The sequence below is a fragment of the Salvelinus alpinus genome, chromosome 21, assembly GCF_045679555.1.
Source record: "Salvelinus alpinus chromosome 21, SLU_Salpinus.1, whole genome shotgun sequence".
In the NCBI taxonomy this organism is placed as follows: domain Eukaryota; kingdom Metazoa; phylum Chordata; class Actinopteri; order Salmoniformes; family Salmonidae; genus Salvelinus; species Salvelinus alpinus.
In genome coordinates this window covers 24,071,740-24,195,178 of record NC_092106.1, presented here as the reverse complement: position 1 = coordinate 24,195,178, position 123,439 = coordinate 24,071,740, and the positions used below count along the sequence as shown (strand labels likewise).

At 42.8% G+C, this 123,439-nt stretch overlaps 3 protein-coding genes across 4 annotated transcripts; 2 read left to right on the top strand and 1 right to left on the bottom strand.

Moving 5' to 3' along the window:
• Positions 1–1,778: 1,778 nt before the first annotated feature.
• On the bottom strand, positions 1,779–93,262 carry LOC139548589 (roundabout homolog 2-like). Of its 2 annotated transcripts, none has more exons than XM_071358371.1 (26): positions 92,697–93,262; positions 63,954–64,280; positions 28,719–28,876; positions 28,256–28,376; positions 28,048–28,186; positions 24,324–24,451; positions 20,901–21,025; positions 19,030–19,201; positions 18,607–18,812; positions 17,160–17,241; positions 16,730–16,904; positions 15,492–15,658; positions 15,219–15,340; positions 14,870–15,086; positions 14,478–14,593; positions 13,688–13,871; positions 13,215–13,433; positions 12,793–12,835; positions 12,566–12,672; positions 11,909–12,340; positions 8,219–8,357; positions 6,937–7,307; positions 6,381–6,497; positions 3,429–3,608; positions 2,994–3,133; positions 1,779–2,393 (listed from the first exon to the last, which is right to left on the bottom strand). In XM_071358371.1, the coding sequence occupies exons 1-26, from the start codon at positions 92,773–92,775 to the stop codon at positions 2,307–2,309; spliced, it is 4,353 nt and encodes a 1,450-aa protein (XP_071214472.1). In that variant the 5' UTR covers positions 92,776–93,262; the 3' UTR covers positions 1,779–2,306. The 2 variants fall into 2 exon arrangements, with proteins under 2 accessions (XP_071214472.1, XP_071214473.1); XM_071358372.1 differs by having other exon boundaries at positions 1,779–2,457; positions 92,697–93,261.
• LOC139547475 (uncharacterized) lies at positions 40,070–46,911 on the top strand. The gene is made up of 3 exons (XM_071356359.1): positions 40,070–40,243; positions 40,336–41,774; positions 45,497–46,911. Exons 1-2 carry the CDS (start codon positions 40,070–40,072, stop codon positions 41,143–41,145), a joined length of 984 nt encoding a protein of 327 aa, XP_071212460.1. The 3' UTR covers positions 41,146–41,774; positions 45,497–46,911.
• Positions 50,388–58,495, top strand: LOC139547474 (uncharacterized). Its single transcript, XM_071356358.1, has 3 exons — positions 50,388–50,561; positions 50,654–52,092; positions 55,815–58,495. The coding sequence occupies exons 1-2, from the start codon at positions 50,388–50,390 to the stop codon at positions 51,461–51,463; spliced, it is 984 nt and encodes a 327-aa protein (XP_071212459.1). The 3' UTR covers positions 51,464–52,092; positions 55,815–58,495.
• Positions 93,263–123,439: the final 30,177 nt, after the last annotated feature.

The window sequence follows — 123,439 nt, the reverse complement described above, 5'->3', positions numbered from 1 at the left end:
TTCCATTTGTTATTTTATAGTTTTGATGTCTTCACTATTATTCTACAATGGAATGAGTAGGTGTGTCCAAACTTTTGACTGGTACTGTATATCAGATCACATTAAATTCATAATCCCATCATCTGCCATTGATAAACATTGTGTTATTTTATATTCTTACTGTGTGTATGATGCTGAAGTGGATTCATGGTTGACCTTTTTTATATTAAATCTTTACTTAGCAGATCAGTTCTCATATCTCTAACCCCATCATATACAACTGATCAGGGTTGGGGCCAATTCAATTTCAATTCCAGTCAATAAAAAAAATTATTTAAAATGATTCCTCATTGAAAAGCATAAAATTAGAATTTTTGTCTACCTTCTGAATTGACTAATTGAAGTGAAATTGACCCAGTGGATGTTTGTCTATTTCTGTTCCTATACTAATGGGAAAAAAACTATAGATTGAAAAACATTCTATACAGAGACATACTGTATGTGAAATGGCCTTTCAGTAGTCTGAGCCTTGCTGGGAGAGGAGCACTGAGGGATTGTGATTCATAAAAATACCCTAATCCACAAAACAAACATGCAAAAAATATTTTTTTAAACAATGCCCCCACTGCTTAACCGCTTTGCTCTAAATTCTGATGGATTATCCCCAATCTTTGTGGGTCCCTGTGGACATTTGGGAGAGAGATGAGTATTTTGGGCTCCTGAGTGGTGCAGTGGTCTAAGGCACTGCATCTCAATGCACGAGGTGTCACTACAGTCCCTGGTTCAAATCCAGGCTGTATCACATCTGGCTGTGATTGGGAGTCCCATAGAGAGGTGCACAATTGGCCCAGCATCATCAGGGGTAGGCTGTCATTGTAAATAAGAATTTGTTCTTAACTGACTTGCCTAGTTAAGTAAAAAAAAATTGCTCATCATACACTGTCTTGCCCACTCCCTAATTTCAAACAGTCACAGAACCCATCATCCACACTAAGTAACTGTGTCCAGAAAGAATGTCCCTTTGAAGTCCAGTGACATTCTACTGACTTTAAGGCATGGTTCTTCTTGTGCTATTTTTACCCAATATAAAATAATATTCATATATTTCTGCTCCCTGGCACCTGTGTTCTCAAAAACCCTAAATGTTCTTACATAACAGTATCTCAAGCAGAGGTTTTCAGAATGACTTGGAACATTGGGCAGTATATATACAGCCCAATATTGAAAGATAACAATAATATTATTGATACCAGTGTACCAGTCACTAGAGAGCACAGAACAAAGGAGGTTAATATTGTACAGAAAGGAGGTTAATATTGTACAGAGAGGAGCTTTTAGAAACCTGGGAAGAGTATCTCACAGGTGGAACAGCTCACATGCTCCTCTCTCTCCCAACCTCATCCACAACACTCCCAGCCAGCCAGTTGATTTAACACACCTCACATATACTGCCCAATGTTCCACACCAAATAAAAACCTCTCCCTCCTCTGGCTACCTTTTAACTGTAGCATATCCCTGCCTGTCACAGTTCTCGCTACTGTAGTTTTGTGGTGGGTTGTCCTCCTCACCACCTTACTATTAACTACTTTCTACTGTCTGGTAGAAAACACAATCTGAAATCTGTCTGGGTTTAGCAGTTAACTATTATATCAAAGTCAGTGCACAGCTGCACAATACAAAGAACCCAGGAAAAAGGGCACATTTTTCTCATAAACGTGAATCAATACAGCAGGCATGTACAATAGGATTGATTACCTACACTTGATCGATTCCAGGAAACAGTCTAGCGAAACATGTCTTTAGAGTAACAAATGTTTTATTGGTATTTTTTTAACAAATCATTCAACTGATGACAGAACATAACAATTGGTGTTCAACAAGGGTATAGGTTCACACATTTTCAGCATCACAAACTGAAAGGACAAGGCTATTTCATCTGGTGTTGATAAGATCGATATGTCTGTTTAGAAGAAGCAGGAGGTTTACGCCACAATGACAGCGAGAGAGAAAAACTGTAAACACACACTCTCAGATGGTCTTGTTAACAGAGTTTCTGCCTCATATCCTTTCATCACACAAACATCACCAGGGTTTCAGGGTAAACAACAAAGTACATTCAAACATATGTTGTATAATATCTACAGTAATTTTAAGACTTTTTCTTTCTTTTTTTTCAAAATACAATATATTATCTTTATCCAAGATCCTGTTTAAAAAAGTTGCTAAGATGTCTATATACACCGAGGCAGGACATAAAATCACATACAAATTATCAAACGATAAAAAACACAAATATGAACCAATATCGAAAAGGCAGGTGGCAAGCCTACATGCTTTCACTTTTGTCTTCAGCTCCTCTTTGATACCATGGCAACAGGCTGGAGTTCAGCAAAGATGGAAGCAGCAAAACAAGCTTTAAAAAAAAAACATGGCGGAGAACTTCACATCACATAATCTGCTTCCAGCTATATGAGGTTCTGAAAGTAAACAAACATTAAACTCAAATCAGCAATGTGGCTGGTGCCAAAAACTAATCCTGACACTAATTTAGCCAAGGTTTAGCCACACAAATGTGAGTATTCCATTTATGGTTGAGCTCTTATAAATCTACTGACCTCCCATATTTGCTTACATCTATGCCATTGTCAAAACATTAATTTGACATGTCCATAATCTATCCTATGCAACATACTATAGATGAAAACACTAGTCTTGATTTGGCATTAATATTACCAATATGTTGGATAAACTGGACCAGATTAGTATAGAGATTAAAGCAGCAAAGAGCCAGGTGGGTCTTGGGCCAGTGGGTCTCTTGGCTCTCTGTGCCACACCAATCAACACTGATTAAGATCCAAAATTGTCTTGGATTATCACCAAATCCTTGCCTTACATTTGCCCACTATAGTAATAGACTAGGAGGACAACAACCAACACTGATAACAACTATAGGACTAACATGTCTCTACTGAACCAGACCAGGTAGTACTGCTGTCCTTCACACTAGACTCACCTCGTCCCTCCTCTGGGCAACTCCAGGCCCTCTCTGTCCAGTTGAAGCCCGCGAGGAGGCCCCTCCACCAAGGGAACCGTAGCAGGACATCTGACCCCGGGGCAGAAAGCTGGACGGGCAGTACGGGATTACCCCCTCATCTGCAGATGACAATATGCAATACCGCAATCACTCAAAAGTACAGCTGGAATTATATGGGTCAGATTCTAAGTGCTGGACCAGACTAGACCCCCCACCATCTCTGGCCACCTGGGTAGAGGGGATTGTTGCTCGATGTGTGCTTAAACCGATGCACTATTCTAAGTCTACTGAGGATTTGTATGCATATTAATGTAGACGGAGCATTACTAGACCTCAATCACAATATGAGTCTGTGCTTGCCGCTTTTATATTACTGTACGTGTATTTGCATTAATTAGATGGTTTGATGCATACCTTGTGAGCCCCTCATGGCAGGCCCTCTCTTCTGGGGTGAGGAGTAGTCTCCTCTCCTCTGTAGGGCCGGCGAGTTCTCCGCCGACGGCGTCCGGCTACAACCCAGCACATCAACCAGGAGCTGCATGGGGTCATCTGCTGCGGGGGGTGGGGCCGGCGGAGGGGGCAGGCCTGCACAGACTGATTGACAGCTCATGAAAAAAAACACTGCTTTCACTCGACCACAGGTTACCTCTTTAAAGCACTGCTGTCTAAATGTACAGTACAGGACTTAAGTGGAACTGACAGCATTTTAGCAACATTAAATATTATTAAAATCTATGACATTTTTTTATTTTTTCTGACAAGTGAACACTTAGATATGGTAATTTACATGTTTTCATAAATTCTTAGAATGTTTGGGAATTACAAATACTAAGGTATTTGTCAAAATTCTATAGCAATATAGAGTGGGAAAGCGGCCGTGCGTTTGGACAATTAATAGACACTGCAGTAAATAAATAAATCTGTCTCGTCCAGGACCAGAGTCTACTTAGACTGGTACACCATAGCCAATCAGAGCTACAGTATAGGCCTGTGCCATCATTCACTTTGAACTGGACTGTGTGTTAACAGGCAGTTGCAACTGCGCGACTTTAGATCATTAGAACGCATTCGCTAAAAGCCACAAAATACCCCTGAATGGATTTCTGCAAATATGTCAATACCACTTGGGAGTCCTCTTACATTTGGGAACTTTACAGTCCTATTGATTAAACCACCATGAAAAGGTAGGCTCTCTCTCCTTCAGTTATGCACATCAACAACAAAAAGATCAACAACTAATGCTAGCCAGAGAAAGATGAGCTAACATCTAACGAAGGAACATTAGATAAACACCAACTTTTTCAAATAGCTAGTCGTCAAAATTGCACTGATAAACGATGGGGAATTGTAGCCTACTATTCCTTTGCAGCTTGCATGCCTACAATGCATGCTTGTCCCAACCATGAACCAAAGCTAACTGGTTAAAGTTAGCTAGCTTGCTACTTCCTGACACAAATGAGAGAACACCTTACTCTGACCATTTTACTCGCCCTAGCAGAGCTGGTTAGGCTGTTTACATGTTGTTATCTAAAGTGTTCGTGACTAACTATTACTTTCTTTGCCTACATTTACTAACAAGTCATATTCAGCGGATGTTGCGCGTTCAAAAATTCATCAGTTATTCTGTGCTCTGGTACATTCAGAAGAGAGTGCTCTGAAATTGGAGTAGATAGCTAGAGTGAATTTGCAAATTACACCTGCATCTCTAACGTAAACTCACCCCATTCCGTACAAATGTGCGCAACCGCAACATTCATACGAGGCTACAAAGAAAACTAAATGGGACTGTAGCGACTGTGTTGACTTCAAAATCAGGGGTGTGAACTACGTTTCTATTCAAGTGTTGATTGACATGGTAATGGTTCTATAGGATTGGAGAAAAGTTGAAAAAACGGACCTTCCGTTACATCGTGACGTGTCATGTCGTAACGTACAGCCTGCATAAAGCAACTATTTCTGTCTTACAATCTCTCTCCACCAGGTGTAGCACTTCTCTCATCGTTTAAAAACAAGAAATGGACAGTAACGGGGTAAGGGGGATACCTAGTCATTTTTTGCGTCATCATTGCATGTGATCATGATTCTCAAAGCCGCTGTTTACTTCTAAGATCATTTTTGCACCGCCCTAAAAACCCGATTCAAATTCGACACAAACCTTCAAATAGGTATGTAATGACACATTATATAAACTCTTTATAGTGTTTTATTTACATTTCAGAGGCGATAAGGTGATAAGTTGGACAGATCGAGTGAAAAAAAGCAATTTTCCCACACAACATCTCTCCTTCTCACTATCACGCATTAGTTTTGCTTCCCCACCCGCCATTTTTTTAAAGACCAGACGGAGCTCATTGCATTGTTGAATTATGCAGAAACGGGCAGCGTGGGGGTCATGTAATTGATTCTGTTGGAAAGGGGAGAAATTGTGCTTTACAATGGTATTGACATTACAGTTGATCTGGAAGTATTACGTTTTTGGGGCGCTAAAATAAGGTCAATTGTACGGACCAAGGCGATGTACAAAAGTGAGTGAGTTTACGTTAGCTGTGTATAGCCACCAAAAAACAATATGAGGAGAAAAAGTCAGTCACTCCTCCAATGACATGACATCCTCCTAGCAGCTAGCTAGCGATTTAACTAACATTAGGATCCGAGTTTTTACCTTGCTACATAAATAGATACACTAGCCTATTAGCCACGTTATGACTGACTAGTGATCATTGCCCTTGCTAGTTTGATTGTATTGTCATATCCAGCCTTAGTTACATTAAACCATTTTTGTCCAAAATATTGAGCCAATGGAAACTGAAACAGTGCATCTCAAATGGAGGCAGCAAACAATGTACCAGGCCAACTGTGATTTACAACCGGATAGCAATATTTTTTTGACTACCAAGAAACGTATTGGTGAATTATATTAATAATGCATTGAACGGCATCAATCTATTCTGCCAACAATGCCTTAGTGTACGTCATGGAATGTTGAGGCAAATATAACTTATTTTTAAAACATCTTATTAAGTTGTCTTGTAGCATAAACTGGGAATTAGATATTTAATACTGATATTAAGATTGTTTGTTTGTTTGTTTGTTTGTTATCTGGAAAGTAGTTAAAACGCTGTCAGTTCCACTTTGATGTGTGACCAAAATGTAAATGTGCTGTAAGGATGTGGCTTGAATACCAAAGCAGGCGTGTTACTTATGTGCATGTGCTAGCAACACACCACGAAGTTAGAGCCAGTGAGAGCCATTTCTAAGTTCTTGGAAATAATAAGATGGTGTAACTTGTTATTACAAAAGCTATGTGTGGTGCCTTGTATAAAAGCTTCTACAAAGATAACAAATGTAGCTGCCAATATGTCTTACCTGCTTGGTCATGCAGCTCTCGTTGGTGCTGGCCCTCCCTGAGGGCTTTCTTCTTGCTTCTGGTTCTGTGTCCCTGCGTAGCGTATGAGGAGTCAGCCGGGAAAGGAGGAGATTGTCCTGACAGAACATAACAGTGATGTCATCATCAAGAAGACATTCAGAGGGAATAAAAGATACAGAGCCATCTCATAATAGATCTGATTTGATTTTCATGTACAAATACTTTGTGTTAAGTAACATAATAACATCGAAAAATTCAGGATAATTATGCAGTTATGGATTAGCCTGGTAGCAGATCTGTCTGTGCTTTAGCCAACTCCTCTTGTCCTTTCGTTGTCATGCAAAACACGGACTGTATGTATGGCATGGCAACAAATGACAAAGAACGTGGCTAAAGCACATACAGTTCTGTGACCAGGCTGGTCATTATCAAGAGGCTAGCTACACATATAAATTATTATCCTATATAACAGATGATCCTATATTAATAATTATCCTAGAACTATAACAGAGGAAAAGGTGTGTAAAGACAGGGGGACATGTGTGTACAACTAACCTCCTCTGCCACTCCTCTCTGAAGTAAAGCTCTCCCCTGTGAAGGGGTCTCCCCATTGGCTGGTGTGGTATGGCCCGCTGACGTCTATATTGGCAAACAGGTTGGGGTTGGAATGGGAGACCTGGGAACTGGGCTCGTAGTGGCCCCGCAGGTCAAAGTGCTGCAGCCGGGGGCTGTCGTTGGGGTTCGGGGGGGGTGTCTCCTCTTGGGGGGAGGGGGGAAGCGTGGCTGTGGACTGTAGGCTGGAGGTGGTGTCCTGGGCCAGCTTCTCTCTTCTGAAGGAGGGCAGGCTGGGTAAAACCTGCCTGAAGCCATCCATCAGGTGAGTCCTTGCTGGCAGCGGGGGACACCTGTCCTCCTCATCAGAGTTACTGGGAGCGGGAGGAAGAGGAAACATGATTAGTACATGGGGGAAAGCGAGAAAAGACCCCTGGTTTAACAACTAAGAGGACCTGACACATTGAGTGAAAAACACTGTCAGTAAGACCCCAGTATAAATCTAAGGGGTCTATCTTACACAATACTTGTACATCATCAAGAAAACTCTTCGAGGCACATTAACAGCCATATCCAGAGACTGTAACAGTAGTTGACAGTGTTACATTTGAAAAGAGGAACCAGCAGCAATGGGTTACAAAACAGAAGACTTCAAATTATTTATGTTGCCGTGACAACGTCAGCGGACATCAGAGCAGATTTAACAGAGAACATGTTATTGAAAAAGGAAAGGGCTAATCAACACTGTCAGATGATGGCTAATGTCATTACAAAAAAAGACAACACAGTCAGAACAGCTAGGTCCCCCCAGTTATGGCCACAATCTCATCTGTCACAATCAGTTAGAGGAAACTGTACACTCCCCCTGATGCAGCCACACTAAGAGTCTCTCCTGAGCCTCCAGACAAGAATGTTTTTAACTCCAACTTTAACCGTAGTAAACTTCACTAGAGTTTATAATCTGGATTGAACTGGAGGTCAGGTTCTGGCCCTAACGTCATGAACTCTTGCTATGTAGTTCAGGTACACTATCAGGTCAAATAGAGTGCAAGACATACATTCAATATAAACACAGCCCTCATATGAGGGTGTCAGAGAATAGATAAAAAGGACACATCAGGAAAAATCACAATGAGTTATGGAGAAAGGGTGCAATATGTAGCAACTTCAGCACTACTAGTTCTCTTTCCCTGTACTGTCATTTCCCTCCTGAACACCGGGAGGGAAATGCTAATAAGCTATCCCATGGGAGGGTGTCTACAGGGGACGTAGCGCTGGGTGTTACCTGTTCCTCCCATCATCCTGATCTCTCTTGGTGTAACCACATCCTTTATTAGCAGGCAGTGGTAGAGACAGAACGTCCTCCCAGTTGAGTGGTGTAGGCTTAAATGGAGGACACACTGACCTCTGCTTCACCAGCTTGGCTACAGTACAGAGAAAGCAGACAACCCACACACTTAGTTAAATCAAGCTGAAGAGAACATTGGTCAATTTATTTATATACAGTGGGGAGAACAAGTATTTGATACACTGCCGATTTTGCAGGTTTTCCTACTTACAAAGCATGTAGAGGTCTGTAATTTTTATCATAGGTACACTTCAACTGTGAGAGACGAAATCTAAAACAAAAATCCAGAAAATCACATTGTATGATTTTTAAGTAATTAATTTGCATTTTATTGCATAACATAAGTATTTGATACATCAGAAAAGCAGAACTTAATATTTGGTACAGAAACCTTTGTTTGCAATTACAGAGATCATACGTTTCCTGTAGTTCTTGACCAGGTTTGCACACACTGCAGCAGGGATTTTGGCCCACTCCTCCATACAGACCTTCTCCAGATCCTTCAGGTTTCGGGGCTGTCGCTGGGCAATACGGACTTTCAGCTCCCTCCAAAGATTTTCTATTGGGTTCAGGTCTGGAGACTGGCTAGGCCACTCCAGGACCTTGAGATGCTTCTTACGGAGCCACTCCTTAGTTGCCCTGGCTGTGTGTTTCGGGTCGTTGTCATGCTGGAAGACCCAGCCACGACCCATCTTCAATGCTCTTACTGAGGGAAGGAGTTTGTTGCCCAAGATCTCGCGATACATGGCCCCATCCATCCTCCCCTTAATACGGTGCAGTCGTCCTGTCCCCTTTGCAGAAAAGCATCCCCAAAGAATGATGTTTCCACCTCCATGCTTTACGGTTGGGATGGTGTTCTTGGGGTTGTACTCATCCTTCTTCTTCCTCCAAACACGGCGAGTGGAGTTTAGACCAAAAAGCTCTATTTTTGTCTCACCAGACCACATGACCTATTCCCATTCCTCATCTGGATCATCCAGATGGTCATTGGCAAACTTCAGACGGGCCTGGACATGCGCTGGCTTGAGCAGGGGGACCTTGTGTGCGCTGCAGGATTTTAATCCATGACAGCGTAGTGTGTTACTAATGGTTTTCTTTGAGACTGTGGTGCCAGCTCTCTTCAGGTCATTGACCAGGTCCTGCCGTGTAGTTCTGGGCTGATCCCTCACCTTCCTCATGATCATTGATGCCCCACGAGGTGAGATCTTGCATGGAGCCCCAGACCGAGGGTGATTGACCGTCATCTTGAACTTCTTCCATTTTCTAATAATTGCGCCAACAGTTGTTGCCTTCTCACCAAGCTGCTTGCCTATTGTCCTGTAGCCCATCCCAGCCTTGTGCAGGTCAACAATTTTATCCCTGATGTCCTTACACAGCTCTCTGGTCTTGGCCATTGTGGAGAGGTTGGAGTCTGTTTGATTGAGTGTGTGGACAGGTGTCTTTTATACAGGTAACGAGTTCAAACAGGTGCAGTTAATACAGGTAATGAGTGGAGAACAGGAGGGCTTCTTAAAGAAAAACTAGGTCTGTGAGAGACGGAATTCTTACTGGTTGGTAGGTGATCAAATACTTATGTCATGCAATAAAATGCAAATTAATTACTTAAAAATCATACAATGTGATTTTCTGGATTTTTGTTTTAGATTCCGTCTCTCACAGTTGAAGTGTACCTATGATAAAAATTACAGACCTCTACATGCTTTGTAAGTAGGAAAACCTGCAAAATCGGCAGTGTATCAAATACTTGTTCTCCCCACTGTATATATATATATGTTGAAGTCGGAAGTTTGCATACACTTATGTTGGAGTCATTAACTCATTTTTCAACCACTCCACAAATTTCTTGGGGGCGCTATTTTCACGTCCGGATGAAAAGTGTGCCCAAAGTAAACTGCCTGCTACTCAGGCCCAGAAGCTAGGATATGCATATAATTGGTAGATTTGGATAGAAAACACTAAAGTTTATAAAACTGTTTGAATAAAGTCTTTGAGTATAACAGAACTGATTTGGCAGGCGAATAAATTACAATAGTAATTTACAACATTAACAATGTCTACACTGTATTTCTGATCAATTTGATGTTATTTTAAATGGACAACAAAAAAAGAGCTTTTCTCTCAAAACCAAGAACATTTCTAAGTGACCCCAAACTTTTGAACGGTAGTGTACATACACACACTACTTTTTTGTTACTACATGATTCCATGTGTTATTTCATAGTTTTGATGTCTACACACACACACACCCTCATCAACTATGTAACAAAGTTAGCTACAGTACCAATCAAAAGTTTAGACACACCCACTTAAGTTTTTTTTCTTATTTTTACTATTTTCTACAATGTAGAATAATAGTGAAGACATCAAAACTATGAAATAACACATATGGAATCATGTAGTAACAAAAAAGTGTTAGACAAATCAAAATACATTTAAGAGTCTTCATAGTAGCCACCAATTGAAGAGAAACGACAGTACGCAAATATGCAAAGAGAAACGACAGTCCATCATTATTTTCAGGTCAGTCAATTGGGAAAACTTCCAGTCGCCAAAACCATCAAGAGCTATGATGAAACTGGCTCTCATGAGGACCGCCACAGGAATGGAAAACCCAAAGTTCATTAGAGTTACCAGCCTCAGAAATTGCAGCCCAAATAAATGCTTCAAAGTTCAAGTAACAGACACACCTCAACATCAACTGTTCAGAGGAGACGCAGAGTAGGTGAACGGATGATCCGCATGTGTGGTTCCCACCGTGAAGCATGGAGGAGGTGTGATGGTGTGGGGGTGCTTTGCTGGTGACACTGTCAGTGATTTATTTAGAATTCAAGGCACACTTAACCAGCATGGCTGCCACAGCATTCTGCAGCGATACGCCATCCTATCTGGTTTGCGCTTAGTGGGACTATCATATGTTTTTCAACAGGACAATGACCTAGAAGGAGAGTGATGGAGTGCTGCATCAGATGACCTGGCCTCAACAATCACCCGACCACAACCCAATTTTTTATTGAACCTTTAACTAGGCAAGTCTGTTAAGAACAAATTCTTATTTACATTGACGGCCTACACCGGTCAAACCCGGACGACATTGGGCCAATTGTGCACTGCCCTATGGGACTCCAATCACGGCCGGTTGTGATAAAGCCTGGAATCGAACCAGGGTGTCTGCAGTGACACCTCTAGCACTGAGATGCAGTGCCTTAGACCGCTGTGCCACTCGGGAGCCCAGTACAATTGAGATGGTTTGGGATGTGTTGGGGCCACAGAGTGAAGAAAAAGAAGCCAACAAGTGCTCAGTATATGTGGGAACTCCTTCAAGACTATTGTAAAATTATTCCAGGTGATGCTGGTTGAGAGAATGCCAAGAGTGTGCAAAGCTGTCATCAAGGCAAAGGGTGGCTACTTTGAAGACTCAAATATTTGGATTTGTTTAACACTTGTTTGGTTACTACATCATTCCATATGTATTACTCTATTACTCTACAATGTAGAAACAGTAAAAATAAAGAAAGACCCTGGAATGAGTAGGTGTCCAAACTTTTGACTGGTACTGTATATCCTCACCACTTAACATTCCATGAGCCCTTAACTACAGTACATGAGAAGTGTAATAGATGCCTGTACCATTGCTTGTCCTGGCGTACTGCATCTTGGCGTACTCTACAGACTGTCCAGACTGGATGGTCCACTGGTCCAGGTCTTGCACCAGACCGAAGAGGCCCGAGTTGGAGAGGACGGGGGTACTGGCATAGGAGTCAGGGCCCCGGGTGCAGGGGGTGTTGGAGCCCCGGGTGCAGGGGGTGTTGGAGCCCCGGGTGCAGGGGGTGTTGGAGCCCCGGGTGCAGGGGGTGTTGGAGCCCCGGGTGCAGGGGGTGTTGGAGCCCCGGGTGCAGGGGGTGTTGGAGCCCCGGGTGCAGGGGGTGTTGGAGTATGTGTTGTAGTAGGCTAAACCCTGCAAGTCCTCAGCAGCAGCTGTATTGATGGTGCTGTAGATGGGACTGTCAGTGGACACTGAGCTGTATTTCTCAGACTGGTTCAGGTAATTGGAGATGGCAACTGCAGAGAGAAATAGAAAGTCATTAAAACATTTAAAAAGTCAAACGCATTTCCTTGAATGAACCACTTGATCTTCCCTCTGCAATTTCCTGGTCAATCACAAAAGCTCAAATAGGTTCCATCATTTGAGCAGTAAAGGCAGCGTATTACTATTCATTTTGCTTCAATTCAAACTACTGCATTTTATCCCATCCCAAGTTGCAAGACGTGACTGCCGGCTCTCACCATTGTAGTATCTGTCTGTAGAGTCCAGTTTGCCAGAGCAACAGTTGACTGAGTCTTTTCCATTCTGGGCAACGTTCCCCATGTTGGAGCCCAGCATCCTTGGTCTACTGTAGACAGATGGAGAAAACTAAAGGTCAGATATTACTGTAAGTCTGTGCTGTTTGTAATTTAAAAAATGAGTCCACTCATGTTTACATTGATTCTCTGAGTTAAACCAAGATCTCTACCTTCCATTGCTGAGACCAGATCCTTCACTGTGAGCGAATCCAACTGCAGGAAAAAACAACAAAAGCAATGGCTGCAATTAAAATCTCTTTATTATGCAGTGGCTTTCATCTAGGGCTGTTTGCCAAACAAATTCACATAATATGCCGTATACTCTAGGGCACAAAGCAGTGTGTCCCACTTGTGATTCAGGCATGCCGTTTTTTTGTTGTCATTTCATTAAGGCCTGCCCTAGATATGCCTTTTAGTGTATCACAGCAACACTAGGATTCAGAATCCACAGATTACAACAAGTCACATTTAAGACACTCAGACTTGGCAAATGTGATGGTGACAGGATTGGAACAAATGAGTATTGTAATGCTAATGGTATTGTTTGTATGCTATGTGAATACAGTGTCGGGTTGAGGATGTTACAGTATACCTGCAGGTGTGTAGGCGAATGAGGTGGTGTAGTGTCCCAGCTCCTTCCTCCTGCGGTGGCGACAGTACAGCCAACCACTGAAGCCCATGAGCGCCAGCCACGGAGCCACACCCAACCCAGCGATGAACGCTGGTTGGCTGACCACTCCCGTGATCTGCTCTGATAGACTGAGGCTGCTGTCTTTCTGCAGACGGTCTGAAGGCATGTCCAGTGATAGGGCTGAATGATAGAGAGTCCAGGTTATCGGTCTGGCAAATTAATTTCCAATATGGCTTCCTGTATAAACAGACAACTAACTAACCCCATTGTTTTTTTTAGCAAGAAGTGTTGAAATACAGTATACCAGTAACAAACAATTCAGAAACCTCAAGCCTCGTCTTTAGTCATCTCCCATTACTGACTGAGGACCAAGTTGACAGGCTATTAATGTTGCATCTAAGGAAGGGTCTATTCTAGTGGTAAAGCTGACTCACTGAGGACCAGGTCTATTGGTGGGCTGTGTTCACCAACTCCCAAGATGGTGACTGCAGCCACCATCACATTGTACTGGAGGTCTGGTAGCAGCCCAGTCAGTAGGATGGACAATACTGCTCCATCCACTGTCCTGTTGATATGGCTCTCTGTCTTCATCTCAGAGTCACTTCCCAGGCACCAGACCTGACAGACAGAGAAACAAGCGTGATACTAAGTGGTGGAGGGACAGAAATGACCAACAACATTTAAAAACACTAGAAGCATCAAGTCGATCATGTTGCCAAGAGGACAACTGAACCATAAGCGGAGATATTTTGTTGTTGTAAGCCAGCTCAACATGCGGATACGATAGGCTTTAAAAGCCTTTCCAGAAAAGTCTGAGAGCATTTTTTTTGGGACTGCAAATCAAAACTTAGAGGCGATCCAATCGACAAGATGAGGACAAGTGATTTAAATCTGAGGACAAAATTTGTTCAATTGTGTTTTTGTATTCTACAGAAGTGTTGCTGTTAACAGATACTAATCAGGGAGCAATTTGCAACGTTTAATTAAAACCACTAGCACAGCATTTCTGTTCTGCACAGCATGTTTTGGCAACAAGGATAAAACCGACTGCTTAAAATCAGCACATGCTGATTCAAACAAATATTTAATTTTTCTTTCCCACGAACAGCTGTAGTGACTAATTAACTGCCCACTTTTCACTATATTAACATCAGACAGTAGTCTAGAGTAGCACTTTCCTCCAACCAGGCACAGCTTCAACAGTCTCCATGCTGTAAATCTCACCTTGTACTCCAGGACTGTACCACTCTGAACGTCAGAGGGAGGCTCCCAGGAGACACGGATGCTGGAGCTGTTGCTGAGCTGGACCACTGACACAGCCTGCGGGGGAGCACTCAACACTGGAAGGATGTGAATATGGAAAACTGTTAGTTAACAAGACCCAGAGGATCAAAAAGAGTCTTTGGTCAATAAAATTGATTTTCCTATACGCATGTGCTGTACTAGAGAAGCATATAACAGCATTGATTAGAGTCATTTTAGAAGCAAAAAAAAAAACGTTACTAAATTCTAAGGAAAATGGATTCTTACTGCCCTTGCAGCGACAATAAAGAAGTCTGTAGGCATTGTACACTGCTTCAGAGAGGGACGCTCCTGCATCCCGCTGCGTGTCTTACCCTCCTCAGGGGTGCGTAGCAGCACCAGGGGGCTGTCCAGTCCCTGCAGCTCGTTGAAGTAGGGAAGGACCTTCACCTCATACTCTGTGTCCGTGCGCAGGTCTGATAGGACAGTGCTAAGCTCAGGCCCCGCCTTCACATCCTGGACCAACCAGACGCTGCCAGTGGAGCGGTACAGCAGCCTGTAGCCTTGCACATACTGAGACTGACGCGCCACCTGGCCAATGACAAAACACAGGAGGAGGGATATAGAGGTGGGTATTGATCTACTCCGAGATATTGTAAAGTATGTAGCACAGTATAAAGTAGCATATTGTTTCTCCAGATTAGAATAATCAGTTTTACTCACAGTCCAGGAGACCTGGGCACTGGTGGGTGATAGGACCACAGGCTTCTGTAGGTAGACAGACACCTCCCCTAGTTCTCTCTGCACCCGTCTGTGGTCCACCCCCTGCTCTGTAGGACTCCCATCTACAACAACAAAGAGAGAACTGCACTCAGAAGAGCCTGACATACCACACTGCACTCAAAACAGCCGAACATCACATAACACTTTACTACGAAACAGTTCAAGTGATTGAGTGATTATGCACATTATATGCTGTTCTGTGCCCATACTGACCCTGTGTCCTGATGGGTTCAGAGATGGGGCTGGGGTCACTCAGACCGTAGGAGTTGACCGCTCGGACGATGAACAGGTAGACAGTGTTTGGGTACAGGCCAATGACCGTGTGCTTCTCCTTTTTCACGCGGTCAGCTACCGTCTGCCACACACTGCCAACAGATTGGCTGGAAAATAACATTTATCAATTACAGGTTGAATTCTGGTAGGATTGTCTGGCCTTGTCCTTATCCTGATATGAGGACTCGGCTAGCCGAACGAATGGGCTAACATACTCCCTTAAAAGAACTTGAAAAACAACAAAAAAGTGACAAGTACTGTTTGACAATTTTGAGACGCCGTAGCCAGTATGCACTTCCTCAAAATAGTCCGAATTAATCTACGATAACGCAAGAAATCTGTCATTAATTTTAGTTTGTGTTCAAACAGACGAAAAAACCCTTACCGAAGTCCAAAACGAACAAACTCTTCCGAACTCTGACCTGCTCCTTAACTAGGTGTCATAGAAGATCTGCATGGCAATCTGCCCTCTACTGTACTCCAACCCCCTTCAAGCATCCCCCCCCCCTCCACTCTTCTTCCATTAAGCCCTGTTCGCCAGTCCTAGGAGGGTTAGCGGAGGAATAATAGGATGTTTCCATCCAGCAGCTAGCTCTATTTAAAGACTGTGCTCTGTTAGATGAAGTTTTAGGAAAGCAGCTAACAGCTACCCATGGGAATGTCTCCTCTCAAACTGTGCTGTCAGTCTCAGTGCCAATCAACAGGCAGCCTGTTGGCCTGTCTGTGTCTGGCTCTGCCTGTCCTGAGCCTCTGACCTCTCTGCCTGTGATGAGAGCTCTCTGGCTGGTCTGCCCTTCCATAGCCCCAGGTCAGTGCCGTCCAGGACCATGGGGAAAATGCTGCTTTTTTCCCCTTTATGCAACTGATTCTATGATTCTCTGCTCCAGAACGCTTTATGCTTTTATTAAATCTGCCACGGCTCGGTTTCCCTTCATGTCGTTATTTCCTGTCCCTGTAGCACATGTATGAATGGCTTAGTTAAACCAAATGGACATTCTCTGTATGTGAATACAATACACATCAAGAACACAACTGATATAGCAACAGACTTAGAAAGCATTGAAATTGAAATCCTCTATTTATATGGTGCCCTGCAGAGCCATGTATTAAGAGAGGTTGGGCAATGCAGTTTGCAAATATATGGCTCTGGTACCCAGTCCTTGCATGTCATACAGTACCTAAAGGCCTCGATGATGTAGGAGGTCACAGCGGCCCCACCCTCGTGGGGGTTGGACTGCCAGGTGAGGGTGACTGTGCCCCTGGTCACCTCCGTCACCACAGGCTTCTGGGGCGGCCCTGGCAGCTGGATGGACTCTGACACCCGGGGAACTGATGACCCAGGGGCTCCATCCTCTGGGACACGAACAGGGATCCGGCATGAGATAACATGAGACACAGTGGTGGGGTGTGATAATGGTACCGGGATATAGTGGTGTGTGGTCGTGTACCGGGATATAGTATGAGTCTGTTGATATTCACACACAGTAGTGGTGAATACTCTAGCTAAAGCAGAAAAGTAGGTTTCCGTATAATGTAATGTATAATTTGAAACCAGTGGTTTTTGGTTTTGTGAGGCGCTGAGAGAATTGTGTGTGTGTGTGTGTTTACCTCTCATGGTGAGTGTCCCACTCCAGCTTGACTCGCCCGTGGCGCTGGACACCACACACGTGTACATTCCCGAATCCGTATCCTAGCAACAGATGTGCATTTTAGCTCCCTTACACGAGGAGAGGGGACCCAAAACATTGGAACCATGGTGCTTTAGATACTGTGTTTGCTAATCCAAGTGGAGCCAATCCCAGTGGATCTCCTCTTTTAACTATTTAATAGCTTTTTTGTTCACTGCTTTGCTGCCTGAGACTCACTTTTAGAAGTTTAAAAGGTAAAAGCTTTTATGATATGCCACTTTGCCACAAAGCAGACATCACTCAGCCACAGCAGCACTAGGAGTCCTGAGTGAACAGTAGTCTACATGGTCTAGCTCACAGGTGTCAAACTCATTCCACAGAGGTCTGAGTGACTGCGGGTTGTCGCTCCTTCCTTGTACTTGATTCATGAATTAAGCCATTAGTAAGGAACTCCCCACACCTTGTTGTCTAGAGCTTAATTGAAAGGAAAAAAATAAAACCAGCAGACACTAGGTCCTCCATGGAATGAGTTTGACACCCCTGGTCTACCTGCTCTCCTTTTCCACAGTACTGTATACATGCTTCACTGGCCCAATGGTGCTACCAACACTGGGCTGGCGGAGTGCCAGTCTACTGTAACCAACATAAATTCATGTTAGATTTGACCTCTGGTCAAATGAACTGGTAGCATGTGGACAGATGAACTCTGTGTGAGTTTAACCACTGCTGAAATATTGAAGACTAGGAGGGGCATCGCTAGGCTAAATATTTTTAGTCTCTCTTTCTCCCTCTAGAACTGGTCCTCTCCCTCCCTCGTGATGCCAAGCTAATGCATCTCTTCTGTTCCATTGAGCGCAGTGGCATGGCATATTTCCCCCGCCTCATTGATGCATTGGACTTTGTGTTAATTCTCCAAGTTTGCTGAGCACAAATGCTGAGCATGACACAGTGATGACACAGTGATGACACAGAGAGAGAGAGAGAGAGTTGTGCCAGAGATGTAATTAAAGGCTTTGAGATCGTTAATCATGCGTGGCCACAGTCAATTATAACAAACGATGCTGCACTCCCCGCTCCGCACGCCCACCTCCAGTGAGGCCACAGCACAAAAGGGCCACTGACTGGTCTTTCATCAAAGCAGAACACATTTACAAACAAGTCCCTTCATTAACATTACACACTGCATAGGCACGTAATCACACCGGAGAGGTCTGTTTGAAATTCAGTTTCACCTGAAATGCAGAGAGGTATTTGTAATGGAGGAGTACATAAAAACGTTGGTTGGTTGCCCTCTGGCATTGGGGAAAGTAAAAATGTATAGATGATGGATGGCATCTGTCCAGCCGCGCAATACTCATTTATTCATGAGGATCAAAAGACAAATCGGATCCCAGACATATTTTTATTCCATGACATCATACAAGTACCTCAACATTAGTGATCTGCAGTGTCCCGTTCTCCATCAGGTTCATGCGGGGGTCGTCCTCCACAATCTTCTTCCCGTCCTTTTCCCACCCGATCCTTAGTGAGGGTCCACCAATCGCATGACAGTGAAACTGGGCAACGGACCCCAGAGCCAACGTCTGATTGGCTGGGCCTTGGCGGATTATTGGTGGAACACGGTGTGAAGGACCTATGGGGGAGAGGGAATAACCGACAGGACATTAATGTCAGTGTGTCCTGTCACACACGCTGTAATGTCCACTCTATTTGACAGTGGTTATGTAGAGCTGTCAGAGCCTATCTGCCAATCCATACATGCATGTTATAATATCAATGTATTTGTACTGGGCTCCCCCCTCCCAGTACCATATTCCTTCCTCGTCCCAAAGTAACCCCCTCAAACTCACCCCCTTCCACCTCCAGCAGGGCTTTGGTCAGGACACTTCCTGCTACACTGATGGCCTGGCAGATATAATACCCAGAATCCTCTGGGTGCACGTCGGTGATGGACAGCTCTCCACTCATGGACACAGAGTAGCGGCCGGACTGGGAGAAGTGCTGGCCAGGAAACAGCAGCATCTACACACACACACACCACACACACACACACACACACACACACACACACACACACACACACACACACACACACACACACACACACACACACACACACACACACACACACACACACACACACACACACACACACACACACACAGAGAGAGCGAGAAAGAAACACTTGCATCTTAGCTAGTGATGAATCAGAGATGTACTTTATGCATGCATTATACAGAATAGCAGGAGTGGACTTGGGACTTTTGTTTTGGTCTGTTGGCTTGATGTGAGGTGACAGACGCTTTACACACAGCCAGAGTGATGAGAGGGAGATGGGCATGAATAGGGGGAAGGGACATCCTTCCATCCATCTAATTCCTGTAAGAGGCATAGACTCTTATAGACTCTCATAGAGTGGACCAGGGTTATAAACTCACAAGATAACCCAAAAAGTACAGCAAACCGCTTCACAAGCAGGGGACCGACCAGGCACCACAACTATCACAGACTGGAACACAATGAAACTTATTCAGAGCCTCAGGCCAACTTCCCCTGCATGGACCTGAGGGTTAACTCCTCTACCACAACCATCTAGTCAAATAAAATCTAATTGCATTTGTCACATGCGCTGAATACAATAGGTGTAGACCTTACCGTGAAACACTTACTTACATCTTTATTGTTCTCCCGCTGTTATCAGAATGTATTTCTATTAAGTTATAATGACAGAAGGCGTTAAACGTAGTGTTTCTGTGCCTGTTTCTGTGCCTATTTTCCTTCTCCCACCTGATGTAGCTCATCCGAGTCACCCCTCTACCCTTCCTCCTTCATCGGTCTGCAGGCTACAGCGACTTCCTCGCCAAAGCATTCCCCGTCACTCTTTCCAACACGTATCAGTATTTGCATTTCACAGCCAAATGCAAATGAGCTCCCTCCCTCATTTCACCTCGGCCAACGTCTCTTCAAGAGCCCGGGCAATCATGAAAATAAGTGAGAAAGCGCTGTTAAATCTAACGATTCCCGGGTTTGTTTTCAAGCTGAGAGAAATCAAATGAGTCACCACCTAACAAACATGGTGAGAAAACTATTTATCTGCTGCTGATCAAAATAACGGACTGTTGAGCACAAATAAGGCTAAAACACCACAAAATCCTACTGGTCCCGTGTGGCTCAGTTGGTAGAGCATGGCGCTTGCAATGCCAAGGTTGAGGCTTCGTTTCCCACGGGGGAACAGTACAGGAAAAAGGTTTTAAAAAATGTATCCACTTAAAAACAAAGTAAATTTGTGAAAAGTGAAAAAGGCAAAGATCATTCTGGAAAAAGGTACTGACTGCAATATAAATAGCTCACTCCATATTGATTCAGTGACATAGGAAGTTGAATATCTACTTGGCGTACTGAGGAGAGGGAAAGTTGGCGGTAGATGTTTCTAGTATACAGCTGATTGGGTGGCCTGTGATGAGCGGACTAGTTTGCCAAGTCGCTCTGGATAAGAGTGTCTGCTAAATGACTAAAATGTACATGTACTTCAAATGTGACATAAAACATCACTACTTTGTTGATCAGTTTAAAAGTGCCATTTATCTACAACTACACATGTTGTAGTGTGTACAGTTGGAATTTTCTTTAATTCTTTTAACCTCTTTACAAGGTATTAGTCTTTCATTTTTTAGGGGGTAGTCTTTATTGGTCTCTCTCTGTCAGGAAGTGACACTGTTACCTGGCTTCCTTCTTTCTTCCAGAAGATGGCAGGTGAGGGGTTTCCTCTGGTGCCACAGCGGAAGGTGACACTGCGCCCCTGAGCCGAGATCTGGTCCCGGGGGTTAATGTCGATCTGTGGGGGCACTGGAGAGGAGAAACACTCGTTTAGGAGATTCAGGTTTTAGGCTTTAGCATTGAAATTCCCCATTTCATTCCGCCTCCCCTGCATAATCAATACCTACTCAGGAATGCCAGAACAGTATTGATTAAACATTTAGCACTACCCTTTTACTCCATGATTTGACTGCTGTCACATTTAACCCTCATGGTTTCCCTTTCTGATTAATCTGCCCTCTCATTTTCACATTATCCAGTGATAACTTTGATGCTTATCTTGTATACTGAGATGAGCCATCATCTAATTCCAATCAAACTATTGTGATGGTATTTGTGGGTTTACTTTGGAGTGATATCAGTGAAAATGAACTGGCGGTCAAGTTGTGTGTTATGGCCACAGCTTGCTTCTGATCCCATCACATCGTCTTCCTATAGACATTGACTGAACAACGACAGCACTGACTTCCCTTCCATAGACTCTGAGCTCTCCTGCTGTTAATCTTCTCAGCAAGCTTTTTCCCTGTCTTCTCTCTCACACACACACACACACAAGATCAGGCTAAATCCTTAAGGGAACAGAGTCATCTGTGTCGTGTCTTGATTTTCTCACTGAGGGAGAACACAGCAGATCTTCCCACGTCAGAGATGGAGCACACACACACACACAGCCAGAGAGCGACTGACTTCACTACACTAACACCAGCCAGCAGGGGGATGTAACAGGGAACCGTGCAGAGAAACTATGTTACTAAACAGTCATGTGGTTTATGTTCACTTCAAATAGTCATCAGAGTGGACATGTAACAGAACTGCCTCTACCTTTTGATATTTAGATTTGTTTTTTACAATGTAAAAAAAAAAAAACATCAAATGAATAGTGGTATTTTCATTGGAATAATTACCCATTTAGAAATCATGGGTTTCTATGGTAACAAACATAACAGTATGTCAATGAATGTGTGAACTTTATGTCCTCATACAGTATATCAACACACTTCTTTAATAAGAGTAAAAACAGCAGATGTGTGTGTTTGATAGCATTCCTTAATCTGGTACACATTAAGTCACTGTGTCAGAGCGCAGGCTTACTTACTGCACTGCCTGAGTGCTGCAACGGGCCAGTAGTAAGTCATGTTACAGGCTCTTTTATACCATTAGGTGCTGATGATACTGCATGCATTAAATATCACAACCCCGCCACCCTAGCTTTAAAAATACATTTGAAAAACAATCTACAAAGTCAGAATGGTGAATTACAGAATGGGCCGACATGGATGGAGGTACAGTGAGAAACATCATGTGGGGGGGGGGGTAAAATGAAACTGGATAAGATTTCATCAGGACTGACAAAAGCAAATGGAGGATGAAGTCAACCCCGCTGCCCACTCAGCCAACACACACACACACACACACACACCAAACACTGCACGTCTTATTAATAGTGGTCCTGCTCTCTGGCACACCATCTCCCAAACAGCTGTCAGAGGGAGTAATCCATACGGTTTAGCATAAGCTTCTTTCAGTGGAGTTGAAGAGAAGAGAGCACAGCACAGATACATTGATATTCCAACACATCCAGATGGATGGGAAGAGTTCTGACAACTCCGCATGACCACTGTCAAATGAAGTGGACATACAGTGCCTTGCAAAGGTATTCACCCCCCTTGGCATTTTTCCTATTTTGTTGCATTACAACCTGTAATTTAAATAGATTTTTATTTGGATTTAATGTAATGGACATACACAAAATAGTCAAAATTGGTGAAGTGAAAAAAATTACTTGTTTCAAAAAAATCTACATTTAAAAAATTAAAAAACGGAAAAGTGGTGCGTGCATATGTATTCACCCTCTTTGCTATGAAGCCCCTAAATAAGATCTGGTGCAACCAATTACCTTAGTCACATAATTAGTTAAATAAAGTTCACCTGTGTGCAATCTAAGTGTCACATGATCTCAGTATATATATATATATATATATATATATATATATATATATATATATATATATATATATATATACACATATATATATATATACATACATATACATATACATATACACACACACACACACACCTGTTCTGAAAGGCCCCAGAGTCTGAAACACCATTAAGCAAGGGGCACCACCAAGCGGCACCATGAAGACCAAGGAGCTCTCCAAACAGATCAGGGACAAAGTTGTGGAGAAGTACAGATCAGGGTTGGGTTATAAAAAAAATATCCGAAACTTTGAACATCCCACGGAGCACCATTAACTCCATTATTAAAAAATAGAAAGAATATGGCACCACAAAAAACCTCCCAAGAGAGGGCCGCCCACCAAAACTCACAGACCAGGCAAGGAGGGCATTGATCAGAGAGGCAACAAAGAGACCAAAGATAACCCTGAAGGAGCTGCAAAGCTCCACAGAGGAGATTGGAGTATCTATCCATAGGACCACTTTAAGCCGTACACTCCACAGAGCTGGGCTTTACGAAAGAGTGGCCAGAAAAAAACATTACTTAAAGAAAAAAAATAAGCAAACACGTTTGGTGTTCGCCAAAAGGCATGTGGGAGACTCCCCAAATGTATGGAAGAAGGTACTCTGGTCAGATGAGACTAAAATTTAGCTTTTTGGCCATCACAGGAAAATGCTATGTCTGGTGCAAACCCAACACCTCATCACCCCGAGAACACCATTCCCATCGGCAGGGACTGGGAAACTGGTCAGAATTGAAGGAATGATGGGTGGCGCTAAATACAGGGAAATTCTTGAGGGAAACCCGTTTCAGTCTTCCAGAGATTTGAGAGTGGGATGGAGGTTCACCTTTCAGCAGGACAATGACCCTAAGCATACTGCTAAAGCAACACTCAAGTGGTTTAAGGGGAAACATTTACATGTTTTGGAATGACCTAGTCAAAGCCCAGATCTCAATCCAATTGAGAATCTGTGGTATGACTTAAAGATTGCTGCACACCAGCGGAACCTATCCAACTTGAAGGAGCTGGAGCAGTTTTGCATTGAAGAATGGGAAAAAATCCCAGTGGCTAGAGCGTGCAATAGTTATGCACGCTCAAGTTTTTTTGTTGTTGTCGTATTTCACAATAAAAATATTTCGCATCTTCAAAGTGGTAGACATCTTGTGTAAATCAAATGATACACACCCCCCCAAAATCCATTTTAATTCCAGGTTGTAAGGCAACAAAATAGGAAAAATGCCAAGGGGGTGAATACTTTCGCAAGCCACTGTAAGTGTGTGACTACTGTACTGCATGCATGAGTGTGCCTTCGAGAACGTATATCAGTGTGTGTGTGAGTGAGTGAGTGAATATTTGTTTCTTACCATGGACCTGTAGCATGGCTGATGCCTCCGTCTTGCCCACGCTGTTCTCAGACATACAGGTATAAGTTCCCTCGTCCTCCTCTCTCACCCCGGTCAGACGCAGGCTGTTGTCACTGAGGATCTCAAACCTGGGACAGAGAGTCAAAAGTATTTGCATCAAGTAAACCATTGAGAGAAGGAAAGTCAGACAGAGTTCTGAAATATTTTCATTAACTAAACCTGGGAGAGATTGAAACAGAGTCAAAGTCTTTTCCTAAAGTAAACCAGACAGAAAGACCAGGGCTGTGTCAAAATACCCATACTTGCATTCTAAATAGTAGGCATTTTAGGTATGCGAAAATAGAAAGTTTGATTGTATTTGAAATTTCGAGAATTCGAGTAAGCTTTAAATGCCAGGATGTTCTACCAATTTTGAGTTTTCATCTAGTAGAATTCACTGCACACTTTTGAAGAAGAGAATCGTCATTCCAGACTCATGTGTGTTTGACAACAGCTGATAATGAGATAATGGGACGCGCTGTACCCCAAATGAACAAATGGCGGGAATCAACGCAATTGTGCATTAGATGAGGCATTTTTAGGATAGGTGAGCCCAGTATGTTGATAATAATAATTGCTTACCGCATTTGTCTTTACTAAACAGTACGTTCTAAATAGTATGTACTATGATTAGTTCACAGTATGTAGTTTTAGTAGTAGTAGGCAAGACAGATTTTGGACATGACCCAGGTGTGACAACCACTGCCTTTGAACTATGTAAACGTGATCTTGAATGTACCGGACCCTCTGATCCATCAAAATGTAACTGTATGAAGTAATCTGAAACTGTCAATCAAAAAAAAGAAAAAAGATGAAAACCCTATAAATCTGCAGAGAAATATGCACAAGTCAACCGTGTTCGAGTCAAACAGCCAATCAGAATGGGCAGAGTGAGTCACCTCCTCACTCCCCGTAGTTACAGTATAATCATGATAATATATTTAAATGTTTTGCACCCGGATGATCTTCCAACTGTCAAGTTGCAGAGTCACAGGAAGAACATTACCAGTCAAGAGTTTGGACACACCTACTCATTCAAGGGTTTTTCTTTATTTTTACTATTTTCTACATTGTAGAATAATAGTGAAGACATCAAAACTATGAAATAACACATGAAATCATGTAGTAACCAAAAAAAGTGTTAAACATATAAAAATATATTTGAGATTTGAGATTCTTCAAAGCTGCAACCCTTTGCATACTCTTGGCATTCTCTCAACCAGCTTTAGTAGTCACCTGGAATGCATTTCAGTTAACAGGTGTGCCTTGTTAAACGTTTATTTGAGAAATGTCTTTCCTTCTTAATGCGTTTGAGCCAATCAGTTGTGTTGTGACAAAGTAGGGGTGGTATTTGGTAAAAGACCAAGTCCATAATATGGCAAGAGAATGGAAAGTCGATCATTACTTTAAGAAATGAAGGTCAGTCAATGTGGAAAATTAAGAAATTTGAAAGTTTATTTAAGTGCAGTCGCAAAAACCATCAAGCGCAATGATGAAACTGGCTCTCATGAGGACCACCACAGGAAAGGAAGACCCAGAGGTACCTCTGCTGCAGAGGATAAGTTCATTAGAGTTACCAGCCTCAGAAATAGCAGCCCAAATAAATGCTTCAGAGTTCAAGTAACAGACATCTCAACATCAACTGTTCAGAGGAGACTACATGAACCAGGCCTTCATGGTGGAATTGCTGCAAATAAACCACTACTAAAGGACACCAACAAGAAGAGACTTGCTTGGGCCAAGAAACACGAGCAAATGGACATTAGACCAGTGGAAATCTGTCCTTTGGTCTGACGAGTAGAAATGTGAGATTTTTGGTTCCAACCGCCGTGGCTTTGTGAGATGCAGAGTAGGTGAATGGATGATCTCCGCATGTGTGGTTCTCACTGTGAAGCATGGAGGAGGAGGTGTTTTGTTGGTGACACTGTTGGTGAATTATTTAGAATTCAAGGCACACTTAACCAGCATGGCTACCACAACATTCTGCAGCGATACGCCATCCCATCTGGTTTGCGCTTAGTGGTACTATCATTTCTATTTCAAAAGGACAATGACCCATCACACCTCCAGGCTGTGTAAAGGCTATTTGACCAAGAAGGAGAGTGATGGAGTGCTGCATCAGATGACCTGGCCTTCACAAATCACCCGATCACAACCCAAATGAGATGGTTTGGGATGAGTTGGACCGCAGAGTGAAGGAAAAGCATCCAACAAGTGCCCAGCATATGTGGGAACTCCTTCAAGACTGTTGGAAAATTATTCCAGGTGAAGCTGGTTGAGAGAATGCAAAGAGTGTGCAGAGCTGTCCTCAAGGCAAATGGTGGCTACTTTTAAGAATCTAAAATATATTTTTGGGTTACTACATGATTCCATATGTGTTATTTCATAGTTTTGATGTCTTCATGATTATTCTACAATGTAGAAAATAGTAAAAATAAAGAAAAACCCTTGAATGAGTAGGCGTGTCCAAACTTTTGACTGGTACTGTACATGTTAACTAATGAATCCTCACTGGCCTCCCATTCATGAATTTGTATTGGCTGAGGGAAGTGAAGGCATGAATTAATGAGTAATTACTGTAGCTGTGCTTTCTAGGTCACATACTTTAATCGCATATGCATCCCTGGTGAATGGGCTTCCCTAATTCCGTCAGTCTGTCTGTACTTCCAGCACTCCATCAATCAATGTATCACACACACATAAAAAAAGCATCCCCCTATTTATTTCTGCAACACATTCACTCATCACAAATTGTAAGCAAGCTAGCTAAAGTGCCTCCTAAACACATGACTGACATCAAAAAAGAGGGTGGGCTATCAACTGATCATTCAAATTGATGATTGATGTACATCTGCTAGTTAGCTAGTGAGATTTATTTGACTGATTACGATTTATTTTCAATGCTTGTATGAAATAATAACTACATAATATAATATTAATAATCTTCTAACTCATGATATATGGCTGGCTGACTAGTGGCTTGTGTGGATATTTTAGTATATGGTGGTTAGCTTGCCTGTATTGCTGCTGCCCTGACACGTGCAACTCTGACTGAAAAAACGGGTGAGTTTGGGTTGGAGGGTCGTTGATGCAGCGTCTCCTCTCTATGTCTTTCTGCCTCTCTCTGCTGTGTGTATCAGCCAACCAGAGTGAATATTATTGATGATGTAGGCTAAAGCGGGTGTTAAATGAAATGTTATGCTACTCTGACAGTACTGTTGATATTTAAACTAGTTAGCTAGCTACACACACTCTAGTAGTGACCGCATCTCTCAAGCCATGCATGTTTGGATACTGGGCACGCGTGAGCTCCGTACAGGGCAGATCAACAGGCGCTACCAACAGATGGAGTGGGTTATGGGATTAGCGAACTTGATGACATCACAACTACTTGCAGGCAGTGGGTACAGAACAACAATATTAAACAACAAATTAATTTTGAGGGAAATTAAATCACCACCCAAAAGGGCACTTTGGAGACTGGAAGGGCAAAGGGACATGAGCTCTACACAGGTAGAACCGTATCTGTGCACCCCTGGTGAATGGACTTCCCTCATTCTGTACCTACAGGACTCCATAAATCAATGTATCGCTGAGTGTTTTGTTTCTCTTTAGATGCAATTCAATCAGTTTATTTTTCTATTAGTGAGTAGACCTGTCTGTCAATGTGTAAATGTGTCCTCACCTCCCGCGGGGGAGATCTGCCTGCTCTCGGCGCCAGCGTACCGTGGGAGCGGGGTCTCCATGTACCTCACACAGGAAGTCAATGGTCTCTTCCTCCATCACCACCTGGTTCACCGGCCTCCGCATCAGCACAGGACGCTCTGCAAAGAGAGACCCAGAGTTACACACGAAGACACGTGCACACACACACACACACACACGAGACTCACCATACACCACCAACTCAGCAGGGTCACTGTCCCTCTCTCCCACCATGTTGGTGCCCACACACACATACATGCCAGCATCACTCTTCCTGGTGTGGGAGATCATCAGCTTGCCCCCAAGCATCTGAAAAACAAGACAGTGATGACAGGTCATCATATCACGTCATGTATTAGCCTAGCTTTTCAGCGGAGAGCCAGTACTTCCATCATCTGACATCAGCACTACAAATGCATAGACAGTATCATTAATGATTCCACCTTCATCAACATGTATCATTAATGATTCCACCATCATCAGCATGCATCATTCATTATATTAATGGCCTTTGAAACAGTTTGGGTTGACTTGGGATTGAACTGCACTGACTCAATGAGCTTTGGGTTGGAACTTGTGTATGTAAACTCTAATGAGCTTGATGCCGTAACGAAGGGGTTCTAGTTCAGGGGTCATATAGGCGAGACTCACAGAGATGCGGTCATCCTTGTTGCTGACGCGGGCGTTGTTCCTCTTCCAGGAGACGGTGGGCTCAGGGTGACCGCGGGGGGGAACACACTCCAGGACCGCTGGCTCACCGGCTGCCACCACCACATCACTGGGGGCCTGGCGGAAGTCATCCCTCAGGACTTGGGAGAGGAGAGCATTGGCATGGTTTAGTCTATCTATTCATATTACCATTATTTTACCAGGTAGGTAAAACAGAAAAAAATAGACACTCAAACTACAGAATATAGCTGATCATTATTATCTATTAATTGATTACATGCATGTTATTAAGAATGTTGTCTTTCAAATGCAAACTACTGTATATGAGATATATACATCAGAATTGGAGTACACATCCGTCTCCAATGCGGTATTCTGTCAATGTCATCACAAGTGCAATGTCAAATATTGTCCTTGAAATCAATTCGAGCATATTTTATATGTAGAGTTTCTGTTTGAAAGTTAGACGAGAGGAAAACGAGCTGATTGGGTGAGAGCAGTACATTGTGTTTTGTGCTTGTACATGACAGTTCAAATCCCTGGCAACTTCCTTGCTGTGCAGTGTTTTGATGTTTCCTGTGCCGCATTCTATTCTGCAGTCTCTACTACCAAAGTGGATGAATAATTCATATCTTAGTCCAACACAGAGTAAACAAATACATGAAAAATGTAACGTGTCAGAGGGAAAAATGGCATCACACATTAATGCAATGCTTCTGTCTCATACGGGAAACTATGCTAATACACATCTCCGCACTAGCTAATTTTCCCCCAACATCGGACACCCCCGAACTTCGGACACTCTAACGTTTGAATGATTAAATCATGTCAAACTCAACATTTAAATGGCCTGGAAAATAACGGTACGTTTTGCGACTAAAGACACCCTTCTAGCTAGCTGACCACCGATTTTCATTGCAGTATATATACACATATACATACATACATACATTTTGTGGGACACACTGTATATTGTAAAATTCGACTGCACAACAGACATTTAATATCCAACTTTTTACCAAAAGTATTCATACTCATATGTTAGAATTAAACTGTTATCTACTTTCTCAAAACATAACATTAAACTGTAAAACAAATAATGAGACATTATTTGGTTACAACACTGAAGAAGATGTTGAAGAACCATTTTTAAGAGTCTACAGGCGCACCGGGCTACGCAATTTAAAGTTTACCGGCAAGTCACTTTTTTTTACTGGAAGGCGAGCCAACTATCTAGTAAACACTTCAGATACGAGGTTGGGGGTCTCTTTTTTGAATAAAATTTAAAACAGATACAATTTTGTTCAATTACAAGATATAAGGTGGCCAATATACTTGGAGACCGTATGCCGATAATACAGGCAATCTTTTTTTGCTAAACCGCTTATCAAAAAGCTAATAGTAGTAGCATTTCCACTGAAATGTCAAACATGCTAATTGCTAACCCGTTAGCTAACATTTTTACGACACCAAATCACAAAACATTGATGGCTTCATCACAAGATAACACGGTTGAAGGTAATATATTTCTTAAACGCTGTTGAATATGCCGATAATATGGGGTGCTACGCTACAAATATGACAGTTTGACATAACGAACGACAAAACTAAAAAAGGGACGTGATCTTTGTCACTGCCACACAGTGAGGTTAGCAGCCTTTTCTCTGCAAATGAAGACAGGATGAGATGCTTGACTTGGCAGCCTCAGGTAACCTGTGCAGCACTACTACTCCAGCCTTGAAAATTCTCGCTCTCACACATACTACTTCAGAATAATCAATATCTCTTCTTATACCTTTATAAATATTTCAGGTTGGCATTTTACAAAGTAAAGAATCAGACTATCTGCCTGCCTAACTATCCATCTGTTAACACAGTAATGCATCAACACCCAATCAAATGAATTAGCACTGCAAATATGCTGTGAATTAGTCCAATCTCAAACATCAGTTAATCTAAACACATTAGTGAACTCGTCACCTGTCTGTCAACTGTGCATCTCTCCAGCCACACTACCCCCTCACTTATCCCCTGACATGTGTTTGACAGATCCCTCAGCACAGCAGCTATTTGTGTCTTTTAACATGGCATTTATATTTCACAACCACAGTGACTGACTGACTACCATCTCATTTAGTTTATCACAGCCATCTAGAGCATATAGAGTGTCTCCCTTCTGTCTTAAGTTGTAAGGGCTGCAATTATCTTGGGAAACGTGTTGCTATGAATATTCCAATCTCTGAGAAGCTGACAAATGGTGGCTGAGCCGTCGCTGAGCCGGCTGCGTTTCAGATCCGCTGTCAGGATTGAAGTGGTCATCTGTCGATCTCCCCCCTCCCTCTCGCCAGCCCACCAATATGAGACAATCTGTCACACACTCTCTGCCTGCCTGAAGTCGCTGCCTGTTCAAATGCAGCAGTAGCTCTACTTTGATAATTTGGAGGCATTTCATCTGTATTATAATGAAGCACATTTAATTCCCCAACTGAAACTAGGCTTTTGTCATTGACGTGACATTTAAACTTTTAGAAAAGTCGACTTCTGTTACCCATTTGTTTCAAAAGTAAAGGCTTGTACAGAACATTAAAAAGCTTGTCAGAATTCTTCATCATACCCAATTGGAGTTTTTTCTGTCTCAGATTGTAATACACCCACCACATCTGAATCTAAGATACATAAGGCCTATCAGCTCATCCAACTAGTAGGAGTTGCTCACCTACAGTCTGGGGTGAGTTAAGTACATAGGCAGGGGGGCAGTTTAATCCCTTAAATCACACACACACACGGAAGTCCCAGAATCTGGGCCATTTGAGTGCCTTGAAACACGATTCAGAGATTGGAAAGTAGCCTCCAATAATTACCCCTAAACACTGTGCAGTGCGAGCAGCCAAGAGCAAGTCTTTGAAACTATTGAAGTTAATACGATCCCTCCTTCACCCAGGCTGTAAAGGCTACCATACTAAAAGTCATTTCACAGAATTCACACACTATTATAGTTTTATGAAATAATGATGGCACCACAGGAATCTCCTGATATTCTCAGACAGACAGATGGCCAGGGAACTTCCTGAGGTAAAGTCCAAAACAGAGTATTTCTACCAGACCTGATTCACACTGATGGTGAGTAAGTACTAGGACTTCCTGAATCTGAACTATCCCAACCTTACCTTACGGTGACAAGAGTGGAGAACAGGGCACCTAATGTCCTGGGCTGGCCTGAGGATAAATAAAGCCCATATTCACCTCCTGCTATTCTTTTAGCTCAGTTTAAACAGTGTGGTTAAATGACTAACCATTATGCTATATGGTTACTACTATAATAACTGTTACATTTACATTTTAGTCATTTAGCAGACGCTCTTATCCAGAGCGACTTACAGTAGTGAGTGCATACATTTTTCATACTTTACTGTTACTGCTACATTCCTATTCTAGGACAGTGCCATTTATTTTCATAACTTTCATGTTTCAGGGATATACAGATTAAGAGATTAAGAATATCCCCAGGATATTCACCACTGTATCTTTAAGTGACATTAATCTCAATATTTAGCGTTTAGCAAGAGTGCAGCTTCAGTGCAGTCGAAGTGGCCATCTGTTAATGCTTTGAAGGGGGGAGATGGGAGAGTAGTCATGGCAATAATGGGCTTCATAAAAATAAAGTAATGGTCTGAATTGCCGTGTGGCCCTTGTCAGTCAGTTCACTATGAACACCACTAGACCAGCAGACTAAACATCAGTCCAGTGATCAGATTCACTGAACAGTCTAAAGGCAGGATGGGAGGAGTAGGGTGATTGGGGAAGAGTGTAGTGAGAAGGTGAGGTTGGAAGGGGCACTCGAAAGGTGGCGTAGGGGACAGGGTTGAGAGTTGGGCAGAGTTTGGGGGATTTGTCAAACTGGATGTTGGAGGGACAGAGTGCAGGTTGACTTTAATTGGGATGAGTCTTGTCCTTGAGGCAGAACTGAGATATCCGCTAGTTGCAAAGTCAGAATTGTCTATATTGTAAAAAAAATCATGAAAAACTCAAATGTGATTTTTGGTATTAATTTAAGGTTACTTAGGCATTAGGGTTAGAAGTGTGGTTAAGGTTACATTTAAAATATTATTTTATGACTTTGTGGCTATGCCAGCTAGTGACCACTCTGCAGAGCTTCCTCCAGAACAAGATTCATGATGAAAAAACGCTAACCAGCGGACAGAGTGGGGAGCTGTGTACAGCAGCACAAGGCAGCTCCCGCTCAGCCCAGTCCGAGCTCTTCTCTGTCCTGGCACCCTCCCCCCTTTCCTAATAGCATTGACTTTGCTGATAACATCTTTATTGAGGGAATATATACTTGCTACGATTGTGATATGTAGTTGTCTCAGCTAGTTATCTTAAGATAAACACACTAATTGTAAGTCGCTTTTTGCCCACGCTGCAGACGGATATATCAGTCAGCTAATACAGGACTATTATAGGCCCAGTGCACTACAGGACTATTATAGGCCCAGTGCACTACAGGACTATTATAGGCCCAGTGCACTACAGGACTATTATAGGCCCAGTGCACTACAGGACTATTATAGGCCCAGTGCACTACAGGACTATTATAGGCCCAGTGCACTACAGGACTATTATAGGCCCAGTGCACTACAGGACTATTATAGGCCCAGTGCACTACAGGACTATTATAGGCCCAGTGCACTACTTTTGTGAAAAAAATATTTCTTTAGTTTTTATATTAAAAAAAAGCAATTGTATTCTGATTTTTCAGGGCACCCTCAGTAGCCCTACTTCCCAAGGCAGGTCCTAGAATAAAGTGACCTGATGGTCAGCCAGCCATTGTTCTTTTGTCTCAGTACAGTAGGAGTAAACCGATTAGAGGTGGTCTAATGCCATCTCTCTGTCATGGCTAATAGAGCCAGTGGGATTGATTTAATCCAGCCATTGTCTGTGTCTACTGAGGTTAAAGAGGAACTCAGGCAGTTCTAGGTCTCTTGAGCCCGTTGTGTTTGAATGCTTGGACGAGCGGTAAACTCATGCCTACAAATTCATCCTTAGGCACTTGTTAAAGCCAACTCAATTATTCAAAATCTTGAATCCTTTATGTAAATAATTATGACAAGAAAAAGAGTAATGTAATGTAAAGTAGTATCCATGAGATCTGTCCATACAGAAAGCATCTCGTCTGCATTTCTTCTTCAGGGTTTAAAGAAGAGACCGGTGGCAGAGTCGTAGTGTAGAAGAGGCCAAGAAACAAGCTGCAGCCAAAAATGTCATTCCTTCATAAAAAAAAACATCAGGAGAAGAGGGACATCGCCGTAAAGCAAGTAAACATTTTTAAAATAATGTTAAACTTTATTTTTAATCCAGCTCAGATTTTGCTACAATGGAAAGGCAAATACCTGTGGAAATTTGTGATTTAAAAAAAAAAAAAAAATCACCCGATTAACTCTTTAGTCATATCCCAGTTTATCTATTTGCTTATGGCCTTGCCTACATCTAGCGACTTGTTTTTTAAAATATGAGCAAAAAAATATTACATTTTATTTGGAACGGCAAACCAGACAAAATTAAAACGGGTCTATTTATATTAAGAATATAAATTTGGAGGGCAGAAATAATTTAATATTAAAGCATTAGACCTCTCACTAAAGGCTTCAGTCATACAAAATATATATTTACATCTGAACTGGTTCTCTAGCAGATTAGTAAGAATGTCTCACCCCATGTTCAAGAAGGGCATTTTACCCTTTGTTCAGATTACAACATTTCCCTTTTGGTTATTTGAAAATGAAATACTCTCAAATGTCACTATTTTTAAAACAAGCCATAGAAAGTTGGTTGCAATTTCAGATTAATCCACCAGAAAAGACAGAACAAATATTACAACAAATATTATGGTTAAACTCAAATATACTAACTGATTTAAAAAAAAATATACGGTATAATCTTTGTAAATTATATCATAAATAGGATTGGTGGAATTGTCACACATGCAGCTAACAAAAATATGGACATGTCTGATCTACCCAAAATTAAAACCAACTAATTGCAGCATTACTGCACAAATGGAAGAGGCAAGTGGAAGGGGGAGAAAGTAAGAAACTTGTCTGTTGGCCCTGCATTAAAGACCATAATTGGTTTAAAAAAATTCTGATAAACAGTGCCATAATGATTGCAAAATAGTTGGGGAGAGATTTTCGATTTGTACCGATTCCATGGCACATGGTTTATGAACTGATACACAAAACGACGCAAATGAGCGATAGAAAACCGATCGCGCAAATGTCACCATTCTGAATTGCAACGTTTACCTGGAGCTAACTCCACAAATTGCACTGCTGAGTGATTTGAAAAGTCATAGTCAATCGATCAATAATATAATATTACCCGTAGCAAAAATGTTTACAATCAGTAGTTTTGTAAAAAAAAAATGGATGGTCTTCAGGGTTCGATGGGAGGGGTTGATGGTAGCTGAAGGATGGACAAAAAACAAGCAAAAGATAACTTCATGTGTACAGACTAAGGTTTATTTCAAATCTAGCATAGTTTGTTTAACTTCAAGAGAAGTGAATATTACATTTTATGAAATATATTAAATGAAATAAACCAAAAATTCAGTGTGTGTAATACCACCACACCAGAAAGCCTGGATATACAGTGCATTCGGAAAGTATTCAGACCCCTTGACTTTTTCCACATAGGTATGTTACAGCCTTATTCTACACATAAGGAATCATGTAGTAACCAAAAAAGTGTGATCAAATCAAAATATATTTGAGATTCTTCAAAGTAGACACTCTTTGCCTTGATGACAGCTTTGCACACTCTTGGCATTCTCTCAACCAGCTTCATGAGGTAGTCAACTGGAATGCATTTCAATTAACAGGTGTGCCTTGTTAAAAGTTGATTTGTGGAATTTATTTTATGTTTTGACAAGGTAGGGGTGGTACAGTATACAGATGATAGCACTATTTGGTAAAAGACCAAGTCCATATGACAAGAACAGCTCAAATAAACAAAGAGAAATTACAGTCCATCATTACTTTAAGACATGAAGGTCAGTCAATCTGAAAATTAAGAGTTAAAGTTTCTTCAAGTGCAGTCGCAAAAAACATCAAGCGCTATGATGAAACCGGCTCTCATGAGGACCACCACAGGAAAGGAGACCCACAGTTACCTCTGCTGCAGAAGATAAGTTCATTAGAGTAACCAGCCTCAGAAATTGCAGCCCAAATAAATGCGTTAGAGTTCAAGTAACAGACAACATCAACTGTTCATAGAAGACTGCGTGAATCAGGCATACATGGCCGAATTGCTGCAAAGAAATCACTTGCTTGGGCCAAGAAAAACGAGCAATGGACATTAGACCGGTGGAAATCTGTCCTTTGTTCTGAGGAGTCCAGATTTAAGATTTGGTTCCAACCGCCGTGTCTTTTTCAACAAGACAATGACCCAAAACACACCTCCAGGCTGTGTAAGGGCTATTTGACCAAGAAGGAGAGTGATGGAGTGCTGCATCAGATGACCTGGCCTTCACAAATCACCCGACCTCAACCCAATTGAGATGGTTTGGGATGAGTTGGACTGCAGAGTGAAGGAAAAGCAGCCAACAAGTGCTCAGCATATGTGGGAACTCCTTCAAGACTGTTGGAAAAGCACTGCAGGTTAAGCTGGTTGAGAGAACCAAGAGTATGCAAAGCTGTCAAGGCAAAGGTTGGCTACTTTGAAGAATCTAAAATATGAAATATTTTGTGATATGTCTAACACTCTCTTGGTTACTAAAGAATCAATATTTGTTATTTCATAGTTTTGATGTCGTCACTATTATTCTACAAAGAAAATAGTAAAAATAAAGAAAAACCCTTGAATGAGTAGGTGTGTCCAAACTAATGACTGGTACTTTATGTAAGGTACCGTAATTTTTTACGGTACCGCTACTTTTTTCCCACGCTATGAACCTCGCGGTTTATACAATGACGCGGCTAATTTATGTTTTTTTCTTCTTTTTCACAAGATTCATGCCGGCAAAAAACTGAGCACCGTCACATAATGTGACGTAAATCGAGCGCGCTCAAACTTCCCATCATTCTGATTACGGTAGTCATTTTGTCACCCTCATCATGGCAAAGACACGGAGAAATGCATATGATGCAGCTTTCAAGTTGAAGGCGATCGATCTGGCTGTTGGAAATGGAAATAGAGCTGCTGCACGGGAGCTTGGCCTTAATGAGTCGATGATAAGACGTTGGAAACAGCAGCGTGAGGAACTGACTCAGTGCAAAAAGACAACAAAAGCTTTCAGAGAAGAAAAGCAGATGGCCCGAACTAGAAAATGAGCTTGAAGCCTGGGTCAACACACAGAGAGCAGACGGCCGAGGTGTTTCAACTGTGCAGATCCGACTGAAAGCCAAAACAATCGCCACCGCAATGAAGTTTGACTTTCTTGGTAGGCTACTGTTTACTGCTATTTTTTTTTTGTTTGTTACAAGCCGTGTTTCGTTAAAGCCTATTTATTTTTGTTACAAGCCGTGTTTCGTTTAAAGGCGGTGTAAAGTTCATTTGTTTCAATGTACCGGTAGGCACTTGCGGCTTATAGACATGTGCGGTTTATTTATGTACAAAATACATATTTTTTAAAAATTCAGTGGGTACGGCTTATATTCAGGTGCGCTTAATAGTCCAGCAATTACGGTATCTGTTTTTTGACTTTTAATACATTTGCAAAAAAAAATCTAAAAACGTGTTTTCACTTTGATATTATGGTGTATTGTGTGTAGATTGAGGGAAAAAAATTTTTTAATCAATTTTAGAATAAGGCTGTAACCTAACTAATTGTGGAAAAAGTCAAGGGGTCTGAATACTTTCCGAATGCACTGTATCAACAGGACAAACAGACAGACTCCTGTAAATTCTATGACAGTATGATAGGTATAGTCTTTTAAGCAGGCGTGTTGACTAATTAGTCTGGCTGGTGGTATTCATGAGATTTGGGTGGACAACAACAGCCTTTAAAAACCCTGAAAGCCAGCCATCCTATTAGCTCCTCAGTGATTTAAGCCACAGTCTAACAGCTGCAGCAGTACTAATTACTGCTCATAAAGGGGGGGGCTCTTCTAAAGCTCTTCCTCCCTCCACCTGTTGTTCCTAGTATCCACACTTCTAACACTATCCTCAACCCACCACAACCTGGGGGGGAGGGTTAAAGTTAAGAACACCACCACCCTACTGTCTAAACATATGCCCCAGCTACCCAGAGGCAGCATACCTAGGACAATACAGTCATTGCTGTGGTTAGTTTGTGGCGGATGAATCAGAATTAGTTGGGTAACATAGATAAGATGTTTTATTTGCATAATATGCTTATGTGAGATACTTGTCATTCGAATGTATTCCTTTGGACTATAGGGTGGGCAGTTGTACTTTTCCCTTCTCAGCTAGGGCTCAGTCACTTGGGGCCCAGAGAGGGGAGAGGTCAGGCTTGTCTTCATATGTGAATTTATCTGTTAAACCATCTGGTGCTATGCAGAATATCAGAAAGGGAAGAGGATAGAATGGAACATTGTCTTCTTATGTGAATGTGTCTTTACCTATTCTTAAACCATGTGAAGGGATGGCGTGATTAATGGGGAACCAATTAATTGTCTCCACAATGTCTGTACACCAGTCACTCCCTCCTTTTCCCATTGGAGGGAGGAGTATGGCAGTGTCTGGAACCAGTGTATGTCCCCTCTGATGTTGCACTTATCTTGAGATAGTATATGACCTAGAGGCTCACTCCCCTCAGTGAGCTTGTCCAGGAGTGGGGTGTACTTGAGATGGGCATATCTAAAGTTGACAATTGATATATGCCATTGGATGAGTTGGTGTTTTTGTACTATGAAGTACCAGGAACGAGATTAGAACCTCGTCTTAGAGACCAAACTGAACACCTTGGAGGCATAAGCAGGGCCGAGTCAGAGGAGAGTAATCTGAGAGTTTGCAGACTCAAAGATACTCTGCCACTGGTCGGTTGCAGGCGACCTAGAGCCGTCCTGACACTGAATTGATCACAGTGGGGATTGGTGCGGTCTGTGGGGGTGAGGGGCCAGGGTGACTGTGTGTTCTGTGTGAAACACGGTACTTGGTGAAGCCCTATTGGAAGAAGGACCTCATTCTGAAAGTGTCTGTGTGACTGTCTAAGTGACCCTCAGAGGTGGTGAATTCCAATTATTTTAAATGTGCTAGCCAGGTATGCCCTGGGTTACTCTGTGTGAGTGTTTTGTTTTGTAGGAGCGTTCTGTGTGGGCGCGGTAGGTTGACTCTGTGTGGGTAACCTTTCAATTATGTTCTGATGTTCTGTGTGGACATCTGACCAGTTCTGTGTGAGCATCTGGCCAATCCTGTGTGGGTGATCATTAAAGTTATATGTGTGAGTACTTAAGGAATTTCTGTTATAACTGTTTTCTCGGGCCTCCCGGGTGGCGCAGTGGTCTAGAGCACTGCATCGCAGTGCTATGCTGCGCCACCAGAGTCTGGGTTCGTGCCCAGGCTCTGTCGCAGCCGGCCGCGACCGGGAGGTCCGTGGGGCGACGCACAATTGGCTTAGCGTCGTCCGGGTTAGGGAGGGTTTGGCCGGTAGGGATATCCTTGTCTCATCGCGCTCCAGCGACTCCTGTGGCGGGCCGGGCGCAGTGCGCGCTAACCGAGGGGGCGGGTGCACGGTGTTTCCTCCGACACATTGGTGCGGCTGGCTTCCGGGTTGGAGGCGCGCTGTGTTAAGAAGCAGTGCGGCTAGGTTGGGTTGTGCTTCGGAGGACGCATGACTTTCGACCTTCGTCTCTCCCGAGCCCGTACGGGAGTTGTAGCGATGAGACAAGATAGTAATTACTAGCGATTGGATACCACGAAAAATTGGGGAGAAAAGGGGATAAAATTTATATAAAAAAATAAATAAAATAAAAATAACTGTTTTCTCTCCGTGTGTGTGTGTGTGTGTGTGTGTGTGTGTGTGAGATTTTGTGTTTGTGTGTGTGTGTGTGACTAAGAAGCCATGGGTGCACGCGGGTGCAAAGAACCAGGCATTCCGGACCCTCCTTCCGGACCCTGGAGCCTTGAAGGTTATGGTAGATAAATGGGGTAGGGATATTCTGAAACAGCTACTTCTATGGCATAGAGAGGGTGGTTTTCCTTTGACAGGGACACTAAGTGTGACGCTGTTAGATGAGATAAGACAGAGATTGGTAGAGAAGGAAGGTAAACTAGGGAAAAAGGATCAAATTGACTGGGTGAAATTCAGGAAATGGGAAAGAGAAGCTGACAAACGAAAGAAGAGACTGGACCCATTTCGGGGGAAACCCTGTCAGAATATGGTAGTTCAGACTGAGGAAGGAGAAAAGAAGGGGAAAGATGAAACAGTGAGAAGGAATAGGAAGGATGATGATGACAGAGACTGTCCCCCTCCCTACTGTACTCCTCAAACTCTCTACCCAGTGTTGCCGGACATCCCTCCTCCTCAGCTGCCTCCTGCTGATCCGCTGGATGCAAGACCACTACAACCTGCAGCCCCACCCCGTCTCTCCCAACACCACGGTGATTGATCGTTTGGCACGGAGCCTGGCTGAAGTCCTGAAAGGGTCTGGCCAGTCCCACTGGAGGCGCAGTGGGGGGAGCACGCCAGAAGGGTAAAAAGATCAACAATCCTTTTCTCAAGGCTCCTCCACTCAGCTCCAGTGAGGAAAGTGAGGACGGAGGGGCACCCCAGCTGACTCCCCCGTTGAAGGACCGTCTACGGGCCAGGACGGAGAGGCGTGTCTCTACCTCCTCTCCATACGACCCAGCATCAGACATGTATCGACAATACCCTCTGATGGCCTGTCCCAACCCTCAGCCTCGACCTGATGATGCTAATGCTGCTGCCGCCGCAGCATGGAACCCCATTGTGTATGTCCAGAGGACGTGGAGACATGATGAAATCAAAGACATTGTAGAAGACCTACCAGACCCAAGTGAGGACGCTGTGAAATATTCAGCAGAAATGAGGGTATTGGTGGGTCAGTATAAACCATCTGCTGCTGAGATAGCCCATATCTGTAAAAAGAAACTGGGACTCAGGTGGGCGGATGTACAGGGACAGTTTGATTGCAACTACCTATGGGCTGTGAATGGCGCATATCAGGACCAGATAACGGTGCTGCTGGCCAGGATTGTGGAGATGTATCCAACTAAGATCGACTGGACTGCCATCAGAGAATGCACTATGAAGAAAGTTGAGGGCCTGGAGGCTTTCAGAAAGAGACTTGAGACCTGTTTCAGGATACACAGTGGTATCAGACCAAACGAACATGCATATGGGGATCTGCTGAAAGATGCCCTGGTGAGGGGTCTGACACCGGGCCTGGAGAAAGCTGTGAGGACTACCTGCATTGTGAGACTGAGCCATTAGCAACGGTGGTACAGCACTGCAAGCATGCTGAGAGACAACAAAGTACTCAGAAGGAAGAAAAAATAAAGGAAGAAAAAGTGAAGACACAGAAACTACAGGCTGCCCAGATGACGTTTTACCAGGGAGCAGCCCCAGCAGGGACAGGACAAGGGGGTGGAGTGCGCAAGTGTTACAACTGTGGGAAGCCGGGTAATTTTGCTGCTGACTGCTCCGAGCCAACGAATCCACAGAGGAACAAAGGCAGGGGCGGACCGAGAAGAGGGGCCCAAAGGGAGTGGGCAAGAAGAGGAGGAAAATGAGCATATGCATGGACAGCCCCATTCCAACAACAGCCGTGGCAGCCACCTCCCAGCCAATGGCAGGTCGGGCCACCTCACGGGGTCCAGTAACAGCAACAGTGGGGCCCACAAGGAGTCCCTCCAGGCAGAGGACAACCTGGAGCCTGGCAGACGGGGCAGCCGGCACAGACGACCCTGTACAATCCAGGACAGGGACAGGAGGAGGTGTATTGACATGATGAGGAGACAGGAACAGTTGTGCTAAAATCCTCAGAGCAACAAGAGCATTTGTTTTTAAAAAGTGTCACACCGTTCCGAGAGTAGAGCCAACCGTGGAGGCTTGCGTCAATGGTGAGTCACTAATATTTCTTGTTGATACTGGGGCTGCTATGTCTGTGATTAACTGCAAGGCTATGACAACACCTCCCATGTCTAATGAAATAGTTAAAACTGTAGTGGCTTCAGGCCTCCCACTCAGAGCAGGTAACTATGCCTCTGCCTGCTCCTTTTGTGAGGAGAAGTGTCAACATCAATTTCTCTACTCTGACCACTGTTCTGTCAATCTGATGGGCAGGGACCTCCTGTGTAAACTGGGCATCAACATAACATGTGGCCGAACCGGTTTAACTGTTATTCATGAGGAAGAGGAGGAAGGGGGGGAGCAATTGATGTTAATGTCTGAGTTTTGTGACTGGTATTATGCATGGGACGTTGATGAGGAGGTGCCCAATATTGCTCTTGTTTTCTCAATAGCCAAAACCCATTGGGGCCACGAGGGCAGTTTCATGTCTGAAGCAGGCTTACATTGCACCTCCCATTTTTCACCATTGACAAGAGATCTCCATTATGAGAAACAATGGCTGTGTGATACATTACAGAATGAGCCAGTACAGTGTGAGGGTTTATACTGTAGCAGTGATTTGTGCTTTAGGGGTTAATCTAACCCCTGCACAGAAAGAGCTCTACCTGTTTGACGATAGCGCACCACATGTGTCCCTGGTAAATCAGACAGAGTAGAATAGGTGGATACTGGAATTTGGATGAAATGCTTGGTTTATGCTACAGACTGGGAGATGCGCCATGATGGGTCAACTTATTCACCCAGCACAATGACAAGTTGTTACCCACTGAGTTGGGAAACTCCAACTGAGAGGGGTGTGCATGGTGTTGATCAGGTTTATTTTTCTACCAATATCATGTTGTTGAGTGAAGACTCACCCCTCCTGAGAGGGGTCCCTGAACGCCTATGGGCAAGGGACAAGTATGATTTTGGGAGAATAAAGGGTGCTGAGCCAATGGTGGTCACTCCTAAAGATACCAGGCGCCCATCTAAAGCACAGTATCCACTCAGTAGGGAGGCAATAGCAGTTATTACTCCTGTTCATGCATCCCTGTTAGCTAATGGTGCTTTAATTCCCTGTCCAGAATCACCCTGTAACACCCCTATCTTGCCTGTTAGAAAACCTTCAGGTGATTGGAGATTGGTCCAGGACTTAAGGCCTGTGAACGATGCAGTTTGTGCCCGTGCCCCGGTGGTTCCTAATGTTACTACACTGTTGGGGGCGGTACCACCCACAGCAGAGTGGTTCTCTGTGATTGATTTGACGAATGCATTTTTCAGTATTCCAGTGGCACCAGAATCTCAGTTCTGGTTTGCCTTCACGTTTCTAGGTAAGAGATTTACGTGGACTGTGGCTCCAATGGGTTACATGGAATCCCCCGCTATTTTTTTAGCGGCTTTAGCACAAAATCTGGAGGGTTTTATACCCCCTGAGGGCAGCACTCTGATTCAGTATGTGGATGATTTGTTGTTGTGCTCCAGCTCAATGGAAACTTGTGAAACTGATACTCGGGCTCTGTTGATATTTCTCGCTAAGAATGGCCACAAAGTTTCAAAGAAGAAGTTACAGTTGATTTCACAGACAGTGAGGTATTTGGGTCATGACATCTCTCCCAATGGTAGGCAGCTGGGTAAAGAGAGGATACAGGCTATTCTCTCCGTCCCACAGCCGGTTACTAAACGACACATGATGTCATTGACTGGTATGGCAGGGTATTGTAGGGCGTGGTTACCTGACTATGCTGAGGTGGTGCAGCCGCTTGCTGACCTTATTTATGGCCACAAAATGGCTATGATTGACAAAATTAAGTGGACACCAGGGGGACTGACTGCTCTGACCAGACAAACAACTCATGACTACTTCTCCCTGTTTGGGACTCCCTGACCATTCTAAACCTTTTAACCTCTTTGTTTGTGAGAAAAAATGGTTTTATGTCATCTGTTTTAACACAGGAACATGGAGGAAAGCAGTGCCCGGTTGGGTATTATTCCAAACAGCTGGACAGTGTGGCCAGAGGTCTGGATTTTTGTTTGAGAGCTGTGGCTGCTGCTACTGGAGCTGTGTTGGCTTGTGCAGACATTGTTGCCATGTGTGAACTCACTGTACACGTTCCTCATGCTGTACATGCTCTTATTTCACAGGCAAAGACGGCCCATCTAACACCAGCTCGACTGCTCCATTATCAGAATGTTCTTCTGACAAAGTGTCATGTGACCCTGAAGAGGTGCACTGTGTTAAATCCTGCTACTTTGTTGCCCACCGAGGACGATGGAGAGCCGCACGACTGTGCTGCCCTGGTGGAGCTTGTCTCTAAACCAAGGTCGGATTTAACTGATGTCCCTTTGCAAAATGCACATTTGGAACTGTTTGTAGATGGCTCTGCTCAGCGTTCTGAGAAAGGAGAACCATTGGTTGCGTATGTGGTTACTACTGCCTCAACCACACTGGAAAGTGCTAAATTACCCTCCCACCTTTCTGCTCAAGCAGCAGAACTCTGCACTCACTAGAGCATATTAGCTAAAGGCCAGTCTGCTACTATCTATACAGATAGCAGATATGCCTTTGGTGTGGTACATGATTTTGGTACTCTGTGGAAACAGCGCGGCTTCCTGACCTCCTCTGGTAAGACAATCTCTCATTCAAAACTTGTTGATAACTTGCTAAAAGCTATTTTGCTCCCTGAAATTGCTGTTTGTAAGTGCCTTGCTCATGCTAACTCTTCCGACCCTGTCTCCAAAAGTAATGCTATGGCTGACTTGGCAGCTAAGGCAGCAGCTGTCTCCTTGGAGGCCCCTGTGTTACAGATGGTTTAACTTCCTGATCATAACCTCTTCTCTCCCACTGATATCTTTGACTTGCAATCCTCTGTAGGTTCTGTTGAGTTGAGGAAGTGGAAACGACTATGTACATACTCTGGCTGGGCCCAGCTGGGCTACCAGTCTTACCACGTTCATGTTTCCCCTACGTAACTAAGTTGTCACATGGTAGGGATCATGTGTCAAAGGGGGGAGTTGTTGATTTTGTAAATACATTTTGGTTTGCACCTAGGTTTTCTGTGTTTGCTGAACAATTTTGTGCAAAATGTGTGATTTGTATGACTAACATGGGAAGAGGGATTCCCATGCCACTGTCGGCTCATCCAACCCCTGAAGGACCATTTGAACACATAATGATGGATTTGATTGAACTCTCTCCTTGTCAAGGTTACACATATTGTCTGGTGATAGTGGATGCCTTCTCCAAGTGGGTAGAGGCATTCCCATGTCGACATTCCACTGCTATGGCAGTAGCCAAGAAACTCCTTAGGGAGATCATCCCAAGGTGGGGGTTACCATCTAAATTAACCAGCGACAATGGCTCTCACTTTGTAAACCTGGTGATACAGAACTTGTCTGAGAGTCTGCAGATAGACCTCAGGATCCATTGTAGCTATAGGCCGCAAGCAGGCGGTTTAGTTGAGCGCGCTAATCAAACCCTAAAATCTAAGATGATGAAGCCTATGGCAGAGACAGGGCTTTCCTGAGTCACTGTGATGCCCCTGGCTCTGATGTACATGCGAGGGCGGCCCCACAGAACCACTGGATTGGCTCCTCATGAGGTTCTGACAGGTAGACCAATGAGGATGATTAATTCTCCCTTCCCACAGAACAAGCTGACACTGATTGGCTGTAACGATGACATGGTAAGTTATTGTACTGCTCTAAACAATGTTCTGAAGGCTATTTTCCTCAGGGTGAAAGCGGCTCTACCCCAGCCTCTGGTGGGGATCCTGTACAAACTGCAACCAGGTGACTGGGTGGTGGTGAAAGACCTGAGACGAAACCATTGGAACTAGCAGAGGTGGACTGGACCATACCAGGTGATGCTGATTACCCCCACTGCTGTTCACGTAGCTGAGAGGTCTACTTGGATCCACGCCAGCCACTGCAGGAAGGTGCCATACTGCCCACCAGACCCTGAGGATGGAGGACCAGAGACTCCGGAAGTCACCGACTAGATGGCCATGGGAGGATCAGGCCCAGACTCTACGCATAATGTTTCTTGCTCTTGTCTTGAGCCTTCTCGTTACAGTTGCCATATGTACAGTGACTCAAGGACAACCGGTCCTGGAAAGACAGCATGGTACGGACTCGACTGATGACCGTTCAGTTCCATGGCGGGACTTAAATAACAGCCACTCCAGCTCGAGCCAACGGCAGGCTCAGGACAGGAGTCCAGCAAACAATAGCCGCTCCCATATTGAAAGAAGAAGGTCGATGCATCCACTGGATGAGCATCACAGTAGGAATCACGAGGGAAACACTTGGTGGTCACTGCTTAACTATACAGTAAAGACTGAACTGATGTTAGGAAATACCTCTTGTTATGTATGTAGCTTGTTTCCACATTCTTACAGTATTCAGTAGAGGTCAACATTAATGACACTATGTGCACTAGAAGAGCTCTTGTCCAATGAGAACACAGGGGTCAACCCTCACTAGGTAGAACACTGAGGGATAAATGCATTAATGGTAATTTTTCATCAACAAAAGATTTACGAGGGGGATTTAATTGTTCACATTGGTGCAATAGAATCATCTTAGAACCTAGATCCCGTGTACCAGAACCTATTCAAGTCCAACCCCGGCGAACCCCATTTAGGACCTGTCATTGTCACAACCCAAGCAATATTTCCATACCACAATTTAATGAATCCTATCTGGGAATGTCAACATGTGTCAATTATAGTGTTTTCCCAATAGGATGTAGCTGGAAGAAGGGAACATGCAGCTCTGGAAACCCCATTAGACTGAGGGTGGGGCACACCATTATTGATGCGGAAACTGACGATCGTTCTCCTCATCAATTTGGCTCGGCAACATTTACTGATCATTATTGGATCTGTGGTGATAAAGCCTATCTCTACCTACCCACAAATTTGACAGGGTGCTGTATTTTTGGTAAACTAAACATATCCCTTGTGGTAATGCATAAAACTAATTCCTCCATTCCAAGCAGGTTAAGACTAATTAAGAGGGACATCTCGCAATCCAATTATGTCCCCAGTGATTCGCGACGATACTCGAAATTGGAAAAGTTCTGGCGCGGTTTAATCCCCTGGTATGGGGCATTGAAGAATGCACATGAGTTGGATAGGCTAGGATATAATTTGGAATCCCTGGTAAACTAATGACTGGTACTTTATGTAAGGTACCGTAATTTTTTACGGTACCGCTACTTTTTTCCCACGCTATGAACCTCGCGGTTTATACAATGACGCGGCTAATTTATGTTTTTTTCTTCTTTTTCACAAGATTCATGCCGGCAAAAAACTGAGCACCGTCACATAATGTGACGTAAATCGAGCGCGCTCAAACTTCCCATCATTCTGATTACGGTAGTCATTTTGTCACCCTCATCATGGCAAAGACACGGAGAAATGCATATGATGCAGCTTTCAAGTTGAAGGCGATCGATCTGGCTGTTGGAAATGGAAATAGAGCTGCTGCACGGGAGCTTGGCCTTAATGAGTCGATGATAAGACGTTGGAAACAGCAGCGTGAGGAACTGACTCAGTGCAAAAAGACAACAAAAGCTTTCAGAGAAGAAAAGCAGATGGCCCGAACTAGAAAATGAGCTTGAAGCCTGGGTCAACACACAGAGAGCAGACGGCCGAGGTGTTTCAACTGTGCAGATCCGACTGAAAGCCAAAACAATCGCCACCGCAATGAAGTTTGACTTTCTTGGTAGGCTACTGTTTACTGCTATTTTTTTTTTGTTTGTTACAAGCCGTGTTTCGTTAAAGCCTATTTATTTTTGTTACAAGCCGTGTTTCGTTTAAAGGCGGTGTAAAGTTCATTTGTTTCAATGTACCGGTAGGCACTTGCGGCTTATAGACATGTGCGGTTTATTTATGTACAAAATACATATTTTTTAAAAATTCAGTGGGTACGGCTTATATTCAGGTGCGCTTAATAGTCCAGCAATTACGGTATCTGTTTTTTGACTTTTAATACATTTGCAAAAAAAAATCTAAAAACGTGTTTTCACTTTGATATTATGGTGTATTGTGTGTAGATTGAGGGAAAAAAATTTTTTAATCAATTTTAGAATAAGGCTGTAACCTAACTAATTGTGGAAAAAGTCAAGGGGTCTGAATACTTTCCGAATGCACTGTATCAACAGGACAAACAGACAGACTCCTGTAAATTCTATGACAGTATGATAGGTATAGTCTTTTAAGCAGGCGTGTTGACTAATTAGTCTGGCTGGTGGTATTCATGAGATTTGGGTGGACAACAACAGCCTTTAAAAACCCTGAAAGCCAGCCATCCTATTAGCTCCTCAGTGATTTAAGCCACAGTCTAACAGCTGCAGCAGTACTAATTACTGCTCATAAAGGGGGGGGCTCTTCTAAAGCTCTTCCTCCCTCCACCTGTTGTTCCTAGTATCCACACTTCTAACACTATCCTCAACCCACCACAACCTGGGGGGGAGGGTTAAAGTTAAGAACACCACCACCCTACTGTCTAAACATATGCCCCAGCTACCCAGAGGCAGCATACCTAGGACAATACAGTCATTGCTGTGGTTAGTTTGTGGCGGATGAATCAGAATTAGTTGGGTAACATAGATAAGATGTTTTATTTGCATAATATGCTTATGTGAGATACTTGTCATTCGAATGTATTCCTTTGGACTATAGGGTGGGCAGTTGTACTTTTCCCTTCTCAGCTAGGGCTCAGTCACTTGGGGCCCAGAGAGGGGAGAGGTCAGGCTTGTCTTCATATGTGAATTTATCTGTTAAACCATCTGGTGCTATGCAGAATATCAGAAAGGGAAGAGGATAGAATGGAACATTGTCTTCTTATGTGAATGTGTCTTTACCTATTCTTAAACCATGTGAAGGGATGGCGTGATTAATGGGGAACCAATTAATTGTCTCCACAATGTCTGTACACCAGTCACTCCCTCCTTTTCCCATTGGAGGGAGGAGTATGGCAGTGTCTGGAACCAGTGTATGTCCCCTCTGATGTTGCACTTATCTTGAGATAGTATATGACCTAGAGGCTCACTCCCCTCAGTGAGCTTGTCCAGGAGTGGGGTGTACTTGAGATGGGCATATCTAAAGTTGACAATTGATATATGCCATTGGATGAGTTGGTGTTTTTGTACTATGAAGTACCAGGAACGAGATTAGAACCTCGTCTTAGAGACCAAACTGAACACCTTGGAGGCATAAGCAGGGCCGAGTCAGAGGAGAGTAATCTGAGAGTTTGCAGACTCAAAGATACTCTGCCACTGGTCGGTTGCAGGCGACCTAGAGCCGTCCTGACACTGAATTGATCACAGTGGGGATTGGTGCGGTCTGTGGGGGTGAGGGGCCAGGGTGACTGTGTGTTCTGTGTGAAACACGGTACTTGGTGAAGCCCTATTGGAAGAAGGACCTCATTCTGAAAGTGTCTGTGTGACTGTCTAAGTGACCCTCAGAGGTGGTGAATTCCAATTATTTTAAATGTGCTAGCCAGGTATGCCCTGGGTTACTCTGTGTGAGTGTTTTGTTTTGTAGGAGCGTTCTGTGTGGGCGCGGTAGGTTGACTCTGTGTGGGTAACCTTTCAATTATGTTCTGATGTTCTGTGTGGACATCTGACCAGTTCTGTGTGAGCATCTGGCCAATCCTGTGTGGGTGATCATTAAAGTTATATGTGTGAGTACTTAAGGAATTTCTGTTATAACTGTTTTCTCGGGCCTCCCGGGTGGCGCAGTGGTCTAGAGCACTGCATCGCAGTGCTATGCTGCGCCACCAGAGTCTGGGTTCGTGCCCAGGCTCTGTCGCAGCCGGCCGCGACCGGGAGGTCCGTGGGGCGACGCACAATTGGCTTAGCGTCGTCCGGGTTAGGGAGGGTTTGGCCGGTAGGGATATCCTTGTCTCATCGCGCTCCAGCGACTCCTGTGGCGGGCCGGGCGCAGTGCGCGCTAACCGAGGGGGCGGGTGCACGGTGTTTCCTCCGACACATTGGTGCGGCTGGCTTCCGGGTTGGAGGCGCGCTGTGTTAAGAAGCAGTGCGGCTAGGTTGGGTTGTGCTTCGGAGGACGCATGACTTTCGACCTTCGTCTCTCCCGAGCCCGTACGGGAGTTGTAGCGATGAGACAAGATAGTAATTACTAGCGATTGGATACCACGAAAAATTGGGGAGAAAAGGGGATAAAATTTATATAAAAAAATAAATAAAATAAAAATAACTGTTTTCTCTCCGTGTGTGTGTGTGTGTGTGTGTGTGTGTGTGAGATTTTGTGTTTGTGTGTGTGTGTGTGACTAAGAAGCCATGGGTGCACGCGGGTGCAAAGAACCAGGCATTCCGGACCCTCCTTCCGGACCCTGGAGCCTTGAAGGTTATGGTAGATAAATGGGGTAGGGATATTCTGAAACAGCTACTTCTATGGCATAGAGAGGGTGGTTTTCCTTTGACAGGGACACTAAGTGTGACGCTGTTAGATGAGATAAGACAGAGATTGGTAGAGAAGGAAGGTAAACTAGGGAAAAAGGATCAAATTGACTGGGTGAAATTCAGGAAATGGGAAAGAGAAGCTGACAAACGAAAGAAGAGACTGGACCCATTTCGGGGGAAACCCTGTCAGAATATGGTAGTTCAGACTGAGGAAGGAGAAAAGAAGGGGAAAGATGAAACAGTGAGAAGGAATAGGAAGGATGATGATGACAGAGACTGTCCCCCTCCCTACTGTACTCCTCAAACTCTCTACCCAGTGTTGCCGGACATCCCTCCTCCTCAGCTGCCTCCTGCTGATCCGCTGGATGCAAGACCACTACAACCTGCAGCCCCACCCCGTCTCTCCCAACACCACGGTGATTGATCGTTTGGCACGGAGCCTGGCTGAAGTCCTGAAAGGGTCTGGCCAGTCCCACTGGAGGCGCAGTGGGGGGAGCACGCCAGAAGGGTAAAAAGATCAACAATCCTTTTCTCAAGGCTCCTCCACTCAGCTCCAGTGAGGAAAGTGAGGACGGAGGGGCACCCCAGCTGACTCCCCCGTTGAAGGACCGTCTACGGGCCAGGACGGAGAGGCGTGTCTCTACCTCCTCTCCATACGACCCAGCATCAGACATGTATCGACAATACCCTCTGATGGCCTGTCCCAACCCTCAGCCTCGACCTGATGATGCTAATGCTGCTGCCGCCGCAGCATGGAACCCCATTGTGTATGTCCAGAGGACGTGGAGACATGATGAAATCAAAGACATTGTAGAAGACCTACCAGACCCAAGTGAGGACGCTGTGAAATATTCAGCAGAAATGAGGGTATTGGTGGGTCAGTATAAACCATCTGCTGCTGAGATAGCCCATATCTGTAAAAAGAAACTGGGACTCAGGTGGGCGGATGTACAGGGACAGTTTGATTGCAACTACCTATGGGCTGTGAATGGCGCATATCAGGACCAGATAACGGTGCTGCTGGCCAGGATTGTGGAGATGTATCCAACTAAGATCGACTGGACTGCCATCAGAGAATGCACTATGAAGAAAGTTGAGGGCCTGGAGGCTTTCAGAAAGAGACTTGAGACCTGTTTCAGGATACACAGTGGTATCAGACCAAACGAACATGCATATGGGGATCTGCTGAAAGATGCCCTGGTGAGGGGTCTGACACCGGGCCTGGAGAAAGCTGTGAGGACTACCTGCATTGTGAGACTGAGCCATTAGCAACGGTGGTACAGCACTGCAAGCATGCTGAGAGACAACAAAGTACTCAGAAGGAAGAAAAAATAAAGGAAGAAAAAGTGAAGACACAGAAACTACAGGCTGCCCAGATGACGTTTTACCAGGGAGCAGCCCCAGCAGGGACAGGACAAGGGGGTGGAGTGCGCAAGTGTTACAACTGTGGGAAGCCGGGTAATTTTGCTGCTGACTGCTCCGAGCCAACGAATCCACAGAGGAACAAAGGCAGGGGCGGACCGAGAAGAGGGGCCCAAAGGGAGTGGGCAAGAAGAGGAGGAAAATGAGCATATGCATGGACAGCCCCATTCCAACAACAGCCGTGGCAGCCACCTCCCAGCCAATGGCAGGTCGGGCCACCTCACGGGGTCCAGTAACAGCAACAGTGGGGCCCACAAGGAGTCCCTCCAGGCAGAGGACAACCTGGAGCCTGGCAGACGGGGCAGCCGGCACAGACGACCCTGTACAATCCAGGACAGGGACAGGAGGAGGTGTATTGACATGATGAGGAGACAGGAACAGTTGTGCTAAAATCCTCAGAGCAACAAGAGCATTTGTTTTTAAAAAGTGTCACACCGTTCCGAGAGTAGAGCCAACCGTGGAGGCTTGCGTCAATGGTGAGTCACTAATATTTCTTGTTGATACTGGGGCTGCTATGTCTGTGATTAACTGCAAGGCTATGACAACACCTCCCATGTCTAATGAAATAGTTAAAACTGTAGTGGCTTCAGGCCTCCCACTCAGAGCAGGTAACTATGCCTCTGCCTGCTCCTTTTGTGAGGAGAAGTGTCAACATCAATTTCTCTACTCTGACCACTGTTCTGTCAATCTGATGGGCAGGGACCTCCTGTGTAAACTGGGCATCAACATAACATGTGGCCGAACCGGTTTAACTGTTATTCATGAGGAAGAGGAGGAAGGGGGGGAGCAATTGATGTTAATGTCTGAGTTTTGTGACTGGTATTATGCATGGGACGTTGATGAGGAGGTGCCCAATATTGCTCTTGTTTTCTCAATAGCCAAAACCCATTGGGGCCACGAGGGCAGTTTCATGTCTGAAGCAGGCTTACATTGCACCTCCCATTTTTCACCATTGACAAGAGATCTCCATTATGAGAAACAATGGCTGTGTGATACATTACAGAATGAGCCAGTACAGTGTGAGGGTTTATACTGTAGCAGTGATTTGTGCTTTAGGGGTTAATCTAACCCCTGCACAGAAAGAGCTCTACCTGTTTGACGATAGCGCACCACATGTGTCCCTGGTAAATCAGACAGAGTAGAATAGGTGGATACTGGAATTTGGATGAAATGCTTGGTTTATGCTACAGACTGGGAGATGCGCCATGATGGGTCAACTTATTCACCCAGCACAATGACAAGTTGTTACCCACTGAGTTGGGAAACTCCAACTGAGAGGGGTGTGCATGGTGTTGATCAGGTTTATTTTTCTACCAATATCATGTTGTTGAGTGAAGACTCACCCCTCCTGAGAGGGGTCCCTGAACGCCTATGGGCAAGGGACAAGTATGATTTTGGGAGAATAAAGGGTGCTGAGCCAATGGTGGTCACTCCTAAAGATACCAGGCGCCCATCTAAAGCACAGTATCCACTCAGTAGGGAGGCAATAGCAGTTATTACTCCTGTTCATGCATCCCTGTTAGCTAATGGTGCTTTAATTCCCTGTCCAGAATCACCCTGTAACACCCCTATCTTGCCTGTTAGAAAACCTTCAGGTGATTGGAGATTGGTCCAGGACTTAAGGCCTGTGAACGATGCAGTTTGTGCCCGTGCCCCGGTGGTTCCTAATGTTACTACACTGTTGGGGGCGGTACCACCCACAGCAGAGTGGTTCTCTGTGATTGATTTGACGAATGCATTTTTCAGTATTCCAGTGGCACCAGAATCTCAGTTCTGGTTTGCCTTCACGTTTCTAGGTAAGAGATTTACGTGGACTGTGGCTCCAATGGGTTACATGGAATCCCCCGCTATTTTTTTAGCGGCTTTAGCACAAAATCTGGAGGGTTTTATACCCCCTGAGGGCAGCACTCTGATTCAGTATGTGGATGATTTGTTGTTGTGCTCCAGCTCAATGGAAACTTGTGAAACTGATACTCGGGCTCTGTTGATATTTCTCGCTAAGAATGGCCACAAAGTTTCAAAGAAGAAGTTACAGTTGATTTCACAGACAGTGAGGTATTTGGGTCATGACATCTCTCCCAATGGTAGGCAGCTGGGTAAAGAGAGGATACAGGCTATTCTCTCCGTCCCACAGCCGGTTACTAAACGACACATGATGTCATTGACTGGTATGGCAGGGTATTGTAGGGCGTGGTTACCTGACTATGCTGAGGTGGTGCAGCCGCTTGCTGACCTTATTTATGGCCACAAAATGGCTATGATTGACAAAATTAAGTGGACACCAGGGGGACTGACTGCTCTGACCAGACAAACAACTCATGACTACTTCTCCCTGTTTGGGACTCCCTGACCATTCTAAACCTTTTAACCTCTTTGTTTGTGAGAAAAAATGGTTTTATGTCATCTGTTTTAACACAGGAACATGGAGGAAAGCAGTGCCCGGTTGGGTATTATTCCAAACAGCTGGACAGTGTGGCCAGAGGTCTGGATTTTTGTTTGAGAGCTGTGGCTGCTGCTACTGGAGCTGTGTTGGCTTGTGCAGACATTGTTGCCATGTGTGAACTCACTGTACACGTTCCTCATGCTGTACATGCTCTTATTTCACAGGCAAAGACGGCCCATCTAACACCAGCTCGACTGCTCCATTATCAGAATGTTCTTCTGACAAAGTGTCATGTGACCCTGAAGAGGTGCACTGTGTTAAATCCTGCTACTTTGTTGCCCACCGAGGACGATGGAGAGCCGCACGACTGTGCTGCCCTGGTGGAGCTTGTCTCTAAACCAAGGTCGGATTTAACTGATGTCCCTTTGCAAAATGCACATTTGGAACTGTTTGTAGATGGCTCTGCTCAGCGTTCTGAGAAAGGAGAACCATTGGTTGCGTATGTGGTTACTACTGCCTCAACCACACTGGAAAGTGCTAAATTACCCTCCCACCTTTCTGCTCAAGCAGCAGAACTCTGCACTCACTAGAGCATATTAGCTAAAGGCCAGTCTGCTACTATCTATACAGATAGCAGATATGCCTTTGGTGTGGTACATGATTTTGGTACTCTGTGGAAACAGCGCGGCTTCCTGACCTCCTCTGGTAAGACAATCTCTCATTCAAAACTTGTTGATAACTTGCTAAAAGCTATTTTGCTCCCTGAAATTGCTGTTTGTAAGTGCCTTGCTCATGCTAACTCTTCCGACCCTGTCTCCAAAAGTAATGCTATGGCTGACTTGGCAGCTAAGGCAGCAGCTGTCTCCTTGGAGGCCCCTGTGTTACAGATGGTTTAACTTCCTGATCATAACCTCTTCTCTCCCACTGATATCTTTGACTTGCAATCCTCTGTAGGTTCTGTTGAGTTGAGGAAGTGGAAACGACTATGTACATACTCTGGCTGGGCCCAGCTGGGCTACCAGTCTTACCACGTTCATGTTTCCCCTACGTAACTAAGTTGTCACATGGTAGGGATCATGTGTCAAAGGGGGGAGTTGTTGATTTTGTAAATACATTTTGGTTTGCACCTAGGTTTTCTGTGTTTGCTGAACAATTTTGTGCAAAATGTGTGATTTGTATGACTAACATGGGAAGAGGGATTCCCATGCCACTGTCGGCTCATCCAACCCCTGAAGGACCATTTGAACACATAATGATGGATTTGATTGAACTCTCTCCTTGTCAAGGTTACACATATTGTCTGGTGATAGTGGATGCCTTCTCCAAGTGGGTAGAGGCATTCCCATGTCGACATTCCACTGCTATGGCAGTAGCCAAGAAACTCCTTAGGGAGATCATCCCAAGGTGGGGGTTACCATCTAAATTAACCAGCGACAATGGCTCTCACTTTGTAAACCTGGTGATACAGAACTTGTCTGAGAGTCTGCAGATAGACCTCAGGATCCATTGTAGCTATAGGCCGCAAGCAGGCGGTTTAGTTGAGCGCGCTAATCAAACCCTAAAATCTAAGATGATGAAGCCTATGGCAGAGACAGGGCTTTCCTGAGTCACTGTGATGCCCCTGGCTCTGATGTACATGCGAGGGCGGCCCCACAGAACCACTGGATTGGCTCCTCATGAGGTTCTGACAGGTAGACCAATGAGGATGATTAATTCTCCCTTCCCACAGAACAAGCTGACACTGATTGGCTGTAACGATGACATGGTAAGTTATTGTACTGCTCTAAACAATGTTCTGAAGGCTATTTTCCTCAGGGTGAAAGCGGCTCTACCCCAGCCTCTGGTGGGGATCCTGTACAAACTGCAACCAGGTGACTGGGTGGTGGTGAAAGACCTGAGACGAAACCATTGGAACTAGCAGAGGTGGACTGGACCATACCAGGTGATGCTGATTACCCCCACTGCTGTTCACGTAGCTGAGAGGTCTACTTGGATCCACGCCAGCCACTGCAGGAAGGTGCCATACTGCCCACCAGACCCTGAGGATGGAGGACCAGAGACTCCGGAAGTCACCGACTAGATGGCCATGGGAGGATCAGGCCCAGACTCTACGCATAATGTTTCTTGCTCTTGTCTTGAGCCTTCTCGTTACAGTTGCCATATGTACAGTGACTCAAGGACAACCGGTCCTGGAAAGACAGCATGGTACGGACTCGACTGATGACCGTTCAGTTCCATGGCGGGACTTAAATAACAGCCACTCCAGCTCGAGCCAACGGCAGGCTCAGGACAGGAGTCCAGCAAACAATAGCCGCTCCCATATTGAAAGAAGAAGGTCGATGCATCCACTGGATGAGCATCACAGTAGGAATCACGAGGGAAACACTTGGTGGTCACTGCTTAACTATACAGTAAAGACTGAACTGATGTTAGGAAATACCTCTTGTTATGTATGTAGCTTGTTTCCACATTCTTACAGTATTCAGTAGAGGTCAACATTAATGACACTATGTGCACTAGAAGAGCTCTTGTCCAATGAGAACACAGGGGTCAACCCTCACTAGGTAGAACACTGAGGGATAAATGCATTAATGGTAATTTTTCATCAACAAAAGATTTACGAGGGGGATTTAATTGTTCACATTGGTGCAATAGAATCATCTTAGAACCTAGATCCCGTGTACCAGAACCTATTCAAGTCCAACCCCGGCGAACCCCATTTAGGACCTGTCATTGTCACAACCCAAGCAATATTTCCATACCACAATTTAATGAATCCTATCTGGGAATGTCAACATGTGTCAATTATAGTGTTTTCCCAATAGGATGTAGCTGGAAGAAGGGAACATGCAGCTCTGGAAACCCCATTAGACTGAGGGTGGGGCACACCATTATTGATGCGGAAACTGACGATCGTTCTCCTCATCAATTTGGCTCGGCAACATTTACTGATCATTATTGGATCTGTGGTGATAAAGCCTATCTCTACCTACCCACAAATTTGACAGGGTGCTGTATTTTTGGTAAACTAAACATATCCCTTGTGGTAATGCATAAAACTAATTCCTCCATTCCAAGCAGGTTAAGACTAATTAAGAGGGACATCTCGCAATCCAATTATGTCCCCAGTGATTCGCGACGATACTCGAAATTGGAAAAGTTCTGGCGCGGTTTAATCCCCTGGTATGGGGCATTGAAGAATGCACATGAGTTGGATAGGCTAGGATATAATTTGGAATCCCTGGTAAATTTGACCACTGCAGGGTTTTCTATGATAAGACAAGAGTTGCAAGCCACTCGACTCATGGCAACACAAAATAGGGTGGCACTTTACATGTTGCTAGCACGTGAATGAGGGGTGTGTCAAATTCTAGGAGATCACTGTTGTACATTCATAACCCAGGGAGATGAAAATTTGACTATTGTAGTGGAACATTTGAAAGAGCTTAGTGGTGTTCTCGAAAGGGAACACGAGCCTGACATCGACTGGAATCCGTTAGGGTGGGTTCAGTCAGTGTTTGGTGATTGGGGAGCGACTATTTTCCACTGGTTCATCTATGGTCTAAAATTACTGATTGCTCTATTGTTTAATAAAGTGGTTGATGTTGTTCTTATGCCCTTGCTTGCAAATGAAGTAGGTGTAAATGAAGAATCTGAGATTGATGGATGACAATCAGGTGAACACAGTGAAATATTCTCACTGGACAGTGTAGATAGAGAGGGTTCATAGTATATGAATGATTTCCCTGACCTATTCCCTATTCCTGACTATATATCTGATAGTGGGGAACCCAATTCTGAGCATGAGGACTCAGAAGGATGACTGTCCTATATGTTGTGATGAGGCCTGTGTTTAGACACTGGTTCTCCTGTAATTTAGGGAGCATTTATATGTTCTGTTATTTTTTATTTTATTCAACAATGTATTATTCTGTGTGATTAAACATGTGCAAGTCTGACTTGTGGTATAAAGGTTGTAAACTCAGTTTCTGAAGGGAGAAAGCTTACATGGAAATAAGGTACTCGACATTGAAGGGATTTGATTCCCTATTATCTTTAAATTTTGATAATGTATATATTTTTTTCATATACTCTGCAACTACTTGGTAGTAAGGTACCATGTTACTGTTCTGATTCTTCAGAAGGGACAGAGTCCCTTGAGGGGGGAATGTGGCGGATGAATCAGAATTAGTTGGGTAACATAGATAAGATGTTTTATTTGCATAATATGCTTATGTGAGATACTTGTCATTATAATGTATCCCTTTGGACTATAGGGTGGGCAGTTGCACTTTTCCCTTCTCAGCTAGGGCTCAGTCACTTGGGGCCCAGAGAGGGGAGAGGTCAGGCTTGTCTTCATATGTGAATGTATCTGTTAAACCATCTGGTGCTATGCAGAATATCAGAAAGGGAAGAGGACAGAATGGAACATTGTCTTCTTATGTGAATGTGTCTTTACCTATTCTTAAACCATGTGAAGGGATTAACTTCTTGACGCTAGGGGTCAGATTTTTTTATATATATATATATTATATATATATATATATATATATATATATATATATATATATATATATATATATATATATATATATATATATATATATATATATATATATATATATATATTTTTTTTTTTTTAAATAACGTTCCCAAAGTAAACAGACTATTTCTCAGGCCCAGATCGTAGAATATGCATATAATTTACAGATTAGGATAGAAAACACTCCAAACTTTCCAAAACTGTCTGTGAGTATAACAAAACAGATTTTGCAGGCGAAAACCTGAGGAAATCTAACCCGGAAGTGATTAAATTTTTTAAATAAAAACTGTGTTTCATTGCCCGTCCCTCCTCCATTTAAAGGGGTATCAACCAGATTCCTTTTCCAATTGCTTCCTCAGGCTGTGAACAGGCTTTAGACATAGTTTTAGGCTTTTATTTTGAAAAATTAGTGAGATTTTTCAAAACTAGTCAGGTGTCCTTTGATTAGTTCCTGCGCGCGAGAGGGGTAGCTCAACATTTTCTGTCTCTCTTTTATTGAATAGGTTACGGTCGAAATATTATCGATTATGTATGTTAAAAACAACCTGAGGATTGATTATAAAAAACATGACATGTTTCTACGAACATTACGGATACTTTTTGGAATTTTCGTCGAACGGAACAAGGCTGTGTTTTTCTGAACCTAACGCGCAACCCAAATGGCGTTTTTTTTATAATAAAAAGTAATATTTATCAAACAAAAAGAACATTTATTGTGTAACTGGGAGTCTCGTGAGTGCAAATATCCGAAGATTATCAAAGGTAAGCGATTCATTTTATTGCTTTTCTGACTTTCGTGACCATGCTAATTTGGGGCTAGCTGTTCTAGCATTGATTGATACACTCACAAAAGCTTGGATTGCTTTCGCTGTAAAGCATATTTTCAAAATCTGACACGATAGATGGATTAACAACAAGCTAAGCTGTGTTTTGGTATATTTCACTTGTGATTGCATAATTATAAATATTTTTAGTAATATTTTTGAATTTGGCGCCCTGCAATTCAGCGGTTGTTTAGGAAAATTATCCCGCTAAAGGGATCTGTGCGCAGAGAGGTTAAAGGGGAACCAATTAATTGTCTCCACAATGTCTGTACGCCAGTCACTCCCTCCTTTTCCCACTGGGGGGAGGAGTATGGCAGTGTCTGGAACCAGTGTATGTCCCCTCTGATGTTGCACTTATCTTGAGATAGTATATGACCTAGAGGCTCACTCCCCTCAGTGAGCTTGTCCAGGAGTGGGGTGTACTTGAGATGGGAGTATCTAGAGTTGACAATTGATATATGCCATTGCATGAGTTGGTGTTTTTGTACTATGAAGTACCAGGAACGAGATTAGAACCTCGTCTTAGAGACCAAACGGAACGATAATTTATAGCGAATGCTATCTGGCTATGGGATACTCCTCTCTCAAGTAAAAGTCTTTCTTTGTGAACAGTTCCTATTATCTGTGGTTTGTCATGTCGACTAGGGGGGTGGATCTTTGCTATAAAAGATCTCTGTTGCCATTATGTTGACACTCAACTATTTATTAGAGATAGTGAATTGTTGAAAGTCAAATGCTATTGCAAAGCTTAATTATTATTAAAGGTGTAGATTAAGTATACCTCTGACTAGTGTGTGAAGTTTGTCTCTCTCTCTCTTTGGTAATACAGAAATTAATCTACTACAAGTTACCATTAGAGTGCCTGCCTCTAGGAGATGCATAGCCTTATTGGTATGAATGTCATCTCCGGCTACATCTCCACTGGCTGAGGAGAATGTCATCTCCGGCTACATCTCCACTGGCTGAGGAGAATGTCATCTCCGGCTACATCTCCACTGGCTGAGGAGAATGTCATCTCCGGCTACATCTCCACTGGCTGAGGAGAATGTCATCTCCGGCTACATCTCCACTGGCTGAGGAGAATGTCATCTCCGGCTACATCTCCACTGGCTGAGGAGAATGTCATCTCCGGCTACATCTCCACTGGCTGAGGAGAATGTCATCTCCGGCTACATCTCCACTGGCTGAGGAGAATGTCATCTCCGGCTACATCTCCACTGGCTGAGGAGAATGTCATCTCCGGCTACATCTCCACTGGCTGAGGAGAATTCATCATAAAAAACATCATAACTGTGATGCTTAAATGTTTTTCTCTGGAAACTGTTTTGCTCTTATATTTGTAGTTTCTCTAATATTTGATGTTCTTCTGTTTATTTGTATTTATTCAAGGATCCCCATTAACTGATTCCAAGGCAGGAGCTAATCTTCCTGGGGTCCAGCAACATTAAGGCAGTTATGAGTGTGGAAATATCACTTAGTATGGAAGCTGAACTAAAGCTGGCCCTATTTTTGAACATGAGCTGTGATGGAGGTCAGTGAGCCATGAGCAGTTAGAGAGGCTGAGGAGGCTTGGCTGGCTTTGTGCTCTGGTGAAAGACAAGATGCAGGCAAATTGCTGTTTTGTGTTTTTAACAAGGAAACATTCCCTAATCTGTTACGCTTGTTTTCCTAATCAACACACTCCGCTAATCCATTTCCTAATGCCAGAAAGGGTCTGTGTTCAGCCCAGTGTCACGCCACACTGACACAATTACAAGGGGAAAGAGAGAAAACAGCACACCACAAAGTCATAATTGGCTTTATCAAATAAAATAACATAAATAGTTTATTTATTTAAAGTTAGGGTAAGGCATAACATTAGCAGTGTGTTTAATGTTAGGGTTAAAAACAGATTTTAAGAAGAGGAAATGTAGAAACAGGCTGGGTTCATGACTTTGTGTGTGGTAACTAGTGACAAGGGCCATGATAATAGTGGGGCGGCAGGTAGCCTAGTGGTTAGAGCTTTGGGCCAGTAACCAAAAGGTTGTTGGATTGAATCCCCGAGCTGACAAGGTAAAAATCTGTAATTCTGCCCCTGAACAAGGCAGTTAACCTACTGGGGCGGCCGCCCCACTGCCCCACCTGCCATTGTTGTAAATAAGAATTTGTTCTTAACTTACTTGCCTAGTTAAATTTAAATAGAAAAGTCTTTAATGGTAATCATTTTCAGCAATGCTCAAGATAACAGCTGTCCTCTTCACCTGTTGTGCTTTGAGAGCAATTAGGATCTGGCTAAAAATACTTTAATCAGTTATTGCCCTTTATGGTTGTGAGGTCTGAGGTCTGCTCACCAATCAAGAATTCACAAAATGGGACAAACACCAAATTGAGACTCTGCATGCAGAATTCTGCAAAAATATCCTCTGTGTACAACGTAAAACACCAAATAATGTATGCAGAGCAGAATTAGGCCGATACCCGCTAATTATCAAAATCCAGAAAAGAGCCGTTAAATTCTACAACCACCTAAAAGGAAGCGATTCCCAAACCTTCCATAACAAAGCCATCACCTACAGAGAGATGAACCTGGAGAAGAGTCCCCTAAGCAAGTTGGTCCTGGTGCTGTGTTCAAACACAAACAGACCCCACAATTGGACCCAACCAAATCATGAGAAAACAAAAATTATTATTTCCAACGTGTCAAGCAATTAACAAAAAAACAGAGTAAACTAGAATGCTATTTGGCCCTAAACAGAGAATACACAGTGGCAGAATACCTGACCACTTTGACTGACCCAAAACTAAGGAAATCTTTGACTATGTACAGACTCAGTGAGCATAGCCTTTCTATTGAGAAGGCTGCTGTAGGCAGACCTGGCTCTCAAAAGAAAGGCTATATGCACACTGCCCACAAAATGAGGTGGAAACTGAGCTACACTTCCTAACCTCCTGCCAAATGTATGACCATATTAGAGACACATATTTCCCTCAGATTACACAGAGCCACAAAGAATTTGAAAACAAACCCGATTTTGATAGCACACTGTGGTATTTCACCCAGTAGAGTTTATCACAGCAGCAAGATTTGAGACCTGTTGCCAAAAGAAAGAAAGAAAGACCCACAGGTCATGGGCAGTGGTGTAAAGTACTTTAGTAAAAATACTTGAAAGTACTACTTAAGTAGTTTTTTGGGGGTATTTGACAACTTTTACGTCACTACATTCCGAAAGATAATTATGTATGGAGTAAAAAGTACATTTTCCCTGGCACCCAAAAGTACTTGTTACTTTAAAAAAATGGTTAGCAGGACAGGAAAAAGGTCTAATTCACTCACTTATCAAGAGAACATCCCTGGTCATTCCTACTGCCTCTGATCTGGCGGACTCAATAAACACATGCTTCGTTTGTGAATGATGTCTGAGTATTGGAGCTGCCCCTGCCTATCCGTAAATAAAAAATAAATGGTGCCATCTAGTTTGCTTAATATAAGGAATTTGAAATTATTTATACTTTTACTTTTCGAAAACACTAATTACATTTAATTTTTATACTTAAGTATATTTCAAACCAAATACTTTGACTTTTACTCAAGTAGGATTTTATTGGGTGACTTTCACTAGAGTCATTTTCTATTAAGATATCTTTACTTTTACTCATGTATGATAATTGGGTACTTTCTCCACCACTGGTCTTGGGTGACATTGTGGCGAAATCCTGCACGGAGCCTTCACCGTGCGCTGCCACTTTAAGAGAGCATGAGCAGTAAGGAAGGAGGAGATAAAAGAGCTCGTTAAGCTCTATTGGGAAGAAGCTATTGATTGGCGCGACAGTTTTTGTTGTGTGCTATGCTGCAGAGGTTTTTTTGTTTGTCTTCAGCGTATGTGGTTGTACAGTGTTTGGATCAATCCTCGGTGTGATCGCTCGACGACGTGGTTGTTCTCATTTGGGACCACGATGGTTATGGATCAAATGGATAAGTAGCAACATTTGTTGCGAAGCGTTCAACTACAACCCAACATACCATCGGACAGTCAGACCGGATACCTGCAACCTCAAGACCACAGCTAAGCCCTCTCTTGTTCCCTTTCTCTCGTTCTCTTCACGCTATGTTCCAGTGCTTTACACTGCAACCGACTCTATTTCCTAAGTACATTGACGTTTCATTGGAGCTGGACTAGTGTGTATATGAACACCACACATTCATACCCTCTGCACTCCTTCCCAGGAAGAAAATACAAACTATTGCAAATCCTCTGTGTGATGACTGGGTTAATTTGTTATTGTAGGAAGTTGCTGTTTATTTGCTCTGCCATTATTGTTATATGAGGTATGTTTGGTGGGGTTACCAAGAATTGTGGAAGGACTGTGATGTGTGATCTATAGGGTGTGTATTCTTTTTCTCTCCGCTGGCTATCTGGTCAACAGGCTACACTCTAGGCAGTCTCTTCTGTTGATGTGTGTGGGTCTGGTAGTGGTACTCTCGCTGTTCTACTATTCTTTTCTTTCGGCAGGGTTAATACCTGCCTGGCGCCCGAACAAAATCTTCTTTACCTTTCTCTAATTAATACCGCTACAACATATACAGCAAGTAAAATGACAAAGACTTACTGGCTACTTCCAGCGAAGCGTTGTGACTGACAGCCTCTCCGAGGTAGTTACGTGCCACACAGGTGTAGACGCCCTCGTCTGGTTTAGAGCGTCGTCCGTGGACGATACGCAGGAAGAAGAGGGAGCCGCTGGGAAGGAGCATGCGGTGAGACCGAGGGTCATCCCGGTCCGTTTCCACCCGCTCACCGTCCTTGTACCACTCCACAGTGGGGTTAGGCCTCCCCTCTGCCTTGCAGTTAAGGGTGGCGGGCTCCCCCTTGGACACGATCAGGTCAGAGGGTTCCTCCACGATCCAAGGTGGGCTGTCCTCAAAACGTGCCCGGGACCCTGTGAGGTGAAATAAGGTTACTATCCATGTTACTGTCTATCAGTCATTCATACTGTAGCCCAAACCTGCCATCTCTGAAAGAAGACAACACAATGTACTCCCATTGAGAAAAAAGGCAATAGAAAAGCCCCGACAGGCAAACTCAAATCCATCATCTCCACTGACATGTACGTAAGGATGCATGATGTCTGAGGGAGAGACAGATGGGTTGGACAAGAGAGAAATACATCTGTCACTCACCACTGAGATCTGCTACTGATGCACCATGATAGTAAAGCTTACAAGGCTCAGAACTTTAGTACTGAAGATCTCATGTTGTCGCTTCTCCCCAGGGTGGATTTTGACTCTGATAAATCACATCTTTCTTTCACCTTATAGGCCTCTGCTATTCTACTATTTAATTAGACACATTTTCAGACAGCCCCTTTAGCATAGGTAAGGAAGTATCCTGCTTGTATACTATTCACACCGTAATGACTATATCATACCATATAGCCTTTTAACCACGTCCATTGAGATGTCAATTGTCAGTAATGGTAGGTACGGTAAATCCTGCAGAAGAAGACAGGTTTATTCTGATGGGGTATTTTCAAAGGAGGAAGAAGCCGCAGGAGATCTGGCCAAACTTCTGAGATGGTAATAGCCAATCTCAAAGTCAATCAGGATTTCAGCAGAGAAGACATGAAGGCCAGTGAGACGATAACTAAAACAGAGAGAAAGCCAATAGAGAGCGAGAAATAGAAAGATTGAGAAATAGAGAGAGAGAGCGCTCTCCCATATCCCTCCCTCTTGAGATCCATTACTGTTACCCTCTGCTGTATGGGAGACGAGTACTTCTCCAAGCCAAGGGCTTTAGCTAAGCTTTTAGAGTAGATGCTCTAACAATGTGCACTACAGTTTTGGGTCTGGAATGTGAATCATTAAAATGAAGTAAAAAGGGCTCCAATGTGCTGTGTATGACCAGATTGATTGTAAAAAATCTCTATGGTTCTCCTTTGTTTAATTGTTATCTTATGTTTTCCTGTCCATCTGTTTTTTGCTTACTTGTTTGCCTGTTGTTTATAAAACTTTGTCAACCGAATAGACCAGCAATGAAACAGTTAAGATTTTCTGAATCCAAATGTTCACCATGCCATTGAATATCATTAGTTATTTTTACTGCAGTCAATCTATAATCTACAGTGAAGTGAACATCTTCCATTACCAGAAGCATATGGTGGGGAGGAGCATACAGCAACATATTAACATACAGTGAGCTCCAAAACTATTGGGACAGTGAATGTTTTGTTGTTGAAATTATACAATGAGTAGTAGGTCAAAGTGCAGACCGTCAGCTTTAATTTGAGGGTATTCATCCATATCGGGTGAACCGTTTAGAAATTACAACACTTTTTGTACATAGTCCCCCCATTTTAGGGGACCAAAAGTATTCGGACAAATTTACGTATGTGTGTACCCACATAGTCAAAAGTTAAGTATTTAGTCACATTTTCATAGCACGTAATGACTACATCAAGCTTGCGACCACAAATTTGTTGGATCCATTTGCTGTTCGTTTTGGTTGCGTTTCAGATTATTTTGTAGTAGTGCCAAGTAGAAATGAATGGTAAATAATGTATTGTGTCATTTGAGTCACTTTTATTGTCAATACGAATAGAATATGTTTCTAAACACTTCTACATTAATGTGGATGCTACTGCCATGATTATGGCTAATCCTGAATGAATCGTGAATATCATCCCCCTCAAAATTGCTAACCTTCCCAGTTATTGTAATGGTGAGAGTAATTGTAATGGTGAGAGTTATTGTAATGGTGAGAGTTATTGTAATGGTGAGTTCTTGTAATGGGTTAATTGTAATGGGTAAATGATATTTGTGGGTCTGTAACTTCCTCACTCATCATTATTCACGATTCATTCAGGACTATCTGTAATCATGATAGCATCCACATTAATGTAGGAGTGATTAGAAAACATTCTATTCTTATTGACAATAAAAGTGACTAAAATGACAAAATCATTTTTTGTATTATTTACGAATAATTTATATTGGGCATAAAATTATCTGAAACAAACAAAACAAACAGCAAATGCATCCAACAAGTTTGTAGAGTGACAAGCTTAATGAATTATATATTTTTTACCTTCATTTAAAAACAGGAAGTCACCATTGAAACCAACGTCTCTTTCGCAAGGTAGCACTGCACATACAGTTCATAGACAAAAATCAAAAAACAGACAAAGCAACAAACAAAGCAAAAAACAAAGCAAAAAACAAACAAAGCAAAAAAGCCACATTCCTCAGCAAATAGTTGGCCAATCAATATTTTTTTTTAATTGCCCAAGAAGCATCAGAGCATCCAATTGCAGTGTATTTTGCAGTTGGTTCCAGCAATGAGGTGCATTAAAACTAAAAGCAGATTTACCTAATTCGGTGGAGACACGAGTAACCTCAAGAGTTAACCAACCCTGTGAGTGGGTTTAGTATTGAAGTTTTGTATAAAAAAAAAAAAAAATACTTTAACAATGTAGTCAAGTAAGGGACGCTTGTGTAGTAGAGCTTTGTAAACAAAAAAGGGAATAATTAAGTGATCTACGAGACTTTAATGAGGACCAGCTAACCTCATTGTGTGCTAGGAACATGGGACCAAATACTAAACTTGACTACTTTAATACACAAATAAGTGAATTTGTGACAATACTTTTGGTTCCCTAAAATGGGGGACTATGAACAAAAAGTGCTGTAATTTTCCCAAATGGTTCACCCAATATGAATGAAAATACATTCAAATTAAAGCCGACAGTCTGCACTTAAACCTCATGGTCATTGTATCATTTCACTTTTAGAGCGCACTGTATATACTGGTTTCTACACTATAGTAGTTACATCTGAGACGTGTGGAGAAATCCAAGCTTTTAGCTGTAAACAGATATATTTTTTTTATGAACTCATTGGAGCCACAGACTAAGATACCGTAATAGAAAATGTCTCAAGTAAAAGTGAAAGTCACCCAGTAAAATACTACTTGATACTTAAGTATCAAAAGTAAATGTAATTTCTCAAATACTTAAGTATCAAAAAGTACAAATAAATTTCAAATTCCTTATATTAAGCAAACCAGATGGCACGTTTTTTTAAATGTATTTTATTTATGGATAGCCAGCGGCACACTCCAACGTCATTTACAAACAAAGCATGTGTTTAGTAAGTCCGCCAGATCAGAGGCAGTCGGGATGATATTTTAATAATTGCATGAATTGGACCATTTTCCTGTCCTGCTAAGCTTTCAAAATGTAACAAGTATTTCTGGGTGTAAGGGAAAATGTATGGAGTAAAAAGTACATTGTTTTCTTTTGGAATGTAGTGGAGTAAAAGTAAAAAGTTGTCAAAAATATAAAATAGTAAAGTACAGATACCCCAAAGAAACTACTTAAGTAGTACTTTAAAGAATTTTAACTTAAGTACTTTACATCACTGGACACAATGACCAACATGCCATGAACCTGAGAAAAACACCCAAACAATAATCCCACCACGGTAGCTGTACCAGCTAAAACCTACAGGTTACGCATGAGTACGGCTAATACTAATGCAGGATGCGGATGAGTGCTTGATTAGGGCCCTATAAAATCAGTTTTATTTTTTGGCTGATTCCATTTTATCACATATTCCATTTTATTTTTTTCAATGTTAACCTTTAATGCAAATGTGCACCAGGAAGAGACCGTTGTTTGGTTAAGCGGTGTTGTGGTAACGCTCATGTGATTGCTAAACAAAATGGCCACTGGATTGATGCAAATAGTCATGATACACTACATTACCAATAGTATGTGGACACCTGCTCGTCAAACATCTCATTCCAAAATCATGGGCATTAATATGGAGTTGGTCCCCCCTTTGCTGTCATAACAGCCTCCACTCTTCTGGGAAGGCTTTACACTAGATGTTGGAACGTTGCTGCTGGGATTTGCTTCCATTCAGCCACAAGAGCATTAGTGAGGTCAGGCACTGATTTTGGGCGATTAGGCCTGGCTCACAGTCTGCATTCACATTCATCCCAAAGGTGTTCGATGGGGTTGAGGTCAGGGCTCTTTGCAGGCCAGTCAAGTTCTTCCACACGCTTATCTTTTAACAGCCAGGACCGCTATTTCTTGTCCCGGAACCGCTTAACAGACAGCTTGAAGCCTGCTCGACCGGGCCGCTAACCTTAGCTTTATGACTAGCAGCTTAGCTAGCTAACAAAGTTAGTCCAAGATGATTTGCAATGGAGCCCTCTGTCTGGAGAATTAAATTAACGGTTCTAGCTGTATCCATTACACTGTGTTTTGGGACAAACTGGATAACTCGGAGTTCCAATGCGGCAATTGTTTGCTTGCTGAGAATTATAGGATTGAAGTGGAATGTTAACCTTTTCTACGCCGGTGGCTGGACGGCGTTCATGCTTGATGGATGCATCTCGGCCTTATCGTTTGTCATTGTCCGGAGTTCGTTCGTCAGGTGAGCCATCACCTGCCTCTCTTCCCCCATCTGATAGTAGAGTTGAAGGAGCACAGCAAGAGGAACATGCCAATCAACGATGGTTGCATGTCACGAGCCGTAGAAGCCGAAGACAGCGGCATCCCGCAAAGCAGGCTACACTCCCAACGAGAGGCCCGGAGCGGTAACAAACGAATAGTTGCCGTCCTGGAGTCTGATCTTCCTGCACCTTTGACGCTTTAGGTACCTGTGTCTGCAGCCACTGTACCTACTCCTTCCCCTCCGATTTCAAAGTCGACGATGGGATCCTTCCGTCCCTGCTCTGGATCGAGCGGGACTTATCCATCTGTGGGACGGCTACACCAGGCACAAGTTATCATGCCCGTCCTTAAAGGATTATCTGAATCCTGTGAAGCGTGGGAATGGGAAGATTTTTTTCCAGCTGTGATTTTGGGCAGCTCGATGGTAAGAAATGTGACTGTTCCTGGTGCAAAAACAATGTCCTATTCCAGAGCTAGAGTAAATGACATTACTAAGCTGCTCCCGAAATGTTCCACGCCAGGACATGGGAATCAATTCTTTAGTAGTCCATGTGGATTCTATTGACATTATAAAGGGCAGCTCTGAAACAGTTGAAACTGGATTTTAAAGAGCCGATTGATTCTCTGCTAGACACTAATAAAAGACCCATCATATCTGGCCCTGTGCCCACTCTGAATCGTGGCATTGAACGCTTTAGCAGGATTCTTTCTCTCCACAACTGGCTATGTGATTATTGCAGCTCAATGGGTGTAACTTTTGTTGACAATTCCAATACCTTTTGGAAACAAAACACGTTTTATAAGGAGGATGGGATCCACCCGAATAAGTTGGGTTCCTGGATCCTTTCACAGCTGTGTTGAGACAATGACTATTCAAGGACCCAAGCCCAGCACAGTTAATCCCTACCATTGTGTCACTGAGTTGTGATAATGCTTCAGCAAATGTACATTATACCTGGGGCATTGGTAGACAGAATGTAAGTAACCAATTATGTCCCTTTAAAATGTCCTGAATGCCTCTGCGGATCCTACAGCTATTGTATGCAGTAATCATGTGCCTATGAACCAGAGTTATACTGTTAGCAATGAGGCGGTGTGCCTTAGTAGGAAGCCCACCATGTGCAGCTCACCATGCACTAACATAAATAACATGAGCATGTCTACTTCTGCTAAGCTTCCCAGTAAAGCAATAAAAATAGCCGACGTTAACATATGTTGCTTAAGAAAGAAGGTTCATGAAATTAATAACTTGCTAGTAACAGATGACATTCATACTCTGACTATCGCTGAAACACGCTTAGCTAATACCTTTGATTATACAGCGGTAGCAATACAATGTGAAAATGAATGTGTCATTCTCAAAACCTTTGGCCACGACTGTATAGATTACCTCGACTAACCAGTGCCCCCGCACATTAACTCTGTACCGGTACTCCCTGTATATAGCCTCGCTATTGTTATTTTACTGCTGCTCTTTATTTGTTACTATATTTCTTATTATTAGGTATTTTTCTTAAAACTGCATTGTTGGTTAAGGGCTTGTGAGTAAGCATTTCACTGTAAGGTCTACACCTGTTGTATTCAGTGCATGTGACAAATAAAATGTTTTTGATATCAATAGAGAAGTATATCTTCTGGGCAATTTAAATATTGACTGGCTTTCATCAAGCTGCCCACTCAAGAAAAAGCTTCAAACTGTAACCAGTGCCTGAAACCTGGTTCAGGTTACCAGTAAACCTACAAGGGTAGTTACAAACAGCACAGGAATGAAATCAACATGTATGAATAACATCTTTACTAATGCTGCAGAAATGTGCTTTTAAGCAGTATCCAAATCCATCGGATATAGTGATCAATGTTGGGCCGAATATAGTTTATAAGTCATACAATACGTTTTGTAGTGATAATGTTGGTCATGTGGTGGGTAATGAGGCTCAACCAGATGCTGCACTTGACACATTTATGAAATTGCTTATTCCAGTAACTAATAAGCATGCACCCATTGAGAAAATTACTGTAAAAACTTAACCCAGAGGATTGATGAGGAATTGAAAAATGGTATGGCTGAGAGGGATGAGGCAAAAAGAATGGCAAATAAATCTGGGTGCACAACCGATTGGCAAACGTACCGCAAATTGAGAAATCATGTGACTAAACTGAATAAATATAAGTTTCTATACTACGAAACACAGAAATTATATAAAGAATGATAGTAAAAGCTCATCTGCATGTGTAACGGCTCATCGACAAAGGACACAGTGCTGTTCTCTTTCACGGTTTATTCTGCAGACATACACACAACACAATGTGTAAACTTCAGAGAAAATCTGTCATGAAATCTCCTTCAAAGTTTAACAACTCTTGCTTTTATAATAGTTGTAGATATCAAATCATTACATCTATAACAACATGACTACAGAGGAGTGCTCAACTTATGACTCCATCTGCCATAACACAGCACTGCAGCACATGGGCTACATGTGTACAGTAACATTGTTCCATAACAGTCTGGGAGCACGTACCTGCAGACATACACACAACACATTTACATACAATTACACAACATATAAAGGTCCATTTACAAGAAAACCAACATTTGAAGTATCCCAAAAGGATGAAGTGGAAGGAGAGTTGGCCAAACTCCCAAACCAACTACTGGCTGTAGGATGCCTTTCTACACCCCACACATCTACACTGTGTAGTACTAGACCTCACCAATAAAATACAATGCTCATGTAAAATAATGGAAACTGAAATCTTCACTGAACGATTGTGTGAGTCACAACTATAGTTTTGCTTAATCTCTGAAGGCTTGGATCAGTAACTTGCAAATATTTGCTTGAATATTAAGATCAGTGTCACTTAGTGACTACACAATATCTTGTGTAGACAGTGTAGATAAATATGTTGACATGTTTGACGATTCGACCAACACAGGTCCTGATTTGCCAAACTGCACTAGGATTGTCGTTGTGAGTGTAAGTCACTAGTGACAGTAAACTGAGTCACTAGGCTGTTCAGAATGTCCAATGGCAGCAGAAAAGCGTGTCTGATCACTGGATCTCTTCTGAATCCGAGTCTTGAGACCAGTGGTTCTGAGGTCACACCTGAAGAAGATTCCTCATCTCTACTAACTGGTAACTGTATTATCCAATCTCGAGTTCTTCCTTCAGAGTCCACTAGCTCCTGACCAGGAAAAGAGTTCTCGCTCTTTCAGAAATGGAATCCATTCGCTCTTCTGCATAGGTCTGCTCCGCTTTCCTCTTCGTGATCTGAATCTCTCTGTGTGACACCTTGTACAGACACGTCCCGCTCCATTCCAGATAGTGAATCTTGACTCTCTTCTTGAGGAAAGGAACTCCCTTGTCTTGTTTGATACTGAATCCATCATCACATTGTGAGCACCGGAACTTGGAGTCAGGCCAACGGACATGGATGAAGAGAGGCCAGAAACTGCACTGTCATCATCTAATGGGAAGAAGTTGACCAACATGATCATGAACTACTTTTTCCCTTTCCAGTGGCTGTATTACATATTCTGTATGTGTGAGTGCCTGGATTCTTGTCTGACCACAGTGTAAATTGTCGAATCCCAGCGATCCGCCACTTTCCTCTGTCTTTGTTTGTCAATAGTACTCCATCGCCGACTTCTATGGCGGGCCCCTTGACATTTCTGTTGTAGATCTCAGTTTGTCCATTTTGTGCTTTAGCAGCATGTTCCTGCGCTATCACCATAGCATCCTTCAGATCATTGGAGAGGGACACCACATACTTGTCGTAACTGGTAACAGCTGGATCGTTCAGAGTGTTTCTGAAAAGCACATATACTGGCAGACAAGGGATCCTTCCATACATCAGGTAGAAGGGGGCGCACCCTGTCGTCTCATGGGTGGTGCAATTGTACATGAACGTCAATGTCTGCAGGTGTCTCGGCCAGTCTTGGTAAGTGTTTTCGGTGCTAGAGCTCGGATCATGTTGCCAAGTGTCCGATTGAAACGTTCCACGCTGTCATTCCCCATCGGGTGATACGGTGTCGTGTGTGACTTTCTCACACCAGAAACTCTGAGTAACTCACTGATCAACTGACTCTCGAAACTTGCCCCTTGGTCACTATGAATTCTCTCAGGAAATCCATACACACAGAAGTATCGGTCCCACAGGATTCTTGCCACCTGCTTAGTGGATTGGGCTCTGCAGGGAAACGCTGGAGCTATTCTTGTAAAGTGATCTGTTATCAATAGTACATCAATGGACTTCTTGCTTGAATCTTCAGCAGAACAGAAAGACACAAACCAGTTGTAGCGGCCTAGTCAAGGTGATACTTTCCAGTGGAGCCCTGGAACGAAGGACATAATCCCTAACATCTCTGACAAGGTGCAGCCAGAAGAATCTGTCTAGCTAAGCTAAGGCTTCTGAACTGACCCTGATGACACCGTGATCATGAACACCTTTCAGGACTTCTGCTTTGAGAGACTCAGGAACTATGTACTGGAACTGCTTTGTCTTTGATAGCTGATCTTGTGAGACTCTGTACAGTATGGCATTACCTGACAACAAGCATCTGATGACTAACAGTTTCTCTTGCTCTTCTAGAAGGCCTGCGTTGTCTCCACATTGAATAGCACATGAGAAAGGGTCCTGTCATTGAGTTGCTCATCACAAAGCACCTTCTCAGAGTAGGCAGGTAAGGTGTCTTGACCAGGAGGTATCAGTTGAGGTAAATGATGAACCATTTCAACAGCACATGTTCTAGCTCCTGTTTCCCAGTTGTCATGTGACTGGAGTATGGCTTGACACCTCATCCTCTGCCAAGGACTGAGAACACGTAGACAGAAGTGGAAGTTCTGTGAGCTTACGCAGTTGGGGTTGCCTTTGAGATCACTGGACCACCTGAAGGCATCATGGACTGAAGTGTTTGACACTGCTTGAACATCGCTAAGGAGGTTTCGTAGGGCTCACGAAGCAGCCTGTGGCCAACACCTTTGACAAAGGGCACTCGACTCAGAGCGTCAGCAACCATATTGAGGACCTGGCATGTACTTGATGTTAGCCAGTTAAAATCTTGACTTGGCCATCCAGCGCTGCTCACAACAGTCCAGCCTCAGCTTGGTCATTAAATGTGAGGAAGTGGATTGTTGTCAGTCCAAACAGTAAACACATGAGCTTTCAACCAGTGACTGAACTTGTTTCAGATCGACCACTTTGCCAGGAACTCTAACCGATGAGCTGGGTAGTTATTCTGAGACAAGGACTTGCTAGCAAATGTAATGGGTCTGGCACAAATTTCTCCGTCTTGCAACTGTGACAGGACAGCACCTATGCCATCCAGGGACGCAACTGTCGACAACATGAACGGACGGGAGAAGTCAGTGTGCCAACACCATCGTGTTTACTAGAGATGTCTTAAAACATTTGCGAAGGCCTGCTCATGTTTGGGTGTCCAGTCTGTGACGTTCAACTTTCGACGCTGTGAGGAGGGCTTTACTTTGATGACCCTTGGGTTCTCGCTTTGATCCAGTCAACAATGAGGAGAGAAGTCTGGATATTGCGGAGAAACCTGGCAAAGTGTTGGTTGTAGTTGTTTACCATGCCAAGGAACGACATCCGTTTCTGTGAAGGAGTCACACCATCAAATCAGCACTGCTCATCTTAAAGATGCTGTTGACTTTACTAGGGTCACCATTTTCATAAATTATGTGGCCAAGGAACTTGACAGACTTCCTGAGGAAGACGCACTTCTTTGGGGCCAACTTCATGTTGTGACTACGAAGCCTGCTAAAGACCATCTCTAAGTGTTCCAAGGCCGTCTTCTCATCTGGGCCAAAGACCAAACAGATCATCCAAGTAACACAGCAAACTCATGAAGTTCTGATCTCTGAAGATACTTGTCATCATGCGCATGAAGCTTCCAGGGCTGTTAGAGACCCTGAGGTGGACGGTTGAATTCAAAAGAGCCCCATAGGTGTTGTGAAGGCGGAATACTTCCTGTCATCTTCGTGCAGTGGCATGTTACAGAATCCAGAGGTGAAATCCATTGTGCTGAATAGTGTGTTGCCGCCAAGCGCAGCCAAGCAGTCTGGTGCGGGAGAGGATGTGCATCCTTCAGGGTCCTCTTGTTCAACCAGCAGAAGTCTGTACAGATACAAAAGGTCTCCATTTTTCTTCCAGACTTGCACCAGGGGAGATGCATACTGTTTACACCCCCTCGCTCTCCCTGCCTCCTTCTCTGCGTTTGTGCTTTTATTTGCAGATTGGGGACAGGTGGAGCTGATTGGGTTGTTAAACTTTATGGCTGCATTGAGTAGCTTGGATGAAAGGTGCACAGAGGTGCCCATAGTAAACTGCCTGCTCCTCAGTCCCAGTTGCTAATATATGCATATTATTATTCGTATTGGATAGAAAACTCTGAAGTTTCTAAAACTGTTTGAATGATGTCTGTGAGTATAACAGAACTCATATGGCAGGCAAAAACCTGAGAAAAAATCCAAACAGGAAGTGGAAATTCTGAGGTTGGTAGATTTTCAACACAGCCCCTATTGAACAAACAGTGGGATATGGATGAGTTTGCACTTCCTACGGCTTCCACTAGATGTCAACAGTCTGTAGAACCTTGTCTGATGCCTCTACTGTGAAGTGGGGCCGAAGGAGACAGGAAATAGTCAGGTCTACCATGACCTGACCATGCTCTGACCATGCGCGTTCACATGAGAGGGAGCTCTGTTCCGTCGCATATCTGAAGTCCATGTAATTCTCCGGTTGGAACGTTAATGAAGATTTATGTAAAAACATTCTAAAGATTGATTCAATACATCGTTTGACATGTTTCTAATGACTGTTACGGAACTTTTTGACATTTCGTCAGGTTTTAGTGAATGCGCTTTCTAACTTTGGATTTGTTTACCAAACACGCTAACATAAATAGCTATTTGGACATAAATGAAGGACATTACCGAACAAAACGAAAATTTCTTGTGGAAGTGGGAGTCCTGGGAGTGCATTCCGACGAATATCAGCAAAGGTAAGATTTATAATGCTTTTTATGAGTTTTGTTGACTGCACAATTTGGCGTTAACTGTATGGCTTCCTTTTGTGGCTGAACGCTGTTCTCAGATTATTGAATATTGTGCTTTTGCCGTAAAGCTTTTTGAAATCTGACACAGTGGTTGCATTAAGAACAAGTGTATCTTTAATTCTATGTAAAACATGTATCTTTCATCAAAGTTTATGATGAGTATTTATGTTATTTGACGTGGCTCTCTGCAATTTCTCCAGATATTTTGGAGGCATTTCTGAACATGGCGCCAATGTAAACTGAGGTTTTTGGATATAAATTTGAGCTTTATCGAACAAAACATATGTATTGTGTAACATGAAGTCCTATGAGTGTCATCTGATGAAGATCAAAGGTTAGTGATTCATTTTATCTCTATTTCTGCTTTTTGTGAATAATGACTAAAATATGTATACATTTGACTTAGTAGTATTCTGTTTAGTTATAATTCTATGTTACTGTATGGATGAATGAACCTCTGAATATAATGTGTTCCTTGTTAGAAAGAATGGAGTTATCTTCAGACAGGCTGGAATGATGTGTTCCTTACAGGAAATTCTGTCTCTACCCAGGGAGGGGAGAGACCTTGGGTTGGTTGCAGATTGTGTAACAGGTGGCAGACAATCCAAGAACGCTAACTGTACTGCCATTGTATACGAGAGGAGGAAGGACCTTTTAAAACCTATGACATCATCTTTATTATATAAACCTGATGTAAATTGTACTATGATCAGTACTCTCGAGAATAAACGCTATTGATTGATTTTGAGACTGGTTTCTGTCCATTTTATGCTGATAAGTATCTTACAAATTCTTATGTATGGGCAGAGTGTTTTAATTGAATTGGTTGATAAACATATAGGAATAAAATTCCTTTAACAGGCTGGAAAAATGACTGTTTTTCTGTGATTTTGCGGTGACCTAACATAATCGTTTGTGGTGCTTTCGCTGTAAAGCCTATTTGAAATCGGACACTTTGGTGGGATTAACAACAAGATTACCTTTAAAATGGTATAAGATACATGTATGTTTGAGGAATTTTAATTATGAGATTTCTGTTGTTTGAATTTGACGCCCTGTACTTTCACTGGCTGTTGTCATATCATCCCGTTAACTTCTTATGGCTGCAATCCCGTTATGGTGACAAGTTGCACCTGGGTTTGGGATAAACTAGGAGATAAAAGTTCCTGGTGCCCAGTCCTGGCTCTCCCTCTCTCCACAAGCACCATTTTGTTTTGCGATCTGGTTGATTGTTTTTTTGATTAGGTGCACCCTTCAACACATTTTACCTTCATCCATACATCTCCATTACACCCCTCACATGCCTACTTTCACAGGTGGGTTTTCCTTTGTAGTTTTATACTTTGTTAGTTATTTAATAAATATTATTGTTACTCCTTAACTGCCAACATGTGGACTCCCTTGCTTGTCACCATCTAAGAGCCAGGTTGTGACAATACTCACGTGTCGATTTCCGGATGAGATCTTTTCTCTCTCGCTCAAGACCTGGTGCAACTTCTAGTATTGACGTGGAGGCACTCTTCGGAACGGAAGCGGGTTTTATCAGTCATGCTGATTCTGTGAACAAATCCTTTAGCTTCTCCACAATCAAGATGGTGACGTGAGAAGAAATCTTCATAGCGCACTACTAGGTCAGCCATCTGACTTGCACTTCAGACATCACAGGAGCTGAGATCCAAAGAACTCAACTCCAGCAGTCTCAGTTTCTCTTCCGTGGAACGTGTGTCTCATGCGGCCCATCACATTGGCCTCAAACGTGGCTTGAGGACAGCTGACCAGGTGGACTGCACTTTGTTCTGGTTCGCCATCTTGCATTTCCTCCGTTGCTACACATGGGAAGACATCTGCAAGCATCACATTGCGCTTCAGTCACACAGGACGGCCAGACATGTTGACCAGCTTCAGAGGGACCCATCAGTCTTCCCACAGAGGCGTAACAATCCTTGACACCATGATCCCCTGTGGTGCTGAGCGAGACGTAGTAGGTTCTGTCATCACCAGACTGCCAGGAGACAACGGTGGTTTTCGGTGGCTTACCCCAAACCAGATACTCGGGACCAGGGTCAAGGCAAATGGCTGAGTTACATCTCACTGTTCTTATCTTGTCAGGGATGTCGTCACCTCTCCAGCGGTTCATTTCAGCTAATAAGGCGAGAAACAGCTAATAACATTCCAGCTAATATGGCAAGAAACAGAACTCAGATTGTGTCATCTGTGCTGCAAGGGGCCCGAGACTGCTTTCCAATAATTGTCACATTGTTTTGATTCAGAGGATGTGCTTCATCATGTTGACCTTCTACTACCAAGATTGGAACAACCATCTTGCATCCATACATTTCCATGTTTAAAAAAGCCTGGGGCATGCATGTCTCGTATGACCAGGAGTAAAACAGAGGAAGCACAGACACTCTCCCATGCAATGAGACTGTTGAGTGACTAGTATCATTACAGACCCTGTAGGCCTGTTCTCTGGTACGGTGTTGAGACCTTGGGTTGTGTGCAGGGGAGATGTGTTCCCGGGAAGCACGGCTTTGTCACTGCACTTTCTCTAGCATTAGTACTAACATACCCATCATACGACCCATAATCATCTCATCTGGCTGCTGCTGTGCGTGTTGAACCAGGGCAGGAACGGCAGAAGTGTGCAGAACTTGATACTGTTGACTTTGAGTTGGAACAGTGTGACACAGATGACATTGAGCCAGAACAGGAGCAAAGGAGGAGTGTGAGGCATGACATTTTATCATTAGCTCTGTTGTGTGACACTGGGACCTTCATGCAGAGCAGTGGCATGACTTCAGCTGTGTAACGCTCCTTTGTTTCATTAAGGCTCTCTGCTCCCTCTGGTACTCATTGATCCTCACCTGAACATCTCTGGAATTCTACTCAAGTGCTTTGCAGTTGAACCTGCAGGAGAGCTCAGGATCAGGGCAATGTTTCACAAACATGCAGGCTACTTGTTGACTTATGTTTTCCATCCTCCCACCCTGTCTGTGTAAACCCTCATCAGCTAAATCTGCTGCTTTGTTGAGCCTGATCCAGTAGTCTACCGGGTCCTGCCTCAGTTTGGGCTTGGTAGAATAGAAATCTTCAAGCGGTAGACATGACGACGTGTCACTAAAATACTGCAGGAGGATATGATAGATTAGATCTGGGTTCTGTTTAACATCCAACAACTTGTCACTCCGCAAGCCTACAGTATCTTCACTACATCCCCCCCCCCCCCCCAGAAACCCACTCATGATCTCTTCCGCTTGATCAGGCACATCACATTTTTGCCTTTTCAGATAGTCTGTCATATCAACCCACTCTTGAACTGTGTACTTGTCAGAGCTGTCACCTCTGAACACTCTGGGTTCTCTCTCGGACTTGACGTGGATGGTCACATGTGGAACTTCATGTCTTACTGAATCAGTTGCTGACGTTTCTCTTCATGGTGTACTGTGGAGCTCACCACTCGCATCTATGGCTCCTGCTGACAACAATCTGGCTACTATCTCCACTACTAACTGGCTTACCATGTCAGTAAGGTGTAGTATGGCATCTGTATCACTACTGGGCATGAACGTGTGTGAACCTCCCCTCAAAAACTGACCCATAAGAGAACAACCTGGGCTGTGACCTTGCCCCGCTCTCCTAACACTCAGCTAATGACTGATGTCCCCACTCCCTGACCACGAAAGCCACTGGAAATCGCATTGCTACCTGTATGCTCACCAAACCAAAACACCCCTCCCCTTAGCAATAGTAGTATAAATCGTTAACTATTTCACTATCAGTTGTAAATGTGAGCCATGACACCACCTTTAGATTAAACAAATGTAGAATTTAAAAAAAGAAATAAACAAAACAAAACTCAACACTGAAATTACAAAAACAGCAGTCCTAAAGGCCCCAAAACCAAAAATCTGACCAGAAGAGCACACTTGATCTTCACTTCCCCCGGTGATCTGCTTCAGGCTGATCTTGAGGATAACGGGTCACGACACCAGTGTAATGGCTCATCGACAAAGGATACAGTGCTGTTCTCTTTCACAGTTTATTCTGTAGACATACACACAACACAATGTGTAAACTTCAGAGAAAATCTGTCATGTAATCCCCAAAGTTTAACAACTATTTTGCTTTATATAATGGTTGTAGATATGCATGTTATGCATCATTACATCTGTAACAACATGACTACAGAGGAGCGCTCAACTTTTAATAATCATCGGATGGCCATAACACAGCAGATGGGCTACACGTGTACAGTAACATTGTTCCATAACAGTTCGGGAGCACATACCTGCAGACCTACACACACAACACAATGTGTAAACTTCAGAGCAACTGCATATGCCTCATGAAATCCAAGTGACATGAAATAAAAATAAATGTACACGTCGAGGGGACACCTCATTAGCAAGGAAAGTACAGGACGGACGCTAGCTAGCCTTTAGCGTACAGCAACGTGCTAACTTTGTAAATGTCCATAAAATTGTAAATACAGGACAACTCTAACACATGCCAACATCGATAGTGATAAAATATAATTTTCAACCTAACATACATATGGAACCTGCGTGATCATGCACATATATGCAGTTGGCGCCACAACTATATACAACCTGTCTGCTTAATTATGACAAAACTCATAACTAAGAAAGTCTATTTCAACCCTGTTACACATGCTCGTCGTCACCAGGATCTTGACCTGACTGGAGCTCGGCGTCGTAACCGACTTCAATGGACAAATGCTCAACGTCGAAGGACACTGGCATACTGGAGAAGTGTGCTCTTCACGGATGAATCCCAGTTTCAACTGTACCTGGCAGACTGCATGTGTCTGGTGTCGTGTGAGCGAGCTCCCCATGGTGGTGGGGTTATGGTATGAGCAGGCATAAGCTACGGACAACAATTGCATTTTATCCTAGGCATTTTTGATGCACAGAGATACTGTGTCGAGATCCTGAGGCCCATTGTAGTGCCATTCATCGGCTGCCATCGCCTCATGTTGTTTCAGCATGATAAATGCACAGTCCCATGTCGCAAGGATCTGTACACAATTCCTGGAAGCTGAAAATGTCCCAGTTCTTCCATGGCATACACACTCACCAGACATGCCACCCATTGTTGCATGTTTGGGATGCTCTGGATCGACGTGTACAGTCGTGGCCAAAAGTTGAGAATGACACAAATATTAATTTTCACAAAGTCTGCTGCCTCAGTTTGTATGATGGCAATTTGCTTATACTCTAGAATGTTATGAAGAGTGATCAGATGAATTGCAATTAATTACAAAGTCCCTCTTTGCCATGCAAATGAACTGAATCCCCTCAAAACATTTTCACTGCATTTCAGCCCTGCCACAAAAGGACCAGCTGACATCATGTCAGTAATTCTCTCATTAACACAGGTGTGAGTGTTGACGAGGACAAGGCTGGAGACCACTGTCATGCTGATTGAGTTCGAATAACAGACTGGAAGCTTCAAAAGGAGGGTGGTGCTTGGAATCATTGTTGTTCCTATGTCAAGCATGGTTACCTGCAAGGAAACATGTGCCGTCATCATTGCTTTGCACAAAAAGGGCTTCACAAGCAAGGATATTGCTGCCAGTAAGATTGCACCTAAATCAACCATTTATCAGATTATCAAGAACTTCAAGGAGAGCAGTTCAATTGTTGTGAAGGCTTCAAGGAGCCCAAGAAAGTCCAGCAAACTCCAGGACCGTCTCCTAAAGTTGATTCAGCTGCGGGATCGTGGCACCACCAGTACAGAGCTTGCTCAGGAATGGCAGCAGGCAGGTGTGAGTGCATCTGCACGCACAGTGAGGCGAGGACTTTTGGAGGATGGCCTGGTGTCAAGAAGGGCAGCAAAGAAGCCACTTCTCTCCAGGAAAATCATCAGGGACAGACTGATATTCTGCAAAAAGTACTGGGATTGGACTGCTGAAGACTAGGGTAAAGTCATGTTCTCTGATGAATCCCCTTTCCGATTGTTTGGGGCATCCGGAAAAAAGCTTGTCCGGAGAAGACAAGGTGAGCGCTAACAGCAGTTCTGTGTCATGCCAACAGTAAAGCATCCTGAGACCATTCATGTGTGGGGTTGCTTCTCAGCCAAGGGAGTGGGCTCACTCATAATTTTGCCTAAGAACACAGCCATGAATAAAGAATGGTACCAACACATGCTCCGAGAGCAACTTCTCCCAACCATCCAGGAACCGGTCGGTGACGAACTATGCCTTTTCCAGCATGATGGAGCACCTTGCCATAAGGTGATAAAAAGTGATAACTAAGTGGCTCGGGGAACAAAACATCGATATTTTGGGTCCATGGCCAGTAAACTCCCCAGACCTTAATCCCATTGAGAACTTGTGGTTCATCCTCAAGAGGCGGGTGGACAAACAAAAACCCACAAATTCTGACAAACTCCAGGCATTGATTATGCAAGAATGGGCTGCCATCAGTCAGGATGTGGCCCAGAAGTTAATTGACAGCATACCAGGCCAGATTGGAGAGATCTTGAAAAATAAAAATACACTGCAAATATTGACTCTGCATCAACTTCATGTAATTGTCAATAAAAGCCTTTGACACTTATGAAATGCTTGTAATTATACTTCAGTATTCCACAGTAACATCTGACAAAAATATCTAAAGACAGTGAAGCAGTAAACTTTGTGTAAATTAATATTTGTGTCATTCTCAACTTTTGGCCACGACTGTACTACAGTGTGTTCCAGTTCCCACCAATATACATACATTTCACACAGCCATTAAAGAATGGGACAACATTACACAAAACAGCCTGATCAACTCTATACCAAGGAGATGTGTCACCCTGCATATGGTGGTCACACTAGATACTGACTTACTTTCTGAAACAACGCCCCTACTTTTTATCTTTTTGAGGCATCTGACAAACAGGCATCTGACATTTGCATTCCCATTCATGTGAAATCCAAAAATTAGGGCCTAAGAATAGATTGCAATTGACTGATGAACTAACTCAGTAAAATATTAGAAATTGTTGCGTTTATAAATATTTTTTCAGTGTATAATCAGGATGTTTGAATAATGAAGAAAAGGAAAGCTGCACACACGGAGCTCAGATGCAATAAATGTATTTCCAATGTTGTTTCAACCAAGTTGTCTTCATCAGGGTAGAATGACAAACACTGCAGGTGTTATAAGGTGCACCTTATATAGGGTTTCAAAGGACACAGGTTTCTGTTATCATGGCCGGCTGTGGCAGGATTTCATTGGTCCGTTTACAAATACCAATAGTACATGTAAAAAAAAAAAAAAAAAACATGAATGGATAACATACAATCATGGATTTAATTAGACTACAAACACAATATTATTTATAATTGATAGCAAAAACACAATAACCCCAGGAATTGTTTCATATCAAAGTTCCGACTGAAGGGAGCGAGGGCCTTTAAATTAAAAGATCCAGGCGGCTTCACCTCTCCTAGGTTGATTGAAGTGTTCGATGCCAATATAGCGAAGGGACAAAATAGGGTAGTTCGCTTCCAAAATGTGGTCAGCGACTGGGTACGTTGAGTTTTTTCACCTAATGGTCCTACGATACTCAGAGCTTCGTACTTTTAGTTTGCGCTTCATTTTGCCCACATTTTTACCAAGGACAAGTTATAAGATAAATAACTGCCTTAGTGGAGGGTGTGATAACACCTTTGAATGGGATCTGTTTCCCCTGTTTGGGGGTGTTTAAAGGATCTACATTTGTAAGTGCCATTGCATTGAACACTTGTAGTTTCCATCCAGTAGAGGGGCAAGGAGAAGTTCTGCAGGGGTATTTTGGGGTGTTAAATCTAAGTTTACCAATTGATCTATGAGATTTCTGCCCTTTCATAGAATTTTCTTTACATCTCAGCCATGTTTCTGCAGCTTTGTGATTGTTTTTTGCAAATTCTTTTGATTCGACAGAATTGGCTGTAGGGCAAACCGTTTGTCAAGGGAAGAGGGTGACAGCTATCAGCCCTCAACAAACTGGATCAGTGGGTTTCTTGTAAAGATCAGTGTATAGAACATTATCCTCACAAATAATCAAAAGATCAAGGTAACTGATTTGACGTGTGTCAGATTGCATAGTGAATCTCAGGAGCTCATAACAAGAGTTAAGAAAAGTATGGAACGCCTAGAGCCGTTCTGCATCCCCCTCCATAGAACAAAAATATCAATGTCCTGTTTCCGAATAATAATGTTGGGCAAACAAAATTAATAAAAATAAAAGAGGATTGACAAGACTGTTTCTTCATGTAACCCACATACAAATGAGCATAGTTAAGAGCCATAGGGGATCCCATAGCAGTACCCTTCATCTGGATAAAGAAATAATTTTGAAACATGAAAGTTGTGAGTACTATTTCAGCCAATGTTATAATGCATGCACTGGAGGGTAGTTCATCTGGGTCACATTGTAAGGCTGCTTTGATGTATAAAACCAGGCTATTTTTGATTTGTGGCAAGAACATTGTGGGTGGCAGTTGAGTGCACCTTTCAGACACAAAAACACTAGCAACCAATCATGTTTGTGACAGAGAAAAACCTGCAATTGGCCATGTCGGAGGCTTTATAAAGCGGTACAAATATTTAGCTAATGCTCATGGCCAGTGGCGATTTAAGAATGTAAATCTTGGTGGGGGAAAAAATATATATAAAAAACAAAACAAAAAAATTGTGGGGGGGGGGGGGGCATGCCAGCCACTACACAACACTAAATAATACATTAATTGCACTATAAAACGGTGACAAACAGTGCCCACAAACTGTTAGGGCCTACATAAAACAGCAGAGTCCCAACATCTTACCACTGCTACACCTGGCTATCAGCGGAGCCTTGTTCGGCAGGAAAAGTTAATTCAGCCTCATTTACTGCCTTTAGAAAAAAAAACATAGCTGATATGGCTGACTTGCTTAAACAAATGTGGTTTATACTGACAATTGAGATGTACAAACTATGGCATAAGAGGACAACAAGCAGATAAGAGACAATCCGTAATTTCGATTAAGACATTAATGAGCGAGCTTGGACAGATGTAGTCAATATAACAATTTGTTCAGCATTTTTTAAATGTACAGCGACAGAATTCAGATCATTGGCCGTTCTTACAGTGTTCTCCCTGTACACCAAGTCAGAACCGTAGGATATATAAAGGGGGCATGAGCAGACAATGAAAGCTCTTACAATATTCAATCATTACATTTCTCTAAAAACAGGTTATAGGCTACATGTGCACCACAAAGTCAGAACAGTAGGCGAAATGAGGGGGAAAATAAACCAAATTATTTTTTTATTTTTTTTATATATTTTTTTAAAATTTTATCCCCTTTTCTCCCCAATTTTCGTGGTATCCAATCGCTAGTAATTACTATCTTGTCTCATCGCTACAACTCCCGTACGGGCTCGGGAGAGACGAAGGTCGAAAGTCATGCGTCCTCCGAAGCACAACCCAACCAAGCCGCACTGCTTCTTAACACAGCGCGCCTCCAACCCGGAAGCCAGCCGCACCAATGTGTCGGAGGAAACACCGTGCACCCGCCCCCCTCAGTTAGCGCGCACTGCGCCCGGCCCGCCACAGGAGTCGCTGGAGCGCGATGAGACAAGGATATCCCTACCGGCCAAACCCTCCCTAACCCGGACGACGCTAAGCCAATTGTGCGTCGCCCCACGGACCTCCCGGTCGCGGCCGGCTGCGACAGAGCCTGGGCGCGAACCCAGACTCTGGTGGCGCAGCATAGCACTGCGATGCAGTGCTCTAGACCACTGCGCCACCCGGGAGGCCCCATAAACCAAATTATTAGGGTGAGGCACATGGGCTACTAACAGCTTACTACACAACATACACTTAGTATTACTTTCTTAGCTACAGTATGCATATCTCCCTGGCATATTACATTACTTATGCAGCAGCATACAAGACATGTTTGGACTTTGTCATCAGTCTGGCATTCTCTGGATTTATGGGGACATCAGTGATCTTCAGGTCATAGTTCTAGAAAAAGAGGCCCGAGTTCCCGATTTACAATTCCGAGTTGGATGAGCTTGGAAAAAGAGACCCTTAAACCCAGAATTGGGACAACACATCTACTCCACTGAATAGCAGGCTAGTGATTGCTTTGCAATGTTTGCAGTTAGCCACTGATTCCTTCCATACCACTCATTGTTGAATTAGTGATTTCCAGCTTGTTGTGTAATGTTTATGTCCAATGGCCGATGAGCACCGATGTCATCTATAATTTCTCTTCATATGACAAGGATTAAAAAGGATTTGCCAGTAGATTGTCGACTTGATTCATGATGACTGCTAGCTAAGATTTTGAAAGTATGTTGACATGATCAGTCCAATCAAAGCTACTGTAGCTATAATGTGATGTCATTTTATCGGTGGCCAATGACCTTGAGCCTTCTTGGATGGACACTTCTAATGTAACTATGGCAGCACAAGGGGTTTGAATTGTTGAGCTCTACCCTTAGATTTGGCGGTGACGTAGTGTCACCATGAGTGACAGAACACTAAGCCAATCAAGGCGCAACTAGAGAACATTACCAATCTCTACACTCCGTATTTTCCGCTGGCTGCACCACCACAGAAAGCATTGAGCTAGGCTGAAACACCTGCATTTTGGAGCTGCCTTACTCCAGAAAGCAACACACACAAAAAAAAAAAAGAGACCATGTTTATATGGGGCTTTATTAACTCAAAGATTTTTTGCAAACTGATATGTGACACGTATTAATGCCAAAATAACATGCAACCAAAACAGTCACCACTGCTCAATTGGCCTGGATAGCGTTCAACCACATGAAATAAATGGCATGTTGGGTCCACAGAGTTCAATGTGCATATGGAATTCTTGAAATGCTTTGGTGTGACTTGATTTGCCCCAAAATATGATTCTAAGTCAATCCTGTTTCCAAATTAACTAACAAAATAATTAAACACACTAAAGGGTGAACAGCTAAGGGAAGGGCATATTTATAAACCCACATAAATGAATAAATTACATAAAACACAGAACAGAGCAAATTCTTCAATCTGTGTTGTCACAAAATGCTCCCATCTGTGTTGATCCAATAAGTGGTTATGTAAGGTTTATGTCATTGTAATATGACACACTGAAGAAATAAATGTAGATACACCCATTTCACAATCAGACTAGTCCTTCACTCCACATAGCACTGAAAGCTTCTTCTATCAGGGGCTATTAGGCTCCAGAGTGGCGCAGCGGTTTAAGGCACTGCATCTCAGTGCTAGAGGCGTCACTACAGACCCTGGTTTGATCCCGGACTGTATCACAACTGGCCGTGACCGGGAGTCCCATAGAGCAGCGCACAATTGGCCCAGCATTGTCCGTGCTAGGGGAGGGTTTGGCCGGGGTAGGCCGTCATTTTAAAATAAGAATTTGTTCTTAACTGACTTCCATAGTTAAATAAAAAAAGCAAAATTCCAAAGCAGGAGCCCAGGTTGTCCATAAGACAATTGTGGGCAACCTTGAAGTGTCTTCCAGAGGGAGGAGCCCATTTAATGAAAGGCTGTTGGCCTCAAACACTCTCTACCAGCCTCTCAAGGATATCTCCACGCTGTAGCGAAGGTTGTGTACAGAGTATCTGTCTGGTGCACTGTATGGCTACTAAAGGTTCCTGTATCTCTGGTAGGAAGGAAGAGAAAATTTAAAGCAAACAGCTAGCTCTTGTTATGGTCATACCTCATTAGATAGATGTTGTGCAGTTTTCCAGAATGAAGCTGACATTCTCTCCTCTTGTTAGGTTAATTAATAAACCACTAACATTTACATCTACTACTCACATACTGTGCAACGGAATCCAGAGAGCTAATCATATTATAGATCATGAGTAACTCATTATGCAAGGATGATGGGTCTAAATAACATCCATAGTCATACACTGTAGATTTACTAAGATATTAAAAGCTATTCATGGAGAACATGAAACATCCACAGGAGAGCAAGCAACATAGCCCTGTCGGAGTGACTGCGAAAGTAGCCAAGCACTCTGATAGCTTGTCTATTGAAGTGGCTCTAATTGCAACTTCAGACACCCACATGTTGGTTCATGGCTTCGCATACATGTCTGCCTTATTAAGACAGCAGAGTTAGCAGGAGAAGAGCTTAGGGAAAGATCAAGCCCCATCTTTACAGCCCTGTTGATCCAGGCTATATTTGGCCTATGGCTGCTAGCTATGACATTACGTAATTGGGTTTCATTAATTAATATTTACAAATATTAAGCACGCGTCAGTCTTTCTTCCCCAAGGGCATAAGTGTACCTCCATCATGCTAATATGGTGTGAAAACAACAAAACCAGAGGGAGAACTACATCCTGCTTCACTTCAAATCCTGTTGTTGTTCAGGGTAAAAGTAACCCTCTAGGTCTGCGCTGGGAACACAACTCTTAAAACAGAGATGCTACACCCCCAATCCTGTTTCCTATCTTTTTCACAGTATACACAAATCAGGGGAGACAGAGTGTACCTGTTGGGTATGGGTAGTAGCACTAAGGAACTACTATAGCTGGCACACAAGGATACATTGGGACACCGTCACACAAATTTGTAGGGGCTGCTTACCTTTGGGGCTGGTTGCTATGCACTGAGATTTATTCATGAAGCTTTCACTTCTTATACCATTTATATAATGGAGTGGATCCAAAAGCCCTTGAGAAGAATTTGAGAGTCATAAGGAGAAAAGTTTGGCTACTCTTGGCATGCTGTCAAATGGTCTTTGGATGACGGACTCATAATAATGCTCTCAGTCCTAAACCTGTAGTCTTCCATTGACTCTTTGTGTGCATGTTATGTGTGCTACCGTCTCATATAATATATCTGAGACAGCGCCTTTGCCTGGCAGCTGCCCTTACAGCCCATGTCTCATCTCAGTGATGGCATCAGCATGTCCCAGAAGCAGGACATTATTCAGTGATATGACTCAAGTCAGGCTGTGTACTGTACAGTAGTAGGCTGTGGGCAGACACTGTTGTTGTGGTTTTATCATCCAGACCAGAGAACATTTTCATTAAGTGCAGCTCTGAGAGGGTTTGGGCGAGCCTGCAGCCATAATGTTTCACTAGCTAAGTAACCAGGGGGAGGAGGAACTGGACACATATCACTGTAACCTATTTCATTAACTGTTGCCTTTAGAGGGGTGTTTAGCATTGGATTAGTAAAACACCAAGCATACCAAGTGCTCTGAATTAATTAAACTTAAATTAATTGAAATAGCAGTGATTTGTCATTACAGAGAGTAAGTGATTTAATTCCAACCTGTATCAGATTGATCAGTCAGTGTGAAACACTCTGGTGAGGCAAGTTAAGTGCGGAGACTGCAACCAATATGTTAAGCAGAGGCAGCTAGCTCTGGCAACTCTGTCTCGCTCAACCCCTGAGGCACACAGTTCTCCCTCTTTCTGCCTTTGATCAAATGCAATTTGTGGAGGATCCCTATTTTTTTACAGACTCAAACAGAGGCCTAGGAGGACACATTCAAACCACTGTCAAGTTCAAAAACAACTTGGGAAAGTATTGGCATTGATAGACTCCAAAGAGAGATTGAGGCCATGCATTAATAGCCTGACTGAAAGTGGAGACCAAAGTCAAATAAGACCCCTGCTGCTAACATGATGATGCAACAATGTCCTCAATGCACCCCTGTAATACACCGGCGTCTATCTATCATGTGTCTATAAAGTATATATCTTTTTTTTAATGATTTTTGTTTAACATGACTGTGGTCTCAATTGTCCCAGAGTAGTTCATGTTTTTGACATCAATCATCCTGTCTCATGGACATTAATTTCAAATATTGTAGTACTTATCCTCTGTAAACATTTCATCATAGGATTGCCAGTCTCTCAAAGGATCATAAGAAATCTTGATGTCCTAAAGTAGCCTATGACGTGGATGCTCACAGTGACTGAGGCAGCTGCATTGATGTTCCATGAGTCTGTTGTCCCTGTCAACAGAACACTTAAGACATCTGGTGGAAACATGCATAATAAAGAAACCTCAGGATATGTGAAGCATATCACTGAATACACTTCACACCATATGGCACCAGTGTGCTCTGACAGAGACTCAAAAAGAGTTTGATGGGAGGGGTGTCTGAGGGATAAAATGTAAATTACACAGGCACGCACAAACACGCACGCCAATGACATTTTTTATTTTTTTTCAAATAATTGTGAGTTATATTTCCATGGGTCATAAAACTTCTGGATTTTTAAACGAAAAAATTGATATAGCGTAACGCAAAAAAAGTGGAAACATATTTTAAGCAAAAAGTTGAATACTTGTATTGCAAGCCAAAACAAACTATATAAATTATTTTTAAAAAGGGAGAGCAATCTGCTCTGCTTTTTTCACTTTTCCTCACCCATGCTTGCATTTCTTAGGTCTTCGCCTTGAATCACATTTCTATGGTTACAATCTTTTTTTCCCTATGCTTTTATTTTTAAACCCTGTTCATGTGTGGGTGGGATTTTGAAGAGACAAACTAAATTGGTTACTGTTGGTCAATACATTTGGAGTGACAGTTCAACAACCACATCCAAGTCCATGAACTCAAAATTCGAACAAACCTACAGTTGTTATTAACAGACTTGCCTAGTTAAATAAAGGTCAAGAACAAATTCATATTTACAATGACAGCCTACAGGGGAACAGTTCAGGGGCAGAACGACAGATTTTTACCTTGTCAGTTAGTACCCACCCATGCTGGCAGCTACAGACTGGCGCTAGTTTCCCCTTTCATCTGTGGCTAAAACTTGTAAAAGAAAGGGATAATTAACGTGTAATATTGGTCACCGTGTATTTCACCGTGACATGCCAATTATTAGCTAACGTTACTGCTCACGGGAAGCACGACAAGCCAGTGTGAATGACCAGTGCACCGGTTTTGTAGAAGTGCCTCCCGATGGTTGTTGCTTCCCACTGGGCAGCTGTATGGTCACATGTCGCCGGCAGTAGCTATGACCAATATGAGTAGGTTGGCAGCATACATGAGAAATAACTTGTAACATTGGTAGTGACCATCGAGGATACAGTATACTGTTCAATGGGGAGAGTAATGGTGCAAATTGGAACAGCAACAAAAAACGAGGACAAATATTGATGTCAGTGATCTTCAGGTCGGAGGTCTAGAAAGTTGCCAGAGTTTCCGATTACTGTTCAAAAATATTTTTCTCAGCCAGAGCTCGTTTTTTCCCCTCCTTCTGAGTTCCCAGTTATTTTGAGTGCGGCATATGCACTGCAAGCCGGCAGTACTGCACCGTGGCACAATGCCATTCGCTAACCGAGCACTACTGTCCCGCAGTACGGCAAGTGATGTAGCTAGGTAGAGGGTGGAAAGCGTTGATGATGCGTTCTGTGGGTGTGGTCGTTGAACTCACTCTAAATGAATTGACCAATAGTAACCAATTTAGTTCTCCTAAACCCCACCCAGATGTAAACATTGGTTCAAAAATGAAAGCGTATGGGACAAAATATTGTGACCGTAGAAATGTGATTGGAAGAGTAGACTTGCAAAATACAAGCATTGGTGTGGAAAGTTTAACAAAGTGGAGCAGATTGGATGGAAATCTGGTTACTTACAAGCAATCTTTTTGTGAGTAAAGTACATATCGGATAAAAAATTATGACAGGTCTGATGCAAATTTTCCAGAGAAGGTGAGCTCTTTGAGTCTGTAAAATGAATAATGGGAGAAATGTCAGTGGAAACGCTTTTATGCAAGTACCGATATAATAACCATCGCATCAAAGTAAACTTGAAGTCACGCTATGACATGTGTGGTACTCCCACTACAGCTTGTCGGGAAAGCATGCAGTTTATTAAACTACAGATTAAATAAAGTTATGAACTTCACAGGGTGGTGTAAATTATGAGCTTGATGCTCCTTTCCAATAAATATCGAGGGTCTTATGATAATTGATGCTTGGCACACAAAACCAACTCATCATGTAGGCCATACAGTGGAGTTGGCTAAAAGGTTCTGCCTGGTCAATCTGAAATCTGCAGTGACTGTACAGCATTTACTGTGATAAAGCCTCCGCAGAAGTCAGATCATTCATACTTATTGCGTTTTGTGGAGCAGAGCTGTTGTCAAGTGTAACTTGACTTATTCCGTCCCTCTCCTCGCCCCTACCTGGGTTCGAACCAGGGGCCCTCTGCACACATCGACAACAGCCACCCTCGAAGCATCGCTCCACAAAAGCCGCTGCCCTTGCAGAGCAAGGGGAACAACTACTTCAAGGTCTCAGAGCGAGTGACGTCACCGATTGAAACACTGTTAGCGCGCACCCCGCTAACTAGCTGGCCATTTCACATCGGTTACACTCACCCCCCTTTTGACGTCCTTTTCCACAGCAACCAGTGATCCAGGTCAACAGCAAAAACAACAATAAAATCCATAATTTGGTGTTATGTTGATGGTGTTAGAAAAGACTGTTTCATGCACCGCTCCAGAATCTTCCATAAGTGTTCAATTGGGTTGAGATCTGGTGACACACACACTTTAAACCCCTATGCCACTTTGAGAACCAAAGTCACAGATCTTTTGTTCTAACCATGGTAGCCAAAATAACGGGAAACTGGTTAATTTTTTATATTTTTAACATAACCCTAAGCATGTTGGGATGTTAGTTGCTTAATTAACTCAGGAACCACACCTGTGTGGAAGCACATACATTGTATCCCTAATTTACTCAGTGTTTCTTTTATTTTGGCAGTTACCTGTACTTGATGCATCGGCTACGCATACAAGTTGAGAAGATGAAGAGTTCATGTTGTGGATTCTCACTTACCTGATGCGGTACAGATGATTGATACCGTCAATAGCAGGACATGGGTGCTATGTTTCTCCATATTCTTGTAGTTTGTCATTTTTGCGTGGTGACAGGTTGGTCTATGGCCAAACTGATTTTCAACCCTCTGTCACATTCAGTATCCAAATGTATCAAAGAGGTAAACAATTAGTGCTTACTACGAGCTGTTGGATTTTTTCAAGCGGTTAAAATCGCCCCGCCGAACTTTGACAACAGCTCTCCAGACCCCATGACAATTTCGCATGAAGAAATATATTGTAACATCACTTCGCCCAACACATGCACGCAAAATCATAATGAAATCATCTTGTAGCGAAACGTCCTCAGCAAGTCATTCTACCATAAACAAGAAATCGATACGTAAATATATTAATCTTCTCTAAAATACAAACAAGACAGCTTCGTCTGAGAAGTTGCTCTCCCGCTCGAATCTCTGTATGTGTGCCCTGTTCCTGGAATAAGAGATTACCAGTTTACTAATGTCAACTGACGCACATGCTGAACTGAGTAAACATATCTCCGCTACGAAACCTTCGCCAATATAAGGAGGTATTCTTAAAGAGACAGGAGCAACATCTGTGCAGGCTCTGATCCGCCTGATCCCCCTTCTGCGCTACGCATGGCTAGATGACAGTGAGATGATTCACAACCTAAAGGTCTGCGTTTCAGCCATGTCAATCTTTACAGTAATTGCAGGTGTCAGTTTCCTTTGACCCCAATTTATATGGTCCTAACATTGTATGGCAAAGCAATTATAGGCAATTCAATAAACATAATCCTAGCCTGTCAATTGGCTAGGATTATGATTAATGTCATGTGTTGCCTTTAAGTAGGCTAAGACAAATGGATGAAAACTACATCGCAGAGGGCACATGTTGTTATTGACCAACAGAACTGTAATCAAGGGGATAATTATGAGGATTGTTATGGTGGTGACTTCAATCATTTATTGATGATCAATAAGTTATTGTTGCTTCTCCTCCTGTTGGAAGAGAATTCTAATCATAATGATGATGATAAAGGATAATGATATTCTGCTGCTGCTACAGTACATGTACCTCTGATGATGATGATGAAGATAGCCTTCCACTGTGATAAACAGTCCAGAACAACTCAGCCCTTTAACACTGCCTGCCACAGAGCTTCCACAGGCCCCAGATTCCATAGTGATTTATTAAACAGGTGCTGGTTCACACCCACTCCTTCCTCTCATTGATCTGCAATCTGCCTCTTGCAGAGCCTCTGATGCCTATACTCTCTGGGGAGGACACACTGCTCCCCAGGGCAGGCTCCATCTCTCTGCCCCCACCCTACTCCACCCCAGCCCGGCCCAGCCTCTGTGTGCCCCTGGCCCCTGACTTCTCAATGCATTGTCTATATGTCTCTTACGGAGAGCCCAACATGATGGAGAGTGCGCATGGAGAACCAGGCGCCTGCTCTCCCTTTGTCCCCCTGAATGGGGCTGGAAATTGGGCTACAGATGAGAAGTCCAGACGCCTGTCCCGGCAAATGACACAAAGAGAGGCCACAACGGCATTAACCCCCAGCTCCAATGGAAGCGTGGACCTTATCAAAGTCTACAAAAGCTAAACAGAGCAAATGGAAACATCTCATTATGAGTCCTAGTGGCGTCAGTCTAGATTTAAACAACAACTGCCACCAGTGGACACTGTCTTCAGGTGGTGGAGGTTCTTTTTTATTTAACCAGGCAAGTCAGTTAAGAACAAATTCTTATTTATAATGACAGCCTACCCCAATTGTGCACCACCCTATGGTACTCCCAATCACAGCCAGATGTGATGCAGCCTGGATTTGAACCAGGAACTGCAGTGATGCCTCTTGCAGTGAGATGCAGTGCCTTAAACAGCTGCGCCACTCGGGAGCCCAATGTTATCAATGCACTCATGTCTAATTCTTATGGATTTCATACATGATGCACTCAAAATAAATACATTACCTTTTGTGCCTTTGAGGTTAATGTATTCTGATTGGAAAAAGCTTATTTTTGCTCATGCATTAAAAAAAAAAATCTCCATTTCCTCAACATTACCTGAGAGCAGTTGTGGTTGTTTATTTAAGATTCAGAAACGTGCATTTTGGTAGACGCCATTTTTATATATTTGGATTCAACTATAAAAGAATAAATGTTGTTAATTGTAATAACCAAGAGTCCCTCAGCATGGGGTAGAGTATGTGGATGGTGGGGAAAGTGTGGCAGGGTACAGATGGTGGGACAGGCTAGTCAGTGTGACTCCGGTAAAGAATGTGAGGTTCAGTTGTCCAACCTCTGCCCAAGTCTTGATCTCATGTCTCTCAGATCCCCGTTTGGCTCCATACCATAACCTGGAGACCCAATCCAGAGACTAGACTACAGACAACTACATTTTCCCTTTTAAACAAACTATATATTCCGACATGAAATGTACAACTCTAATGACAACTTAAACAACTCTCAACCCTGGCACTGAACCCATCACTTACTTACACTCACTAACCTAACGCCTGAAACTAGATCCCCTACATACTGGTCTTAACATGCAGGAAACAAATATTGTGAGGTTCTCTTCTGTACTGTTCAACCAATCCAGTAAAAGTGGAGGAGGAGTTCAGATGGAGTGCCACCTTGTAAACGTCCAAAAGCGGAAGTTGTATCACAGGCTCTTTCAATTTCCCCTGAAAACTGGAACATCCGGTTGTTGGGGACTCGGCAGAGGCTATACACTCACTACAACTGTAAATGTGAGCCTCTGATCATGGTTGGTGGTTCACTGTATAGTGTAGAAAACTCATTCAGGGATCCTAGTTTCTCTCTCCCTGCCTATACTGGGCTCACCTCGTCATGTTTCTCCTCTCCCACAGAGAGAGGGTCCTTAGCTGTCAACCTCTGTGGTAACTGATCAGCCAGTGTCATTAGTCACTGGTCCAGACCCTTTTGTCTTCCCCTCCTTGCCTGCCTGGCTGTGCGAGGGACCTTCAGTCAGCCTGGAGGACTCAGTCTGCGTCCCAAATGACACCATATTCCCTATGTAGTGCATTACTTTTGACCAGGGCCCATAGGTTGGTCACTGGTCAAAAGTAGTGTGCTATGAAGGTAACAGGGTGCTATTTGGGACACATCCTCAGCCTGGGGTTTATTTACACACCTGGTGTCACCGCCATGCAGGGCCAGCGGCAGGCCGTTTACATCTAATACAGTAGAGTGCAAAGGTAAGCAACTAATATTACAACTGCATTTGGCGGCCAGCCCAGCTTTTCTCATTTCAGGCCCTTCGATACAGACAACGTCAACATACATCCTCTTATCATGCCCTCAAACATCAGTTGCAATTTGTAGGAGAGTTGTATTTGTATTGAGCCACCCCAGAGGGAGTGAGGAGGTTTGTATTACTAGTTCTCCTGTCTCATCAGTCTACCTGACCAGGAGTGCTGACTGCTATTGGATCTCCTCCACTATGTGTTAATGAGCCATGGAAAACACTTACTTGCTCTTTCTCTGGCACAAGTGACTGCAAGTCTTTCTGCTATATTGTTGTTCCAGCTTTGAGAGTATAATTTCTTGCACAAGGATTGCCTTGTATTAAAGTTGCACTCTCAAACTTTGTATAATTTCAGCCACCTGTGTACTATGTCATCCATTTTGTGTGATATGTTACGAATTTTACAATTTGTATGATCTATGATTTTTGCAATTTGTGTGATATGTTAGAATCCAATTTGTGCAATATGATACACATTTGTTGTGCTTAAGATCAGAGTGCATTTTTAAGCAAGAGTGCAATTGCAGTCTCAAACTGTTCTTGCTTTTACAGCCACAATGCTGCAAGCAAGTCAGCTGAGGCTGTTTGAGAAAGAAAATATGTTTTACAGGTTCAGCTATAGTAGTACAGCGAACGTGGAGCAAATTAGGGCACATCAGCAGATTTTTTCACCTTGGGTAGAGTGTTACTGGCCCAATGCTCTAACCTCTAGGCTACCTGTCTGACCTAGAGATCAGAGAGAGATCAGATGCATAGGGTCATAATGGGTTGTAAGCATCATCATCATGTCCTTTAGTGCTCTGCTCAGATAGATGGACATCTGTGTAGCACGGCATACCATACATTGCCATATGGGGCTACATATGGGGCTAGTCAGGCCCAAACAACAGTTGAGAAAGATGTAGATCGGTATAGGGAGCAGGAGGGAGGGAGGGAGAAGCAGGGAGGACGGAGAGGGAGAGTAGCGGGAGGGGAAATAAACCACTAGGATCACTCTCAAAGGATGTTCTCTTATGAAGTATAAAAGGCTCATGGTGCCCTCTACTGGCCATTCTGCCCACATGCAGTCCTCTCATGATAAATTCAACACATTGCCTTGTCATGAAATGTGAATAGGTCCCATATTATATTGAACGACAAATTCTTGTACTGTACTTACATTGTACTTATGGTAGGTTGTGGTTGAGGCTAAGAGGTTATTGTTGAACCAGCACTGCATCGCAGGCACTGTCGCAGCCGGCCGCGACCGGGAGACCGATGGGGCGGCGCACAATTGTCCCAGCGTCGTCCGAGTTAGGGGAGGGTTAGGCCGGCAGTGATGTTCTTGTCTCATCGCGCACTAGCAACTCCTGTGGCGGGCCGGGCGCAATGCACGCTGACATGGTTGCCAGGTGTACGGTGTTTCCTCCGACAAGTTGGTGCGGCTGGCTTCCGGATTAAGCGGGCGTTGTGTCAAGAAGCAGTGCGGCGTGGCTGGGTTGTTTCGGGGGACGCACGGCTCTCGACCTTCGCCTCAACCGAGTCCATATGGGAGATGCAACGATGGGACAAGACTGTAACTACCAATTGGATACCACGAAATTGGGGAGAATAATTTTTTTTTAAATATAGAAAAGGTTGAACCAGGATGCGGACATGAAGCTACTGTTAGGGTTGTGGTTGAGGCTAGGGTTATGTGGACATGAAACTAGAGTTACGGTTTGTGTTGTGGTTGAAGCTAAGGGGTTATGAGGAATTGAAGTTAGGGATAGGTTTAGAGATGAGTAACCCCGCTGGTAACTGACTAATCTGAACCGGGATATGTTCTTTTTTTCATGGATTCATTTTTCCACATGAGCCATCAGCGAGATCAACTCACCTGTAATATTCCAGTCTACCACTAGAAAGCATAATAACACAATGTTTGGGAACCTCTCCACCAAGGTTTATCATCACCAGAAGGATCAAAGTTTTAAAGGCTTGGTATAATGTTTCCTTTGTATGAATAAAAATGAATAAATAATGTCATACACAAGTAGCAAAACAAAAACCGTAAACAGTCATAATACCACATGGGAGCGGAGCCATGGACCTCAGTGCTGCATGCAACAAATAACTCAGACTTTAGAAGGCTGAGTTGATAGGATTATATGAAGCTCCACAACAGCCGTGATGCTTTGATGCAAGGCTGGGGCATGCTGAGCCCTGCCTGAATAAGATCACATTCCCTGCCCTCCCTCCAAATCTAAGATCACATTCCCTCCAGAGCTAAAATCACATTCCCCCCGGATCTAACCTGCTGTGTAATGTCATGTCCCACATACACAGAGATTAGGCCCACACAGAAGGCCCATCTCTGTCAACACACAGTGGACACACAACCTCAGTGGCTGCCTGCCAATGTTTCTGATGCTGCTGCTGTCATGGCAACTCCTCTGGCTGCCCTCTATGCATCTGAGATGTGACTCTTTGGCTCTGGGGAATAGGGCTATAATAGATAGCTAACAGAAAGATGTATGCCGCCGGTCCATTTAGAGTGAGAATGTGGGGGCCAATTCTATGTAGCTTATTATACACTGAATAAAAATAAAAACGCAACATGTAAAGTGTTGGTCCCATGTTTCATGAACTGAAAAAAAAAGTTATACATACATACATACATACATACTACATGCATATATGTATACATGCTTAGATACAAATATACTGTTGTGAAATTTAGAGCACATATCTATATGATTTTATCTATTGTTTCAACTTAATTTATCCTTACCAAGTTCACAAGAAAAAAAACTGTGACAAACAATAGTTCAGGGACGTCTGATTCACAATTGCTTGGACCTCCAAGCACACCCCAAACACATCTGCATGGTCACATAAACAGCTCTCACACAAACAACTATATTGAACAAAAATATAAACACAACATGTAAAGTGTTGAGCCCATGTTTCATGAGCTGACATAAAGATCCCTGAACTTTTTCATATACACAAAACATGTATTTCTCAAAATGTTTTGGCACATTTGTTTACATCCCTGTTAGTGAGCATTTCTCTTTTGCCAAGATAATCCATCCACCTGACAGGTGTGGCATATCCAGAAGCTGATTAAACAGCATGATCATTACACAGGTGCACCTGGTGCTGGGGACAATAAAAGGCCACTCTAAAATGTGCAGTTTTGTCACACAACGCCAGAGACATTTCAAGTTGAGGGAGCGTGCCATTGGTATGCTGACTCTAGGAATGTCTAACAGGCTGTTGCCAGAGAATTTAATGTTTAGTTCTCTACCATAAGCCGCCTCCAAAGAAATTTTAGAGCATTTGGCTGTACGTTCAACCGGCCTCAAGACCAAATGTAGCCACGCCAGCCCAGGACCTCCACATCCGGCTTCTTCACCTGCTGGATCGTCTGAGACCAGCCACCCGGACAGCTGATGAAACTGTGGGTTTGCACAACCAAAAACATTCTGCACAAACTGTCAGAAACCGTCTCGGAGGCTCATCTGTGTGCATGTTCTCCTCACCAGGGTCTTGACCTGACTGCAGTTCGGCATCGTAACCAAATTCAGTGGGTAAATGCTCACCTTCGATGGCCACTGGCACGCTGGAGAAGTGTGCTCTTCACGGATGAATCCCAGTTTCAACTCTACCGGGCAGATGGCAGACAGCCTGTATGGCGTTGTGTGAGTGAGTGGCTTGCTGATGTCAACGTTGTGAACAGAATGCACCATGGTGGCGGTGGGGTTATGGTATGGGCAGGTATAAGCTAAGGACAATGAACACAACTGCATTTTATCAATGGCAATTTGAATGCACAGAGATAACGTGACGAGATCCTGAGGCCAATTTTCTTACCATTCATATGCCGCCATCACCTCATGTTTCAGCATGATAATGCACAGCCCCATGTCGAAAGGATCTGTACACAATTCTCTCAAGCTGAAAATATCCCAGTTCTTCCATGGCCTGCATGCTCACCAGACGTGTCACCCATTGAGCATGTTTGGGACGCTCTGGATTGACGTGTACTAAAGCATGTTCCAGTTCCCGCCCAAATATACAGAAACTTCGCACAGCCATTAAAGAGGAGTGGGACAACATTCCACAGGCCACAATCAACAATCTGATCAACTCTATGCAAAGGAGATGTGTCCTGCTGCATGAGGCAAATGGTGGTCACCAATGTTCCCTCTAAACTGTGCGTGGGTTTAGAGTTGGACTAAGGGCACTAGCCCCGAGACTGCCGCGCAGCTCCCCCAGGACTGCCATGCAGAAGAAATACTGTATCAGCCCACAGAGAGAAGCACCAGATTGAGCTTACCTCAACTTTCTAGAGTTTTAGAGTCCCTTTACTGTGGCAATTGTGATCGATTCAATGCAATATTAGCCACTTTCAATGCAACATACCGAAACATTTTGTTGTATGCAGAATGCATCGGAGTAGGATTCTATTGCATTGACCACACGATTCAGCCTCTACTCTACACAGACCGGTGCCACATAACCAATCAGAGCTGCAGTAGGCCTATATGCAAATAGACCATTGCCATATATGGATCTGTGCCATTTACTTTGAACTGGACTGTGTTTACAGCTGTGTTCTTGAGTAGATGTGTTTGAGATCAAAGCGAGACCTTCATGTAGCCACGTGTGCACATTTTGTTCATATCCTTTGCTAGTTAGCGAGTTATTAGCTCAGTTATAGATCATTTGTAGTCAGCAATAGGGGAGGGATTGCTTCCTACAAGAGCACAACACGTGTACATTACTGGACCTCTTTAAAAAGCGAGACAGGTAAAGAAATTTTTTTATATCTTAAAGGGGCAGCATTGCATTTTGAGACAAGCTTGAATAAGCTAAGCAGCCAATAGGCAGAGGGTAGCAAAATTTGTCGGATTTTCTGTAATAATGGTATGTGAATAATAATGCATGTTATTTTGTAAAGTGGTTTCTTGTATCAAACACCATTTTCAATCACCTTGTGTTATGGGATTTTTATGAATAATGACTAAATTATGTATACATTTGACTTAGAACTACATTTGAATAATGACTAAATTATGTATACATTTGACCCACCCTACATCAGTTATAGGAGCTGTGAGGTTAAGAATTGTCTCCTGTACTTCCAAACCTAAGTCAGTCACATTAACGATTACCTTTCAGCCATTCAAATCATCTAACTTCTCGGTGCCATTCTTGTATCTATAACACCGGCACTCATCAGAAGTTAAAGTGAACCGAGGTGGGTTGGCCGAGTACTTCAATCTGGCCATCCCAATCCCTGTACAGTTATTTGCTTTCCTAGGTAATTGTGTAATGTTTACCTTAAATCCTACATCATGATCTTCTTTGACTCCTTATTTTGTTAGTCACTTATCAGTGAATTATATAGTTTATCTTTTACTTTTTATCAATGACAATGGCGTCATATAACTAGTACCTCCAGGTATTTGATTTGGATAATCAGAAAGGTTTCAAAGACTAGGATGCAGCTCAGAGCCCCTACTCTTCCCAAAAACCGCCAACCCTCTCCTGCCCTTAGTTGGCCTGCTAGGTACCATCCCATACTCACATTTCTAGGAGCACACATAGGGTGGAACTGTCGGGGTAGGAAATCTTCGTTTAAGGAGGTAACCCCCGGACCTTATTGGTTCTCCGTTCTTCTCCTAACTCTATGTGTGATCAGCAGTGCTTATATGGGTACATACCTTCTTGCAGTTGGTAACGTGGACCCAAGTGACTCTCTCAGCTATTCTAATGGCAAAGGCGGTGGTTTAACATAACCTGGTATGGGCCTTCTCAACGGGCTGCTTTCCGTCTATTCTCCTCAGGGACTGGATACTCCCCCAGTCTCCTGGTTGGATTGAGTGAATCACCTTCTCCTGTCATTCACCTGTTGGACACAAAATCTTGGACATACGGGTTTGGTTAACAAAAATTTTCTCATGTGTTCTATCTGATTATAACTTCAACTTCTATGCAAACTTGTTAGCTAGAAAAAAACTTTTTTTAAATTAGTTTATTATCCAATAGGCCACAAAGTGTCCTATCCTAGGTCCCCCTAGGCCCCAACACCTTGTCTGAAGGAGGATAAACAGATTAATGTCAATCCCTGCATGTTTTTTCAAAAGTCTCATGGAATGTAGGCCTACATTGAACGCCAAACATTGGCTGCTACTGTAGGTTGAATGATAGAACAGCTATTTCCATGTTAAAATGTTAAGGGATGCATTTTCTCCATTGTTTTGATGGTAAGCCACTCTGGTTGGCCTACATTATGATCAAATAGCCACAGTAGCCTACTTGGCCACTTAAAATTGTAACTTAAAGTGGGTTCACAACGTTCAAGTTTGCGCTCCTCAGACCTGAAATTTGCACAGTCCTGAGAAAAATTAAAGGGAACATTGGTGGTCACACCATATACTGACTGGTTTTCTGATTTCTGGTTTCATTTCCTCAACCTTTTTTAAAAAGGTATCTCTGACCAACAGATGCATATCTGTATTCCCAGTCATGTGAAATCTGTAAATTGCCATTCGCATGTATATTTGTTTGTTTTAGTTTGTTTTTTGAGGAAAGACAAGGAAAACTGAAATATACATAAATTAAATAACTATTCATTATTATTTGTAGATCAGTCAGTCAGTCACAATTTACCCATGATACATTACGGTTTGATCCTCTTGAACACAGCCATTATCGATCATCTGGTGATTGCTCACAAGCAGGGAGGCTACAGTAGTCAGGAACGATAGTAGTATATGTGTACAGGTGGGGGAGATATTGTCTAGATTTAGAGCACAGGGGAACATGATAACGTGGATTGATGACAGAGAGACAGTCAGAGGTGTGAAAATGTAGTTTTTCCCCTCTGTCCGACCTGTTGGAATGAGGGCAGGATGGTGGAAAGGGAGAACAAAGATACACATATTCAGAAGACTGTGCATTGATATGTATTGGAGACATAGAACCAGCCCATGCCCTCTCCTAATAATCCTGGTGTCTCATTCATAGTCAAGTCATTCACATAGTCCCCTCCGGTCATGGCCTCGAGATCCTTCCTCTTTAGTGATTCAAGCACAGGAGGCTGCTGATGGAGGACGGCTCATAATAATGACCGGAACGGAGCAAATGGAATGGCATCAAATACATGGAAACCATGTGTTTATGTATTTGATACCATTCCACCTATTCTGCTGCAGCCATTACCTTCAGCCCGTCCTCCCCAATTAAGGTGCGACCAACCTCCTATGGATTCAAGAATTGTGACCCTACTGTGACTGTGGGGTCTGTATAGTACGGTATAAAATTACTGTGACTATAATGCTGTACACTAATACATTATGAGGGTGATTAAATGCATCAGCATTGCCACAGATGATGAGAGATATGGATAAGATACATTAAAATAGGCTGAAATTCGAGTATGTTTAACTTTGGGAAAGGCATGCTGCAAGCGGGACACCTCGACAACATCCGGTGAAATTGCAGAGCGCGAAATTCAAACTACAGTACTATAAATATTGAACTTTCATAAAATCACAGGTGTAATACATCAAAATAAAGCTGAACGTTTTGTTAATCCAGTCGCTGTCAGATTTCAAAAAGGCTTTATGGCGAAAGCACACCATGCGATTATCTGAGGACAGCGCCCCACATACAAAACCATGAAAAACATATTTCAACCAGGCAGGTGCGACACGAAAGTCAGAAATAGCGATCTAATAAAACCTTTAATAATCCCCCCAGTATCCCTCCATCAAAACGCATACAAAATGAATCCCAAACGTTACTAATAAACTTTTCCAAACAAGTCAAACAACATTTATAATCAAACCTTAGGTACCCTAATATATAAATAAACGATCAAATTTAAGACGGAGAATCGTTATTGTCTTTACCGGAGAAAAATACCAAAGAACACGCTCTCATTCACGCGCTTGGAAACACTACAGCCAAAATGGGAGCCACCTAGAAAAACTACAATTTCTGGCTCATTTTTCAAAAAAACAGCCTGAAACTCTTTCTAAAGACTGTTGACATCTAGTGGAAGCCCTAGGAACTGCAATCTGGGAGGACTTCGCCTTATAATAAAAGTGATAGCCATTGAAAATAGTGGAGGCTGAATTTTTTTGGGGGGGAATGGTTTGACCTCGGGGTTTCGCCTGCCATATCAGTTCTGTTATACTCACAGACATAATTTTAACAGTTTTAGAAACTTTAGAGTGTTTCTATCCAAATCTACCAATTATATGCATATCCTAGCTTCTGGGCCTGAGTAACAGGCAGTTTACTTTGGGCACGCTTTTCATCCGGACGTCAAAATACTGCCCCCTATCCCAAACAAGTTTTAAAATCAACAGATTATTTTTATGTAATCACGGAATCCAGAACTAAATCTCACGTGTGCTGGACATGATAGTCTGTCACGAGAGAGACTGGTATTTGTGCAATTTACCTCTTTGGCATCTGTCTGAATATTTTTTATTTTACCTTTATTTAACTAGGCAAGTCAGTTAAGAACAAATTCTTATTTTCAATGACAGCCTAGGAACAGTGGGTTGGTTAACTGCCTTGTTCAGGGGCAGAACAGATCTTTTTACCTTGTCAGTTCAGGGATTAAATCTTGCAATCTTTCGGTTACTAATCCAACGCTCTAACCACTAGGCTACCTGCCGCCACAATAAATAAAATCCATCTTTCAGTGAGGAGATGCTTTTCATAGAAAGATGTTGAGACTGAGGGTTCACATAAGGATTGAGAGGATATCTTCCTCTCAATTTCTAATTTAAATTAAAATACTGCAGGATATTATCTGGTTCTGAAAACGGATGCTCTGCACCTCTTGACCACTAGATGACACTAATCAATCATACATTCATAACAAACTACCCAGTGATAGATTCTCTGATGCATTCGAGTTCCACCAGTTCAGAAAATGAGAAAGTGAACTGATGAACAAAGCACAAAGAGTTTAATTGAGTCATTAATCATGTCAGACCAGACACACTATCAAAGCATGGACCCGACAGTCAAGGACAGAGGCCCATATTCCACCTGGCATTGAGATAAGGGGTTCTTCGCACTTGAACGTGTTTAACAAAGAACTTCTTCAGGAAGTCAACTGCAGCTCAAAATGAAAAGATACCAAATAATTAGGGAGTGCATGCCATTGAAATAAGCTATTGCACAGAATGGATGGACAACAAGGAAGTACTTCTTTAAAGGCCCAGTGCAGTCAAAAACATGATTTCCCTATGTTTTATATATTTCCACTCTATGAGGTTGGAATATATTGTAAACATGATGATAATGCCCTTTTGGTATAAGAGCTGTTTGAAAAGAGTGCCTGAAAGTTCTGCCTGTTTTGGTGGGATGGACTTTTACCCTTCTATGGACAGTGACATCACCTTGAGGTAAATTAGTTAGACTAATTAGAGAGTTCCAAACCTGTGTGCCAATAACAGCTAGTTTTTAGTTTCCCCCTACCCACTCAGACCACTCCCAGACAGCCCTTGCTAAATTCTTGCTTAAGAAATTGCCCTTTGCTAAGAAGTTGTTTTTGTTTATTTTTGACCAATTTAATTGACAACATTCACAGTTAGGTACTTAATTGTTACCCAGTAATGATCTGATATTGAGATAAAAACGTCTGCATTGGACTTTTAATTATATTCACACAAAATCCATTTTAAGGCAATCCAATGCCACAAATCACAGTTGGTCTCACGTGGGACATAGTGTACATTTCGTGGTTCCTTAAACAAAGTAACAATGATATAGAGGCTAGGCCTACTCTATAAAGCTTGCCCCACAATTTAAAAAATCTGTTCTGGGAATATATGCGGAGTGAAAAACAGTGCAGGCTTGGAATGTTCCCACTGTGCAGTTTGAGATTAGTGCCTCTCTCCATATACCCACCATGAATTATGAATAATTTACACTAGCCATCAGCATCAAGTTTCCTTGGTATGTTAGTGTGAATAAGCTGAGGGTGGACTTCAAATACTAGCTATATCTTTTCAGTAGGCTTTTCAGATATTCTTGGGGTTTGTTCCTATCTGGTGAGAGTAAAACATGAGCATCAGTTACATAGACAGGTCATGTTGAGGTCATGTCAAGCTCTCTCTCATTTACCTATACCTGTCTACTGGAGAATGATGCTCAGACAGTTACATTTCACTTCCATTCAGAATAGCAAGTGACTCTGTCTGGTGTAACATAACAACTCATGTTATTAATTGAAGCTGTATTTTATAGCCAGTGAAAATCTTCTTTGTGAGCTATGACCTCAAAAAAATGCAGTCAAATTGGCTGACAATGTTAAAAAACAGGAAAAGCAGGACCGAAAATATGAGGCAATGAAAAATTCAAGAGTCTGCCAGTCAATTATTAACTCTAAGTTCTGGAACACAGGTCTGATGTGATGAGGTAGTGGGTTGAGGTTAGCAGTGGTGGCGGTCATGGTCGTTGTGTACTTCACTGCAGGTCGAGGTGAGGACAGATCAGTCTAAAAGATGCTGGATTTGATATCATGTAATAAATCCATTATATCCAACAACTAAAACAACACATGGGCCCCGCAGACATTAATATTTCACCTGACAACCCATTTATGAGCTGAGGCAGGACCTCAGACTTACACTACAACTTAAAAGCCTAGCTCATGCTCCTGTCTGTCCTCTCACACAACTATCTGTTAATGTTTCCTGGGGATTTTAACATGCGAAAGAAGTGTGTCCTATATATAAACTTTTAAATGAGACTCAGGTAATGCACTTAAATTGATTTGGCATTGAATGAATTTCAGTATGAACTATATCCCTGAAATGTTTTATCTATGGCATTGACCTGATTATACATTTCAATACAAATCAGGAATAATCGTCTCCATGCTCATTCACAGCGTTATTCCATACACCCTGTCCATTCAGTAGGCCTATACATGCCACTGCCATGCTTATCTTCTTAGCTTGTATCCCCTTAGCACTTGACCGTAAAGGTCCAATGCAGATGTTTTTATTTCAATATCAAATCATTTCTGGGTAACAATTAAGTACCTTACCGGGATTGTTTTTTCAATTAATATGGACAAAAAGAAACCAAAATAGCTTCTTAGCAAAGAGCAATTTATCAAGCAAGAATTTTGCTAGGACTGTCCGGGAGTGGTCTGAGTTTGGAGGGGACAACTGAAAACTAGCTGTTATTGGCAGAGAGCTTGGGAACCAAATTTCTTTTTGGTCTATTAACTAATTTAATACTTGGTGATGTCTGGTGATCCTGGCTGAAATTTCAGCAGGTCTTTTCAAACAGCTCTTACACTAAAAGGGCATTATCATCAATTTCACAATTTCACAGTATTATTCCAAACTCAGTGTAGAAATATACATAAAACATAGAAAATCACTTGTTTTGAATGCACTGGTCCTTTAACAACTTTCTTCACCGTTAATCAAATCAAAAGTATTTATAAAGACCTTTTTACCTCAGCAGATGTCACAAAGTGCTTATACAGAAACCCAGCCTAAAACCCCAAACAGCAAGCAATGCAGATGTAGAAGCACGGTGGCTAAGAAAAACTCCCTAGAAAGGCTGGAGCCTAGAAAGAAACCTAGAGAGGAACCAGGCTCTGAGGGGTGGCCAGTCTTCTTCTGGCTGTGCCGGGTGGAGATTATAAGATTATAAGAGTACATAGCCATTAAGGCCAGATTGTTCTTCAAGATGTTAAAAAGTTTATAAATTACCAGCTGGGTCAAATAATAATCACAGTGGTTGTAGCAGGTGCAACAGGTCAGTACCTCAGGAGCATTGGAGGCTGGTGACTTGAGAAATTGAGGAGGATGGGAGACCCATGGTATAAGCGCATAACACACGGAGATGAGTGTGTTTAAAAAATTGTCAAAGACTAATTATTTTAACCTAAAGCATTTAATAAAGACATTTATAGTACCATATTATGGGGAATGGGAATGAGAGGGCTACTTACACCGTGTTGGAAAGGGACCACAGCAGTGATTGAATGAGGGTATGAGGCATGAGTTGAGGTGTTCAGAGGCTTGACCAGCGCAGGACGGTCAACACACTACACAGTTAGACAAAAGAGCTAAGAATTAGTTAGTCCAAGCAAGGAGTAAAATCATTGATGTGTAATAATGTGATTGTGTATGTGATTGACTCTACATACAGCAATGATAGAAAATGTATAGGGGTACTCACAGTGCTTGGAGGGGAAACATTCAATGTGCCAGTGGATGAGCGGGCACATGAGACGTGGCTTCAGTTCATGTCAGGAGAAAGTTTACAAAGGTAGTGGAGTGGAGTAGTCATCACCTCTTAAATCAGGGAACAGGAGGGGACTTAGCTGTAAATACAAATAGCAGATACATTCTATTACAGCTGCGCCATTGTAGGTTAGGACAACGAGTTTCTCTATGAACTTAAACTCAGACATCTCAAAATTCATAAAGTCAAACAAACACAGACTGCGCATCTCGCCCACTTGACACATCAAAGTATCCCAAGAAACATTCCTGAATAAAGCCTAGTTACCTGACGATAACTGACAACTGCAAGCAGACTGGGGCCACCATAGGTCCCAGAGCGGTGGTGCAATTTTTACCCCCTGGGGCCTGGAGTTTTTTCACCTAACTAGGACAACTCTGGACCCTATAAGGTATGACAGTGATTAATCAGTTGTAAAAGGGTTTAATATGGGCTATGATGGGACCAGTTGTTCCTAATCAGGTCACATTATATATTTTTTTACTCCTGAAAAAAACTGTCAAACTGCAGCTACCTTATATTTGTTCATATAAATTATTTTTAGACTAGATTAGGAGGGGGATTTCCTCTACCCAGACACATAGACAACAATTGATAGACAATAGAACTCACAGGGCTGAGCTTGCTTTATGCATGTTTGCATCATGCAGGCCTATGCAACTGTAGGCCTTACAAAACATTTACTCACATCCGGCATCACTATTATGTTGATTCCAGTTAATCATTATCGATTAAAACGTATAGGCAGCCTAGCAAGCCCAATTTTGAATATAAACAACATTTTATCACATTCACATTTTCGCCTGACACACGAATGGACTATAAATACATAACGTCACCAATTAGTTTACCTTGACCAGAGGGACAGGCTGCATAGGCTGTATGCAGCTGCTCTTATTAGTAGCCTACAGTTGATCAGACTGAAAAAATCGGACATCCCTTACAGCATGTCCGATTTCTAATGTTTAGCTGTAGGCTAGGCTGCTGCTACATTTATATCATGAGTTTTTGCTTGTGTCTGTCCGGAGTCATTATGTGTTATCATCTTTGCTAAATAAATACCGGAGGAAAGTGGAAAGCCTACTTCAGCACACGCGACAAAATGCGCTGCGTCAAACTCTCTTTCAAACACACCGAAAGCTTTATTGCGCAAAATAGTACGCAGCATCATCTGGACATGTATGCAACAAAAGTTCAACATTCACCTTCTGTTACCATTTCTGTCAAGCCGTCTACGCATACAGTTGTACGCACACGTTCGATAAATCCAACGTAAGCACTACAGCGAACGCACTCCAACTGCCTCTGCAACCGAACGCTGCAAGGAAAACGCAGCGTTTCATTGGAAATGAATGTAATTCTGGTGTACCAAAATGCAGTGACACTGTCGGTGTGATAGAAGCGTTAATCTTTTAATGGACGATGCATGGAAGCTTTCAAATCATTCGGAATTGTTTTCGATATCCCAGAAAAGACAGTCGAACGTTCGATATGTTCAGCTAGTAAAGCATCTTAATGTGCAATTACCTCTGCAAGCTCCTTGTAGTTGTCCTTGTCGGCGGAACTTTCCATCTCATCGTGTCCTCTAAAAGCAAATTCTTACATGTCCAAAAACGCAGGCAAGGCCAGCAATACAGGCGGCTTGATGAAAGGCTCCCTGTTAATCAGCTATACTTTTGATACCAGGTGATATTGAACGGCCTCACATTTTCATCCTTCTTCATGAAACTGATCTCAGGCAGAGGTCGACCCTCGCTTTTAATTCACACCTTTTCCGTGTACCCGAGAATGAAAGGGGTTCTTCAACAAAAAGTCCACAACATTTTCGGCAGCGTTGGCTATTCTACCATTCTGGCACAGAAAACTGCACACTCCCGCTGGTACAGTTAGCAAGGCACATTTTAAAAAATTGCACTAACTGGACACAAAAATAAAGTTCTAAAACCAAGAAAACAATTTATAATATACCTCCTCAGTCTCCTGTCATTTGAAATATATTTTTTTAATTGAATAATATCCCAAAAATGCTGAACTATTACTTTTCACTCTTAATCTCTATCCAACAATGTCACCATGATACTCAACACATAAAACCCTCACAACACTCTGTGGCACAATCCCAATACAACTCAATAGGTTCATTCTCTGATCCTAATTCTATGATTGGATGGACAACATGTCAGTTCATACTGCAAAAGCTTTGATTGGTTGGAGGACGTCCTGCGGAAGTGGTCATAATTACCATGTATGTCTATGGAAGGGGGTGAGGCCTACAAGCCTCCTAGGTTATGTATTGTAGTTAATGTAGCCAGAGGAGGATGGAAGCTAGCTGTTCTCCAGCTGCACCATGGCGCTACGCAAGACAGTGCTGTTGAAGTTACTGCAGGCCTTCGTTACAAAAATGTTTTATTTAATCAATTATTTGGTGACATATGAATATAGTTTTATCTAAAAAGGATAACTTTTTAGATAAATGTTTTTTATGTTTCACTATTTTTATTTTTATGAAATTTCACTGAGGAGGATGGTTCTCCCCTTCCTCCTCTGAGGAGCCTCCACTGCTCAGGAGTAAATGTTTGTTGGCTTTTCATAGCCGAGTATTCAGAGGTCAAGACATCAGGTGTGGTAGAGAGAGTTGAAAACAGCAGGTCCAGGACAAGGTACCACATCCAGTGAGAGGGAGCATATACTTAAATTCACACAGGTAGCACGTCCAGTGAGAGGGAGCATACTTAAATTCACACAGAACACCAGATAAAACAGAATTACACTAGACAAAACAGACTGCCCCCCCCACACACATAGACTATTGCAGCATAGATGCTGAAGGCTGAGACGGGGTTGGGCTACATTGCGAGCCTTATTTCGTAGTAATTAGTACTATAAATTATTAATCTTGTGTAGAGATGTCACAGAGCAGACAGTATAAAAAACACCTTTGCAAAATTAAGCCATGCCCATAATGATAGAGGCGGGGCTTGTCATGTGCGCAAAGGTGCAGGCGGGTAGTTGGCCGGTTGTAACCGTTCACTTCGAGGACGAGGAGACATCTGTCTACATTTCAACTCTGGGGAGTGAGGGGACGCCAGCACAAATGTAAGGATTTGTGGAGTGACTGGGGTAAACTCAAGGGAAACTGAGTTGACTTATCGATAAATGGTTACGTCTTTGACCGTGTATGGTGGAAGTGAACCAGCGTCAGTGCTCTGCAATGTTTTCTCGCAGAACGGGAAGACTGAAATAATTCATAAACCGTTACCTTTCCTCTTTCCATACTGTCGAAGTTCTACTTCCTGCGTTCACTTTCGCCAGAAGCCGAGCGGAGGACAGCCCATCGAACAGGAGACGAACTTCAAAAAGACAACTGACGCCTACTCCCAAATTCGCTGTTCGTCCTGTGGCTCGCACCGGGCACGTGCGTTTAATGTTGGGTGATGGCGATATCAGGGAGAGTCCGAGCGCTCCTGTCATTGTTATGGGTTTTTCAAGGTAAGCTCATTTTGTTCCACAACTAGTCAGTCTATTTACCATTTTGTTTTTTGTATTATGTAAACAAGTTTGACACAATTTCCACTATTTAAAACATTATTGTCGTTCCAGCTCTGCGTCATTTATTTACACATAGGCGGTTATGGTCATCAAAGGCTTGTGGTATAAGTTATTTTTCACATTAAACTACATTATAGTCATTCTGTGTAGCTTTCAGAAGATGTGACATTTGAAAATTCCTCAGGCGATGTCAAAAACATGTCACAAATTGTTGATAAGATTTGGAACTGAGAGGGATGTGAGGTAGGCTACCACCTGTTTTATAAACATGATTGCACCTATGAATACCTAAATCATGTGTGAAGACCTCGCGCTCTAGTCTAGGGTTCTAGCCTGATGAAAAGCATATCTTGGCTCCAAATCTACATTATTAGATTGATTAGAAATGTGGGACCCACTGTCTGTCCCAGAAGCATTTGCATGGTTTGTTACAATAGTGTCATAGTGTTGTAATGTAGTTTTGTATTTTTTTTCTTCTTCAAAAAGTCAAATTACCCCCTGAGATTTGGCCCCTGAAATTAAAAGTTATCTAGTACATGGAATAATAAAATATATCCTACATGTTTTTTAGGTGGCTATTATTTGTCTTGTTTCAAAGCACCATTGAGCCATGTGGTTTCCTCAATAGTTGAGGGGAGAAAGGTGTGGTTTGCTTATAGCCTACCTATCTAACTGGCTACATCATTTTTTTTAACCTGTCAGGACAGTTGCAACTATCAAATAGCACTGTGATTCTGATGGTAGAGATGTAGTTTTGAATCAGGTTTACTCACAGATAACCTATTGCAGGAATCATCAACTAGATTAAGCCGCAGGCCGATTTCTTTTTCTTGAGCGGATAGTCAGGGGACCGGAATATAATTCCAAATAATTTGTAGAGCGCAAATGGATCGCAAGAAGCTCAAATAGATATAATATTTGACTAAAACAATCATGCCAAACCTTGCCTATATTTGTATACTATCACATATCTCTCTATTATGCGTGGGAATACTTTGAAACAGATTTACAAAATTCAAATTCAAAGCTGATATGTTGGTGTTTTTAGTCTTTTTAATCCCCCAAAGTAAAATGTAAATGATTTGGGGGGCCGAATAAAACCACCTGCAGGCCGCCAGTTGGGGAACCCTGGCCTATTGTAACCCATGTTGTGTTGAGGAAACCCCCATACTAGATATGTGATTGACTCCCAGCAACAGTGAGATGAGCATTGTGGTTGTCACTAAACCGCCCAGACCACGCTGCTGAAGTCAAAGGAGGTTGTAATCTGTTGATTTGCCTTGGCGTTTTAACAAGGCAAGGATAAGGTATAGCTTCACTGGCCGGCCTGGGTGGCGGTCTTGGCTGATGAGATTAAAGCGCGAGTGATGACGACTGACTGGCTGAGGGACTGGTATTAAAATGGCAAACATGGAGTTAGAGGGGAAGAATGGAGAAAAGAAGCAGTGGAACTGGCTTAGAGGTCCAGATTTGAATTTGAAGGCTCTAGGGATTTTCAAACCTCTCCTCGGGGACCCCCAGCTGCTCCATGTATTTGAACTATTCCACAGTTAACACACCTGATTCAACTTTTAATCATCAAGCCCTTGACTAGGTGAATCAGGTGAGCTAGGTCAGGGCTACAACAAAATTGTGAAACATTTGGTGGTCTCAGAGGAGAGGTGCTCTACGCTATCAGCTATAACCACTCAACTCTGCCCCTATAACGTTCTGCTGATGTCAGACCCGGATACTGCAGTTTTCCACTAGATAAGGAAGATGATTACCTCTGTATGTAGCTAGCCTATGAGTGTGTATGGGTGTGGGTGTATCTCTGTGTGTGTGTGTGTGTGTGTGCTTAATGGGAGCATGTGATGGGACCTATTAAATGCTCACCCAGCTGAAGTTGTTGCTGCCTAACATCAAGTAAGCCTATTGTCAATGGAGAGCTTCCATTTACAAAACAAAATGTCATTTATGTTTTCATGAGCTTTTTGCCTGTTTTAATCACATTTGCTATGCTCAGATTAATTGGAAACTTTGATTGTTGTAAAGATGTGTAGGGATTAGGAGGACAGATCGATCTCAGTGGAAGGGTATTTCATACCCAAGCTATTTAGAGGGAGAAATAAAGAATCATGTGTCTTTGTATTATGTTGCTACTATGTGTTATCCATTAGTGTCTCCTGTTGATGAATGTGTACCTTGTGGAGCAGCAGGCGTTAATGTGATTTATGAGCTGCTTTGCCAGGGTTTTTCTCCATTTTACATGCTGAGTGGCAGGTTGCTGATGGCATGTCACTCTCTGCTCTCTCTGGGGAGGAAGAGCAGTAAAATGAGGCTAGGGGTCTATTGGATTGAGGAAGCCTCTTTTGTCAACACACAGACCGGGTTGACTAGTGCAAATGTCACACTTTAACTTAAACTGGCCAATTAGGCCTGACAGAAGTGATATGATAATAACATTGCTATGGACAGTTTTCTTTTTATCGAGACAGCTGATTCAACAAGCATGATTTTTTTCCCCTTAGTCACTAATTATTATTTTTGTGCAAGAGTAAATTATTCTGCCACTTTCTAGAGGGTGTACAATCAAAAACACATATTTTGACCATTGGGGTAAAAAAATATGTTAATCCTCTAAGAAAACCAACAGTTCAAACTTAATGTCTCTATCATAATCCGTTCAAAAGGTATTGGAGTTTTTACCCTTGTAGGATAGCCAAGATTAGGGTGACTAAATCTCAATGGAGGCCAGAAAAAAAAGTGTTAGAAGAATCTGGAAAATACCACTGTGTCAGCTCACGTTTGAACTCGTCATCTTTCTTCTCGAATCCAGAGGCCATAAAACAATATAGAGGTAAGATAGATATTGCTTTTGAGACATGACATGTATTATTTTCATATTATATGCTTTATATGTTAGTGGTAAATTCCTGTTATTTTTCAAAGATTTCTCAGAAAAACAAGCTGATCTTTGTGAAATGTCAACGGAGCTTTGAGCGTACGGCAAGCTTTTTATTTTGTAAGCCTTTAACATTTAATTCAGCTTGTATCATGCTAATTTAGCTTTTTGCGACCTGTGGAAAGAACTTTGAAGACGACCACCACAACATGTAAAATCCCCAAAAGTCGCTGCGAGAATCAGGTTAGGTTACGAAATCTGACTTTTTGCATATAATGTTAATGATATGTTAGAGAAATAACCCACTGACCGATTCAGAACATGAAGAATCATATTTGTCTTGGTAAAATGCATTTTATAACATAAGGAAGGAAAATTTCAGAATCAAAGCGCGTTTTCACCCACTCTAGGTCAAACCATAACAGGAGATATACTGTACTGTCCTGAAATATGTGCATTTATGTTGGGTACATGTGAGCAATTAATCACTAAGTAATTGTAGTGCTTTATGGTAGGCAAAAATCTTTGGTAGAAAAGATGATTTGACTTTAGTACTGTTTTCCCCCCCAGAAGTTTTACTTGTGTTCAGCAGTGTCTATATGTGAAGCAAAAGCGCATTTATTCCATTGTAACAGTGGAGGCGGTTGGAACGGAGGGAGCCAGTGCCTCAGAATTAGCTCCTCTCAGCAGAGATCATTAGCAAGGCTAATGCCCAGTTAGATGGGGCAATTATATATATATATATATATATACCCCCCACAACGCAGCCAGGACGTGTAGCACCTACGCAGTCAATATTTCACCTCATTAACTCCTATTACTACTGACAGTGAATGGGCAAACATGTTACACTGAGTTGTTTTAATATTTGTATTTGAATATTTATGGTAAAGTAGACTCCTCCGTGTTTCTTTCCATTCTGTTAGTTGTTTGAGCTCCCTTCAGAATAGCTCCCTTTTATACACTGCCAATCTGTTGATGTGTCTGTCTGAATTAGCAGAAAGACAAAAGTAGCCTACAATGGTTGTGTTTTTAATTGGTTGAAAATAGGCCTGTCTTTGTGGCATGAATAATACTCAGTCGAACATACAGTACTGCGATTTATGTTGTCTGTCGAGTCTACTATGGTACAGTGTAACTCTGTGGGGAAGGAAACAGAGAGGTTCTGATGGTAAAGCTGAGTCTGACAATTGAGTGCAGTGAAGCGAGCTGAGGCTGAGGCACACTGATTGACTGCCGTCAAGGTGGCGGTGTTGGTGCTGCCACAGCTGCAGCCTGACAGGAGCCCTTCACCACCACCACATCTCCATCTATATCCTGTCCTCATGTGACTAATGATGCAGTGGAGGGCAGGCAGGCATCAGGCAGGGGAGGGGAGGGGAGGGTGGGAATGTGGGGTAGGGAGGGCAGGCGGGAGAGGGAAGGTAAGGAAAGGCAGGGGAGTTAGTGCAGGCAGGGGAGGGAAGGTGGGGGAGGGCAGGCAGGGGAAGGTGGGAGAGGGCAGGCGTCAGGCAGGGGAGGGGGAGGGCAGTTATGGGAGGGAAGTGGGGTAGGAAGGCAGGAGAATGGAAGGCAGGGGAGGGAAGGGGATGGCAGGCATCAGGTAAGGGAGGTTAGGTAGGGAAGGGGAGGGGGGAACGGAAGGCTCAGGTTGCCAGGGAGATAAGTTGGAACACAGGCCAGTGAGGCCATGCCACTATCATCCCACTCTGTCAATTACTGACTGAGACAAAGTGCTCCTTGCTTTGGCCTCAATAGTTTTCAGTTAATTTATTCACCTTTAGGTGTTGATTTTTATATCATTTGGTTTGACTCAATTTCACTTTTCATACATTGCATATCAGTTGGAGTACTTGATGTCCAGGGGTTAATAGTATCCCATTGAAATGTTGGATGTTCTGGACATGTGAAAATATGTAGAGGTAAGATGTGTGGTATAGAGCTGGTAGAGTTTGGTTAGCTCTGTAATGGTGAATGACAGGTTTGCAGAGTAACGCTAGATGGGTTTGTCAGGGGAAAGGGCAGAAGATGGCTGCGCTTGAACCGAGGAGGAAGATTGATGGTTTTGGCTATGGGGAGATGAAAGATTAGTATTCGTTGAGTGAGAGAGTAGCATGCGTTATCCTCAGGCCTCATGGCCAGGTGGATGGGGTAGATTAGGTGTGTGACCTGGTCTTAGAAGGTGGCGTCTGGTTTTAGATCTTCCAGGCCTGGTTTTGTGAGGCTAAGGACCTTCTAAGGAGAGTTCCCGGGGGAAATCTGGGAGCCTACTACAGGGAGAGAGGGTGTGAGAGAGAGTGTGTGTCTTACATTTGGCTACAAATTCCCCTCCTGTGTGCTACCTTTCCTCCCTACTAGAATGCCAATACTTTAGTGAAGACAGCTTCTCCATCCTAGAGGGGGAGATCAATAATTTCCAGGGACATGTACTAATCTGCGGTGACCTAAATGCCGGAACTGGATAAGGGGAGTCCTACAGTAGGTACACCTATAGCTCATCTCTTGGCATTAGTACTGTAGACTACTTTATCACTGACCTCAACACAGAGTGGTTGGGTGGCAGGTAGCCTAGTGGTTAGAGCGTTGGACTAGTAACCGAAAGGTTGCAAGATCGAATCCCCGAGCTGACAAGGTAAAAAAACTGTTCTGCCCCTGAACAAGGCAGTTAACCCACTTTTCCTAGGCTGTCATTGAAAATAAGAATTTGTTCTTAACTGACTTGCCTAGTTAAATAAAGGTTACAAAAAAAACAACTCAGAGCGTTCACAGTCGGCCCACTGACATATCAGATCACAGCAAAATAAAAAATCAGTCTACTTGAACAGAGCAGTACTCAATCATGAGGCATCAAAGCCAATGGAAGCATTTCAAAGCTGCAGGCTTAGTTTAAATCTAGACTTGGTATCCTCTATTGAAATTGCTCCTCTTTCACCCCAGCTGCCATACTAACCCTGATTCAGATGACCATGCTAGATTACGGAGACGTAATTTATAGATCGGCAGGTAAGGGTACTCTGGAGCGGCTAGATGTTCTTTATCATTCGGCCATCAGATTTGCCGCCAATGCTCCTTATAGGACACATCACTGCACTCTATACTCCTATGTAAACTGGTCATCTCTGTATACCCGTCGCAAGACCCACTGGTTGATGCTTATTTATAAAACCCTCTTATGCCTCACTCCGCATTATCTGAGATAGCTACTGCAGCCGTCATCCTCCACATACAACACTCGTTCTGCCGTTAAAGGTCCCCAAGGCACCCACATGACTGGGTTGCCCCTCTTTTCAGGTCGCTGCAGCTAGCGACTGGAACAAGCTGCAAAAAACCCTCAAACAGGGCAGTTTGATCTCCATCTCTTCAAAGACTCAATCATGGACACTCTTACTGGCAGTTGTGGCTGCTTCGTGTGATATATTGTTGTCTCTACCTTCTTGCCCTTTGTGCTGTTGTCTGTGCCCAATAATGTTTGTACCATGTTTTGTTCTGCTGCCATGTTGTTGTCATGTTCTGTTGCTACCATGCTATTTTGTTGTCTTAGGTCTCTCTTTATGTAGTGTTGTGGTGTCTCTTGCATGATGTGTGTTTTGTCCTATATTTTTAATCCCAGCCCCCGTCCCCGCAAGAGGCCTTTTGCCTTTTGGTAGGCCGTCATTGTAAATAAGAATTTTTTCTTAACTGACTTGCCTAGATAAATATAGGTTAAATAAAAAAATTAAATGTGCACTCTGCCCACAAAATGAGGTGGAAACTGAGCTGCACTTCCTTACCTCCTGCCAAATGTATGACCATATTAGAGACACATATTTCCCTCAGATTACACAGACCCACAAAGAGTTAGAAAACAAATCCAATTTTGATAAACTCATATCTATTGGGTGAAATACCACGGTGAAATACCACAGCAGCAAGATTTGTGATCCGTTACCACAAAAAAAGGGCAACCAGTGTAGACAAAATACCATTGTAAATACAACCCATATTTATGTTTATTTTTTTCCCTTTTGTACTTTAACTATTTGCACATCGTTACAGCACAGTATATAGCCATAATATGACATTTGAAATTTCTCTATTCCTTTGGAACTTTTGTGAGTAATGTTTACTGTTCATATTATATTGTTTATGTCCCTTGCTTTGGCAATGTGAACATACAGTGGGGAGAACAAGTATTTGATACACTGCCGATTTTGCAGGTTTTCCTACTTACAAAGCATGTAGAGGTCTGTAATTTTTATCATAGGTACACTTCAACTATGAGAGACGGAATCTAAAACAAAAATCCAGAAAATCACATTGTATGATTTTTAAGTAATTAATTTGCATTTTATTGCATGACATAAGTATTTGATACATCAGAAAAGCAGAACTTAATATTTGGTACAGAAACCTTTGTTTGCAATTACAGAGATCATACGTTTCCTGTAGTTCTTGACTAGGTTTGCACACACTGCAGCAGGGATTTTGGCCCACTCCTCCCTACAGATCTTCTCCAGATCCTTCAGGTTTCGGGGCTGTCGCTGGGCAATACGGACTTTCAGCTCCCTCCAAAGATTTTCTATTGGGTTCAGGTCTGGAGACTGGCTAGGCCACTCCAGGACCTTGAGATGCTTCTTACGGAGCCACTCCTTAGTTGCCATGGCTGTGTGCTTCGTGTCGTTGTCATGCTGGAAGACCCAGCCACGACCCATCTTCAATGCTCTTACTGAGGGAAGGAGGTTGTTGGCCAAGATCTCGCGATACATGGCCCCATCCATCCTCCCCTCAATACGGTGCAGTCGTCCTGTCCCCTTTGCAGAAAAGCATCCCTAAAGAATGATGTTTCCACCTCCATGCTTCACGGTTGGGATGGTGTTCTTGGGGTTGTACTCATACTTCTTCTTCCTCCAAACACGGCGAGTGGAGTTAGACCAAAAAGCTATATTTTTGTCTCATCAGACCACATGACCTTCTCCCATTCCTCCTCTGGATCATCCAGATGGTCATTGGCAAACTTCAGACAGGCCTGGACATGCACTGGCTTAAGCAGGGGGACCTTGCGTGCGCTGCAGGATTTTAATCCATGACGGCGTAGTGTGTTACTAATGGTTTTCTTTGAGACTGTGGTCCCAGCTCTCTTCAGGTCATTGACCAGGTCCTGCCGTGTAGTTCTGGGCTGATCCCTCACCTTCCTCATGATCATTGATGCCCCACGAGGTGAAATCTTGCATGGAGCCCCAGACCGAGGGTGATTGACCGTCATCTTGAACTTCTTCCATTTTCTAATAATTGCGCCAACAGTTGTTTCCTTCTCACCAAGCTGCTTGCCTATTGTCCTGTAGCCCATCCCAGCCTTGTGCAGGTCTACAATTTTATCCCTGATGTCCTTACACAGCTCTCTGGTCTTGGCCATTGTGGAGAGGTTGGAATCTGTTTGATTGTGTGTGGACAGGTGTCTTTTATACAGGTAACGAGTTCAAACAGGTGCAGTTAATACAGGTAATGAGTGGAGAACAGGAGGGCTTCTTAAAGAAAAACTAACAGGTCTGTGAGAGCCGGAATTCTTACTGGTTGGTAGGTGATCAAATACTTATGTCATGCAATAAAATGCAAATTAATTATTTAAAAATCATACAATGTGATTTTCTGGATTTTTGTTTTAGATTCCGTCTCTCACAGTTGAAGTGTACCTATGATAAAAATTACAGACCTCTACATGCTTTGTAAGTAGGAAAACCTGCAAAATCGGCAGTGTATCAAATACTTGTTCTCCCCACTGTATGTTTCCCATGCCAATAAAGCCATTTGAATGATTTTATTTATTTAACTAGGCAAGTCAGTTAACTTACTGCTGAGATCCCGTTTAACGGGATCGATATGACAACAGCCAGTGAAAGTGCAGGGCGCCAAATTCAAACAGAAATCTCATAATTAAAATTCCTCAAACATACAAGTATTTTACACAATTTTAAAGATAAACTTGTTGTTAATTCCACCACAGTGTCCGATTTCAAAAAGGCTTTACGACGAAAGCACACCATCTGATTATGTTAGGTCAGTACCTAGTCACAGAAAGCATACAGCCATTTTCCAACCAAAGAGAGGAGTCACCAAAAGCAGAATCACATGACACTCATAGGACTTCATGTTACACAATACATGTATGTTTTGTTCGATAAAGTTCATATTTATATCCAAAAATCTCAGTTTACATTGGCGCGTTACGTTCAGTAATGTTTTGCTTCCAAAACATCCAGTGATTTTTGCAGAGAGCCACATCAATTTACAGAAATACTCATAATAAACATTAATAAAAGATACAAGTGTTATGCATGGAACTTTAGATAAACTTCTCCTTAACTTCTCTAGGGTAGGGGGCAGCATTTGGAATTTTGGATGAAAAGCATGCCCAAATTAAACTGCCTGCTTCTCGGGCCCAGAAGATATGATATGCAAATAACTGGTAGATTTGGATAGAAAACACTCTAAAGTTTCCAAAACTGTTAAAATAGTGTCTGAGTATAACAGAACTGATTTGGCAGGCGAAAACCTGACAAAAATCCATTCGGGACGTTTTTTTTGTTTTGTTTTTGTAGTTTTCTATTCAATGCCATTACAGTATCCATTGACTTTGGACTCAAATTGCAGTTCCTATGCCTTCCACTAGATGTCAACAGTCTTTAGAAATTGTTTCAGGCTTGTATACTGAAAAATGAGGAAGTAAGAGCAGTCTGAATGAGTGGACCCTAAAGTGTCAGAGCTTTTTCATGCGTGAGACCAAGAGAGTGCATTTCTTGTTTAAATTTGATATTGACGACGTTATTGTCCGGTTGAAATATTATCGATTATTTAGGCTAAAAACAACCTGAGGATTGAATATAAACATCGTTTGACATGTTTCTATGAACTTTACAGATACAATTTGGATGTTTTGTCTGCCTGTTTTGACTGCGTTTGAGCCTGTGGATTACTGAAGAAAACGCGAACAAAACGGAGGTTTTTGGATATAAAGAGACTTTATCGAACAAAAGGAACATTTAGAGTAAATTAATGTCTGCTGAGTGCAACCATATGAAGATCATCAAAGGTAAGGGATTCATTTTATCTCTATTTCTGACTTGTGTAACTCTTCTACTTGGCTGGTTACTGTCTGTAATGATTTGTCCACTGGGCTATGTTCTCAAATAAACGTAAGGTATGCTTTCGCCGTAAAGCATTTCTTAAATCTGACACCGTGGTTGGATTCACAAGAAGTTAATCTTTAAACCTATGTAAAATATGTTTTTTTTCCTGAATTTTTATAATGAGTATTTTTGTATTTGAATTTGGCGCCCAGCAGTTTCACTGGCTGTTGAAGAGGTGGGACGCTAACGTCTCATGTACCCAAGAGAGGTTAATGCAACCACTGTGTCAGATTTCATAAAAACTTTACAGAGACAGCACACCATGCTATAATCTGAGTACAGCGCTCAGAGACCAAAACAAGCCATACAGATATCCGCCATGTTGTGGAGTCAACATAAGTCAGAAATAGCATTATAAATATTCACTTACCTTTGATGATCTTCATCAGAAAGCACTCCCAGGAATCCCAGTTCCACAATAAATGTTTGTTTTGTTCGATAAAGTCCATAATTTATGTCCAAATACCTCCTTTTTGTTCGCGCCTTTAGTTCACAAATCCAAATCAACGACGCGCAGGCCAGACGAAAAGTCTAAAAATTCCATTACAGTTCGTAGAAACATGTCAAACGATGTATAGAATCAATCTTTAGGATGTTTTTAACATAAATCTTCAATAATGTTTCAACCGGAGAATTCCTTTGTCTTTAGAAATGCAATGGAACGCAGCTACCTCTCACGGGAGCGCGCCTGACTGAGCTCATGGCCTTCTGTCAGACCCCTTACTCAATCAGCTCTTATTCTCTCCTCCTTCACAGTAGAAGCCTGAAACAAGGTTCTGAAGACTGTTGACATCTAGTGGAAGCCTTAGGAAGTGCAATCGGACCAAATTTCCACTGTATATTAGATAGGCAAAAACTTAACCTACAAACCTCAGATTTCCCACTTCCTGGTTGGATTTTTTCTCAGGTTTTTGCCTGCCATATAAGTTCTGTTATACTCGCAGACATTATTTTAAAGTTTTATTTTAAGTTTTAGAAACTTCAACGTGTTTTCTATCCAAATCTACTAATAATATGCATATTTTAGCTTCTGGGCCTGAGTAGCAGGCAGTTTACTCTGGGCACCTTATTCATCCAAGCTACTCAATACTGCCCCGCATCTATAAGAAGTTAAGAACAAATTCTTATTTACAATGACAACCTACACCGGCCAAACCTGGACGACACTGGGCCAATTGTGTGCCACCCTATGGAACTCCCAATTACGGCCGGTTGTGATACAGCCTGGAATCGAGCCAGGGTGCCTGTAGTAACACCTCTAGCACTGAGATGCAGTGCCTTAGTCCGCTGCACCACTCGGGAGCCCTCTTGAGAGAGAGAATCCAACTACACCTCCACTCCAGCATTCCCATCCCCCTGTATGTATACAGGCTACAGATGCATTGATACTGTGTGCTGTATAACAAAAACAACTCCATAACATACAGTTGAAGTTTACATACACCTTAGCCAAATACATTTAAACTCAGTTTTTCATAATTTCTGACATTTATTCCTCGTAAAAATTTCCTGTCTTAGGTCAGTTAGGATCAGCACTTTATTTTAAGAATGTGAAATGTCAGAATAATAGTAGAAAGCTTTTATTTCTTTCGTCACATTCCC

Excerpts from the sequence above, each read along its gene's own strand:
- LOC139547475 (XM_071356359.1), top strand. The coding sequence starts at position 40,070 with ATGGTAGTTCAGACTGAGGAAGGAGAAAAGAAGGGGAAAGATGAAACA. Across the intron at positions 40,244-40,335 it reads CTCCTGCTGATCCGCTGGAT|GGTCTGGCCAGTCCCACTGG; the intron begins GCAAGACCACTA and ends AAGTCCTGAAAG.
- LOC139547474 (XM_071356358.1), top strand. The coding sequence starts at position 50,388 with ATGGTAGTTCAGACTGAGGAAGGAGAAAAGAAGGGGAAAGATGAAACA. Across the intron at positions 50,562-50,653 it reads CTCCTGCTGATCCGCTGGAT|GGTCTGGCCAGTCCCACTGG; the intron begins GCAAGACCACTA and ends AAGTCCTGAAAG.
- LOC139548589 (XM_071358371.1), bottom strand. The coding sequence starts at position 92,775 with ATGACAAACTACAAGAATATGGAGAAACATAGCACCCATGTCCTGCTA. Across the intron at positions 3,609-6,380 it reads AGAGCTGCATGACCAAGCAG|TCTGTGCAGGCCTGCCCCCT; the intron begins GTAAGACATATT and ends GCTGTCAATCAG. Across the intron at positions 3,134-3,428 it reads TGCCATGAGGGGCTCACAAG|ATGAGGGGGTAATCCCGTAC; the intron begins GTATGCATCAAA and ends TGTCATCTGCAG.